Genomic DNA, 102,068 nt, shown 5'->3' with positions numbered 1-102,068 from the left:
CCCGGGTTCGATTCCCGACATGGGAACAAAGTGTGAAGCCAATTTGTGGTGTCCCCCGTCCTGATATTGCTGGAATGTTCCTAAAAGCGGCGTAAAACCATACTCACTCACTCACTCACTCATCAACCAAGTCAGCGACTGACCACCAGATCCCGTTAGTCGCCTCTTACCACAAAGTCGCCTTTTATGGCAAGCATGAGTTGCTGAAGACCTATTCTTCCTCGGATCTTCACGGGTCTTTGAGCAAGTACCAACGCGGCCGGGTGCAATGACAAGCAAAAAACCAAGTCTGACCACCCCTACTATGCGTGAGTGAGTATGGTTTTACGCCGCTTTTAGCAATATTCCAGCAATATCACGGCGGGGGACACCAGAAATGGGCTTCACACATTGTACCCATGTCGGGAATCGAACCCGGGTCTTCGGCGTAACGAGCGAACGCTTTAACCACTAGGCTACCCGGTCTTATTATTGTTATTGTTTCCAGACCGCCGCGTTAAACCATAAAGAAATACAAACAAACGAACACCTGTAACACACACGCAGTAATGTACGTTGCCTGCCGTAAACTTATGAGGATTGTATTACACGTGGCCCAAGGATAATCTGTCGATGGCAGAGAGCTTTAATCGGCGCTTTTTCTTCTGGTTGGTCATGAATGAAACCGCATGCACGAACACGGGAAGTAACATATGTCATTCGCCGGCAAACAAGCAGTAAATAAGCCAATCAAAGTAAGCCACGAAAATAACGAGCAGGTGTGTCAGTAACGCAACGGGATCGATACGGCCACGCGTTGTCCGTGAAACTACGTACGATGGGCATTGATTTAAACTACACAAGGAAGTGTACAGTGATCTTCAGTCACAGTGTCGTGTCACTAAAGCTCGAGGAAGGTTCACACAATACGGAGGTGAGTTATTTACCATTCACTTGTAGGCGGATGTGTCTGTGCAGTGACTCGGTGTTATACAATATAACGTTCAGTGAGTATCATCCTTGATCAACACATGGAGACGTTGTGTTAATTACGTAACATCAAGGGCGGATCCAACATTTTTAATAGGGATGGGTCGAGTGTCTGAAACTCAGCAGAGTAAACTGAGAGCCTTAAGGGCTAGCACGTTTTTTTTGAAAAAAAAAATGTAGGCGGATAAAACTGTAGGCCCTTACATTTTAGCTGAAGCAGGGCGACATACTCTTGCAATATAAATTACAAAACATAACCAGTCCACCGGAAGACTTTACTGCCACAGACTGTGGTGGAAGATGAAGCCTACATTTATAAGGAAATTATCAGCTTGTGAGACATCTATGCGAGGACACGTCATTCACCATTTGAAATGTCTAATATCCTACTTTTTTTGCATATGAAAGTTATGTTTATCATCCCAAACTGGCTCCCACAGGAGATATCGCTTGGGTGAGATAAAGCGATATCTACATTTAAGCCTCGGAGTTTATCAACTCGTGTTGATATATTTGACATCAAAAGACACTCGGGAGATATTCTCTGTTTATAACATTACTTAAATAAATAAAATTGCTGAAATTTAAAACTATCAGCCCGAGAACAAATCTGGCAGCCTCGGGCCTACGGGCCGATGTCTATTTCGAACACTGGATGGGTCCAAAATATCCAAATCCTCTCTCATATAATTTAAAGCTCACAACATTTGGTTCAGATGTCTCAGCAACCTATGCTGCTTGTGGAGGGCCAAATGGAACAGGGGTTTCGGCATGGTGACTTGGTTGGTTGCGTGTCAACGCACTCAGCAACAATCCAGCTCTGTGACGGCAGTCTGTAAATAACTGAGTAGACAATCCAGTGATTGATATGATGAGCATCGATCCACGCAATTGGGACGCTGCTTATAATGTCCACTTTGTCCACCATTGGTTTTCTGTGGCCCACACTTGACTATGTACGGTCCGTCGTGGGCCCACTTGCACAAAGCGATCTTAGTGCTACGGCTATTGTAAGCCTATGTGAAAGTATTGGAGTTACGATCATCTTATCGCTAAGATCGCTTTGTGCAAGTGGGCACTGATCATCTTGATGACATTAATATTTCGAACACATTTGGAAACAACATGTTTTTACAATGACTAGGATGTGTTAGGAATGATTTTTTTGACATTTGGAAATACTCGAAAACGCAGCGTGAACCATTTTGTAGTCCTATGTCTATGACTTGTGTACTGTGTCGCACATGAAAACTATGAAACTAATATACAACTCAACTTCTGTTGTTTGTTTGTTGTTTAACGCCGCACTCAGCAATATTCAAGACCTATGACGGCGGTCTGTAAATAATCGTGTCTAGACCAGATAGTCCAGTGATTGACATCATGACCATCGATACGATGACATGCTTTAACAAAGTCAGCGAGCCTGACCACCCGATACCGTTAGTCGCCCCTTACGACAAGCATAGTCGCCTTCTTGATAGGGTGAGGTGAGGTGAAATGGGAACTGACGTCGCACCCAAAATAATTTCACTTATATGGCGACGTGCACGCACGTGTGTGTGTGTGGCTGCTTGTACTAGTCCGTACTGCTGCCGAATTTATAGTGCTAGCCCACTGAAATACCATGCCGCAGATTGAACATACCCAACTCAGACACAATATGCCGACTAGTCCTCGTCTTAGGCCCTTAATGCCGAGCGCCACACAGGGTAACAACAAGTACCATCCTTTAACGTCTTTTGGTATGACGCAGCCGGGAATTGAACCCCGGACCTTCCGTTCTGCTTTACCTCTAGACCACGGAGGCGGTCCTCTGACATTGATAATCAGATATGTAATGTAATATTTAAATATACATTTGACATATACCACTAAAAACAGTTAAGGCCCACCAGTCATTCATATTACCATGTCATGACATTAACTACACTATTATGAAAAATATCGGATGATCCATAACGTTTTCGACCGGCTCCGTGGTCTAGTGGTAGAGCGTCCGCCCGGAGAGCGGAAGGTCCGGGGTTCGATCCCCGGCCGCGTCATACCAAAAGACGTTAAAAGATGGTACTTGTTGTTACCCTGTCTGGTGCTCGGCATTAAGGGGCTAAAACAAGGACTGGTTGGCTCGGAGTCAGTGTACTGTGTCTGAGTGGGATATTCATGTTAAACTGCAGCATGGTATCTCAGTGAGCTAGTACTATAAATCGGCATCAGTCCGGACTAGTACAAGCAGCCACACAAACCCATACAAGTACATGCACGTCGCTATATAAGTGCAATCATCTTGGGCGTGACGTTAAACCCCATTTCACCTCACCTCACTTAACGCTTTCACGAGTACATAATGTTATCAGTTTTTGGTGTCATGGAAAGTTAAAACATATCTCTTTAAAAAGTGGGGTTGTTTATATTATGTAAGTATATTTAGGACACGATGTGACGTAATAAACTGCCACAAACATTTGCTGCGTAAGGTTGCCAGTATATTAAAGTATAGATAAGATATCATTTTTAATGTTCAGATAGCAGCGACAGCGTGGTCCGGAATATTATGTGTAGGGATTTCCTGATTGTGATTAATATTCGTGTCAGAAAACATATTTCATACGCCAGTCGTCACCCGAGTTAGATCCTCGGTCATCCAGTGTATTACATCTGCTTTGGAGTGCCCAAAGTGTTGGGGATAAGTTAGAATTTGTTTCTTCTGTAAATAAAGACTCGTTGATGTTCTCGTTCAAGGTTGTTCAGAATTTAAAGGTATGTTCTTTCACACTATGCTTCCATTTAATCACGCCATGATATAAGTTAACTGAAATGCTGTTTATAGCGGCGTTGGGCGGTTAAAGCCTAGTGGTTAAAGCGTTCTCTCGTCACGCCAAAGGCCCGGGTTCAATACCCCACATAGGTACAATGTGTGAAGCCCATTTGTGGTGTCCCTCGCCGTGACATTGCTCGAATATATTGGTAAAAGCTGCGTAAAACCATACTCACTCACTTCAGAATATCTTTACTTTGTCTAAAAATACCATTTATTATGAATATCAAAGACATAGACTATTCAAATAACATTTATATTGTAAATCTGGGTTTATTAATAACTTTCATGTCATGTTGATGCATGTTGCCTTTGCTTCCCAATTAAATAAATATCTACCACATCAAGGTGAGGTTAGGTGAAATTGGGTTTAACGTCGCGTCCAAAATTATTGCACTGATATAGCGACGTGCATGCACGTGTGTGTGTTTGTGTGGCTGCTTGTACTAGTCCGGACTGATGCCGATTTATAGTGCTAGCTCACTGAGATACCATGCCGCAGTTTAACATGAATACCCCACTCAGACACAGAATACTGACTCCGAGCCAACCAGTCCTTGTTTTAGCCCCTTAATGCCCAGCGCCAGACAGGGTAACAACAAGTACCATCTTTTTAAAGTCTTTTTGTATGACGTGGCCCGGGATCGAACCCCGGACCTTTCACTCTCCGGGCGGACGCTCTACCACTAGACCACGAAGGCGGTCTCTATCACTGAAACCTAAAATAACCAGGTTGGCCAGATTAACCAATGCTTGTTAGCAGGAGTAATGATCCTCGCCATGGGGAAACAATCTTCATTCAGCATGCTCAAACAAGCATTGTCTGATGTAACTGGGGACCTAATCTACATCGAAATACCAAGACAAACGATGATGGCGAGTGTTGTAACGAAGGCTGATCGACTAAATCTAGAAGATAAATACGTAAATCGCCAAGTAATTTACAATTTATTTCACTCAAATGAAACCCGTGGAGATACGGGTGAGAATAGGTCTTCAGCAAGCCATGCTAGGCGACTATGCTAACGATATCAACTAAACCAAAAACAAACAAAACCGAAAACTCAAATGAAATAAATTCTATAAGTCTGTAGCTATCCGCATCAAACACATTTTCTACAAGATTTCTACACGTAAACTTAGCTAATGTCCGGTGAGTCACGTGACTACGACTTCATTCAAATACCGAAATACTGAAGAAACATTTCTGTATTAAATTTCTATTCTATTATATGTTAAATTCACTTGACCCATTTGGTAAAATAATTTGTGTTGAGTCCGATACAACGCTAAAGACGGATATCCAATCATATTAACCTCAAGGGCGAGAGACATTCTGTGCGAAGTTAATGAAAGGTGGGGTGAAGATGTCATTTCTAAAGGTTCTCAGCCCAGGGTATATATCACAAAAATACAGAATTGAGATATACTAACCTTGATTAACGAGGATGGTTGTCGGTTTTGTGTGCGACATATTTACCTACAAGGTGAGGTGGTGTGAAATTGTCGCGTTCAAAATTATTGCATTTTATACCAGTCAGTCTTTAATAATAGTCCTTAAGATCCAAGCCCCAATTTAATTAGCTCTGACAACAAGGATGGGGACCACACCGAGTCAGAATCCTCGAAAATGTTTAAACTCTATATCAGGAAATGTTTTCCTAAGTTGTTTTTAAATATTTGTGTTTCAGGCGTGACCTAACAACACAGATATGGCTGAAAACGGAATTCTCCTCTTCAAGAACAAAAAACAGGATGACCTTGAAACGCGAGAAGAGACGCCTAGCGGCGAGAGCTTCTGGTCGTCCTGGCGAGAGACGTTGGTGGTGTCGGCATCGTTCATGTCAGCGTACACCGCCTACCTCGCCCTGCAGAGTCTACAGAGCAGTCTGAACCAGGAACAGGGACTAGGGGTGGTGTCGCTAGCCTGTCTGTACGGGACCGTCATCCTATCCGGCATCCTCACACCGCCCTTCATACGTCTGGTGGGACCCAAGTGGACCCTTGTGATAGCGTGGGTGTGTCACTGTGTGTACACAGCCAGCAACTTCTACCCCACGTGGGCCACCCTTATCCCTGCATCCATCCTGCTCGGGGCTATAGCGGGACCTATGTGGACATCTCAGGGATTATACATCACCGCTAGCGGTATGCGCCTGTCTAAGATTTCAGGAGAGAAACTTCATGCTGTTTTATCCAAACTGAACGGTGTGTTCTTTATGTGTTATGAATGCACGCAAGTTACGGGTAACCTCATTTCCTCTCTCGTGCTCAAACAAGGTTCTCTCACAGACTCCGACAACGTGACCCAGATTTGTGGAGCAGACGACTGCCCCACTTCCGGTAACACAACGACGGAGCTTGCTGAGCCGGAACCGCACATAGTGTACACTCTCCTTGGGATTTTTCTGGCGTGTGACGTCATTGCGTTGGTCCTCACGTTGCTTTTTCTGCCCCCGTTCCAAAAGACTCCGACCTCGGAAGACAGCACCGAACAGCCCCTGGGTATGGGGCGCACGCTGTTGTCCTGGTTCACGGCCTTGTCGGATCCCAAACTGCTTCTCCTCGTCATGTTCTTCTTGTCCTCGGCCATGAGCCAGGGCATCCTCTTTGCAGACTACACGAAGGTAACACAGCCTTAGAAATTCGTTTTTTGAGACCGCCCGCGTTGTCTAGTGGTAGAGCGTCCGCCCGGAGAGCGGAAGATCCGGGGTTCGATCTCCGGCCGCGCCATACCAACAGACGGTATTTGTTACTCTGCCTGGCACTCGGGTATAAGGGGCTAAAACAAGGACTGGTCGTCTCGGAGTAGTATAAGGTCTCTGAGTGGGGTATCCATGTTAAACTATCTCGGTGGGCTAGAACTATAACATTGGCATTAATCTGGACAAGTACAAGTAGTAAGTTCCAGACCTGTGAAGATCCGGGGTAGAATAGGTCTTCAGCAACCCATGCTTGCCGTAAAAGGCGACTATGCTTGTCGTAAGAGGCGACTCACGGGATCGGATGGTCAGGCTTGCTGACTTGGTTGATGCATGTCATCGCATCCCAATTGCGTGGATCGATGCTCATGATATTAATCACTTGATTATCTTTACAGACCGCCGTCATATAGCTGGAATATAGCTGAGTGCGGCGTTAAACAACAAACCAACCAACCCACGTTGTGCATGCTTATGAATCCGAAGTTCTTATTAAACTAACCAAGTATTATCACTAATGTCTTTTTTGACTGTTACACATCTTTGTGTAGAGGGTTGTTTGATTGTAAGAACTACAAAAGCTGTGGGGTCACTCTGTTGTTTCAACTGTAGATCATTTGTAACGAATTGACAGTTCACTGACCTACTTTCTGCAATGCAAATTTTAAGCCCGTGCATTAATTCTAAGCAGGTGCATTACGAATGTACAGGCTACAGGGACTATGTGTGGTATGAATGATCCGGCTAGGTTCGTAGTAGGTCAGCACGGATACCTCAGCACAAAGTAAAAGATGTATTACGAATGAACTGCATAACATTTCCGTGAAACCTTTTGGGGTTGTTTTATTTTTATAATTTTTTGACTGTTTAAAATCTAATACGCAGAATTTTGTCACTTTGAAGCTGTAATTTAAAGTCAGGTAACACACGCGTTACTGGACGTTCATTTAAAATAATCGTAACAAATTTCCAGTAATTTATGCTACAGACACAACACTTCAATTTTCTGTCAGAATTTAGGATTCTTGTAGAAGGTGAGGTGAAATGGGGTTTAACGTCGCATCCAAGATTATTGCACTTATATAGCGACGTGCATCTACGTGTGTGTGTTTGTGTGGCTGTTTGTACTAGTCCGGACTAGTGCTAGCTCACTGAGATACCACGCCGCAGTTTAACATGAATACCCCACTCAGACACAGTATAGGGGGGCACGGGTGGGCCAGTCGTCTAAGGCGCCGCGATTCGCTGTGCAGAGTTGCGTCCCTTGGGCACGCCACAAACCTATGATTGTGGGTTCGAATCCCGGTTCGCCCCGATTATGTTTCTAGGTTTGTCAGCACCATACCCGTGCTCGTGGGTTTCACCGAAGTGGTAAACGTCTAAGACCTGCATCACTTCGAGCTTTCCTCCTACATTAAGCTGACACGCCGTGATATAACTGGAATACTGTTAAAAGCGGCGTTAAACCCAACTCACTCACTCAGACACAGTATACTGACTCCGAGCCGACCAGTCCTTTTTTTGGCCCCTTAATGCCGAGCGCCAGACAGGTTAACAACAAGTACCATCTTTTAACGTCTTTTTGTACGACGCTCTCCGGGCGGACGCTCTACCACTAGTCCACGGAGGCGGTCGATTCTTGTAGAACATGAAGCTAGTGATGGTGTCCTCTGTTGCTGGACCATTGCTTAAACCGGAGTAAAATTACATGACTTTTCCCCCCATCCTCCCGAGGCAAGGGAGTTAACTGACTCTTAAAGTTCAGTTTCCACCCTTGCCGAACAAGGCTGAAATTATGGAGTAGTATTTAGGCTGGACCAGCGAGCCCCTCATGGTCCAATCAAAATCGCGTAACGAAATCGAGACCCGTTTCATAAACATTTTCCCTCAAGCCCCCAAATCCCAGTGGAGTGAGAAATGTCACCGCTATTTTCACCTTTACACGATGGAATCTGTTTCGGCAGATAATAGAGACAGGTTATTCTCTGGCTTTGACGTTTCATATTTTTCTGTTTCAGGCGTTCATCAGTTGCTCGCTAGGTGTCTCCATGGTAGGGTATGTGATGGCGTGTCATGGCGTTGTCACTGCTCTTGTTGCCATAGTTACCAGCCAAGCAGCAAAATACACTGGGCGGTATGTGTTGTTTGGTGTGTGTATCGTGTGTAATGCCGCCATGCTCCTGACGTTGGTTCTATGGAAACCAAGGAGCGACTTCATAGGACCTATTTTCATCATACCCTCGCTGTGGGGGATTGCTATTGGAATATTCCATACACAGTTTAACGGTAAGTGTGTCTCACATCACCCCACTTTATGCAGATCCGGGATGGAATAGGTCTTCAGCAACCCAAGCTTGCCGTAAAAGGCGACTATGCTTGTCGTAAGAGGTGACTAACTGGATCGGGTGGTCAGACTCAATGACTTAAGGTGTGCATGTCATCTTATCCCAATTGCGTAGATCGATGCTCATGATGTCAGTCACTGGATTGTCTAGACCAGACTCGATTATTTTACAGACCGCCGTCATAGAGCTGGAATATAGCTGAGTGTGGCGTTAAACAACAAACCAACAAACCACTTTTTGCGTATTCCAACAAAAAGAGATTAACCAGATATTCTAATATCATATAAGCTTGTTTGTCGTTTAACGCCACGTTGCCTAGTGGACGGTCCGGAGAGCACAGAATCGGTGGTTCGATCCCGGACCACGCCATACCAAAAGACGTTAAAACATGGTACTTCTTGTTACCCTGACTGGGGTTCGGCATTTAGGGGACAAAATAAAGACTGGTCGGCACGGAGTCGGTATACTGTGTCTGAGTGGGGTTTATATATTAAACTGCGTCATGATATCTCAGTTGGCTAACACTATAAAATCGACATTAATCTTGACGTGAACGAAAGCGCGTGCACACACACACACACACACACACACACACACACACACACACAAACACACACGTACTTACATGCTATATGAGAGAAAACACGATTAAACTCGGTAAACCCGATTTCACCTAAACTTACCTTTATTGCTAGTCTGTTTTCCAGACCCTAGGGAATAAATAAAATCTAACGTAAGTCTAGAATGATTGGGCAAGTCTAGATTGTCTCCGCGCTAGGCCTGAAAATTAAGCATTGCCCTGGCCATTTGGATTCTAATTTTTATTTTGTAGATATATATTTAAAAAAAAACAAACTTTATGTCTTGGACTAAATGTCAATCTACGTCTCGCTCAGCAATATGACGGCGGCATGTAAATAATTGAGGCAGGTCACCATGCCCACTTTACCTTGGTACGATGACGCGCAGTCAACCCAGTCTGACAATCGATTAATTAAGTTGCCTCTTACGACCAGCATAGGTCTCTGGGTACCTCAAGTGCAACCTCTAAATATAGTCTTAAGTGGCATGTAGCTAGCCAATGAGTTTACGAGGTTACATGCAAGTCGCCTCTTTTTGCGTTCATTGGATATAGACTCATGGTTAAAGTGTCGTTCTGTATCCGTTCGATATACAGTAAAGTACGGTTATAACGAACTCAAAGGGACTACTAATTTTAGTTCGTTATAACCGTAGTTCGTTACAAGCATATATACAGCATAACTACAGCAAATAGTCGGGACCAAAAAGTAGGTTCGTTATATCCGTCAGTTCGGTTTAAGCGTGTTCGTTATAACCGTAGTTTACTGTACCTTAAGAACATTAATTTAGGACATATGTTGGCTATTGTTGGTGTTATTGTCGGGATATTGATAAATGTGTAATAAATCATTCGTACCTTTTCCACAGCTCTGGTTGGACTGATGTTCCCCGAGAAACAAGAAGCAGCGTTCGCCAACTTCCACACTTGGAACGCCATCGGGTTCACAATCACCTTCGCCTACGGTGGTGCGTTGTGCGTGCGAGCCAAGCTGTATGTGTGTCTTGTTCTGTTTGCGCTCGGAAGTCTGGGATACCTTCTCGCAGAGGTCATCTACCTGCGACAAACACATTCTGCACGAGCAGAGAGCTCACGGGAGAAGGCCTCAAATTCCAGTGAAGAATTCTAATAAGTAAATCAGGTGCAAATGTACGTGCAGTTTGAAACAAATCGACTCCGAGGTTATGGTCGAGAAGGGGGAACGGCAGGCAGGCCCAGTCGTCTAAGGCGCTGCGATTCGCTGTGCAGAGTTGCGTCCCTTGGGCATGCCAGAAACCGATGATTGTGGGTTCGAATCCCGTTTCTAGGTTTCTCAGCACCATACCCGTCCTCGTGGGTTTCACAGAAGTGGTAAACGTCCGAGACCTGCATCACTTCGGGCTGACACGCCGTGATGTAACTGGAATAATGTTAAAAGCGGCGTTAAAACCCAACTCACTTTCACTGTGGTCGAGGAAGTAAGACCGAGGCAAGGCAAGAGGGTACCGGCATTGTAAGAGCGGGTAGCGAAGCCGGGTGTTATTTCCTCGACCATAACCGAGAAAGAGTGTTTATCTCACCTATGAACCGTCTAAACGACAAAATTAAGAAAACATCGAGATGTCTTATAGTAAAACAATACAGTGTGTCGTGGAATAAAAGGAATGCGATCAAAGCGTGCGAGAGAAACATGTTCAGCATAGACTAAGCTAAGTCATGACATCTAAAATTGAACATTTTTTCATCACATGTCCCGGTGGTTCAGTGGGTTACAAAAGTCACCACCATATGTGAGGTTGCAGGTTCGATTCCCGTCATCCATAATGAGACATTTCATTCTGTCTTCGATTTTACAACATTGGACGTCCAAATTCCATCTGCTACTCGAATCATCAGGTCTCTCTATGAAAAAGGAAAACCTCATACCAGGTCTAACAAGGAAAAGTATACCGTATTCGACATAATAAGCACCCACGGCGACATTTGCTAAGATATTGGCTAGTGAACAATCCCACTTAGCACCCCTTCCGATTGATCAATTTACACAAGACTTATTTATTCGCGTATAATACGCACTCGTGTGTTGTATGCACCCTTAATTATGGGCATTTAATTCTGGAAAAATATATCTGTCTTACATAAACATTTCAGGCTGTCAGCATAAACCACGAAATTTATCTTTCAACTCTGTTTTTTTTCTCACCAAAATAACATTCTAATAAGAGCCCCCTATTTCTAATTTTGAGAGCGCCCTTGGCGCTTATTACGTCGAATACGGTAAGCTAAAACCAGGTCTAACTTGGAAAAGGTAAAATCTCCCAAGAGGTTATTACTAGATAGAAAGTTACCTACAATACAATAGACAGAAGGTTCATGAGGTTCAATAGGATACACTTGCACTTGAAAGGGATGGGATGTTGTTTATTGTTAGGGAACAATCAACGTTCCCTATGTAAAGACGTTATGGTGGTGCATCTTCAGCTGTTGTTGGGCGTTTTTTTATGCCGAATCTTATGTTATTTGTGATCTTCGAACGTATTTTTCCATGTGTTTGTCATGAAGTGGAGTCCTTGTTATGATGTAACCCAAATTTCCTTCGTGATGATAAAGTGTTATAGTTGTGTTCGTTACCAATCGCATGGTTGTGTAACCTACAAATCTCGTCCTGACGTTATACGGGTTTGTCCCAAATGACGTTTAATGGACTTATTGTCTGTATCTATTTTTGTTGGGAAAAAAAATGTCAAAATTTTAATTACGTACCGTGTCATAATCGATTGAATTGTTGCACCACTGCAATCTCATTAAAATCAGATCTGAGTTCTCGCTGTCGCTAAACAAAGGTTGGTTTAGCGATAGCGAGAACTAAGATCTGTTTTTAATGTGATTGGCACCACTGTTACATAATGTGAACATTGTTTCTATTTATTCCTTGTATTACTAGATTATTTGTCATATTTTGGAACGACTTGGTGATAAAAAGTGAACGTAAAATGAGTTTGGGTTGTGTGTTTGTAAGACGGTGCGTGATATGACCGACCACAACACTGTAGCACAGGTAATGACAGCAGGCCATTTTCTCGCCCAACTTCAACACTTGCAACCCGTGAAGGTCCGGATTGGAATACGTCTTCAGCAACCCATGCTTGATGCTTGCTTTACAAGGCGACTATGCTTGTCGTAAGAAGCGACTAACAGGATCGGTTGTTCAGGCTCGCTGACTTGATTGATGCATGTCATCGTATCCCAATTGAGTGGATCGATGCTTTTGTCAATCACTGGATTGTCTGGTCCAGACTCGATTATTTACAGACCGCCGCCATATAGCTGGAATATTGCTGAGTGCGGCGTTAAACAACAAACAAACAAACAAATAGTTGACCAAAGTTCATAATCGGTGCGACTCTGATATTCGAGCCAGCAATCGGAGAATCCAGGCAGTTAAGGGACGTAACTCTGCAGAGCGACATACAGTCCGCCATATACTGAATAATATATGAAAACACGTGCAAAACATGAATACATGAAAAGTCAGTAATACCTTTCCAGAATGTTTTTAATATAATTATTTACAATGTAGGTGAAAAAATAACCGACATTGTTATTTGTTCCTCTAGTCGACCAAAGTCCATTGTACGTTCATTAAGAAAACGGGTAGTGCCACGCGTTATAATGAAGCTTATCTGTGTCCACGACAGTAGTAAAACATCCAATTAAAATAACAATGCTAATACATGTTCGGTTCAACTTGGTAATATCGACATTTATTACCAAGATATTATGACCAGGCTTCATTACAACACTCGCCGTCATTGTTTGTCTTGGTATTTCGATGTAGATTAGGTTCCCAGTTACATCTGCCCATGCTTATTAGAGCATGCTAAATGAAGATTGTTTCCCGATGGCGAGGATCATTACTCCTGCTAACAAGCATTGGTTAATCTGGCCAACCTGGTTATTTTTGGTTTCAGTGATAGAGACCGCCTCCGTGGTCTAGTGGTAGAGCGTCCGCCAGGAGAGTGGAAGGTCCGGGGTTCGATCCCCGGCCACGTCATACCAAAAGACGTTAAAAGATGGTACTTGTTGTTACCCTGTCCGGCGCTCGGTATTAAGGTGCTAAAGCAAGGACTGGTCGGCTCGGAGTCAGTATACTGTGTCTGAGTGGGGTATTCATGTTAAACTGCGGCATGGTATCTCAGTGTGCTAGCACTATAAATCGGCATCAGTCTGGACTAGTACAAGCAGCCACACACATACATTCACACACACGTGCATGCACGTCGCTATATAAGTGCAATAATCTTAGACGCGACGTTAATCCCAACTTCACCTCACCTTCAGTGATAGAAATGGAGTACCTACTGCAGTGTGGAAAGTATTCATTCTACGACAAGTAAAGCAAATATCATTCACACTAAGAGAGTGAATGAGTTGGATTTAACCCCGGTTTGAAAAGTATTTAAATTATATCATGGTGTGTCAGCCTGATGCTGAGGAAACCTGGAAGTTATGCAGATCTTAATATAATCCGCTTTACACCAGGTTTGGTGAAATCCACGCGATCAGGCATGATGCTGAAACGTAAACTGGGCGAACCAGGATTTGAAGTCTCTATCATAGGTTTCTGACACACCTGATTTGTGCAACTCTGTATTACCGGAGACGACGGGGCTACCTGTTCACCCCACATGAAGAGAAGTCTAGGAAGAGGACATGGGTATCAGGCTACAAAGTAACCATGGCAACTAGGAAAATTGTATGGACGAAGTGACACCAGTATGAACTAGAAGATGTTAGAAGCAGCCCAACCACCACAGCTAAAGTCTTAAGGTACTACCATAGACTTCCACGCCTGGTCAATCTCTTTTTGTTGGAATACACAAAAAGTGGTTTGTTTGTTGTTTAAGGCTGACACACTGTGATGTAACTGGAATACTGTTAAAAGCGTTGTTAAACCCAACTCACTCACTAATCAAAATAATAAGCAAGTCTGGATAAAAACTATGAAATATTTTGCTTCAGGATTTTTATTTCTTAGAAATAATCAATAGGTGCAGAAGCTCACCTTTACTAGATGATACAATGCAATACAACAAATATAGTATAAACATGCAATATAACATGACCTGCATCAAGTTTGAGTATTAAGGATATCTGAAAGCACAAGTCTGTTTGAAGGGCTCCTTTATCAGGGTGCCTCCCAGACAAACTGAAACCATTGGCAATAAGACACACCATCCTGGAGGACGCAACACTATCAGCAACACTATCAGCAACAGCAACCAGTCTCTCTCACACTTCCTGAACTGTTCCTGAAGTTCTTCTCATCAGTATATGTTCTTACGGATATGGCTACAAGTTTGTTTGTTGTTTAATGTTGCACTCAGCATATTCCAGCTACATGACGTATGAGTATGGACCAGACAATCAAGTGATTGATACTGTGAAGAGATCCACATCCCGGGGGTAAAATGACAAGACATCAACCAAATCACTGAGCCTGACCACCCAATGCATTTACCTTATTTGACATAATAAGTGCCCAGGGCGCTTACAAAATAAGAAATAGGATGCTCTTATTAGAAATTATTTTGGTGAAAAACAAAAGAGTTGAAAGATCTTAAAGTCTGTGGTTTATGCTGACAGATTTATGCTGAAATGTTTATATACAACAGATATATTTTTCAGAATTTAATTTCCCATCATTAAAGATGCATATAACACATGTATTATATATGAATAAATAAGTCTTGTGTACATTGATCAATCAGAAGGGGTGCTAATTGGGATTGTTCACCAGTCAATATATTAGCAAGTATCGCCGTCGGCACTTATTATAGCGGGGCGCTTATTACATCGAATACGGTAGTTGCCTCGTATGACCAGCATAGATTGCTTGGGACTTGCACTGTCCCGGGTCCCCCTACATTTACCTGAAGAGCTCTGCATCAGTGAAATCTAGTATAGGTCCTTACTTGGCACTAGAATACACACTAAACGTAGCACTGGATGATACACTGAACTTAGCACAAGACTAGACGCTAAGCCTCAGCACAAGATCTACACTGACTGTGAAGAGATACAGGTGGCACATATAATATAAAATAATCTAAAATAAAATATAACCTCAAATGAAATTGGCAGATTTTTCATTTTCACTTGTGAAAAAAACATGATTATGGCAACAGCGACTGACATGATCAGTTAAAGAAATTAAAAAAAACTAAAACACCCCAAAAAAACCCACCAAAAAAAAAGAAAAAAGAAAAAAAAACTAAAGCACCAAAATACTCAAATTTTAGTTTTGAAAATCAATTTGAATGAACAATGATAATTTATTGTTGAATAACATGACTAATTGTTTAAAATGGCACAATAATGTTGTAATAAATAAATAACAGAACAAATTTTAACATAGTTAATACTTCACACAAATGGCTAAAGTAGATTATATGCTGTAAACATGATAAGCACCTAAAGAAGATATTAAAACAGGACAATACAATAGAAAACATAACTGAACAAGTCTAGGGCAAGAAGAGATAGCATACACTGATCCATCAACCACATAAAATAATAACAAAACATTTCATCAATGATGTTTTTGGACACATTAACAAATGGCATTGGCAAATAAGATTTGGCAGAACAGTGAGATCTGGGAACTGGAATGACACCTTGTTAAAACAGACTCTTTTGGTACAGACCACTGCATGCTTAATGATTACCACTGGCAATACAGATACACAGAAAATAAATCTGTACAAATTTTTATTTTTACTACTGTTGTGCAATGCCTTCATCATCATCATCATCATCATCATCATCATCATCAAGCACAATACAACCATTCCACACATAGGATCATGAAAATATCTAAATTGCAGAACCGTAAGTGCATGATTATCAATATGGCAAGACTAGGTCATTATTATCTCAGCGGATTAAGATAAAACCTTGAGGAGATTTAACAGTTACCAAGGCTACACTTGTCACAATCTCATTAAAATCAGATCTTAGTTCTCACTACCGGTAAGCAAAGATCTGAGGACATCCCATTACGGGTCACGTCAGCCCGACCTTGCACGAACTTTGACCGACCGATAGAAGGACTGACAAGAAGTCGACATTAGCCAATCAGAAGGCAGCTTTCTCATGCTTTACGGCACTAATTTCAAATTGGCCACTACGCTTCAAAACATATTTTGACAAATTCTCGATTACAAATTTGAAACCTGAACAAAAGAACATTCTGGAATGGCTAATAGATGGTCTACATTGTATGGATTCAGTCGTTAAACCTGTTGTTCGGAATACCCCGTGTTAAAGTTTTCGAGGTTGCATTATCAGAATTCACATTCCGAATGTCACTTACATGATCTGGTAAGCGACGCTCTGATTGGTCGGATGAAAGGTCGTTCTTACGTGACCCCTCATGGGATTTCCTCAAATCTTTGTTTGAGGGGTAGCGAGAACTAAGATCTGATTTTAATGAGATTGCACTTGTCAATATGTAAATAAATAAATAACATTTGACACGGTGAAAGCTGTTGAAATAGCACTAAAACTGACTTACGTGAGAAGTGTTTTCCAAAGTATGTGATTTATAACGATGATAAAGAGAATAACTATGCCAATAAATATGTCAACTTGAGGTGTTATTAATATCATTACATATAAGATATATCATGAATACTGAATAGACTGGACAGAAAGGTGGAATGGAAACAGCTATTGGCTGATAGGGCGACAGCTGTGGAATATACATGTACCGGTAAGTCATCATGGCTCACCATTCATTCTGTGACATTGTCTTGTGTTTTTGTTGTATACGAATTAATACCCATTTCACATATTAATGAAGTGGTGGGTGAGCCTTGTGGTAAAAGCATTTATTTGTAACATTATAGAAAATAGTGTTTGCTTTGCTATCACAGTTATCATGTCTGCAGCTCTTTTGTCCCGTGGCCTGCTGTGATATTTGTAGAATACTGCTATAAGCAGCATAAATCCATACTCACTCATTCACTCACTCACTCACTCACACACCCACTCACTCACTCACACACCCTCTCACCAATTCTGGGTGAGCTGAGATATTTGTATAGAATACTGCTATAAGCAGCATAAATCCATACTCACTCATTCACTCACTCACCCTCTCACCAACTCTGGGTGAGCTGAGATATTTGTATAGAATACTGCTATAAGCAGCATAAATCCATAGTCACTCATTCACTCACACACCTACTCACTCACTCATTCACTCACCCTCTCACCAATTCACTTACCCACTCATTCACTCACACGCCCTCTCATCAACTCACACGCCCACTAACTGACTCACACGCCCTCTCACCAACTCACACACCCACTAACTCACTCACTCACCGTCTCACCTATTCATTTACCCACTCATACACCCTCTCACTAACTCATCCACTCATTCACACACCCACCGACTAACTCACTCATTCATGCCTACCTGACAAGCTCGATGTACACATTAAAACCTGAGGTCAGCACATGGTTGATATATTGGACCTTGGGCTGATATATTGGACCTTGGGTGGATATATTGGACCTTGGGTTGATACGAGTCATCATAAATAGTGATATTATTCTAAATACAGTACACGATAAGATTAATGTCATGGTGATTGTGAAATTCTCTGCATTACAAATATTCCATGGATGAAAATGAGGTTCAGATCAATTCAATGGCACAAAATCACCCTAGGGCTTCAATAACAACAATGTTCAAGGTGACCACGTCATGCTGTGTCTTGTGTTACACTTGCTGCTTCAACTTGACACGTGTTCCTTCATACAAGGATTCCTACAAGAACGGTGGCGCCTACATCTCAGGCTCCTCCTCAATATCATACAGCACCACTCGATCCAGGCGGATGCCATCTGTCTCGTCTGATGTCAAGCTGCGACCACAACCAAGAGCTAAAACCTGCAACAAGGAAATCACAAAATGTCTCCTTTTATCTTCAACAATAAATGGGGTGGGTTGACATGTGGTATCTCACAGTATACTGACTCTGAGCCAACCAGTCCCTGTTTTATGCCCTTAATGCCAAGCGCCAGGCAGGGTAAAAAAAAGTACCAACTGTTAACGTCTTTTAGTGTGACGTGGCCGAGGATCAAACTACTGACCTTCCCGTCTCAGACGTCCTATCCACTAGGTCACGGAAGGTGACTTTTAACTAATGATGTCTGACGCAATTCCTTATTTTGACTTGTACCATATGTTCCCATGTAAGGACAAAGATGCACTGCGGCATCCAGAATACCACTTAACAGGGCTCGGCATCTGGAGTACCACTTATCAGGGCTCAGTATCTGGCATACAAAAAGAGGTTGTCACCCCCAGAACTGTCACTTCGTAGAAATTAGTACCTTTTCGCTGTGTTCCTTCTGTTTCTGGGCAGCTATCTCGGGCTTGGTGTAGGGGCTGTCGAGGGCCAAGTCCTCCTCCGACACTGCAAGGTAGAGCCAGGGATCACAGCTAACTGACCAGGGAAGTCCTTGGATTCACATAGCATGTAACTGGTTGATCAATATAATATCATCCTAACACTGCATCGTACAGCACGAATAGCTCGATTAGTGGTTTGTGATTCACATTCTGGTATGGGGTGTCCATGGCACCTGGGGGGTTAGGGGCCTGGGAAGAACATCCATCTTAGCCCTACTAGGCTGATAGAAATTGACATGAAAATAATTAAACCCGGACATGTACCATAACAACCAAGTTTCTATAAAAATAAGATAAGCTAGGTGCAAGGAAGCCAGGAAAAAAACCCAACCGAAATCAACCATGGGGAAACGTGTTTTTGGGGGCATTGAAAATTTTGTCGAATGCTGCATTCAGCATAAGATCGTGTGAGTAAGTTGTCCAACTAGTAGTATGTCCTGTCCTAGCCACATCCCAGATGAGGATGTTGGGTTACCTTTGATGCCTCCCCTGAACCAGCCATGTTTGAGGATGTCCGGCCATGAGGACCTCTCCCGGGGGTTTTTGATCAGCAGCTCTTGCAGAAGGTCCTTCAGCTCACTGGGGAAGTTGTTGGGCCAAGTGACAGGCTCCTCCACAATCATCTTGTGCAGCACGTAGGGGCTCATGGAACAGAATGGCGGCCTTCCCACAAACAGCTCGTACATGATGCACCCGAGAGCCCTGGGAAGTGGCATTTAAGATACTGATGAGTTATTCTAACAGTCGAACAACACTATTCCGGACACTTGGGTTTTCTCAAAAATTGTCTGGATAAGTGGGGTTCCACTGTACTCTAGATCCCTTGGAAGCAAACTGTTATACCTGACGCAAAATAATGTATCCTATATGCATACAGATAAAGCTAAATTTAAATTTAATCATTATTAATAATTTAAATTGTGAGTTCAAATTGACCTGTGAGATGCCTAAAAGTGTGGCTGTTTGCATTAATACATTTCTCAAAACTGTAGAATGTGTGTTACATAACTGACATTTCTATTCTAGTAAGAAAACACACTTAAAGGTCAGGGTTTTGTCAATGGTTGATTGATCACGCCTTGGAAGCACATGGCACAAGCCTGGGACCCCCATGTTCATGCCTTGGCAGCACATGGCACAGGCCTGGGACCCCCATGTTCATGCCTTGGCAGCACATGGCACAAGCCTGGGACCCCCATGTTCATGCCTTGGCAGCACATGGCACAAGCCTGGGACCCCCATGTTCATGCCTTGGCAGCACATGGCACAAGCCCGGGACCCCTATGTTCATACCTTGGAAGCACATGGCACAGGCCTGGGACCCCCATGTTCATGCCTTGGAAGCACATGCCACAAGCCTGGGACCCCCATGTTCATGCCTTGGACCTCTAAAACCTATTGCTGAGAGTCCACTGGAGTCTAAAAGAGCCACACCAAAGTAAATCCCTGGTCAGATACTGACTGAATATTCTTCCAATTGTAAAATGATGACAAAAGAGGTTTCACATAAATGTTTCTTACCACAAATCCACCTTCTCTGTATATGAGGTCTCGTCCATCAGCTCAGGGGCCATGTACAGGGGGGTGCCCTGATGATGATGAACAGGTAGTGGCAGATTAGACAGACAATGGATCTCAAATATCTTAAGGTCAGACTTCTTTTTTTACAAATTTGTTTACAAATCCTCTGACTAAAAAATTGAAATGTGAAAAAATGAGAATGATAAAAGACAGTGTTTTTTTATTCCGTTTACCAGAAATCAGCAAAATGTTAAACAAAACACTCTCTCACTTAGTATGTTTACTTTCGCTAGCCATATAAATAAATTATTTAAAATACTATAATTTAAACCTGTTGAAATTTTATCATAAAAACTTCAAAACACAACAATTGTTTAAATTATGACAAATTCCTTTTCCTCCCTTCCCTACTTTTGCGTTTCCTACCTTCTTACTAGTTCAAGGAAATACAAAATATATTTGAAATTGGATTTTTTTTTTTTTTTTTTTGCCCAACCAACATGAAATTATGGGTAAAAAATATTTAAACCAGAAAAAAAAGGTCTCGAATTATTTCACATTTGCATACCATATTTTTGGCACCAATGCACCATGAAGTACCTTGATAGTCTTTGCGTAGTAGGAGTCCCTCCCCATGGCTCGGGCAAAGCCAAAGTCGCACAGCTTGATGACCCCTCCTTTGCCTATGAGGACGTTCTCCGGCTTCAGGTCCCGATGCAACACTCGGTGGGCATGGAGATAGTACAGGGCTGACGACATCTGACACGAGATGTCTCGAACCTGATAATGACAGGTGTTCATTTCTGATATTAATATTGAAACATTTTTGCAACAGTATGTTTTGATTCCGAACAATTTTTAATTTTTGATTTAGAACAATATTTGGAAATTTGGTAACATTAGGACAAACCTGCCCTCATTTCATGGGAACATTTTTCAAACAAAAACAACCTGAAACAGTCTTCTGATTTGATGAAACTTCTGTACTTGAAATACATTGAGGGCACGCTTGTATTTTGAATGTAGATCGGTGCGGAAGTCGTGTTTACAAAAGACATTTTGATTGGTTGTTGATTTCAAGTTCATAAGCAAGAGAAATTCTTTGCTGATTTAGTGACAAACAAGATTGACATAATGACATCACTTCCATAATGAAGCCATGGGGCCAGGGTATTGATCAAAATCGAATGAAGAGGTGAGGTGAAATTGGGTTTAACGTCGGGCCCAAGATTATTGCACTTATATAGCAACGTGCATGTACGTGTGTGTGTTTGTGTGGCTGCTTGTACTAGTCCTGACTGATGCTGATTTATAGTGCTAGCACACTGAGATACCATGCCGCAGTTTAACATGAATACCCCACTCAGACACAGTATACTGACTTCGAGCCGACCAGTCCTTGTTTTAGCCCCTTAATGCCAAGCACCAGACAGGGTAACAACAAGTACCGTCTTTTGGTATGACGCGGCCGGGGATCGAACCCCAGACCTTCCTGTCTCCGGGCGGACTCTCTACCACTATACCACGGAGGTGGTCCAGAATGAAGAAATGATACACTGGATAACTGACTTATCCAGGTTACACCTCATGCAGCTATGTATGTATGTATGTATGTATGTATGTATGTATGTATGTATGTATGTATGTATGTATGTATGTATGTATGTATGTGTGTGTGTATGTATGTATGTATGTATTTATGTGTGTGTGTGTGTATGTATGTATGTATGTATGTATGTATGTATGTATGTATGTATGTATGTATCTATGTGTGTGTATGTATGTATGTATGTATGTATGTATGTATGTATGTATGTATGTATGTATGTATGTATGTATGTATGTATGTATGTATTTATGTGTGTGTGTGTGTGTGTGTGTGTGTATGTATGTATGTATGTATTTATGTGTGTGTGTGTGTGTGTGTGTGTGTGTATGTATGTATGTATGTATGTATGTATGTATGTATGTATGTATGTATGTATGTATTTATTAATTTATTAATTTATTTATTTATTGTTTATTGTTTTATTTATTTATTGTTTGTTTTATTTATTGTTTGTTTGTTTGTTTTATTTATTTATTTATTTATTGTTTGTTTGTTTCAAGCCATACTCTACATTATTTCAACTATATGACGGTAGTCTGCAAATAATCAAGTCTGGACCAGACAATCCAGTGATAGACGTCATGAGGATCAATCTATGCAACTGGGATACGATGATATACAACAACCAAATGAGCAAGCTTGACCTACCGGTACTCGATCCCTTCAGTTGCCTCATGTTGCTGAAGCCCTATTCTAATCCAGATGTTCACAGGGGAAAAGCATGGGTTGCTGGAGACCAATTCTAACCCAGATATTCATGGGGGAAGTGATTTATCAAGGGCATCAAGATATCAAGAGAGAGAGAGAGAGAGAGAGAGAGAGAAGAGAGAGAGAGAGAGAGAGAAGAGAGAGAGAGAGAGAGAGAGAGAGAGAGAGAGAGAGAGAGAGAGAGATGATCACCTTGTCTTCAGCAAACCCTCCTTCATCAATGAGTACACTGAACAGCTCCCCAGTTGCCAGCTCTATCACAACCACTATCTGGAACACAAGCAGGGTGGTCACAGCAAGACACACTTAAAACATAAAGTAACACATACATTCATGATCAAGCTCTAGTGCATCTCATGATAGACATATTACCGTATTCGATGTAATAAGCGCCCCGCTCTAATAAGCCCCCACTGCGATAATTGCTAGCATATTAAATTTTGGATTAATATATCTGTAGTATATAAACATGTCAAAGAGGTCAAAGAGGCCTCAAATTGACCTTTTGATGCTTATGTATGGGTAAACTGTCCTGTTGAGAAACTTGAAGAAAGCTCAAGTCTACCCTGTTCATGTGGACAACAAGGGTGGATAACTCTAATTCTAATTCAAACTCATTCTGGAAAGCTCCCCTCATTGTTGGCCTCAGACCACAGTTATCCCCCCTAAGTTTTACCATGAACCGGAAGGAAAATAGGAAAATATTGTGCCCTGTTCAAATGTGATGTTCACATGCCAATTTTTTTTAAGCAACTTGTGATAGCTTAAATGAAAGATTAGACTTTGTAGTATGTTGCCAATTATTTGTTAGCCACATGCTGTGAAGGTATATTGATTCCAGCCTCCGATGACTTGACGCCCAAGTTGAAGGCCGCTCTGTGTGGTTACTGCGAAAGGGGGCTGGTCAATGCAGGCTGAAACTTTGTGTATTAAGTGGCAGGTTGGTAAGCATGCAACAGGAGAACGGCCTACGACCGATAATAATTATGATGGGCTGTGGTCACTGTAGATAGCAAAGAAGGAAATTAATTGTGGTCTGAGGCCTGTTGACTGGTTCAAATGTGGCCATTACTCGCACAATAACTTTGCCCGTAGCATCACACAGACATTGTAAATGCTCAGATGATGGCTAGTTTTTAAGAGAAAATTCTCTTTTAAAAGTGAATGAGATGTTTTACAGTTGTTCATGTGATTAGAGAAAAGATTATGAATGATTCTTCAGCATCCGAAAACCCATAACACGGGGATAATGGTTTGTCCTTGTGTTCACACAGTGGTATACTCACATCATCCTTGGTCTCGAAGCTGTCGAGGAGCTGGATGATGTGTGGGTGGGCAAGTCCTTGCATGATGGTGATCTCGTTCCTCAGGCCATCCAGCTCCTTCTTGGTCTTGTGGAACTTCGACATGTATTTCATAGCTGATATCTGTGGAGCAAACACAATATTACCGTCTGTGTTAACTGTCAACGCTGAAGCCATCTTCCCGAGGCAAGAGAGTTAACTGACTTTAAAAGGCCAGTTTCCACCCTTGCCGAACTAGGCTGGAATTACTGGGCTCGATCGTAGCGCCACCAGTGGCTATTACGAGTTATGTCCTTTCTATGCCTCTCCTATTGACCAATCAGATTCAACCTCTCGTATCACTAGCATTTGCTTCAAACAAAACGGTGGCGCCCAGTCAAGACGATCTGATCGATAATCAAGATCTATATTGTGATAAAACGAGTCTTACATTGCGAAGTGCATCAAATCACGTGAGCACCTTGATTAAAAACATGAAAAGATATAGAAAATATTTGTTGACAACGAGTTAGCGGTGCACATGCTTTGCAAATCCTGCAGTCGACCGAACTATGCATGACACTTTACAAACCGGATTTTGATTTCGGTGCACAATTTTGATTGGACTATGCATAGACTCGTTAGTCCAGCCAAAATGTAACTGCATAATACCAGCCTAGTTCGGCAAGGGTGGAAACTGGACTTTTATAGTCAGTTAACTCACTTGCCTCGGAAAGATTCACTGTAGCAAGCTGCCACAGGACAAGATGACAGCCTGCACTACACGTCCCCATCACTTCTTCCTGAATATGTGTGGTACCATGAGTGAATTCATGACAACTTCTGTGTGAGTGGAAATAGCCCTTATACTGTCTGCTTCATAATCTAAAGTGATGCACGGTTACAAGTAGGGCTGGGACGAGTCCAAATTTACTACCCGGGTACCCATCCCTCTATTACCCGACCCTACCCGGGTACCCACTGTAGGTCTCAGGAGATGTCTCAAAATGTCCGACTGGGCACATATTTAGCATAGCCCTGGCAAAACGTATTTAGATACATGTATTAAACAATCTGGTCATTCATACACTGAAGCTGAATTAAATAATATCTTTATTCAACCACATGAAAAATCAGAAGGAATGGGTGCTTAGTCAGAGAGAAATGCGAACATTAGTGACTTGTAGTGTAACCATAGAGTTCTCAATAATTTTTGTCATTAAAAATATATTACGTGACTAACCATGGGTCCGGGTAGTCCTGTGGGTACCCGGGTCCTACTCAGTACCCACTCGACCCGGGTACCCGAGTTACCCGTCCCACCCCTAGTTACAAGCTAGGGCGGAAGTGTCACCCACAGAATATTCCGGTATGCAACCATTAGCAACGGAGTCATTATTGCCTTACAAGTAACATTATCACATATTACATTATATAATATATTTGTAAACAATTGAGGCACATTGAGGTTTTGTAAGTTATGCCACACTTCTTAATTTCATGGTTTACTGACTTTTAGCTAACCTAAATGAGGGGTGGTGGGGTAGCTGAGCGGTTAAAGCATTTCGCTCGGGTTCGATTCCCGACATGGGTACAATGTGTGAAGCCTATTTCTGGTGTCCCCTGCCGTGATATATTTTGAATATTGCTAACCGCAACATACAACCATACTCACTCACTCACCATCCTAAATGGTTAACTAGGAGACAGTAAACCATGAAATTAAAAGTAAAATATTTGGGAAGGTGGAAATAAGAATAAAAATAGACTTGGTTTAGAACTCTTACTCAACATTTTTAATATATTTGACATGTTTGGTATAATATTGTTTGGGTAGATCAGCTTTGTGAGAAAAATATATGATAATTTTACAAAATGTTTAATATGTTACTATTTATGTCTTTCTTCATATGAGTTAATACTTTTTTTATAACAAAAAGGGATAAAATGTGCAAAAACAGGCCGAATTGAATTTCTACACAGAGCAATGGGAATTGAATTGCCGCATTCACAAGCGGTCACCCTGACTGATAATATGTCAATTACAGTAACAAGTACATTATTTACTTATGTCACAGAAATATTTATTTACCTTAAATGATGTTTTCAGTAGCAAGAGGCTACACATACAAAGCATTCTGTCAGAAGTTATATCATTAATACCTCATACCTCAGATGTGTATTTTTTCCTTCCTTTGAACACCTCCCCAAAGGCTCCCTCCCCCAACTTCTCAAGTTTGATGTAATCATCTTCTGTGGACTCAGTCATGGTGATTTGTTCGTCTTACGCTGAAAAAAAGAAAATCTAGTTACCATGAGCAACAGGTTAGTTTCAGTGAAAGAGCATTTTCTGTATATCACACTTAATACATGGCCTCTATTTATCATCTACACTTATATAGTTAAAAATCCGTAATAACATGCTGCAAGAATAATGCTGAGCCCTGTAGGGCTCCTGATTTAGAGGGGGTCACGGGTGGCCCAGTCGTCTAAGGCGTCACAAATTCGCTGTGCAGAGTTGTGTCCCTTGGGCACGCCAGAAACCTATGATTGTTGGTTCGAATCCCAGTCCGCACCGATTATGTTTCTAGGTTTGTCAGCACCATACCCGTGCTGGTGGGTTTCACCGAAGTGGTAAACGTCTCAGACCTGCATCACTTCAGGCTTTCCTCCCACATTAAGCTGACACACCGTGATATAACTGGAATACTGTTAAAAGCGGCGTTAAACCCAACTCACTCACTTACTCCTGATTTAGAATTGGCCCCTTAAAATGTACCTTGGATCATGTTAACTTTAAATCTTGGCAGTGTTTGAAATAATTCTAAAACCCAACAAGACAGTCGGGCAGATGGCCCATAACTGTTGCCTGCCCATCTTCAAAGTTACCTGCCCACATTCAGACATGATAAATATAGAAAAATCGCAAAAACTTGAGGACAAATAATTCTTGATTTTCAGTTGAAATAATGCAAACAATAATTGAGAATCTACAAGGAGTTAAAATAAAACTGAATACATGTCGTCTTAAAATTATCTGCCAGACAGTCGGGCAGGTGGAGGAAAATGTCATGCAGCCCCAGAGAAAGGCTACCTGCCACAGGCACACAGTTATTTCAATGAAACGAGGTAACGAAGACTGGCATCAGGGGGTGACACTCTCTGCGATCATCAAATTCCAAATGGCTTTGATCATCGCTCATGCTATCAGTCACTGGTTTGTCAAGTTCAGACTTGATAATAAAAAGGTCACAGTTGGAACATATCTGACTGCACAAGACAACATTCACCCACCCGTAATGCAATACACTAAGTTTGACAACCCAGTGCTCTAGAGAAGGCGTATTTGCATAAAAAAATGCATAAAATAATTTTTTTACCGACAGTTACATTCGGTGAAACATGTAACAAACATGTCTCAATGTGCTACAATGTTTTTTGGGGTTTGCCTGATCTAGACTCCAATTAATGTTTACAGGCAGCCTGATACAGCTGGAATAATGCTGTGTTAAACCCAGTCAGTGAATAACAAGAACCTAACACGTAGCATGCAGTGTATTTCTTATATTTGTCGAATAGTCAATTTTGCAATTAAATCATTTCTATATTTTCAGTTTCACAAATCAGTTATAAAAAGATGTAGAAATCTATATACATATCTATATACGTCTTTGTCTTATACAATCAATTTTATTATAAATCAAAATTTTAATGCTTAAATGTTTGGTTATTATCTATAACATGTAAAACCACGAAAATAGTTGTATATGGCGTATTATGATTTCAAAATCAGAAGAATAGCATGAATATAATATATGTTTAAATCTAACATGTGGCAAATTTACAGAATTTGAAATTGGGCTCCTGAAATTGTGACATTTGGCAGGTGAGGTGTCACTAGGTCTATTTATTATTGAATATTGTTATTTCCGGGTTGTCAATAATACCTTTTTCTACCTCGCTGCAACATTCACGTGCTTCCTTCTCTCTCTTCGACCAAAACCCCTCTTTATCTCAGCATAAGATTAGTTTCTCATCATGAAGTATTTCCATATTTAGCGGTATTGTCACAAACCCGTCATCATGGTCATCAACGCTTCTGTCAGACAGGTTTATCTCGTGTATTATGTCATCTTTGTTTGGGACGACAACTCTTTGAAGTAACCGCCATTATTGTCGTGTGCGCGTGCGCAACAGGAAGTGTCGTTTCCTACCCTCATTTTGGAGGGTTTACTGTCAACACACGGCCTGACAGCACAATGAGTTTGTAGGTCGATATTTCAGTCACAGTATGTCAGATACTCTTCTGAAACTGCCTTCTGACACACATAAGGGAGCAACATATTTTCCGGGAGTGAGATTTGAGATATTTTTTTAAATTTAGAAGCTCAATTAGTTTCCCAAACAGAGATTTCTTGGCGCTGAGTGAGTGAGTGGGTGGATGGGTGAGTGAGTGAGTGGTCTTTCTTCTGTACAGGATGGTGGCCAGGTCACACAGGTCAGCAGATGTCAGATGAAGAACAAAAGAACGCATTATTTTTTTCCTATGCACAATATGCGAGCCATGTAATTCCCCCCCCCCCCCCCCCCCAGTAAAACAGGAGCTTGATTATGTTTTAAGAAAAATCCAAAATCCCTACTGAAAATTAAGTGGTTACTCATAAACATTATACCAGTGGTGATATAATGTAACATGTTCTGTTGTGAATAAAGCTAGATGATGTTTTCATGCACTATTTGCATACTGATATGTTCAGGAGCCAGTTTCAAAATGACCATTAAAAAAATGTCAACATGGCCAATAATATTCTTATGGTGATTTTGACCAGTACCCATTTATCATGTATTCCATAACTTGTTTGTTATTAAATGCTGCACTCAAAAATTGTGTAGCTACATGACGATGATGGAATGTAAATAGGCTAATACAATCTGGACCAGAAAATCCAGGGGTAGAAAAAAACATGTGCATCAGCGATGCAATTCGTACACCAATTACATATGACCACCCGATCCATTTAGTCGCCTTAGATTCCTGGGGACCAATTGTAAACCGGAAACTCAACAGGTAGTTTAGTCAATAGATTGAATGAGATGTGTTGTGCTCTGCAGTCGGCAATATCACAGTGATATGTGTAGTCGAGACCATTTGCTTTAACAACTATCAACACCACCATTGGACAATCACAACTTCACACATTGTTAGTTTCACAAACAAATATGACAGTCTCTAGGGGAGTCATGACACATAATATACATATTTGGTGAGGCTCGTGGAAAAATGTACATTTTATAACAAAATATTAAGTGTCTTTGCATTTTGTCTTTTCAGGGTAGGTCATGAAAAGGACATGGGGAGGGTCATAAAAACATATGACAAGCATTGTGGGAGATTCATTATAGCATAAAAAAACTCGGGATCATATGTGTCACATTTCACTTAGAAAACAAATGGCTGCGTAAATGGCCATACATAGTTTTTACAGTATGAAAATCAGATTTGAACCCCGTGAATAAATCAGGTGGGAACAAGCATGTTAAATTTTAGCTTCCCTGGTCTGGATGTTTCTGAGATGTTTACTGAGATGTAAACTGGACCACACATGCTTGCAAAGAAACACTCCAGAAGCTCACGTGACAAGTCATGGTGGTATTCCGGCTGCCGCAGTGCACTGAGTGAGTGAGTTGGGTTTAACGCCGCTTTTAACAGTATTCCAGTTATATCACGGCGTGTCAGCTTAATTGGGGAGGAAAGCCCGAAGTGATGCAGGTCTAAGACGTTTACCACTTCGGTGAAACCCACCAGCACGGGTATGGTGCTGACAAACCTAGAAACATAATTGGGGCGAACCGGGATTCGAACCCACACTCATAGGTTTCTGGCATGCCAAAGGGACAGCGAATCGTGGCGCCTTAGACGACTGGGCCACCCGTGCCCCCCCCCCCCCGCAGTGCACTGAGCTGGATGCCATGAATGTTGTTATGTTGTTGTGGTACAAGGAGGCCAATATTTCAAGGTTGAAATCTATTTTTAGGCAAGAGTTTCAAATGAATCAAATATTTAGCCCTAAGCTTATGAGCACATTTGGTCATGTATTCTACGTGAAAGTCCCATTCTAATATCATATATAATATTAATTACAGTCTGTTACAGAAGAACCATGGTTCATGACTGTGAAGAACCTGTACCGCAAGTACAGTAGACTGAACCAATGAGAAGCAGTCCCAGACGCAGTGCACAAGTTGTTCCCATCTTCAATACAAAGAAACCTCAGGAATCATCCATTCAGTTGTTGGTTTTCGAAGTTTCGGCTACATACAAAATTATAGTGCAAAACAGAAGAGACGGTGTGGTTTGCTCAGTGAATGATTTATTTCGCTATGGAATGTACAAAACTCGCTTTGCCAACCTCAACATCAAAACAGAATACATGAATAATCAATGTATCATATACTTCAAACATCACAGATGAAGAGTATGATGAAAATTGTCCATAAAAATAGCAGAAAAACATCTCTCATAGGATTTCAGTTTGTATGAACAATGAATTTTTGTTGGTTTGTTGTTCAACGCCGCCCTCAGCAATATTCCAGCTATATGACATTGGTCTGTAAATAATAAAATCTGGACCAGATAATCCAGTGATTGAAATCTTCTCGAGGCCATAAACTAAGGTCCCATACCATCATCATGCCTGTTCAGGGCCACTTGCACAAAGCAATCTTAGTGCTAACTCCCATACTTTAACATAGGCTTACGATAGTCTTAGCGCTAAGATTGCTTTGTGCAAGTGTGCCCTGGTACCATACTGGTTTGAATATTTCAGGCACAATTTAACACTCAACAGGAACTTTGTTCAAACTATGCCCCATCCTGCATTATCCAGTGTATTTGATCCAGTCTAATGATAAATACCAGGGACCAGTACAACACCATAGATATATCATACATCAATGTAGAATCCTATGGGCCATATTCCTATATATATAACTAGAGAAGTTGTGGTTGCATCAGCACAATAACTTTGCTATTTAAGTTCTCCATCTGATTGTATTGCTTTTCATTTCCATGTCAACTGATGTTCCTTTGTTTGCCATGTGTCATACCCTTCTACACAGCTGTGGTTTTTGGAAAACAAGTGTGCACTATACTTAAGAAAATATGGCATCGCTTTTGGAATAGTGTTTACACACCACAGGAGGAGTGGGAATGTCTCCCAATTATGCAAGACTAGAGAAGATTCAGCATATAAATTGATGGAAGCAAGGCTAGGAACAGAGTAGGGGGGATGTGTAGGTGGTGAGGGTGCTTGTTGTGCTACAGGTAATTAGTTGTGGTGACATTATACGGGGACTATACTGCATGTTGTGGTGCCCCTTTCCCAGTCCAGGTAAGACATGGATAATGTCGTGTGTGCACCAGAAAGGATGCTGAATACGTTGACGTAGTTGATTACAGTAATTATGGTATGCAGTGACATAGCTGATTACAGTAATTATGGTATGCAGTGACGTAGCTGGACACAAATGGTATGACATTTTCATGATGTTATCAAGTTTTGATGGGACATTCTTTAATATTATTACCAAATTTGAACTGAGTGTTTAGGACAATTGGATCACGATCAGTCAATGTCCTAGAGTAAGAACTGATCTGGAACTCTGGTATTGTATATTATGCAGTTAATTATGATAGAATATTTCTCACACTCAGTGATTGTGACAGGTACTGTAATATTAACATGTACAAGATGAATTATTACAAAAAGGTACCAGGAATATTGCTAAAGCACATCAAGTATTTCTTCTTGTGGACGGAAGCTCGTGTAAAATCTTCAAAATCTTTTAACATAATGGTGATGGTTCTGGTGGAATGTGTGATAGAGTACATGACATAACATGACATCTTGGAGGGATTTTACAGCATGTGACTTAACAAACACGTCACAAACATCGTCAACATCTTAAAAATACTACTCAACTTTGGATAGTGATATTTTTATCTTTCCATGACACACAAAACAGATTCTTATGATATGTTGTGGATTATTAATAGAATGACATATCTGACTATCCCTATCAAGAGTTGAGTAGTATATAAACAGCTATGCGAAAACAAACTCTCTATGTGTGACATTGGAGGGAATTTGTGTATGGATGGAATAAACACATTAATGTACAGAGGTTACCACGCAAGGTTGACATAATCTTGCCACATTTTGTCAGGGAATAATATATAAATCTATGAGATTCTGAACAGTATGGCAGCTCTCATCAGTCACACATGGTTCATGCATAAACGTGGAACAGGACATGTTTTAGTCAAGGATGGCACTGCATGCAATTCATTTCTTCCATTCAAACATGGCTGTATCATCCCTTGACGCTTTCTTCAAAGATTGTGGCCTGGTACGATTTGTTCACAACTGCGGCATGACACGTCCAGTCGGGGTCGTCCTCTAATCACACAGTGACCTTTGGCTGCTTTCTCACTTTTGTCTCATCTGTTTCGCACCACGGAACTCTCAGAATGAAAAAGGTGTTGATTCGGGCAAAAATATTGTATTGCAATATACTGCGATACAGGTATCTGTATCGCAATACGTATTGCGATATATTGGGACATAGAGTGGCTGACAGTGAGTGACACTGATTGTACACGCAGATCCTATTTTCTACACACTTAAGTAAATATTTCTCAGCATGGTCAGTCGTCATCATTTTATAAACGTCTACACAGGGGAGATAACAATGTGAGAGAAATATCACTCCCCGAATTGATCAATCTCGCAGGGAAACATCATATGTGAATGAACTTCTGTGTAGATTTAAGGTTAAACGAGAGAAACAATATTTTCACATTTCTTTTTCCCCAATATACCAGAACAGACAAAATATTGCAATACGTATCATTTGAAAAGCGTATTGCAGTATACCAGTAATACTGAGCAGTCTGTTACAAAGGTCATTCAGTCCTTTGTTTATGACTTGCAAACACCAATATTAAATTATTTTTACCTGAATTCATTCATCATTTTACCCGATATTTTATTGTGACAGTTCGTTCTGCTTGACATTGCCAAACAAACCTATGTACAGCACTGCAACCATACAGGCTTTCCCTATAATGTATGGTAGGTGTTCTTGAACCAATACTGTACATGGGTCCATGTACGTGGATAATGGCAGTGCCTACTACACACCAGATTGCAACTACTAGCTGCCTTGTAGTAGACGTATGAGTTTGTTACACTGAGAGGAGATGTTGTAGTCTCCCCCTCCCTGCATGCTGAGGCTGCTGCCCCGCCCTGACATCTGGGAGGCAGGGCGGGAGAGGGCGGAGATGGGCCTGGGGGTGCTGGCTGCAGTCAGGTCACATAGCTTGCCGACTGCATTTAGGGACACCATTTCCTGCAAGAGAGAAACATTATTTTGCTACTGAGGCCAGACATTTTTTTAAACTTGATTTACAGATCTGACAACTATCAAAAATTGAGATGTGAAAAAAATTAATAAAAGTGTCTTTCATTCCACCGACCAGAAATAAGTAAAAGGTAAAAAAACTCATTAACTATCGTTATCAATGTAGAATTATTTGAAATACTTCAACCTGTCCAAAAAATATCCTAAAAAATTCAAAGCACAATGAATAATGATGAATAGCAATAGATCAATGTCTATAACAGAAGGGAGAAACTCTAAAGTCTCCTTGTATCGACACACAAGCATATCATATCTTATCATATTTTTTGGACCTACCAACCTGTATTTTGGGGCCAAAATCTGTAAACCAAAAATATTAACCGTCTTGTCTTACCTTCCTGAGTAGTTCCTGCTGTGCCAGACTGCGTAGGGCTAGGAGAGTGTTGGTCTGGACACTGGGGTGATTGTCAGAGCATGCCACATCGATGAGACTGAAGGAAAACCAGAGACATCAACTTGGGGGTATAGGTGAAATGGGGTTTAACGGCTCATTCAAAATTATTTCATTTCTGCCATGCACACGGGTATTTAGGCTTCTTATAATGTTCTGGGCCCCGTTCCTCAAAGCGATCTTAGCACTAAGGTGATCGTAAGTCCCATACTTTAACATAGGCTTATGATCATCGTAGCACTAAGATCGCTTTGAGGAACGGGGCCCTGGACTTACGCCAGTTTTACAGTCTCAGCCCACTGAGATACCATGCTACAGTTTAACATGGATACTCCACTCAGACACATTATACAGACGCCAAGCCGACCAGAACTTGTTTTAAAATAAAATGCTGAGCTCTAGCTTTTGATGTCTTTGATGTAGCAGGGCCAAGCGATAGTTCCATCGGCCCGTGAAGATACGGGGAAGAATAGGTCTTCAGCAACCCATGCTTGCCGTAAAAGGCGACTTTGCTTGTGAGAGGCGACTAAAGGGATAGGGTGGTCAGGCTTGCTGACTTTGTTGATGCATGTCATCGTATCCCAATTGCGTGGATTGATGCTCATGAAGTCAATCACTGGATCTTCTGGTCCCGACTCGATTATTTATAGACCGCCGTCATATAGCTGGAATATTGCTGAGTGCGGCGATAAACAACTTACAAACAAACAAACAAAACGATAGATCCATCAACCTATTTTTTAGGTTTTAAAAGATAAAATTATTGGTTCTCAGTCAATGGTTTTTGAAAATACAGTACAGTATGTAACCAAATAAACAGTTGTGTACAATTAACCTGGGAAAGGGCCTCCCTACATAAATGTATTGCTTGATGAGTAAGATACTGGAAAACAATATTTGACCAGCGTTTGACTTGGAATATGTGAGGATTTTTTTGTTTTTTCTAAAAATGGAAATAAAAACAAACCATGCGTCACACTTTATAATGATGTGGGCGGTGCTTGAGAACTAAGACTATTATTTTTTTTAGCTTTATATATATATTATTTTACAGGTTAAAATAAGGGTATGGAAGCTAAATAAACTTTGAACCTGGATCATATTCTAAACCAAGCAGTTATTACTTAAACTGGAATCTATTGGTACTTTTCTCATGAGAACTTGGGTGGTGGGTTAGCCTTCGTAATAATGCAGGAATATTGCTGAAAGCGGCGAAAAAACCACACTCACTCACTCACATGAGCACTCACACTGCACTTACTGTTCTATGACCTTGTGTTGTTTGATGTCTGGAACCAGGACAGGAGAGTGCATCCCGAGATTCCCACAGGCACCTGAAACAGTCGGTTGTCACCATGTTGAAATCATGTCTTTCCCTGCAGTAAAACCTTCTCAGGTGACAGGACACCATTTCATAGTGCTACCACTATTGTAACTCCCATATTAAAACACAGACTCGATGTTTGTTTTGTTTGTTTGTTTGTTTGTTGTGTTAATGCCACACTCAGCAATATTCCAGCTATATGATGTTGGTCTGTAAATAATCGAGTCTGGACAAGACAATCCAGTGATTGACATCATGAGCATCGATCCAGGCAATTGGGATACGATGACATGCATCAACCAAGTCAGCGAGCCTGATTGCCTGATTCCCATAAATCGTCTCTTACGACAAGCATAGTCACCTTTTACGGCAAACATGGGTTGCTGAAGACTATTCTACCCTGGACCTTCACGGGTCGATGTAATGTAAGTGGTCCATATATAGGTGTGACCATGTTTGCCTGTGTTACACTGTCGGCTGCAAGTTCTGATGAGGTTCAATATGTCTCAGCTGCAGACTGTGGAAAGCTGGTTACTTCCCCAAATTCAGACAGTCCTTACTGGTTATTTCAATGTCACAAGTGTCAGCAATCCGGCTTCCCAATCCCACATCTCTGACATTGTCCATAGAGTTGGTGAGGTGAGGTGTGGTGAAATAGGGTTTAATCTTATGTTCAAAATTATTGCACTTATATAGCGAAGTGCATGCATGTGTGTGTGTGGCTGCTTGTACTTGTCCGGACTGATGCTGATTAACAGTGCTAGCCCACTGAGATACCATGCCGCAGTTTAACATGAAAACCCCACTCAGACACAGTACACTGACTCTTAGCCGAACGCCAGACAGGGTAACAAAAAGTACCATCTTTTAACGTCTTTTGGTATGATGTGGGCAGGGATCGAACCACGAACCTTCTGCTCTCCGGGTGTACGCTCTACCACTAGAGCACAACACACATTCTCATTAGATACCATTGAAATAAGTGGACTTTCTCAGTATCTGACAGAGTAAAAGTAAAAACAAAAAAAAGGGTTCCAGGGTGACCTTACACATGTGACCTCAGCGACCTCACCGTTATCCATTCAAAACGAGATCAAACTAGTACGATTTAGCATCTCACCACCTCTTCTCTTCATCTTCAGCCCATGGGTAATAATCTCATCTACCATACACCCCTACCTAGTATGAGTGTATTTAATAGGGCTGTCACCACACACCGATGTACTGATGCATTGCAAATTTACACCTGAGGATACAATACAAGATATGTTCTACTATGTATCAATTCATGTCTTAATTCTGTATAGCTTTAAAAAAAACGTTTTAAATATTTTGCAATAACCAGCCTCACCACCATCTGAGCTAGCATTACCTTACTGCCTGGACCAAAAAAATGGCTAAACCTGATTTCATGGTGTCATTACATGTCTAGATTAACTAGTGACGCATTCTGAACACAAACAGGTCGACCACAATAACCTCCAGTTGCTGTTCCATGAGAAAATAAAAAACTATGTACGCTATTTATTTAAGGACCGACTGAATATTTTTTCGGTTCATTGAGGTAGGAATCGAAAACCTGATGTGCAAACTGTATGAATCCATCACACAGTCAATCCTTATAATTAAATTTGACAACCAAAACATGTGTTATCTCAAATAGTTTAACCAACAATAGTTTTATATATCAAAGCAGACAAAAATGAAGAGATTGATAAACATTCCAGGTGTAGGAGAACATACTGTGGTGTGACACGAATCAGGTGATTGTTTAATTTATGCACATAACTTGGCACGCCCACAAAGTGAGTAGCCAATCAGCGGAGTCTAGGAACAAAACAAAGTTCATAAGGCCTGTCAATCAAGGCAAGAGGCGAGAAGAACTGCAACAGTCAGGCTGTAACGAACAGGAACAAATATGTCCGGGAAAAGGGGGTTGTTTCAAATGACATGGTCAGTTATCACCAGATTTGAACATTAGTTCCCTGAGAACAGGAAGATACAGTTGGAAAAATGCTGGTTAGAAATGAAACCCAGGCGAGCAGACATAAAACAGGTAAGTGAGCCTGCACGTTTTCTGTTTCATTCCTTCTCGGCCTTTGGTCTCAAAGGGTTGTTTGGAAATGAATATGCATGAATTTTGCTGAATGTCCTGTGCATGACGATACACGTGAGCAGAAAGGGAATTCCCTCGACTATAATATTTGGATCCCCCGACATTCTATAGCAATAAAAGTAGTCCGCTTCAGTGGGCGTGGCTTTATTTTTTACATTCATTAGGACAATCAATGAACGCGACGAAAATCTAATTATATCGTATTCCGACTCAGGTATCCAGGATAAATTTTTTTTATAAATATTTGGATTCCCCAACATTCCGTAGTAATAAAGTAGTCCACTTCGGTGGGCGTGGCTTAATTTTTTACATTCATTGGGACAATGAACAAAACAAAAATTTAATTATATCGTATTGTGACTCAGGTATCAATGAGGTAGGTTCATGGTGACACTTCTACTGCCAATGTGATGTACTTACTGGCTGCATTAGACTTGGTCTTGGTGAGAGGATCTCGGAGTAGTCGGACCAGGTGAGGGATGGCAGGCTTCAACTTGGTGTACAGGTCCCCGCTGTGATACCCAGCATTACCCACAGCATAGCTGGCTCCCTGGAGGTAGGGAGACAGTAACAGTGCAAGAGTGATCTAAACCAGTAACCAGCTAACAAGGGTGGATCCAGCATTTGTAAAAGGGAGGGGTCCAAAATATCAAAATCCTCTCTGCCTGCGACATACTACATTAGGTTTTCAAAAGGGGTCCGGATCCCCTGGACCCCTCCTCTGGATCCGCCTATGGCTAGTCACATCTGAGAGAGGGATGTTAAGACATGGTAACAATGAATGTGTGATAAACACTTGTAACCAGCTAGTCATATCTGGCCCCACTTGCACAAAGGGATCTTGGCGCTGTGACTATTGTTGAAGTATGGGAGTTATGATCATCTTAGCACTAAGATCGCTTTGTGCAAATGGGCCCTAGCAGAGTGGGAACATTTGCTCAATAGTTCATCTTTGATATGCATCATGAGAAACATGGATAAACAATAACTTGTTTATTTTCGTGCTACTGTGTCATTGTGTATTTGATGAAAGTTGACTGACTTAGGTTTATCAGTACCAGTATACAAATCAGTGGATTGTACTTCTTACAAGATGGATTGTACTTCTTACAAGTTGGATTGTACTTTTTACAAGATGGATTGTACTTCTTACGAGATGGATTTACTTCTTACAAGATGGATTGTACTTCTTACAAGATGGATTATACTTCTTACAAGATTGACATTACTTCTTACAAAATGAATCATACTCCTTTTAAGATGGACATTACTTCTTACAAAATGGATTATAATTCTTACAAGATGGATTGTACTTCTTACAAGATGGACATTACTTCTTACAAAATGGATTATAATTCTTACAAGATGGATTGTACTTCTTACAAGTGTAATCAAAAGCTTCTTTAAATATATAAACATTCGTGGCGTGATCTACATGTTTTACCTTTCTGACATTTGAATCTTCATCTTGGAGCCGAGCTATCAATCCTGCCAGTATTTTGTCTCTGTAAACAAACACACCCAATATTTCATTGATATGATATCACACTCTAATAGCCCTATCTGAAGAAACCAACACACTACATCACATCACTGATCCCATTCTTGTCAGCAAGATGACACTGGTCTGCATTCAGAGCATTTAATATTTTCTAAGTACAACAGCTCATCCCCTCATCAGGTTTGTTTGCTTTTTTGTTTGGTGTGTAACGCGGTACTCAGCAATATTCCAGCTACATTATGGCGGTCAGTAAATAACTGAGTCTTGACCAGGAAAACAGGGATGAGAATGGATATGTTCCTTTCCAGCTGAAACTTCTATTGAATGGAGCGTGGTCCATAATTTGTTGGTGTTAATGGGGGGTCAGGGGTCAAATTTAACAAATCTGTGGCCACTAAAATTTGCGGATCTGAGGACCCACAAAGATTCGCACCCCTGGACAATCAAGTGGTTGACATCACGAGCATCAATCTTTGTATTTGGGATATGATGACATGCATCAAACAAGTCTGACTACCAGAACCTGTTAGACACCTCTTACGACAAGCATGAGTTGCTGAATACCAATTCTGACCTGGATCTTCATGGCGTCCCCTCATTAGATTTAGTGTTGGAAGACCTAGCATTCTATTGGATGCTGTAGGTCAAATGATTTGGTTGGTTTGTTGTTTAATGCCACACTCAGCAATATTCCAGCTATAAGACGGCGGTCTGTAAATAATCGAGTCTGGACCAGACAATTCAGTGATTAATATGAGCATCGATCCACACAATTGGGATACGATGACATGCATCAACCAAATCAGTGAGCCTGACCACCAGATCCTGTTAGTCACCTGTTACAACAAGCGTAGTCACCTTTTACAGCAAGCATGGGTTGCTGAAGACCTATTCTGCCCCGGAATCTTCATGGGTCATACACACAGGGTACCACATCCTATAGTCTGATGGATGCACCATATACTCACCTTTGTTTGAGGACAGGGTACATCTGAGCATCATGTTTCATCAGATTACCCAGCAAGCTACATGTCCGAGATCGGACAGCTGTGGACACGTTGGTGATCATCTTGACCAGGGGTTCATAGTCACCTGAAGTGTAGAGAGGGGTCCAGGTGGGGAGTGAGTTTAATGCCGGCGAGAATGGTACATTAATTCTTACAAAACATGGGCACCATTTTTAAGGTCTTTATAGGGCCGTTTCAAGGCAATGATCACACTTTTCAAGGCAAACAATGTAAGATGTTAGCTTGTTTGTTGTTTAACGCCGCACTTCAGCAATATTCCAGCTATATGACGGCCTGTAAATACTCGAGTCTGGACCAGACAATCCAGTGCTTGACATCATGAGCATCGATGTACGCAATTGTGATAAAATGACAAGCGAGCCTGACCACCTGTTTGTCTCTTCTAATGACAAGCATCGTCGCCTCTTAATGACAAGCATAGTTGCCTCTTACAGCAAGCATGGGTTGCTGAAGACCTATTCTAACCTGGATCTTCATGGGTGGCTAAAAATATGACCCAGCTGTGCTTTCAATAGAATTCTTTTTTATTAGAACTTTCTTACCTACTTACTACTCAATTTGTACATCAAAATACACAAGCATATTCCACACATAACGGTTTCAATATTACTTTTGACCAAGATGGAGGCTATCCTTTTAACATTTTTCATAATCACACATAATAAAAAAAACAACAAATTCTTGTATATCTATTTGACAGCATAGTTATAAATTCAAGACCTTTTCTTAAATTTTATTGAATTTTAAGGCTTTTTTTAAGGTTTATTTAAATTTATGTTCTTTCAAGGCAAGAGTGCTGATCATGTTTATGATGTGTCAGCTTGTTGGAGAAAATCCAAACAGTTAGTTTTGACAGCCATAAAACCAGATGATTGCTCTGTATTCTAAATGAACTAATTTCAATGGCTAGATGCCGTTTTTGTTGTAGTTCAGTAGTGACTTGATAATCTGTTTATATCAACTGGAGCAAGGCTGCAGTGTGAGGTGTCAATACGCCATGATGCTCACCTTTATTACCCAGAAAGACTGACTTGACGAGCGAGAGATGTTGCGGAGACATTCTGACCAGGTGGCTGCAGATAGTGATGGCGTCACAGACGACGGAGATTGGGTGGTCTTCCTGGACGACAGTCACCAGGAAGGAAACAGTCTGTACAGGGGAGATAACTCTGGCTATGTAATGGGAGTCACATTCAGACGATTATTCTCTGTTGTAGTTTCTATACATTCACAATGACTTACAATAGTCAACATACTAAAATTGTTTTGCAAAGAGAGTGTTCTTGAAAGTTATCATTTTCATTCCACATTTTCTGATGTACCTCTGAATTAAAGCAAGCAGAATTTCTGCTTCAGACGACTGGGCCACCCGTGCCCCCCTATATATGATGAAAACATGTTAATAGCCAATTAATATAACTGAATTTATTTCAGAGAGCTTTAACTGAAACCGTCCACTCCAAATCTGCACAGGAAACTGACCTTCTCTTCCTTAATAGCTGAGGCGAACTGTTCCACAAATATCCTGTTAGCGAGCACGAGTCTGGCAATGAGGCCCATGGGGGTCTCGAGGTTCTCCTTGGTCAGATAGCAGGTACAGCCGGCCACCAGTCGGGGCAGGAGGTCACATGTGTACAGGCAACTATATCAGATACACTTGTGTTACTTTACAAGTGAGTAGGTCACATGTGTCACTTTACAAGTGAGGAGGTCACATGTGTACAGGCAACTATATCAGATACGCTTGTGTTACTTTACAAGTGAGGAGGTCACATGTGTACAGGCAACTATATCAGATACGCTTGTGTTACTTTACAAGTGAGTAGGTCACATGAGTCACTTTACAAGTGAGGAGGTCACATGTGTTACTTTAAAAGTGAGGAGGTCACATGTGTACAGGCAACTATATCAGATACGCTTGTGTTACTTTACAAGTGAGGAGGTCACATGTGTCACTTTACAAGTGAGGATGTCACATGTGTACAGGCAACTATATCAGATACGCTTGTGTTACTTTACAAGTGAGGAGGTCACATGTGTTACTTTACAAGTGAGGAGGTCACATGTGTTACTTTACAAGTGAGGAGGTCACATGTGTTACTTTACAAGTGAGGAGGTCACATGTGTTTCTTTACAAGTGAGGAGGTCACATGTGTTACTTTACAAGTGAGGAGGTCACATGTGTTACTTTACAAGTGAGGAGGTCACATGTGTTTCTTTACAAGTGAGGAGGTCACATGTGTTACTTTACGAGTGAGGAGGTCACATGTGTACAGGCAACTATATCAGATACGCTTGTGTTACTTTACAAGTGAGGAGGTCACATGTGTTTCTTTACGAGTGAGGAGGTCACATGTGTACAGGCAACTATATCAGATACGCTTGTGTCACTTTACAAGTGAGGAGGTCACATGTGTACAGGCAACTATATCAGATACGCTAGTGTTACTTTGCAAGTGATGAGGTCACATGTGTACAGGCAACTATATCAGATACGCTTGTGTCACTTTACAAGTGAGGAGGTCACATGTGTACAGGCAACTATATCAGATACGCTTGTGTCACTTTACAAGTGAGGAGGTCACATGTGTTTCTTTACAAGTGAGGAGGTCACATGTGTACAGGCAACTATATCAGATACGCTTGTGTCACTTTACAAGTGAGGAGGTCACATGTGTCACTTTACAAGTGAGGAGGTCACATGTGTACAGGCAACTATATCAGATACGCTTGTGTTACTTTACAAGTGAGGAGGTCACATGTGTTTCTTTTACAAGTGAGGAGTTCACATGTGTCACTTTACAAGTGAGGAGGTCACACATGCAATTTGTTAATATGGTGGCAATATGTCCGACTGACAACTCACTGTTGTATCTCTGCAAGAAGTTCCTCGTTAGCATCCACAGCAAAGGGGAAACAGCACAGCTGAGTGATCTCCAACAGCATGTCAACAGCAAGCTGTTTGCCTTCAGAACCAAAACTGGAAAAAAGTATATAGACATGGAAAGTCTTGGACTGTGTCATGAGCTTCAGGCGTGTCGCGACATCAACCACACCACCCAACCAACCACCCCATCCCCTTTTGGAAGCTAGCAGTGTTAGACACTATTTGCTGCAATCTCCTACCCAGAGTCTCTTGTGAGAAACCTTGTACCTCTGCCACAGGACAGCAAGACACAGTTCATTCAACATATGACACACATTTTTTATTTATTTCATGTTTGGAAAGTCGACACATTTAGGTAAAAATATGTGAGGAAATGGTGAACTTTCTTGGGAAAATATCCTAAGTTGTGAGTGAGTGAGTGAGTTTGGTTTAACGCCACTTTTAAAAGTATTCCAGTCATATCGTTGCGTGTCAGCTTAATGTGGGAGGAAAGCCCGAAGTGATGCAGGTTTCAGACGTTTACCACTTCGGTGAAACCCACAAGCACGGGTATGGTGCTGACAAACCTAGAAACATAATCGGGGCGAACCGGGATTCGAACCCACAATCATAGGTTTCTGGCGTGCCCAAGGGACGCAACTCTGCACAGCGAAACGCGGTGCCTTAGACAACTGGGCCACCCGTGCCTCCTTATTCTAAGATGAGAAAAACTATTTCCATTTGTGTATTTCTCCTTTGTATACATTGACTGCATGGCTCCATGTGCTGTCATGGACTTTGTTTGTTTGTTGTTTGACGCTGTACTCAGCAATATTCCAGCTACATGACTGCGGTCTGTAAATAATCGAGTCTGGACCAGACAATCTAGTGATTGACATCATGAGCATCGATCCACGCAATTGGGATACAATGACATGCATCACCCAAGTCAGCATGCCTGACAAGCATAGTTGCCTTTCATTGCATGCATGGGTTGCTGAAGATCTATTCTACCCCAGATCTTCACGGGTCTGTTGTCAAGGAAGCCCTATGGAAGCGTTATGGTCACTCTGACGTGTGGAGATATAATGTTATACTATTGCTGTTGTAGTAGCATATATATAATTATGCAGAGCATCAGCAAAACACACTGAAATGCTTCAATAAGGCCAGTTTACTCTGATTTCAGATAAAACGTGTTTCTTTACAATCAAGAGAAAAATTTGGTCATGTGATATGCATATTGCATGTGGGAGTGGTGTAATGCTAAGTCACTGCTCCAGAGTGTGACGTCATCACAGGGCCAGAGCGTGACGTCATCACAGGGCCAGAGTGTGACATCATCACAGGGCCGAAGCGTGACGTCATCACAGGGCCAGAAGGTGACATCATCACAGGGCCAAGGCGTGACGTCATCACAGGGCCAGAGGGTGACGTCATCACAGGGCCAGAGCGTGACGTCATCACAGGGCCAGAGTGTGATGCCATCACAGGGCCAGAGCGCGACGTCATCACAGGGCCAGAGCGTGACGCCATCACAGGGCCAGAGCGTGACGCCATCACAGGGCCAGAGGGTGACGTCATCACAGGGCCAGAGGGTGACGTCATCACAGGGCCAGAGCGTGATGCCATCACAGGGCCAGAGCGTGACGCCATCACAGGGCCAGAGGGTGACGTCATCACAGGGCCAGAGTGTGACTTGTGTAGGCCCATGTTATAATTAACAATGACTCCTGCAATGTCCACCATCCACTTACTCAGATGCCACGAGGGCTAGAAACCCCTTGTGTAGCACGTGTACCAGTTAACATGTTACAATTAACACTGACTCCTGCAACGTCCACCATCCACTTACTCAGACGCCACGAGGGCTAGAAACTCCTTGTGTAGCACGTGTACCAGTTAACATGTTACAATTAACACTGACTCCTGCAACGTCCACCATCCACTTACTCAGACGCCACGAGGGCTAGAAACCCCTTGTGTAGCACGTGTACCAGTTAACATGTTACAATTAACACTGACTCCTGCAACGTCCACCATCCACTTACTCAGATGCCACGAGGGCTAGAAACCCCTTGTGTAGCACGTGTACCAGTTAACATGTTACAATTAACACTGACTCCTGCAACGTCCACCATCCACTTACTCAGACGCCACGAGGGCTAGAAACTCCTTGTGTAGCACGTGTACCAGTTAACATGTTACAATTAACACTGACTCCTGCAACGTCCACCATCCACTTACTCAGACGCCACGAGGGCTAGAAACTCCTTGTGTAGCAAGTGTACCAGTTAACATGTTACAATTAACACTGACTCCTGCAACGTCCACCATCCACTTACTCAGATGCCACGAGGGCTAGAAACTCCTTGTGTAGCACGTGTACCAGTTAACATGTTACAATTAACACTGACTCCTGCAACGTCCACCATCCACTTACTCAGATGCCACGAGGGCTAGAAACCCCTTGTGTAGCACGTGTACCAGTTAACATGTTACAATTAACACTGACTCCTGCAACGTCCACCATCCACTTACTCAGACGCCACGAGGGCTAGAAACTCCTTGTGTAGCACGTGTACCAGTTAACATGTTACAATTAACACTGACTCCTGCAACGTCCACCATCCACTTACTCAGACGCCACGAGGGCTAGAAACTCCTTGTGTAGCAAGTGTACCAGTTAACATGTTACAATTAACACTGACTCCTGCAACGTCCACCATCCACTTACTCAGATGCCACGAGGGCTAGAAACCCCTTGTGTAGCACGTGTACCAGTTATCAATGTTATAATTAACACTGACTCCTGCAACGTCCACCATCCACTTACTCAGACGCCACGAGGGCTAGAAACTCCTTGTGTAGCAAGTGTACCAGTTAACATGTTACAATTAACACTGACTCCTGCAACGTCCACCATCCACTTACTCAGATGCCACGAGGGCTAGAAACTCCTTGTGTAGCAAGTGTACCAGTTAACATGTTACAATTAACACTGACTCCTGCAACGTCCACCATCCACTTACTCAGATGCCACGAGGGCTAGAAACTCCTTGTGTAGCAAGTGTACCAGTTAACATGTTACAATTAACACTGACTCCTGCAATGTCCACCATCCACTTACTCAGACGCCACGAGGGCTAGAAACTCCTTGTGTAGCACGTGTACCAGTTAACATGTTACAATTAACACTGACTCCTGCAACGTCCACCATCCACTTACTCAGACGCCACGAGGGCTAGAAACTCCTTGTGTAGCACGTGTACCAGTTAACATGTTATAATTAACACTGACTCCTGCAACGTCCACCATCCACTTACTCAGACGCCACGAGGGCTAGAAACTCCTTGTGTAGTAAGTGTACCAGTTAACATGTTACAATTAACACTGACTCCTGCAACGTCCACCATCCACTTACTCAGACGCCACGAGGGCTAGAAACTCCTTGTGTAGCACGTGTACCAGTTAACATGTTATAATTAACACTGACTCCTGCAACGTCCACCATCCACTTACTCAGACACCACGAGGGCTAGAAACTCCTTGTGTAGCACGTGTACCAGTTAACATGTTACAATTAACACTGACTCCTGCAACGTCCACCATCCACTTACTCAGACGCCACGAGGGCTAGAAACTCCTTGTGTAGCACGTGTACCAGCGTGAGCATCACCACGCTGTCAGATGCAGCCAGGTTGGGTATACACTGGTATGTCTCCTGCAACATCAACATACAGGGATGAGGATGGGTTTTAAAAACAAATACTTTTAGCCAGGGCTCTGAGGGAATACAGATTTATGTGTATATTGCAATGGCATGTACCATTTTAGGTGAGGTGAAATGGGGTTTAACATTGTGTCAAAGATTATTGCACTTATATAGCGACGTGCATGTACGTGTGTGTGTGTGGCTGCTTGTACAAGTCTGGACTGATGCCAATTTATAGTGCTAGCCCACTGAGATACCATGCTGCAGTTTAACATGAATACCCCACTCAGACGCAGTATACTGACTCCAAGCTGACTAGTCCTTGTTTTATCTCCTTAATGCTAAGCGCCAGACAGGGTAACAACAAGTACCATCTTTTAATGTCTTTTGGTATGACGTGGCCCGGGATCGAACCCCAGACCTTCCTCTCTCCTGGTGGACGCTCTACCACTAGGCCGCGGAGGCAAAATTCATGCAACATGTGACCACTGACAGATCCACAGAATTCAGTAAATCTGCAGAAAATTCTCATCCTTGAAAATACATTGTCAGTTTGTTCAATGTCGTAATCAGCAACATTTATTACAGTTGATGACAGCCTACATAATCAAGTCTGGACCAGACAAACCAGTGATTGATATCATAAGCAATGTTCCATGATGTCAGGGTACAGTGAGACCTAATAAACCAAGTCACTGATCCTGACCACATCATTGTTTAAGATAATACCATTAAATGGGAATTTTGTAATTCCTATTTGGGAATTCGTACTGACATTAGCTGCACTGACATCTGAGCAGTCCTTGATGAATCCCTGTAGACAAAGGGACATAACTCCACACCACAATAATGTGATGATTCATTTATCTCCACATTGGTTGATCTAGGGGAATTTGCTAGGTTTTGTAGTCAGGATCAAGAAAGTTTCATTGTATTCATTACTTTCTACCATGAACAGAGATCAAGTGTAACACAGGTCTACATTACCTTAGCAAAGACCGAGACAGCCATCTGCAGTGCTGCCATCAGCCCCTGGGGGGACACGAGGCCCCAGTCTGGGGGTACAAACCCGGGGGCTGAGTCCCCGTCGGCCTCGATGTCATGGATGGGCATGTTGGTCTCTGGGTTGTGCACCTGCAGGGCCTGGGCCACACGGTGCCACAGCGTGCCCCAGATCCCACTCTCAATGTACAGCTGGGCCACCGGCACGTCCGACTGAAACAACACTGCCAGCTTTGAAAAGGTGAGGTGAAGCGGGGTGGAGGGAGGTGAGGCGGGGTGGAGGGAGGTGAGGCAGGGTGGAGGGAGTTGAGGTGAGGTGGGGTGAGGTGAAGTGAAGTGAGATGAAGTGTGGTGAGGTGAGGTGAGGTGAGGCGAGGCAAGGCAAGGCAAGGCAAGGCAAGGCAAGGTGTGTGGTGTTGTGTTATGTTGGGGTGAGATGAGGTGAGGTGAGGTGAGGCGAGGCAAAGGCAAGGCAAGGCAAGGCAAGGCAAGGCAAGGCAAGGCGAGGCAAGGTGTGTGGTGTTGTGTTATGTTGGGGTGAGATGAGGTGAGGTGAGGTGAGGCGAGGCAAAGGCAAGGCAAGGCAAGGCAAGGCAAGGCAAGGCAAGGCAAGGTGTGTGGTGTGGTGTTATGTTGGGGTGAGGTGAGGTGAGGTGAGGTGAGGCGAGGCAAAGGCAAGGCAAGGCAAGGCGAGGCGAGGCGAGGCGAGGCGAGGCAAGGCAAGGCAAGGCAAGGCAAGGTGTGTGGTGTTGTGTTATGTTGGGGTGAGATGAGGTGAGGTGAGGTGAGGCAAGGCGAGGCGAGGCGAGGCGAGGCGAGGCGAGGCGAGGCGAGGCGAGGCAAGGCAAAGCAAGGCAAGGCAAGGCAAGGTGTGTGGTGTTGTGTTATGTTGGGGTGAGATGAGGTGAGGTGAGGTGAGGCAAGGCAAGGCAAGGCAAGGCAAGGCAAGGCAAGGTGTGTGGTGTTGTGTTATGTTGGGGTGAGATGAGGTGAGGTGAGGTGAGGCAAGGCAAGGCAAGGCAAGGCAAGGCAAGGCAAGGCAAGGCAAGGCAAGGCAAGGCAAGGCGAGGCGAGGCGAGGCGAGGGGAGGTGAGGCGAGGCGAGGCAAGGCAAGGCAAGCAAGGCAAGGCGAGGCAAGGCAAGGCAAGGTGTGTGGAGTTGTGTTATGTTGGGGTGAGATGAGGTGAGGTGAGGTGAGGCAAGGCAAAGGCAAGGCAAGGCAAGGCAAGGCAAGGCAAGGCAAGGCAAGGTGTGTGGTGTTGTGTTATGTTGGGGTGAGATGAGGTGAGGTGAGGTGAGGCAAGGCCAAGGCAAGGCAAGGCAAGGCAAGGCAAGGCAAGGCAAGGCGAGGCAAGGCGAGGCAAGGTGTGTGTTGTGATGTTATGTTGGGGTGAGGTGAGGTGAGGTGAGGTGAGGTGAGGTGAGGTGAGGTGAGGCAAGGAGAGGCGAAATGAGGCATGTGGTGTTCTGTTGGGATGAGGTGAGGTTAGGTGAGGATAGGTGAGGTGAGGTGAGGTGAGGTGGGGTTTATTGCACTTATATAGCGACAGGTGTGTGAGTGGTATTCTATGATTCATGCAACCCACAAATACCACCAGTAAGGACTTTCCTCCAATACTCAGTATGCACCTGTGTGCACACTTACACTTACTCTCACAGCTGTGATGATGGCAAGGAGTCTGTCTGCTCCATGTATTGCTTCAATTTCAGGGACTTCTCCCTTGCAATCTACTTCCTTCTAAATACATGTTTGTTCTCAGAGACAATGAATTTGAATAAATACTTAGTTGCAGCTTCATTGAAAGGATTAGCCTAAAACCACAATACTGAAATACAGTAATATTATCGGGAAGCAGTTTTTCAGGACTGATAGAGCAATGATGGACAAACCTACCTGAGCTAGGAGTTCACACAGCAGCAGCAACAGGCCGTCAAGGACACCATAGTCAAAGGGACATCGCACACAGATCTAGTGGAACACACACAGAAGTATAAATGTCACTACGATGAAGAATCTAACCTGATACTGAAAAGCAGAATTCACAGTGCTCTCTCTATGTTCTGCCAACACATGATGGTATCTCTTATAAGAGGTTTGTTGGTATCACACACTGGTCACAATTACTGCACCTTGGAACATAGTAAGACATTAGGCTACTATGGCTTAAAAAAAATGAAAGAATTGGTTCTCAGGCAATGACTTTTGAAAATATAGTGTTGGCGTGCAGTTTTGTTTTTTTCCATTTTTGTTGTTGTTGTTCAATTAAGAATTGACCTTCACTTTGTGTGAGCTCAATGGAGTATGAACCTTCATAGAGTGAGGGCCAAACTGTATGAACGTCGGAGCTTGCGACATCAATCACAAACTACTTGCCTCAGAAACCCAACAGACCTCGGTCCATGAAGACCTAGTTACTACAGGCCTCAGTAACCCAACTGAGCTAGGTCTGTGAAGACCACATTACTACAGGCCTCAGCAACCCACCTGAATAGTAACCTAGTTACTATAGGCCTCAGTAACCCACCTGAGCTAGGTCAGTGAAGACCTATTTACTACAGGCATCAGCAACCCACCTGAATAATAACCTAGTTACTATAGGCTTCAGTAACCCACCTGAGCTAGGTCAGTGAAGACCTATTTACTACAGGCATCAGCAACCCACCTGAATAGTAACCTAGTTACTATAGGCCTCAGTAACCCACCTGAGCTAGGTCAGTGAAGACCTATTTACTACAGGCATCAGCAACCCACCTGAATAGTAACCTAGTTACTATAGACCTTGGTAACCCACCTGAGCTAGGTCAGTGAAGACCTATTTACTACAGGCATCAGCAACCCACCTGAATAGTAACCTAGTTACTATAGGCCTCAGTAACCCACCTGAGCTAGGTCAGTGAAGACCTATTTACTACAGGCATCAGCAACCCACCTGAATAGTAACCTAGTTACTATAGACCTCAGTAACCCACCTGAGCTAGGTCAGTGAACACCTTTTTACTACAGACCTCAGTAACCCACCTGAGCTAGGTCCATGAAGGCCACATTACTACAGGCCTCAGTAACCAAACTGAGCTAGGTCCGTGAAGACCTAGTTTCTACAGGCCTCAGCAACCCGCCTGAGCTAGGTCCATGAAGACCTAGTTACCACAGACCTCAGTAACCCGCCTGAGCTAGGTCAGTGAAGACTGTTTCTACCGGCCTCAGCAACCCACCTGAGCTAGGTCCGTGAAGACTGACAGACACGCCTGCAGCATGTCCTCGGGCTGCACCTCCACGGACACACCACAGTACACCATCTGACTGAACAACAGCGCCGCCGCAGCCTACAAGCAACAAGCATAACGGGTCAATAGGTTCCTATTCCGTGGCTGTGTTCTGAGTATCTGGTGAGGCCTCATCATTAACACATCCAATTTAAAATGTTTGTTAGTACAGACTTTGATAGAAGTGTACTTATTTGGTTGCAAAACTTTTCAAACATCTCCTTATTTACTAAATTTTGTCAGTGAGTTGGGTTTAACGCTGCATTGAACAGTATCTCAGAAATATTACATGTTGGGGGTTATATTACTTCATAGTCATGGACAGAAAATCAAGAATTTGTTCCAGAATATCCTAATGTAAAATATATCCAGCAAAATCACTTCTTGTCAGTTTTAAGTTGGAAGAAAGGGCCAAAATAACACAAGTCTGAGCATGCGTAGCTGTATACCATATAGTCTAACCGCGGAGCATGGGAAAGGTGCTGAGGCACAGACAGAGTGGATCTTAAGCCTGGAATCAGGGGCACACCAACCTGGACCACACAATCATTATTCCATGTTGCTTTAAATAAACAGTGAGTGAGTGAGTATGATTTTATGCCACTTTTAGCAATATTCCATCAATATCACGGTGTGGGACACTAGAAATAGGCTTCACACATTGTACCCATGTGGGGAATCAAACCTGGGTCTTCGGCATGAAGAGCTTTAACCAGTAGGCTACCACACTGCCCCTTTAAATAAACAGTGAGTGAGTGAGTATGGTTTTATGCCACTTTTAGTAATATTCCAGCAATATGACAGTGGGGGACACAAGAAATGAGCTTTAACCACGAGGCTACCATCCCTGCCCCTTTAAATAAACAACAGACCAGCAGGTGTTTGAACTCCTGCACAATGCACTCACTGTGTGACTGGCTACAGTGGAGTCCAGGAAGAACGACACCATCATGCCAGCAGTGTCCGCTATCCTGAAAACATAAGTTAGTCATTTAATGTCAGGGAACTAGACTTAGCTTGTTGATCTTAAGTTACAGTGGCCTTAATTTGGAATTAGTCTTATTGTTGTCTTTGTTAGGAACTTAGAAGTTGGAAGAACATTAATACATGACACTTTTATATGGATAAGAACTTATTTTATTCTTTGTCAAAGCTTTTCAGAGCTACTTCTTGCTCCTTCACCAGGTGGAACACTGAGCACACCTTCAGTGTACTTAATTGGCTTCTCTCCTGTTATCCACAAAAAAGTGTCATGCATTCAGTCTTAATGCTGGCACAACCTCCATCATCATCATCATCATCATCATCATCATCATCATATGATCATAATCTTCATCATCATCATCATCATCATATCATATCATCATATGATCATAATCTTCATAATCTTCATCATCATCATCATCATCATCATCATCATCATCATCTGTAACATCATTAAACTCCATCGTTATCATCATCATCCTTATCAACATGAGCAGCACTGCCTGCAGCATCGTTGAAGTTGTCTTACACAGGCGGTATGGTGTGGAGCTGTATGATGATGGTGCTGAGGGAGTGGAGGACCATCTCCGTCACGGTGTTCACTTCCATGTCCGCCACCTCAACCTGCAAACACACATCTCCTCATCACACATGGAAACACATCAATATCTTCTACCACACATTACAACACATCTTCACATGATAAACCTTACTCAGCTAACAATTCAGGTAATTCAAACAAATTCTTAAGTTTGAACATTCTAAAATTGGTTTGTTGTTTAATGCTCACTCAGCAATATTCCAGCTTTATGATGGCGGTCTGTAAATAATCGAATCTGGACCACACAATCCAGTGATTGACATAATGAGCATCGATCCAGTGGGATACGATGATATGCATCAACCAAGATAACTAGCCTGACCACTCGATCCCTTTAGTCGCCTCTTACGACAAGTCAACTGTGAACATTTATAAAAAGATATCTTCACGAGAACGCATCTATTTGTCGTGACGGTGGGGATGTTGTGACTCACCTTGCCCATGAGGATGCCGATGAGAGACTCAATGTGGTGCACGTTGTTGGCCATGAAGGAGCAGAAGTTGTGGGAGGTCTGGCAGCAGTTGTACACCACCTGCAAACACAGAACTCTTCTCATGAAACAATCCTGCAAGGATTTATCTAGAATTCCAATGTCTTTGTCTTTGCTTGTTGTTTAACGCTGCACTCAGCAATATTCCAGCTATATGACGGCTGTCTGTAAAGAATCCAGTCTGGACCAGACAGACCAGTGATTGACATCATGAGCATGGATCCAGGCAATAGGGATACGATGACATGCATCAACCAAGTCAGTGAGCCTGACCACCCGATCCCGTTAGTCGCCTCTTACGACAAGCATGGGTTGCTGAAGAAGTATTCTACCCCGGATCTTCACGGGTCAGAATTCCAATGTAAGCACGTTTGCCAAGCAAATTGAGAAACTGTTCCAATCAAATGCAATAATTAAAAAATTACCAGTAATTATCTTTCTCTTATTGGTCCTGTTAACTGCGAAAAGTCACCTCTACAAAACCTTAAAACAAGTTGAACAACATTCATGGACAATTCTTTTATTCCAAGTTGGAAATGTTTACTGACATTTGCCGTAGTCCCTGGGCTGAATATTGGTCTCAGAGCACGTCTATATAAACCCCTGTACCATTCAATTGACCTCTGTATAGGTTCAACCTCAATGCCATACGAAACTATTCACAAGATGACTTATGGTGAGGTCTTTGATAGGTCATAGATCTAGTCCCATGGACCACTGATTAAAACACTGAGTAAAACTTTGACAAAAAACATGATCTTGATCTCTGTACAACAAATATATCTTTCCGACATGTTTTAATATGATATTGTAAAGAATTAAAACAAATTCAAAATTGATGGAACACAGCTGTTTTGATTAAGCTGAGGTGACTTATATTTACTCGGAAAAAGCGTGTGTCTGTTTGCATCAAAACGGGGTATTATGTATTTAATCTGCCACTCAGAAATCCACGTGCAGCCTGACTTGCTCATGACGGGGTATAAGGGATTTATTCACCTGCTGAGAAATTTGTTTCCCTCCATGACAGGATAGACAGTATTTTATCAAGATCACGTGGACCAATCAGATTTCATCATTCTGACATGAAGGTATGATAAGATCATTTATATCTGTTTTAGGAAGTTTTGCCCACAGCTATGAATGGTAAGTTGATCCCTCACCTTGAGGATGGTGCTACAGGCAGACGGGTGTCGTAACAGTAGGAGGAATTCATCAGCAGACCCCTCAAAGCCAGCAGTGGCAAACTTCTCTCCCAGGTAGTGGGCAATCTGTGGGCAAAACAATAAACAAAACGTTGCTGATGCTGCCACAGGCTTCCATGAAACTGTTGTGTACTTTGCCTGCAACATTTACTCATTCACGATTTTCCAATTATTTTTCACACCATCATAATTTCCTCATTTACCAAGTTCTAATCTAACCATATTCTCTATTGCTTGTACTCCCACCTTTCTTTTGCCGTCCACTCCCTCCTGCGCCTCGAGCACCACGAAGACGAGGGATGAGAGACTGCCCACAGACAAGTGGATCAGGTGCTCGTAGCGGTCAGCGGCAGCCTCCTCGTCACCCTCCGCTAGCTCTGCAAAGAACAGGTAATACATAGTCATAAGTTTGAATGACTGTTTGTGGTCTAATGACACACTCAGCAATATTCCAGTTACATGACGACAGTCTGTAAATAATAAAATCCAGACCAGACAATTGAGTGATTGACATCTATGCATTTGGGATACGATGACATGCAACAACAAAGTCAGCAAGCCTGTCAACCCGATCACCTTAGTCTCCTCTTATAACAAGCATGGGTTGCTGAAGACCTATTTCTGAAACAGATCTTCATGCAGGGTTGCATGACTGAGTAATGAAAATGATTTATTTGTCTAACTGACGAATGCAGGTGTTATCAACAGCAGACTGTCAGTGTTAGGTTGCCTGGAGCTGGCAGGTTCAGGGTTAGAATAGGTCCCCAGCATTGTGTATTGTGTGTCGGACTTGGTGAACTGGATGTACACTGACAGTATGGGATGTTGCTCAAATGTCAATCACTGTCTTTTCTGGAGTTGAATTGATTATTTACAGGCTGCGGTTACGTCTGGAATATTGCTCAGTGTGGTGTTGAACAACAAACAAGTGATATCATGAATAACAGCCCATCCCATCCCATGTGGGAATTATGACACACAATCAACCAAATCACTGAATCTGACCTCCTGGGGCACCCTTCCACAAAGTGATCTTTGTGCTACGACTATCGTAAGCCAGTGTTAAAGTATGGGAGTTACAATCACCTTAGCGCTAAGATGGCTTTGTGGAACAGGCCCCACATCCATGAAGCCAGAGCTACAGATAAGCAGCGTATTTGCGTAAAATACCACCCCCAAAATATTCAAAACCCAATTATTTTTAATTAACTTGCATACAGAAACGCATGTCTTTTATGAAAAACTCAAATGTATAAAAACAGCATGTGTAAATACCCAATAAAGCTTTTTCAGCATCTGTACAACAGAGCTAATTTCCGAAACACAATTACAAGCTAATTTACTTTCCGAGTCCAGCCTATATTTAGAACCGTTATATACATCTAAAACATAATTTCATTTTTTTTAAAATCTCAAAATGTTTACTCATTTTGGGAAAACCCCCAAAGAGTGATGAATAGATGAGTGAAAAAATATTGGTTACCCAATAAAACATGTAATAAACTAATTAAAATAGAAACCATCAAGTAAAAACTCAATTCCTCAAATTTATCTGGAGTTCTGATTTAGCCACCATGTACGACAAACATAGATTGCTGGGGGCCTATTCTAACCTGGGCCCACTTGCACAAAGTGATCTTAGTGTTACGACTATTGTAAGCCTATGTTAAAGTATGGGAGTTACGATAATCTTAGCTCTAAGATCGCTTTGTGCAAGCGGGCCCTGGAGTATCACTTTCCTGGAAAAAAGGAAAGTTCCTCAGAGGAGAACTGAAATTATAATCACCTGTTCACATATTATATCTCTGACAAACTACAACCAGTTTACCCATAAATATGAGTTGGCAAATCGAGGATGTGAATTCGACAGTAATAATGTAAATAATTATAATGCGCCAAACCCACACCCTAGAGCATGCTCAAGGTGCTACATTATTACCCCAGTCATTGAATCATAGTGATCTTGATTTTCATTCTCAGCTCCCTGGGAAGTATTCAATTCATCTGCCTAGAAGGTAAACAGTCACATCTCATCCTACCGGGTACCCAGTCACTGCTGGGTGAACACTGAGGCATATTCAAACAAAGTCACTTGCCCAAGGAGACGCCACATGTGTTACATGTGATAGTGTGGGGCAGGACAGAAGCCCTTGAAAATATCAGTAACCCATCCAACTACTTTCCACAATCAACCCTGTTGGTTTGTGACCTGTCTGTTCACAGGACCACGTGCCACAACGTCTACCAACTTTTCTTGTTGGAGGAGGTGAGCTGCATGTCCTACCTGTGAGTTTCTTCAGGGCTGGAGGGTCTGCATGGGTACAGTCCAGCAGCTTGTCAATGGTGGCAGTGTGTTTAGAGGCGACTGCTAGAAAATACTGGTTGGCAATTCCTAGACACTTCCTGTCCATCGCCTCACTCAGATACACTGTACACTGTGGGAAGAAGCAGACACGAGGGGGATGTACTAACATCAAGAGTTGAGATGAATAAGTGAGTACCGTATTCGACTTAATAAGCGCCCCGCTCTAATAAGCGCCCACAGCGATATTTGCTGATATATTGGCTAGTGAACAATCCCCATTAGCACACTTTCCGATTGATCAATGTACACAATACATATTTATTCGTGTATGATACACACTCGTGTGTTATTTGGACCCTTAATTATGGGCAATTATATATACAAAATATATCTCTCGTATATAAACATTTCAGGCTGTCAGTATAAACCACAAAATTTACCCTGCAACTTTTTTTTCGACAAAATAATATTCTAATAAGAGCCCCTATTTCTAATTTTGAGAGCGTCCTGGGCGCTTATTACGTCGAATACGGTAAATCCAATTTACTGTTGCAACATGGTGCGGACTCCCATGTTATTCTGTATGGTGGTGATGACTACTGGCCTGAATTTCGTATCGCAATTTATTGCAATCATGATTAATGTACTGTGATATATACCACAATCATATGTGCCCTAGGGTCATATCACGTCATGAGACAACAGTGTGTTGTTTACGTCATCTGCACGGCATTGTTGACGTCATTCGAATCTTATTGTGACGTGAGGTCGGAATGACGTCACACTAGAAACGGCATCATAGCTGAAGATTGTAGACGTCATTCCACTTATTGTGATTCAGCTGCTGTTGCGACTTGCAATCCTTATAGGTAAACAATAAAATTCACCTGTGTACATATGTATCGTCTTTGGTTATAAATAGAACATTATTACGTGTTCAAGTCATACTATGTTTACGACACTTGTGCCTAAATTCCGGTATTAGACACTGGTGTCATAAACATAGTATGACATGAACATTCATATAATATCCTCTATATATTGCACACATTCTTTCATCTGTAATTGGTTATGAACCTGAATAAAAATCTCCCCCTGCGCAACTTTGACAACTTTGTATTTTGTTGGAGGTTGTTTTGGTCACAAAGGATGAAGTAATAGACACATTATATACAGGAAACTGGTCACAAAGAGTTTCACTTTTTCAATCACAGGTAACAGCTAATTTCATAATTTCAATTCAACTTGTCCATTGTTGACACTTATGTAAACTTTGCCAACAAGATGAAAATCAATCTCATTAAAATCAGATCTAAGTTCTTGCTGCCGCTAAACAAAGATCTGAGGACATCCTATTACGGGTCACGTCAGAACAACCTTTCGTAACCTTTGACCGACCACTGAAAGGACTTACAAGAAGTCGACATCAGCAAATTAGAAAGCAGCTTTCTTGAGCTTTGAGGTATTTGTTTCAACCGGGTGACTTCCATTTCAGACTACGTTTGTTTCGATTGTATTTACCATATCATACAGTTTCAATAGAATACATGCAAAGCTGCTCAAATTTGTTTTTCTTTTGATCATGAGTGGTAATAATTTACATATGGTAATGTGGAAGTTTCTTTTTCTCAAATTATTAGGGTAAAGAAAAAACAAATCAGTCATATCTCAAACTTTACTTTTTATTTGTTGTTGTGGTTATCACAGTCAAGGGAAACTTCAGTTCCAAGGTTTAATTCAACTCTAAAATCCATATGAAATGATGCACTGAAAACTATCGATATTTATCGCAATAGTTTCTTTCAATATCAATAGTTATTGCAATAGTTTCTTTCAATATCAATAGTTATTGCAATAGTTTCTTTCAATATCAATAGTTATTGCAATAGTTTATTTCAATATCAATAGTTATCAGAATAGTTTCTTTCAATATCAACAGTTATCAGAATAGTTTCTTTCAACATCAACAGTTATTGCAATAGTGATTTCCGGACCAATAGTCACCCAAAGTACTGACCAGCAGGGTTTGTTCCCGGAGTCTCAGATCCTCATCTATCTGGAGAGACAGCAGCTTCGGCACCAGCCCCAGGAACTGCAGCATGTTGGACAGGAATTCCTGGGCTCTGGAGAATACACACATTTGCTGGTTCAGTGATTTAGTGGTTGGTGGGATAGTGGAGAAGTTGGTTGGTTGAGTGGGTGTTTGTTTGGTTAGTTAAGTGGTTCGTTGAGTGGTTGTTTCAATGGTTGAGAGATTGGATGGTTAGTTAAGGAGTTGGTTGAGTGGTTGTTTCAATGTTTGAGAGATCTGTTGGTTAGTTAAGTGGATCGTTGAGTGTTTGTTTCAATGGTTGAGAGATTGGTTGGTTAGTTAAGGAGTTGGTTGAATGAGGGAGAGGCAGGTTGGTTGAGTGTATACTTTATTGGTTGAATGAGCAGTTGGTTGGTTGAGTGTTTTTCGTTGTGTAAATGGTTGAGTGAATGGTAGGTTGGTTAGCTGAGTGGTTGGTTGTGTGGTTGGTTAGATGAATGTTTATTGAGTGGTTGTTTGAGTGGGCATAATCGTCTCAAGCATAGCTGAAGTAATCTATTTGTACTTACACTTCCTTGCCGACCCTGTCACTCCAGCTGATCTCGCTGGCAAAGTAGGCATTGACCGTGATGACCAGGTCTATCAGGATCTGCTGGCACCAGGGTTGCTGTAGCAACACACAACATTATACTCGCATTGCAAAAAAGTAGTATTCTACCTATCGGAAGAAAACTGTCACTCAGTGTGTTATTCTGGCCATCTATCCATCCATCCATCCAAACCTATGATTGTTGGTTTGAATCCTGGTTCGCTCCGATTATGTTTCTGGGTTTGTCAGCACCATATCCGTCCTCGTGGGTTTAACCAGCAGGTAAACATTTAAGACCTGCATCACTTCAGGCTTTCCTCCCACATTAAGCTGACACGCCGTGATGTAATTGCTGCTGATAGAAGCGGCGTTAAACCCAACTCACTCACCCACTCACTCATACATCAAGAATTTTAGCAGATCAAGTTTGACTTCTGACCAAGACAATATTGTACCTGTTTGACTTTGGGTTTTTCCAAGATCTGGGTGAGGATATCAAACACTTGGCCTGGCACGGACATGGACTTGACAAATGACAGAACCTTGAACACGTCGCTGAAACACGAGATGTACAAAATAACAATGTTTGTTTCTTGATTAATGCTGCAGTCAGTAATATTCCAACAATATCACACCAGTCTGTGAATAATCTAGTCCAGGACAGACAATCCAGTGATTGATATTATGACTCTATGAGCAACATCCCATACTGTCGGGGTACAATGACACGAAATCAACCAAGGCCATAGCCTGACTACTCAATCGAGTTGCCTCTTCTAAACTAGTAAGTAACTAAATAAACAGTTGTGTGGCCAGATAAACAGTTGTGCACTATCAGTGAAAGGGCCTCCCTACATAAATGTATTCCTTGATGAGTAAAATACTGGAATACAGTTTTTGGCTAAAGGATTTAAAAAAAATGGAAATAAAAATGAAACGTGTGGCGAACTTTATGATGATGTGGGCGGTGCCTGAGAACCAAGACTATTATTTATTTATTTAGCCTTATATTCTGATTGTGGATTTTGGCTCTGGTTCATTGATTCTGTGAATAAAACAGAAAATAGCAGTGTAGCCTTATAAGACGTATGGGACGAAGGAAATGAGGCAGCGTGAAGCATCATGCCTACCAAACGTACTGGTATTCCTAAGGAATGCAAGGAATGATTCCCGTCTCTTCATCAAAACAACGAAGAATGTTTCCCTTTTTAACAAATGTTTAAAGGCATTTTTCATTCTCATGATGTGATATCACAAACATTTCTATTACAAAACACAAGTATTGCTACATTCTACGATGAATTAGGAAATTACTTGATCCTGATTGGTCAATCAGAGGCTATTAAATCACAATAAACTCCTTCTGATTGAAACAGCTGGTTTGACGGCCGCATCACTGCGGAAGCTAATATTAATAGAATAGTACTTTTTTTCAGTCATTGTCGGTAGGCATATTTAATTAACTATATATACAATTATAGGTTACAAAATGCATGGTTGCGGTTACTACAATATTCAAAGGATAAGTGGAAATACATTTCGTGCAGAAAACACGATAGGAATCTACAAAGAGAATGTATTTACATTTTGGCACAAACAGAGAGCTTGGAATTTGGAGCTTTTCCATATAGGTCTATGACATCATATCTTTTATGTCATAACGAGCGACATGACGTCATAATGGTGACGTCATGTGTAGAACGAAAACCTTGCAAAGCTTGCTTCGCGTTCTTTAGGGATGCCCACCTCATGTTAGCTTACCAAGTTGCTGTGCTTATATGTTTTCAATGCCTGTCATATGTTTGAGTGAAGAATTACTTTGTTAACAAACTGCTTGAGCATATACAGCACCATATTTTGTTCACAGGCTGTTGTCAGTGATTCCGTAATTCAGATTGTCAGCCCACTCAAAACACTGGACTCAACCCATGCCGCTTCACTCAATATATGTGCTAGCATCAAAGAGTTCGCATTTTATTAAGTCATGGTAGAATGGACATAAAGATGATAAACATACTGTGTTTTCAATGTTGAGCTAGGTTACCTGTAAATTTAACCGCGCTAAATTTAACATTTGAAACCTCATGCTGCGCGTTTGGTTCCAAAGTAGGTTTATCTCCTAATCTAAATAACAGTTACCAAACAATGTTTGTTTCCTTCTCACCATTTGAGTGTGACAAGGTTTGTGAGGACCCGTAAGGCTGTCCTGAGTCTGGCTGCTCCCTCAAGCATTCCGTCCTGGACTTGAGCCGAGCTGCTCTTGAGCCGAGCGTCCAACTTGGAGATGAACTTTGTGTCCTGGAGGAACTGAAGGGCAACGTCCGGGTCGCCCTCCTGGTCCGTTGTCTCGATCACCACGGCCCACTCGTCCTCACTGTCCACTTCCTGTATGGACACAGCGTTCAAATTATTGAAACAAGTTCACCACTACAGCAATAATATTCTTGTAAGAACATCACAGTGTACACATCCCCAACAGAACACTTACAGACCAGATGCAATCAGCAAAGAAATGTTATCAAACGACCCTGGAGGTATACCAGAACATACAGTCATACCCAACATGACAACCTCAACTTCTAGAGGACCCCTTCTACAGTTGGGTTGACTGAGATGGCACAGACAGAGGCACCTTGATCACAGTTTTCAACACTATCCGTTTTCGTACCCTTCCAGTGTTCCTGCTGGCTTTTGAAACTGCCAGTCCTATTGGACTGGCATCTCGCGAAATTACCAGTCCTCCCCAAATTTTTGTCTAGTTTTAATTCTTTCAAAATCATCTACGTTCATGGTTCACAAATTCAATGACATCATCTCTGAAGCAACTTAGTGAGATTTACATGTCATTGACATAAAGTTCAGTCACATATTTTCTCTTTATCTCCGGGAATATTCTCATTTTGGTTTGAGATTACTTTACTGATTATCACTGATGCTTTGTACTTTATTTGCCAGTCCACAGGGACTGACAGTCACATGAATTACCGATCTAAGCCTAAGTTTACCAGAAATAAACTGGTAATTACTGGTAAAGAGAAACACTGCCTTCTACAGCTGGGTTGACTGAGATAAGTTGGTATGGGTTGGAATTGGTCTTATGCTGGTCACGAGGGGCTTTAAATGATCAGACTCGATGACTTGGTTGATTGCATGTCATCGTTCCTGGAACATGCTGAAGGCACTGACAGTGCTCATATCAATCACTGCTTGACTCTGTTATTTAAAGATCACGTGGATATACATGTAGATGGAACATAGCTGAATGCATCACTAAACAAAACTTGAAATCGATTAAGTAAAATTTGTTTCAGTTTGGTTATTTCACTCAGCTTATCCAGATAGTAACACTAAACTCTACTGCAGAAGTATCAGAAAGACAGGTTCGGGCCTTGTTTCACAAAGTGACTGTATCGCAACGACTTTATCAAAGTATGGGAGGTACAATTATTTTAGCGCCACGATGATTTTGTGGACAGAGACCCAGGCAAGTAGACTAAGAGTGTATTTTGTTTAACGTCCCCCTCGGCAATATTCCAGCTATATGATGGCAGTAGACCAGAGGCTATTGCTACAGCCTGCTGAAAACATTCCTGGCCTTTTGATTCATGTAACACAAACAGAATTGTTACCTCAACACCAAAGGAAAATCATTTTCAAAGACCATCTCACATACGATTTCAGATATTTCATAAATCTAACCTCTTCTCCTTCTAGCTTGACATTCTCGATGTTCTTCTTCTTCTCTGGAATAGAGTTCTTCCTCTTGATGGTACGACGCCCCTCAATCTCAATACTCGGATACTCTTTTTTATAATCCTGGCTGATTCTGTTAGGTCGTGGAGTAGGGTCCACATTCTTATAAGGGAAAAGTGAAGTAATTATAGAACGACAAACATTTAGCTGAATGTGACCCTTTGGTATATTGCAGACAGATTGCAGATATGACACAAAAATTAACAATAATATTACTACAGTATGTATCTGACTTATGTTATATATTTTATATGATTCTAATATTAAAACAAGTGTTGATCATGTTAATGCTGCATGTCCAGGGAATAATAAATCCTGAAATACATCATTTTCTTCTGACTACAATGGACTACAGGGATTTCTCTACATCTGCTCAGAGGCCAAGAGGCCCAGAGAAGTCTGTCCCAAAATTCCAAAATTGAAAAAGCAAGTTATGGTATAATAGCAATACCTACTGTGAAGGATTGGCTTACATTTCATAAACAAGAAGAGTCTTTAATCTTTAGTTTTACATTTGTGCACTCAATGAAATATAAAAATATCCTTGAGTTTAAGAAAAATATATGGACTTTTAAGAAAGTCACAATTGTGAACAATTGCGCTTATTTTGGAAAGCTTGATAAATCCCTGGACTACGTAAGCTCAAGCAACGGAACGATGAGTCAGTGTTTTGAAACACCCATCTTGCACAAACATGGGAGATCATTAATATGCTTCAGCCTCTCCTGTATTTCTGAAGCAGTGCAAAAGGATTCTGATTTCAAATTCATAATGAGAAGGTAAGAAAAAACAAAAAATATTAAAGTCATTACAGTGAAAACACAGTTTTCCTATTTTCTAAAAAAATCACTTGTGTAACTGGTCACATTCAAAATGCGACTTTATTTCTAAACACTGACGTAATTCACTTTAGAATGAACCTAAATAAATTATACAAAAAAACATATGCACTGAAATTAATAAATATACCTTGCAAACTGACCACCACATTTAACAACTGTCTGAATTGAACTGTAGACCACTTCTCGTAAGAGTTACCTCCCTTACTACACTTAAAATGATACTTTTAAACACTAACGTAATGCTCTTTAACATGAAGTCCCTAAAAATTCTAAAAAACATGGATATAAATCAATAAATATACCTACAAAACTAACCACCACATTTGACTAAGTACTGTCAGAATGAAACTAGGTCCCTTGCAAGAGTTACCTCCCTTAACCCCCATCCCCTTTACTTAAATAAATGAGCATATAAAACAAACCAATGACAACACAGTAACTACACTGAGAAGTAGCAGTTAGACGGTGAACATAATAGAAACGTTGAGAAGTTACAACAGTGATAAAAAGTGATACAAACAGTTGAAAAGTTTACATTTTCGTTTCATTCTTAAAAAAACCCCATTAAGTTTAATCATGTCATCGTTACCTTTGTGTAAACAAACGTAAAGATATCAAATAATGACATCTCAATTTACAGCATGCGTAGGGTACTGACATACCAAGGATTATAATCAAACAATCTCAGACCCTTGAACTATCATAGGATCCTGTCATGCCAAAGGGAGGCAATCCTGCACTGGTACACGAGCTTGAGCCATTTGATGTGACTTATAATAGAACATAATCAAAGCACATGTTCATAAATTCTTATTCATCCAAACAATTACCATTTTGTCACTGTGATTTTTCCCCATATATTTCTTTTTACAGCTCTTGAAGACGAAATGGTTTGAAAAAAAGAATTACAATTAATTACATAAAATCATCTAAACATGTTGAAAAAAAAGAAAAAGAGAAAGAGCATAAAAAAGATATATATGGACACAATCCATTACTGAAATAAGCACCACTACAAGAACTACAGGCAGGAGTAACTACTTTCAAATATATAAAATGTAGAGCCATATTGGCAAAATACAGGACATGAAAAATATAAGCATGATAAGATGACATTGAAATTCAAGAAATGATTGAATAAAAGGTAAAGACAAGTGAAGGGGTGTGAGTGAGTTTGGTTTAACGCCACCTTGTGCAGTATTTCAGTTATACTTAAGAGTGTCAACTTTGTCCCGACCGGACCTGCTACACCACCCCTGGGTGTCTGAGGGCTTTCAAGGAAGGGCGGACATGGGGTACTGGTTTCTCCTCGCCGGACTGCTACATCATCCCTTGGTGTCTGAGGGCTTTAAAGGTAGGGCGGACATGGGGTACTGGTTTCTCCTGACTGGACTGCTACACCTCCCCTGGGTGTCTGAAGGCTTTAAAGGTAGGGCAGACATGGGGTACTGGTTTCTCCTCGCCGGACTGCTACACCATCCCTTGGTGTCAGAGGGCTTTAAAGGTAGGGCAGACATGGGGTACTGGTTTCTCCTCGCCTGACTGCCACACCATCCCTTGGTGTCAGATGGCGTCAGTGAGTGATTATTATCTTACGCCACTTTTTGCAATATTTCAGCAATACCATGGCGAAGGACACCAAAAAAGGGCTTCACACGTTGTACGTGTTGGGAAAAGATCCCAGGCCCCCGGTGTGACATGCGAACGCTTTAACCACTAGGCTCCCTCACCACCCCTTGTCAGCTTGATGTGGGACAGTGGGATCCAAGTGATGCAGATGTTGGACATTTATCACTTTGGTGAAACCCATGGGACCCATGTGCCTGTTGCTGCCAAATCTAGAAACATAATCAGGTTGAATCCGGTATTTGAATCCACAGGTTTCTAGCACACCTAAGGGACACAACTCTGCACAGCAAAATACAGTTCTTTAAAAGACTTCGCCACCTTTTGCCCTCCCCCCTCCTACAGTGAAGAAAAAGAGAGAGTGAGAATCAGAGGTGTTCTACACTATAGCCTGGGTATGTAGAATCAATGAATGTCTCTTTGACTGCAGAGAGGATGATTTAAGAAAAAAAAATACAATCGGTGAGCATTACCTCCAGGATAGTTGGCTCCTATACAATTATAAACAAAATAAGTTATAAAATCATCTTAAACTAAGAACATATAATACCCGGTAACAAACGGTTCATACAGCTCATTCTTAAAAATTCTTCCCTGTCAAGTATCTTGCTAATATATAAGATTTACAGATTATTTATTTAGTACTTTTGAAATAGCATATTATCTTCTGAAATCTCCTCTGCAAACAACTCAACAATATTATCATGCTATTGCACACATTCTTGTAGAAGAACTAGAAAGTGATTAAAACTGCTACAGTGTCTATAAGAGTCGACAGGTAGTGTTTTTCTGGGCTGTTATCAATCAAGAATGGTTTGTGATTTTCAAGCTTTTCAAGAATTACAATCAATCTCATTAAAGTCAGATCTTAGTTCTCGCTATCGCTAAACAAAGATCTGAGGACATCCTATTATGGGTCACGTCAGAACGACCTTTCATTCGACCAATCAAAGCGTCGCGTACCAGATCATGAAAGTAACAGTCGGAATGTATTTTCTAATCATGCAACCTCGAAAACGTTAACACGGGGTATTCAGAACGATAGTTCAGGCCCGTTCGACTAATTCCGTTTAAATTATTGCCAATCTCTCACTTCCGTGGGATAAACATTTGAATGGAGGAGGCGTTGCACAGTACGTGGGAAGCACTACCATACAATTGCAACCATATATTAGACATTCTGGAGAGTTCGTTTGTTCAGTTTCAAAATAATAATCGAGAACTGTGTCAACATATTTTTCAAGCGTAGTCTGAAATGGAAGTTGCCAGGTTGAAACGAGTGCCGTAAAGGTCTAAAAAAGCTGCTTTCTAATTGGCTGATGTCGACTTCTTGTTAGTCGTTTCATTGGTCGGTCAAAGTTCGCGAAAGTTTGTTCTGACGTGACCCGTAATGGGATGTCCTCAGATCTTTGTTTAGCGGCAGCGAGACCTTAGACCTGATTTTAATGAGATTGGAATTACAATTGTCTGTCATATCATTTCAGTGGAGAGTCATGTCACATCCCATGGTACTATGTGACCATATGTCACATGTCAGGTGATGTAAATGGGGTTTGAACGCCAGCGACGTTCATGCACATATGCATGTTCATCTGCTTGTACTTGTCCAGACTTATTTTGGTTTTACAGTACTAGCACATTGACAAAGATGCTGCAGTTTAACATGGATATCCCACTCAGACACAGAATATTGACGCCGAGCCAACCAGTCCTTGATTTATCCCCATAATGCCAAGCCAGACAGGGTAACAACAAACGCCATCTTTTCATGTCTTTTGGTATGACGCGACCGGGGATCGAATCACTGACTTTCTGCTCTCTGGGCAGAGACTCTATCCACTATCACCATGAAGGCTGTCTATGTCAAAGGGATAGTGAGTGAGTGAGTTTGGTTTAACGCCGCTTTTAACAGTATTCCAGTTATATCACAGCGTGTCAGCTTAATGTGGGAGGAAAGCCTGATGAAACCCACGAGCACGGGTATGGTGCTGACAAACCTAGAAACATAATCGAGGCAAACCCACAATCATAGGTTTCTGGCGTGCCCAAGGGACGCAACTCTGCACAGTAATTCGCGGCGCCTTAGACGACTGGGCCACCCGTGCCCCCCTCAAAGGGATAGTAATTAGCACTAGCCCACTAGCCCAGACCAGTTTTGTTAATGTTTAAAGTGTCCTAAGCATGCTAAGGGGGATTAGAATTTCAAACATTTTTGGGGTATTACTATATGTTATCTCTAATCGTGCTAAACTTTCTTGGTAATTTTCTACCCCTGATGTCATATGTAGAATGTGGACACAGCAACATGACACAGTATGGTCCTGCTGATAACAACCATTCAGGCAATGTCTGATGGGACACTATCTCCTGTGGAGATAGTGAGGCAGCAATATTCCAGCCATATCACCAGACAGTCACAAATCAAGCCTACAGCAGGCAGATCATAGGTGGATCTTGATCTGGTTGACTAAAGAAATTACATTGGCTCATCTCAGATGCAGGAAGAGAACACAGTTTAGAAGGTCTACCATCTTTGTGTCATAACAGACAGCTCATAAGTTTTGTTTGTTGTTTAACACCTCACTCAGCAATATTCCAGCTATATGATGTTGTCTGTAAATAATCAAGTCTCGACCAGACAATCTAGTGAATGACATCATATGCATTGATCTTCGCAATTGGGATACAATAACATGCACCAACCAAGTCACCAAGACTGACCACTCGATCCCGTTAGTCGCCATTTATGACAAGGAATTGCTGAAGATGTATTCTAACCCAGATCTTCATGGGTAGTTCATAAGTAAAACATGTGATCCTCTGATTTGGAAATCTAAAAAACGTTCATTATTTCTAAGTGAGTATAATCCCTGAGAAAGTCTGTAAGTACCTTGGAAGTGCCGTTATCCTCCCACTGTTGTGAGTGGGGCCTGTCTGGGTGGATGGGCATCGGCTCTGGGGCAGTTCCTTCTCTCTTGTCACCCCATGCCTGGGGGCGAGTCTCCTTAGTTGATTTCTGAATCACCAATACCAGCACATACAGTACAAGCAAGCTTTGAAATGGGTACCCAGGGTTCGACAAATACGCCGGCCAACTAGACAAATGCTAGTGAAATGTGATCTGGACAAGTAATTTTATATTTATACTGGACCAGCTGGCTATTGAAATAATATGGTGTACCAATTGCTTTAAGTCAGGTCAAAACTCACGCGATCTTTTATTCAGTCAAAAAAAAGCTGTACATCAACTTGTCTCTGCCAACTATCAATCTTAGTTACCTCCCTTACCGAGACCGTAAGACGATGTATAAAATATCTGTAAAGTGGCTATTTGTGTCCGTGTGACAAGTCCACACAGTGAAAAACACCAGATGACATCAGACACAGGGAACACCCCTGATGACATCAGACACAGCGAACACCCCTTATGACATCAGATACAGTGAACACCCCCTGACGACATCAGACGACATTATGATTTTATAGGCACTAGACAATTTACAAAATTTGATACAATCAACACCATCTCATTACATTTTCATGACATCTGACACAATGTACTCTTCATGACATCCGACACAGTTAACACCCTTTATGACATCTGAAATGGTGAACACCTCCTTATGACATCAGACACATTGAACACCCTTGATGACATCAGACACAGTGAACACCCCCTGACGACATCAGACAGTGAACACCCCCAGACGACATCAGACAGTGAACACCCCCTTTGGACAGACAATGAACACCCCCTTTTGACAGACACAGTGAACACCTCCTTTTGACAGACACAGTGAACACCCCCTTTTGACATCCGAAATGGTAAACACCCTCTTTTGAAAGACACAGCGAACACCCCTTATGACATCAGATACAGTGAACACCCCCTGACGACATCAGATACAGTGAACCCCCCCTTTTGACAGACACAGTGAACACCCTCTGATGACATCAGACACGGTGAACACCCCTGATGACATCAGACAGTGAACACCCTGATGACATCAGACACAGTGAACACCCCCTTTTGACATCAGACACAGTGAACAGCCCCTGATGACATCTCAGTGAACACCCCTTTTATGACATCAGACACAGTGAACACCCCCTTTTGACATCAGACACAGTGAACACCCCCTGATGACATACCTTCTTCTCTTCCTCCATGGCCTTCTTCCTGGCCTTGGCGAGGATCTTGGAGGTGCCGGGTGGGTGGGCCTTCTCTTTGGCCTGCTGTTCCTTCTTCAGCATCATGGAGGCTGACAGGGGCTGGGTGAACGGGCTCTCTATCTTGGCATCTTCCTCATTTACTGGAACATGCAAGAGACACACAAGCTACATAGGAACTGTGTAGATAGATGTTAAGATGTATCAACAGAATTGAAGTAACTGATGAATGAAAATAGTTGTACAACAAGAAATACAGTTGAACATCTGATACCAGGACATTCATGGAAACAAATCTTTAATGTTCACTCCTGAGAAAGAGTTGACATATTTAAACAAAACTGTCAATACCCCATGTCCCCCCTACCTTTAATGCCCTCCGACACCCAGGGGTGGTGAAGCAGGTCTGACCAGGACAAACCAGTACCCCATGTCCCCCTACCTTCAATGCCCTCCGACACCCAGGGGTGGTGAAGCAGGTCCGACCAGGACAAACCAGTACCCCATACCTTTAATGCCCTCCGACACCAAGGGGTGGTGAAGCAGGTCCGACCAGGACAAACCAGTACCCCATGTACCCCCTACCTTTAATGCCCTCCGACACCCAGGGGTGGTGAAGCAGGTCCGGCCAGGACAAACCAATACCCCATGTCCCCCCTACCTTTAATGCCCTCCGACACCAAGGGGTGGTGAAGCAGGTCCGACCAGGACAAACCAGTACCCCATGTCCCCCTACCTTTAATGCCCTCCGACACCCAGGGGTGGTGAAGCAGGTCCGACCAGGACAAACCAGTACCCCATGTACCCCCTACCTTTAATGCCCTCCGACACCCAGGGGTGGTGAAGCAGGTCCGGCCAGGACAAACCAATACCCCATGTCCCCCCTACCTTTAATGCCATCCGACACCAAGGGGTGGTGAAGCAGGTACGACCAGGACAAACCAGTACCCCATGTCCCCCTACCTTTAATGCCATCCGACACCCAGGGGTGGTGAAGCAGGTCCGACCAGGACAAACCAGTACCCCATGTACCCCCTACCTTTAATGCCCTCCGACACCAAGGGGTGGTGAAGCAGGTCCGGCCAGGACAAACCAATACCCCATGTCCCCCCTACCTTTAATGCCCTCCGACACAAAGGGGTGGTGAAGCAGGTCCGGCCAGGACAAACCGATACCCCATGTCCCCCCTACCTTTAATGCCCTCCGACACCCAGGGGTGGTGAAGCAGGTCCGGCCTGGACAAACCAATACCCCATGTCCCCCCTACCTTTAATGCCCTCCGACACCCAGGGGTAGTGAAGCAGGTCCGGCCAGGACCAACCAATACCCCATGTCCCCTCTACCTTTAATGCCCTCCGACACCCAGGGGTGGTGAAGCAGGTCCAGCCAGGACAAACCAATACCCCATGTCCCCCCTACCTTTAATGCCCTCCGACACCCAGGGGTGGTGAAGCAGGTCTAGCCAGGACCAACCAATACCCCATGTCCCCCCTACCTTTAATGCCCTCCGACACCCAGGGGTGGTGAAGCAGGTCCAGCCAGGACAAACCAATACCCCATGTCCCCCCTACCTTTAATGCCCTCCGACACCCAGGGGTGGTGAAGCAGCTCTGGCCAGGACAGTCTCTGACGGGGGTTCTTGTTCAGCAGACCCTGGAGGAAGTCCTTGAAGGGAACGCTCATGTTCTTGGGCCACTTGACCGGGTCCTTGATGATCATGTTGACAAGCTGGAAGATGCTGTTTGTGTAGAACGGTGGCGCCCCAGTGAACAGCTCATACAGGATACAGCCAAGAGCCCTGGTCAAGTGGACAGGGAACGCAGTACAATAATGGCTTCATCTTTAAATACAGACCGCCTACATAATGAGTCTTACCATGTGCCAAGTCATTTTAATGTCTATGAAAATACTGCTGGAAAGAAATTTGTTAGTCTATAAGTTTGTTTGACTGTTAACTGTTAACTCAGCATTAATCCAGCTATATGACTACGGTCTAAAAAATTTGAATCGAGACCAAACAATCCAGGGATTGACATGAGCATTGATCCTCACAATTGGGATAGGTGACATGCATCAACCAAGTCATTGAGCCTGACCACCCGATCCATTTAGTCTCTCAAAACAAGCATAGGTTGCTGGGGGCCTATTTTCTTACCCAAAGTCCCTATGGGTTAGTCTTTAAGCCACAACAGAGACCTTTAACCTCAGGTTTGGTCAAATAAGAAAATCTACCAATTTGAACAAAACGATTCTATCATCAATGTCTTTTACAACAGGTTCAAGTTCTGTATGTTGGTTTATGCCCAAGTCAGCATATTAACAAGACTGTGCCAGTCAAACCAGTGGTTGATATTATGAGCAACACCCAATGCTTTTGGGAAAAGATGACACCTAATAACACAAGTCACAGAGCCTGACCACTCAATCAAATTTACATGCCACTGAAAACAACCGAGTTATTGCTCTTACAAGATTTATGTTCTATGATCACTAATGTAATGTCATCAGCACTGTTCATGCTGTTATCAGTGTTCCCCCCCAGGACCCAAAACAGACAGGGTGACAGAATTTTAAAAAATGCACCCAGCAACAGATTTCCATGTATAAATTCATGTTATGTGTGTGTGGAAGATCATGGAGTCATCCCCCAGATGACATCCTTACCTTGTCAACTTGGTCATATGGACAAGGCGTCTGTCCGACTTCTGATCAGAAGCGGAAATTTTATGGCCAATACATGTGCATGTGATTATCAAAGGCTAAAAGAGAGCAGTTACCTGAATAAATAACAAGTCCCAAAAATCCCCAAGTGTTAATATCATTTATTAATAATTGTTATCAAACAATTTTTCAGTTGCAAAGGGAGGCAACTCTAATTTTCTTAAAATCCGGACATACAACAAACATCAGAAAAGGCAGGGCAGGCCAAAAAAAAAAAAGGGGCAGGGCGTTAAATATAAATAGCAGGGTGCTGTACCCTGCTAAAAAAGTCTTGGTAAAACCCCTTTTATGAATATACCAAAAACATGAAATGGCAAAAGAGACAACGGCTGTAGAGCTCCCATACTGACGACAATCTGTCACATCTGTCATTAGACAACCATAAGTTCCCCCCAAACTCAATCTAATTAAAATCAGATCTTAGTTCTCGCTACAGCTAAACAAAGATCTGAGGACATCCAATTACGGGTCACGTCAGGCCGACCTTGCACAAACTTTGACCAACCAATGGAATGACCAATCAGAAGGCAGCTTTCTCGTGCTTTAAGGCACAAATTTCAAATTGGCGACTACGCTTCGAAACATATTTTAACAAATTTTCGATTACAAATTTGAAACCTGAACAAAAAAAACCATTCTGGAATGGCTAATAAATGGTCTAGATTGTAAGGATTCAGTCGTTAAACCCCATGTTAAAGTTTTCGAGATTGCATGATTAGAAATCACATTCCGACTGTCACTTTCATAATCTGGTAAGCGACGCACTGATTGGTCGGATGAAAGGTCATTCTGACATGACCCCTAATGGGATGTCTTCAGATCTTTGTTTAGCAGTAGCGAGAACTAAGGTCTGGTTTTAATGAGATTGCCCCAAACTCAACGTCTTGCTGACAATGTTATGAACTCACCACAGATCTGCTGTGTGATCATAGGGTTTCTCCTCCACCAGCTCCGGGGACATGTACAGTGGGGTACCCTGCAATCACCAACACATGTATGTCTTGAACCAGTGTAGTACTGCCAGCACTATGTCATGGACAGAGTGAGAGCCTAATGTCATTCTCATTGGTGTAAAGATATGTCCACAATATATGTATCCTAATACAGTACTCATATTTCATCTGTTCATATTCTTTCTTCTTGCAGGTGAATCACAACCCTGAATAATTTGTTTAAAATTTCAGAGATCGATGATGGGATATTTTTGGGCAGAAACATATAGGCTAGAGGGCACTGTGAAGGTTATGCTCACTACAGCCAACCAGGAAATACTAGAGAATCTGTGTAAGCTGGTTGTTGTTCAGTTTTGTTGACCATTTAAATTTGTTGTTATTTACATGTTTTGGGGTATGTATCCCGATACAGGAGTTGTAAATCGATGAATTGTATCGTGGGCCTTGTATCAGGATACAATACAGTATTGCTATACCTCTAGTCACTATGAAAAGTATGGAATGCTGAGTCAACCAAATGTGGGGAAAATAAAAAAAGTGACAGATGTTGTAGACTTGCTAGGGTCCTTGGTGAAACCAACAAACATGGTTATGGTTAGGGCTGGCTAAAACAATTGATAATCAGAATTATCGTTGATGGGTAAAAATATTAACGATAATCAATATGAAATTATTGTCATTGATAATAACTTACATGAACTACAGTGATGAAATAAAGTTTAGATTTACCAAAACAAACTTGCTGTTGTCATCAATGCTAATTGTCGAAGACAGAAAGCAACTGTTTTTGTTATATCTCAAATGTCTACAAAGTAATCTATGCAATAATGTGTCACTGCTCACCAGTGGCTTGAGATATGTTGATTTCTTTCGGGACTTTTTTGCATATTTGTTTAAAATTACTTCTCCGATATATAGCAACAATTGATCAATATTTAGTTAATGATTATCGATCTCTATAATCTATATCAATAGCCAGCCCTAGTTATGGTGTGAGTATTGTTTTGTTTGTTTGCTTGTTGATTAATGCCGGACTCAGCAATATTCCACCTATATGCTGGTGGTCTGTAAATAATCGAGTCTGGACCAGACTATCCAGTGACTGACATCATGAGCATCGGTCCACGCAATTGGGATACGATGACATGCATCAACCAAGTCAGCGAGTCTGACCACCCAATCCCATTAAACGCCTCTTACAGCAAGAATAGTCGCCTTTTAGTGCAAGCATGGGTTGCTGAAGAGCTATTCTAATCCTGGTTCTTCATGGGTTAGGAGTATTACTGAGAAACAGAGATTGGAAACCCAACTCAGCTAAACCTGGCACAGGTAAGGGAAGTAACTCTGCACAGCATATTGTGGTTTCTTGGGGCCAGTGTCCCTTATCATGTGTATCAGTGTATCTGACAGCGGGTCATCGAGTGAACCAGGACAAAGTTTCAGGACCAAGAATGACAAAGAGCTATGGTGAATCATAAGGACTTATTATTATCAAGAGCTCATTCAACACTATATTTCACATGTGCTCTCAACTAAAGACATTTTCTTGAGTATAGTGCGCACCCATGTATAATGCGCACCCCCCTCTAGCGGGTTCAATATTTTGGAAAAAAAAGAAATTTGAATATTATGCGCAGAATTTTTTTACACCGTACCCTTTCAGCGAAGTCCGGCAAACGAACGGGTGCTGAGAAACTTCGTCAGTACAAATTCGAAATTTGAGATAAAAAATCACCAGACATGTTTATTTACTGTTTAAATAGTATTTATTGTTCTGCTAGGCATTGTTTTATATTTAGGGATTAAGATTACCTTGCGTATTTTCGCGTAAACTAAGCTGGAAACAGCAATCAGCTGTACACACGTTTTCTTGGAATCGACCGGTGATTCGGTCAAGACACACCCAATGATATAACTTTATAAGATTTTTAATGCAAGGATCGGCAACAATTGTATCTGAAACTATTTTAATTTATCAGGAATAATATATTCCATTATTTTCTTAATTACATGCAACCTTACTAAACATATTTAAAATAATAATGACCCTAAGCGAAGCAGCCGATCGCTATTCCCGGGTATTATTTTTTACATGGAACATGTCTGACCAGTCACCCTCATGGCTCACTCGCACGTGATCACGTGATCGCGAGAATTTCATGTTGACATAGAATCGTCAAACAAAACCAAATATGACTTTTAACGAGTCAAAGTATGTCATTTATGATATATGTATCCATTCTCTGTCAACTAAAGTTTGTTTCAAGGCGTCAATAGCGGTATTCTGACCGTGGTTGCTGTTAATAACGGTGAGTTGTGCGATCTTCCGATCGCTTCACACACGATTTCGCCGAAATTAATAAAAACAATATTATAAGGAATTTTGAATAAAATCAATGAAATAAGTTACAAACATAAGTCCAGATATACAAAGAACACTTTTATAGCCAGACAGTGCAATTATTTTGCGTACTTCAGTATGGATTTGTTGACATGGTATTCCCGGTGTTTCGTGCTCACGGTAATGTCTTTCCATGGGGTAAAAAACCATCCAAACTCATAATTCGTGTATAATGCGCACCCCCTTCTACACAGCTGTATTTTTTCGAAAAAAAGTGCGCACTATACTCAAGAAAATACGGTAGTCAACTTGTTGATCACAAGTTTTCAATGTCATTCATTCATAAGTTAGTCATTGAGGTTTTACAGCATGAGAAATTTGAACTAGATAGTCCTGTAGTCCTTGCCAAACTGCCCAATAGTTAAAGTATCACAAGGACTAGTAGAAATTTGCCATTTTTAAGGGTTTTGCTATATGTCATCATTATAAGGACTAGTGGACTGAAATTGTTAGTTTCTACCACTGGTTTCACCATGTTCACAACCCTTGCAGGTATCAGAAACAATGCTTTTAGGGGACAGCTATGCTCTTCACCTTTATAGACGTGAGGACAAACGTGTTGAAACTCATGGCCCGAGCGAAACCAAAATCACACAGCTTGACACATCCTCCCTTGCCCAGCAGGATATTCTGGGGCTTCATGTCACGATGGAGGATACGGTGGGAGTGGAGGTAGAACAGGGCGGACACAAGGTGACAGGCGATCAGCTGAACCTGGAACACAGGCAGAGTCACGTGAACAGATGCTGGACTATAGACACACAGTCGGAGTCAACTGTACACATGCTAGACTACAGACACACAGTCAGAGTCAACTGTACACATGCTAGACTACAGACACACAGGCAGAGTCTGCTGTACAGATGCTGGACTATAGACACACAGTCGGAGTCAACTGTACACATGCTAGACTACAGACACACAGTCAGAGTCAACTGTACACATGCTAGACTACAGACACACAGTCGGAGTCAACTGTACAGATGCTGGACTACAGACACACAGTCAGAGTCATCTGTACAGATGCTAGACTACAGACACACAGTCAGAGTCAACTGTACAGATGCTGGACTATAGACACACAGTCAGAGTCATCTGTACAGATGCTGGACTACAGACACACAGTCAGAGTCATCTGTACAGATGCTAGACTACAGACACACAGTCAGAGTCTAATGTACAGATGCTGGACTACAGACACACAGTCAGAGTCAACTGTACAGATGCTAGACTACAGACACACAGTCAGAGTCTAATGTACAGATGCTGGACTACAGACACACAGTCAGAGTCATCTGTACAGATGCTAGACTACAGACACACAGTCAGAGTCAACTGTACAGATGCTGGACTACAGACACACAGTCAGAGTCAACTGTACAGATGCTAGACTACAGACATACAGTCAGAGTCAACTGTACAGATGCTAGACTACAGACATACAGTCGGAGTCAACTGTACAGATGCTAGACTACAGACACACAGTCGGAGTCAACTGTACAGATGCTAGACTACAGACACACAGTCAGAATCAACTGTACAGATGCTGGACTACAGACACACAGTCAGAATCAACTGTACAGATGCTAGACTACAGACACACAGTCGGAGTCAACTGTACAGATGCTAGACACCAGACACACAGTCAGAGTCAACTGTACAGATGCTAGACTACAGACACACAGTCAGAGTCAACTGTACAGATGGACTACAGACACACAGTCGGAGTCAACTGTACAGATGCTAGACTACAGACACACAGTCAGAGTCAACTGTACAGATGCTAGACAACAGACACAGTTGGTGTCAACTGTGCAGATGCTAGACTACAGACACACAGTTTGAATCAACTGTACAGATGTTAGACGACAGACACACAGTGGTAGTCAACTGTACAGATGCTAGACAACAGACACACAGTTTGAGTCAACTGTACAGATGCTGGACTACAGACACACAGTCAGAGTCAACTGTACAGATGCTGGACTACAGACACACAGTCGGAGTCAACTGTACAGATGCAAGACAACAGACACACAGTTGGAGTCAACTGTACAGATGCTAGACTACAGACACACAGTCAGAGTCAACTGTACAGATGGACTACAGACACACAGTCGGAGTCAACTGTACAGATGCTAGACTACAGACATACAGTCGGAGTCAACTGTACAGATGCTGGACTACAGATACACAGAGTCAACTGTACAGATGCTAGACTACAGACATACAGTCGGAGTCAACAGTACAGATGCTAGACTACAGACACACAGTCAGAGTCAACTGTACAGATGCTAGACTACAGACACACAGTCGGAGCCAACTGTACAGATGTTAGACTACAGACACACAGTCAGAGTCAACTGTACAGATGGACTACAGACACACAGTCGGAGTCAACTGTACATATGCAAGACAACAGACACACAGTTGGAGTCAACTGTACAGATGCTAGACTACAGACACACAGTCAGAGTCAACTGTACAGATGGACTACAGACACACAGTCGGAGTCAACTGTACAGATGCTAGACTACAGACATACAGTCGGAGTCAACTGTACAGATGCTGGACTACAGATACACAGAGTCAACTGTACAGATGCTAGACTACAGAAACACAGTCGGAGTCAACTGTACAGATGGTAGACTACAGACACACAGTCGGAGTCAACAGTACAGATGCTAGACTACAGAAACACAGTCAGAGTCAACTGTACAGATGCTAGACTATAGACACACAGTCAGAGTCAACTGTACAGATGCTAGACTACAGACACACAGTGACAGTCGAGTTACTATATACTCAACCTGTTCTTCGGGTAGATTCCCATCATCTTCGAGGATCTGAAACAATTCCCCCTGTGCATAGTCTGTCACCACAACAACCTGAGAAAATAACAACATTTGGAAGAAGAATTACAAAAAATAATATAGTAAGCAGTAATGGAACTAGCTTACATCATGAACAGACTTAACTTTTTTCCACAACTATAGATATCGTCAAGTAAAACATGGTAAAAGATGCTAAGTGCATCGCTAAGTTCAGGTTTGACTTACCTCCTTATCTGTTTCGAAACTATCTAACATCTCAATGATGTTGTCGTGATGGAGGCCACGCATGATCTCAATTTCCCGACGCAAACTCCTCAGTTCCTTCTCCGACTTGCCGAACTTGGGGATAAACTTGAGGGCAACAATCTTAACAGGAACATAAAATGTCTCTTGAAAACTCATCCACAAAATATTGTTAAATATATCAGATCCTTGATAATCATGATGAAACCTCAATGTGGTCTAACGTCTAAGGGAAACATTTTTTGTAATGTGCTTGTTCCAAATTTCTATATTCATGTAATCAAAAACCATGGTACAAGAAAAATGTTAAACTTAATGATTTGCATTTTCATCACGTTCATAAAGTTCATTGATGATGTATAGAATTACAAAGATTTAGTCATGAAATGTTTATCTTTATATGATAACGAATGTTCACAAAGGACCCCTTGACATTCATGCTAAATTTTGAACACTCCTGCACATGTGTCAGTTGCAGACATAACATGTAATGACACGCTTGACTGTTTATTTTAACTATTATTTGCATGTCATTCGGTAAGTTTGTTGGTTTGTTGTTTAACGCCCCACTCAGCAATATTCCAGCTATATGAAGGCGGTCTGTAAATAATCGAGTCTTGACCAGACAATCCAGTGATTAATATCATGAGCATCGATCCACGCAATTGGGATCAATGACATGCATCAACCAAGTCAGCGAGCCTGACCACCTGATCCCTTTAGTCGCCTCTTACGACAAGCACAGTCGCCTTTTGCGGCAAGCAGAGGTTGCTGAAGACCTATTCTACCCGGGGTCTTCATGGGTCATCATTCGGTAAGAAGTATAATTGTCATTAACTGAAGGTGATCAGCTGGTGATTGTATTTTATTTGTTTCATGAATAACACTTGTAGAGATGGTTCGTGTGAGTTGCAGAAATCCATGGTCCATTGACTGAGTGAGTCAATATAGTTTTACGTCGCTTTTAGTAATATTCCAGCAATATCTCAGTGGGGAGCACTAGAAATAGGCTTCACACATTGTACCCATATTGGGATTCGAACCGGGACTTTGGTATGATGAGTGAACATTTTAACCACAAAGCTACGTATCCTGACTGCCCCAACATACACATACGAGTGACCCTTTTATTTCATATTGAACTAAATAAGACATGTTCCCTGTGAGAAATAAATGACACAAATGCATGATAAATAATTATACGAGTGACCCTATGTCAGACAAGCACTTGAATGTGTAATGGAGGACACATCTTCTGTGGGCTACATGTTACATCGTCTACTGTGTGTTAACAGCAAAGACAACATGATTAAACCTACCTGGCCTGTGTACTTTTTCCTGCCTTTGTACACCTTGCCAAATGATCCCTCCCCAATAATGTCCAGTACATGATAGTTGTCCATATTAGGCTCTGTGAGATTCTCAGAGTGTCAAGGTTCAATGATCTGGCATCACCTACAAAATTTCACATGTCACACAATGCATTTCAATGGCTGTTTCACAGATTCATCAGCATGCTGAGTTTTGTTTGTTGTTCAACGACTCAGCAATATTCCAGCTATGTAAATAATTGAGTCTGGACCAGACAATACTGTGATTGATGTCACGAGCATGGATCCAGGCAATAGGGATACGATGACATGCATCAACCAAGTCAGTGAGCCTGAACACCCAATCCTGTAAGTTGCCTCTTACAAGCATCATCGCCTCTTACGGCAAGCATATGGGTTGCTGAAGGCGAGTGTATTGAATTTATAAGTTGTCCCCTTGAGTGAGTGAGTGAGTTTGGTAAGCATGTTTAGAGAGAGATTTCCAATTTGGTCGTTTTATTACAACTTTGAAGCATCAAAGAAATAACCACATATCTACCAGACCTGCGAATTGAAATCACTCATCTTGGAGCAAGATCTTAGACTTAGACTCTCTGAGATCGAATCTAAATAGGAAACAGCATAATCCATATGGACACAGACAAAATATTATAGAATTTTCTGCTTCGCGTCATCATTGCTATCTGAAGCGCTGAAGAAAATTTCCCCAATTTGTACGTTTGATCTGCGATCAGCACCAACAATATTCATGAAACTGAACAATACTGGTGAATTAAGTTAGATTGAGAACGTGTGACTCTTGGATACCTGAAAACGGCAGCTAGTTGATTGTTTAAAATGATAACGAAGATGCTCGATATCATCGTATCCAAAGAAAACAACTTCTCGCCGCCATCTTGTTTGTATCGCGTTCCATTCTAAGCTCCACACAGCATTTCGCTAAGCCTCGGTAGCATGGGCGCTGTAGTCGAGTTCGTCAGGAATACGCGGTGAGGTGAAATGGGGTTTAACGTCGTGTCCAAGATTATTGCACTTATATAGCGACGTGCATGTACGTGTGTGTGTTTGTGTGGCCTATGTACTAGTCCGGACTGATGCCGATTCATAGTGCTAGCACATTGAGATACCATGCCGCAGTTTTAACATGAATTTGAATTCTTCCTTTGAAGATCCAGGGTAGAATAGATCTTCAGCAACCCATGCTTGCCATAAAAGGCGACTATGCTTGTAGTAAGAGGCGACTAACGGGATCGGGTTGTCAGGCTCGGTTGATGCATGTCATCGATCCCACATTACGAGGATCGATGCTCATGATGTCAATCACTGGATTGTCTGGTCCAGACTCGATTATTTACAGACCGCCGTCATATAGCTGTAATATTGCTGAGTGCGGCGTTATACAACAAACCAACCAATCTTAAGTATTAATGACATGTTGCACCTTAAAAAGGCCTCTGCACGGTTGTCACGCTATGTAGATGATGACAACCAGTCTCAAATCAAAGCTAAATTATTCCTGATTATGAAAAATCACATCCTTTCGGCCGCCCTCATTGTACCTCATTGTACCTTATTGTACCTTATTGTACCTTATTGTACCTCATTGTACCTCATTGTACCTTATTGTACCTCATTGTACCTCATAAATATAAAATGTCAATACAAGAGAATAACCGGTCATGATTATCCGCCGAAACATATTCCATTTGGCGTAAAGGGCAAATCATTTGTGAAAATTATATGAATAGACAACTGCAGCTGGTTGGTTGGTTGTTTTGTTGTTTAACGCCGCACTCAGCAATATTCCAGCTATATGACGGCGGTCTGTAAATAATCGAGTCTGGACCAGACTGAAAATCAGTGATGACACCAGGTGTTCACGAAAAGGCCAACCCGTGAAGAGTTCCGGGGTGGAATAGGTCTTCAGCAACCCATGCTTGCCGTAAAAGGTGACTATGCTTGTCGTAAAAGGCGACTAACGGGATCGGATGGTCAGGCTCGCTGACTTGGTTGATGCATGTCATCGATCCTAATTGCTTGGATCGATGCCCATGATATCAATCACTGCATTGTCTGGTCCAGACTCGATTACTTACAGACCGCCGTCATATAGCTGGAATATTGCTGAGTGCGGCGTAAAACAACAACCAACCAACCAACCATCATACACCACCGGTAGCACCCGCCATTCACACAATTTGTATAAAAAAGTATTCATTGCCCGACGTCTCACAGCAGTACTACTGCCCTGCGACGGCGACCTGTAAACAAATTATAGACAATCAAGTGATCGATGAACCTAAGCATGTTCAATTGCGCACCGGTACGACTGATGTAGAGACAATTCGTCAACAAGTGTACGATACAATTCAAATCCTTTGTAAATGTTTTGTTGCTCCACGACTACTCAGGAGACGTTTGTTGGTTGGCCGGTTGTTTAACGCCGTACTCAGCAATATTCCAGCTATATGACAGCGGTCTGTAAATAATCGAGTCTGGACCAGACAATCCAGTGATTGATATCATGAGCATCGATCCACGCAATTGTCAGTTTTTCAATTCAATCAGTAACGCTGCACCCAGCACTATTCCAGCTATATGACGGCGGTCTGTAAATAATCGAGTCTGGACCAGACAATCCAGTGATTGATATCATGAGCATCGATCCACGCAATTGTCAATATTATTTTTCAATTCAATCAGTAACGCCGCACCCAGAAATATTCCAGCTATATGCCGGCGGTCTGTATTTAATCGAGTCTGGGACAGACAATCCAGTGATTAATATGAGCATCGATCCACGCAATTGAAATCGATGACATGCATCAACCAAGTCAGCGAGCCTGACCACCCTCCTGTTAGTCGCCTTTTACAGCAAGCATGGGCTGCTGAAGACCTATTCTACCCCGGAATCTTCACGGGTTCCACGCAGTTGGGATCGATGACATGCATCAACCAAGTCAGCAAGCCTGACCACCCGATCCCGTTATTCGCCTCGTACCACAAGCATAGTAGCCTTTTAAGGCAAGCATGGGTTGCTGATAGTCAGGTTGCTTCACAACAAAACATAATTGGATTGTTACACGCCGGATTGAAGCATGACACTTTGCACATGTAATGTATATGGTATAATTATACCTAATAAAATACGGTGACCGACCTCAGTCTTCTCAGTTTTTAGATTTATGCAGTTTTTTTAGGTGATAAAAGTTCACGGAATATACTGACCAAGATGATACGTGAAAGGTAAGGAGTATTTTATTTACATTTTGTTTACCAATATGGACGTCGAACAAACCTTCTTCTTTACTTATAATGATGCCATGGTAATTACACATTTCCTAATCAATGAAAAAATGATATTTTGATGGGCTAGTTAATTCTTTGCTGCAATAAAAATAGTAACTTCCGAATCAATAGACAATTTAGAGCAGATCACACAGTCATGTCTGCCGTTTCTCATCTCAAAGCCCTGACGTGAAGATTCAGAAATTTAAACAAAATGAAATTAATTGAGTTTGTAAAGTATTTTTTTGATAATATGGGATTTATTTCGATTGTTTTATCAATGTACTAGCACATATATAAGGCCAAGGAAAAAAACGGGCCGATAAAAGTTAACACGGGAAGGGGAGATCACTCTCAGTTTTCTCACAGAGTACTATATTCGTGTCGTCATATCATAATATATGCAGCACTCTGTTGAATCAGAAAACATTTATGTTGAAATAAAAGCTTTCATGAAAGCTTTAATGATAAAAATATTATCGATATGTTTTACCTTTTTCTAGAATCCCACAACCATCTATTATCATCAGTTATTACTAATTTTCTCAAAGTAAATTGACAATTACAGGGAACTAACTGTACTTTTTAAGAAAGTATAAGGAGAATAGCAAGCTAGTCTTTCATTTTAAGATTTTCAATAATAATTACTTTTCATATTCTTCAAAGATTAAAAAGACGAAACATTTCTGACAAATCAAAATTGATAATTTAGATAAATCATTATATATTAACATAATATGCAAAGTTTTTTGAGAAGACGTTTTCTACACAGCACACAATCGTTTCTTTCTGACTATTATTTCAAAACTTATTTACAAACTCTTTTTATGATGAAAGTTATGTTATGTTCTAAATCACTTATTTCTCTTTTCAGACCACTTTTTGTTGGCGAATATGGACTGGTAGAGATGTATAATCTGTGGCCAGAAAGACAACACATTGAGATGTCCTGCAGATATCGTCAATATTGAGGGATGTCAATATTATGAAGATTTCACTAAGAACGTACAGGGATTTCTTGACATTGGTAAACTACGTACCAAAGCTCATGTATCAGAATCGTACAGTGCAGATGAACTCTTGAAGAACCGTGCTAAATGGCACAAAGCATGTCATTTAAAATTTGCCACATCAAAACTTGAGAGAGCAACGGAATGTTTGCAAAATCAAAACACTCCTTCATTAGAACGGTGTTCTAAACGTTTAAGAGAATCGGGTTTAATAACTCATGAAGCATGTGTCTTTTGCCTCGGATCACAGGGGACTATGCACAATTGTTCAACCTTAGGGGTATTTAAGGAAGGCATGTACAAACTGATGAAGACAGCTGTTGATAATCGGGACTTCGAACAGGAAGCACTATTCTTGGCTAACTATTGTAAGAATGTAAGGAAGGACATGTTTGAAAATGAAGTTAAGCCATTTTCTGGGAACTTTTCAACAGATTGTAAACAGAAGTCTGTGCCTCAAAGCCTGTCAATGTTATTGTATGGCCCTAATATTAAAGATACCAGCATGAGTGATTCGCGTGCGTGTTTCACAGTCTGTCAGCTCATACTTTTCAACTGCAAAGAGAGAGAGCCAAGTTCAACATCTTCACGTCATCTAAAGTCTCGCGAACCACCTCTCCCTATGTATATTGGTCTCAATGTACATGCCCTCACCCGTAGCAAGAAGATGATATCTCAGTTATATGAGCTAGGACTGAATGTCAGTTATAACCGTGTCACAGAGGTTGAAGATTCCATCACAACAGCTGTTTGTGAACGCTATTTTGAAGAAGATATGGTGTGTCCAACATAGTTAAAGAAAACTATCTACACAGTAGGAACACTTAACAATATTGACCACAATGCAACATCGACATCTGCTCAAGGATCATTTAATGGGACTAGTATAAGTATTCTCCAACTTCCAACAGCTGAAAAACCGGGGATCACTAGAGAAATCATCATATCTCATTATCTACAGCAGCTTGAAGAACATCCTTACCAGACAGCTATGCCATTGTTAAGGAAGTATCTTGTTGTCTTCAAACATTGAATGTACCAGAAGTACAAACGCAGTCAACAAACAATGACAATGTTAAAAAAGCATTGAAGGACGAGATCAAGTGGTGTGAAAGAGGTTTCAGTCTACTTGATAAGGAACATCTTGAAATAGATGATTATATTGCATGGGGAGCTTTCCATTCATCACAACTGAAAGAAGATTGGTTGGTTGGTTTGTTTTTTAACCCCGCACTCAGCAATATTCCAGCTATATGATTTGGTTTTGTTTGGTTTGTTGTTTAATGCCGCACTCAGCTATATGACGGCGGTCTGTATATGATCGAGTCATGACCAGACAATCCAGTGATTAATATCATGAGCATCGATCCACGCAATTGGGATCGATGACATGCATCAACCAAGTCAGCGAACCAGACCACCTGATCCCGTTAGTCGTATTTTACGACAAGCATCGTCACCTTTTATGGCAAGCATGGTTTGCTGAAGACCTATTCTACCCCGGAATCAAGCTATATGACGGTGATCTGTAAATAATCGAGTCTGGACCAGACAATCCAGTGATTGATATCATGACCATCGACCCAGGCAATTGGGATAGATGACATGCATCAACCAAGTCAGTGAGCTTGACCACCCGATCCCGTAAGTCACCTATTCTATCCCGGAATCTTCACGGGCCACAGAAAGAAGAAGCAGACCTAGCTGGTATCACTACTCTTCTGCCTTTGTTTCATGAAAAAGCTGCAACAATTGCAATGGTAAAACACGGGATGACAGTAATCAGGAAGATCACAGCGTATTGCAACCCAACACAAACACCTATCATTGCTGTTGATCAACCTCTATTTGCTCTAGCGAAGTACATCCAATGGAAATGGCCAGATAGCTTTGGCGAGGATATGTTTACTGTAATTCTTGGAGGGCTTCACATTGAAATGGCTTTGTGGCGACTGGTTGGAGACCTTTTGGAAGGTTCTGGATGGCAGCAGCTTTGACTGAGGCTGGAATCGCATCTAGTGGTACTGCAGACACCTTCATTTCAGTGTCTCACCTGACAAGAACTAGACATGCTCATCAAGTTACAGCTTTGTCACTAGCAAACCTCCAAACAGAAGCCCACAAAACAACAAATGGACAGGCAGATGACCAATCATTCGATGCTTGGAAAGAGGAAATGAACAAAAAGTATCCTATATTTTACTTTTGGGAGTTGGCTCTACAATTGGAACTTCTAGTTCTACTCTTTGTCCGTTGTTACCGTCAAAGAAACTTTTCTTTGTATACTGAAGTGCTTGAAAAGATTGTCCCATGGTTCTTCATATTGGATCACCCAAACTATGCAAGATGGCTCACAGTGCACATAAGGGACATGCAGTCTTTACCAGAGAATACAAGAGAAGACTTCAATAAACACTGGGCATTTCCAAAGTCAGTTTTCTGCCCTGCCCCTTGATCAGGCACATGAACAAAACAACAAGATCATAAAGGATTCTGGTGGAGCAGTAGGTCTCACTGAAAACCCAGTGGCACTAACCAGATTGATGGTAGTGGGTCCAGAACTAGTTCGTATCTTGATGGAATATACAAGTCATTCAACAACACCGAAAGTCGACAAAAAGAATCATGAGCAAGACATGCAATGCAGGAAACTTTCAAATTGCAAGTTAACAAACTTTGCGAAACAATATCAACAATGGCAAATCCATTTCTTGAAGATTCATCAGAGCTCATGGTACTTGACAGTCACATCTGTGTTGATGAAGCAGTTGTTAAATCAATACAGAACATGGAGCTACTTGGGAAGAGGCAGTACGAGAACTACGTCAAAGAGGTGTTTGTTGACAGAGAAAAGTCTATTCACTGTCCAATCAAGAGAAATCAAACACTGCTTTTCAAGCGACAAAATCCTACAGAACTCTCAAAGATCAGGAAACAAACGGATGAGCTCAAAAGTGACTACAACCTCTTTGGACAAATGTTCATAGCTAGTCAAATTCGACAGGCAGATCTCGGTGAGTTCTTATCACATGAAAATCATCCAAGGCCACCTTCATTGTCAGTTCATGGAAATCTCCGATTACCGAACAACAAGTCTGAACTGCTGGAATGTCACCAAATCTTTCAAATACTCAATCATTTGAAGTGAAAATATTTGATGGTGCAGCAGTTGTGCATTCCTTACCAACAACCAATTCCCAAACGTTTGGAGATTACTGCAATGATGTTTTTCTGCCGTGGTTAAATCGCCAACTTGTTGACTGCACAAGGTATGTTGTTTGGGATACATACAAAGCTGGAAGTCTTCAGGAAGCTACAAGGACAAAACGAGGAAAAGGATCGAGAAGAAAAGTTTCAAGACAGTCAAACTTGCCAGGGAACTTTCCTTCTTTTCTCAGAGACTCTAAGAACAAAGAAGAACGTTTTGCACTGCTTACAGATACAGTGGCTTCATGTGATGTAGAGGATGGTAAAGCAATCTACATAACTTCAGGGGTGACAGTCGTTTCAAGAAGACAATCAACACCTATGACACACACTGACCATGAAGAAGCAGACACTAGACTAAGCCTTCATGCCAAAGATGCTGTTGAGAAGGAAGCAATAAACATCATGATCAGTACAGTTGACCCTGATGTGATAGTTGTCTTAGTTGATACCTTTGGAGAGCTCAAACACCAAAACTCGTCTGTACACGTTTGGGTTGCGTTTGGTAAAGGCAAAAACTTCAGATATTATCATATCAATTCAATCTTTGATGATCTCGGTCTACAAAAGGCAAAAGCACTTCCATTCTTTCATGTGTCACTGGTTCAGATACAACATCACAGTTCAGTGGTAAAGGAAAAAAGTCTGCATGGAAAGCCTGGAAAGCATATCAAGAAGCAACAGATGGATTTACCTTTCGAAGTCATTGATTCAACGAACACCCATTTTCAACTTCTAGAGAGATTCACATGCATACTGCAGCACGGTACAACTGATCATGACAACATCAATGAACTGAGACAGGAACTTTTCTGTCAAGGAAAAAAGATGAAAATGATGCAAAATCTTCCACCTACACGGGATTCATTATTACAACACATTAACAGGTGTATCCTCCAAGCAAGCGGGCGGTCGGGTAGCCTAGTGGTTAAAGCGTTCGCTCGTCACGCCGAAGACCCGGGTTCGATTCCCGACATGGGTACAATGTGTGAAGCCCATTTCTGGTGTCCCCCGCCGTGATACTGCTGGAATATTGCTAAAAGCGGCGTAAAACCATACTCACTCACTCCAAGCAAGCATCTGGGTGTCGAGCCTACAGTCAATACAGAATGTGCCGAGTCCTGAACAGTGTGGTTGGAAAAAAAATTTGGTTGGTTGGTTTGTTGTTTAACTTCGCACTCAGCAATATTCCAGCTATATGACGGCGGTCATCCAGTGAATAATATCATGAACATCGATCCACGCAATTGGGATCAATGACATGGATCAACCAAGTCAGCGAGCCTGACCACCCGATCCCGTTAGTCGCCTTTTATGACAAGCATAGTCACCTTTTACAGCAAGTATGGTTTGCTGAAGACCTGTTCTACCCCGGAATCTTCACGGGTTGGTTGGCAAAAGAGCACTGGTACCAAGGATCCAGTATGGACACCAGTGTGATGACATTACCCGAGGCTGCAAAGTGTTGTAGAGAATTAATCAAGCGTGGCTGCAAAACAGATCCTATATGTTCCCGCAAATGTATCTGCAAATCAGCACATTTACAATGCACATACCTTTGTCATTGTAAAGGACAGTGTGGTGACTAGTGAACGACAGTCGATACATAAAGACTTTGGAAATGGATATGTTGATTTTATACAATATATGTTATGAAACATTTTTTAAGCTTTAATTGACGACAATTCTGTGCAATCAGTTTCATACAAGATTTATAATGTAATATGCTTATGTCTCACATGAAAACACAATGTATGTACATCCTGATAATTATCTGTAGCCATATTGGAAGCAATATTTACAGTAATTTTAACTTTTAAAACTGACTTGACTGTATAAATGACTGTATGATATGCTCTTTGGTGCATATATATGGTTTGATTCATAAAAAAAACTCTTCTTTTGGTTTGTAATGGACAGATTTAGTAGTTCTACCGGTAAATGTCGGCCATCTTGGACGCCATCTTGGAAGTTTCCAAAACTAGGTCACGTGGGTCGGGCACTGCCCTGAATTATTGTTAAGAATGATATTCCAAATAGTTATGCAATGTTTCATGCTTTAATCCAGTCTGTAACGATTTTTCACCTTAGCGACCTGACTATGAAGAGCTGTTCTACCCCGGATTCTACCACGGGTGGAAATTTTGTTACAGATTTTTAGATATGTTTTTAGTTTCAAAATCACAAAGATCGTAATAAGCCTATCTATTAATTATGCAATTTATTCGATCATAATGTTGCAAATTACGCTAGCAGTAATAATTCTTTAAACATAGAAATGTAGTCATTGTCAATGGTTTTTGTTGTGCAAAATCTTTCAATTTAATTAAATAATGCTTTGAATATTTCAACATTTCTATGAAGATATAGGACCCATGCAGTATTGAATTGCCTGATCCTGTTCTTGTAATATCGAATCATCCCCTCAAGGTTAGAAAGAAGAGGACAATTTCGTGAGAAGGAAGTGAATTACTGAAATATTTTGGAACATTGAAATAAAGAAAATCTTAGTTAATATAAGAAAATTATTGGTTTAGAATGGCAACATTGTATAAGTAATGATATAAATTATAATTTAATCAAGTAATTAATAATTAGTTCAAACAATAATTCAATTGATGCCATTAAAAGTCAGATTAATGTGATTTAATTGCAGGACTAACAAAGCTGGAATATTGCTGTGTGCGGCGTTAAACAACAAACAAACCAAATACTCATTAGTTGGTTGGTTGGTTTGTTGTTTAACGCCGCACACAGCAATATTCCAGCTATATGACGGCGGTCTGTAAATAATCGAGTCTGAACCGGACAATCCAGTGATTAATATCATGAGCATCGATCCACGCAATTGATATCGATGACATGCATCAACCAAGTCAGCGAGTGTGACCACCCGATCCCGTTAGTCGCCTTTTGCGACAAGCATAGTCACCCTTTACGGCAAGCATGTGTTGCTGAAGACCTATTCTACCCCAGAATCTTCACGGGTAAAATACTCATTAAGTCCAATATTCTGGAAGTGTGACCAGGGATTTTTATTTAAATTCAGTATTCCAAACTAAGTGACCTTGGCAAACAGATTCGGATAAAACTTATAACTTGTGTTTTCCTTACATTCTGCATGATTTTATGTTTTGTTAGTTGTTTAACGCCGCACTCAGCAATATTCAAGCTCTATGACTTCGTTCTGTAAAATAATCAACCTGTCAACTCAATCTCCATTTGTTGTTCAAAACATTCAGTTGTTGAAAATGACAAACCAATATTTTACATCTAAAATATATACAAAAATAGCAGAACACACCAAGTTTCTTTGCCCAGACATGGTTTTGGTTGGCAGAATTTCTGTGCATTTGATCGTTCCAACTGTAAGGTTACAAAATTGAAAGTTAAATAAAAAACAAAATGATTATGTCGTCAGAAACATGGATATTTTACAAACAGCATAACCTGGTCGTGATGCAAACCTTTTTTCTTAGAACGGATTTCTGCACTTTCAAATTACCATATTATAATGTCATAACATGGTCATAAAACCAATGTAAGGGGCGACTTACAAATAACAAAACAAACAAACATACTGCCAACGTAAATGTTGTTTTCTGAACGAACGTCCCGATTCTCTGTCTGTAATGTCAATTTTTTTGGGGGGAAATGTGCACCAATATGTCTCATTATCGTTCATATTTTAGAAACCAGTCCCTCTCTTTAGTGTATTTATCTCAGTTGTTTTCACAGCTAATTCATAACCGTACAGTTTGTAATTATGTTGGTTGGTTGGTTTGTTGTTTAACGCCGCTGGACAAGACAATCCAGTGATTGACATCATGAACATCGATCCACGCAGTTGGGATCGATGACATGCATCAACCGAGTCAGCGAGTCTAACCACCTGATCCCGTTAGTCGCCTTTTACGACAAGCATAGTCGCCTTTTTACAGTAAGCATGGGTTGCATAAGACCTATTCTATCCCGGAATCTTCACAGGACTTGTAGTTATGTACCTTCAGTACATCGAGGAATGTTGTAGTTATGTACCTTCAACACATCATGTTGACTAAATCCATGTAGTTTGAATTGAATGCGTTCTGGTTCAAATTTTTTAAATTTTTTTATGTCCGTCAAGTCCATCTTGCAACTACCTGGTAATACGCCAAACTGGTTAGAATGTCATATTTTCCTATGTGATGAAGGTGGCATTATTACCACGTTGGACTGTACTATTACGTCCGTAGGCACGAGTCTTGTGGATGCTGAGCATACAGTCAACTATACTCTAGGAACACGTCTCTTCCATGGATCAAATCACTTGAACTTTGAGACATATATAGGTCACAAGTGATTGTGATCATGACCTTTCGAGATAAGACAGAGCTACCCAATATTCACAAGAAATCTCTGCTAAAAGCAACACGCATTGTACGATTCGACTATATGTTTATCAATCACTTTGAAATGAGCATTATACCAGGTGTTCGTGAAAAAGTGAGCCTATCCTGACTTACTGGTTACACCCGTCACAGACACATGCAAAGGCAAGTCAACTTGGCACCTGAAAAAGTACGGGAACATACGGTACGAGTCAAAATAGGGAATTGCATTGGACATATCTTTTGTCACTGATCAATGTCAATGTGGACATGTCCTCCACATGTCTACCACAAAACATTTTGAAAGTTTCAGTGAGGCCTTCAATGTTGTAACCTTGATCAAACAACTTCTGAGCAAGAGTCGTATGACGCTCTATGACATCTTATAACAAATGTCAAGAAGATGAGTCATTCTGTACAACACACGCCTAACGACCAATATATGTTTGGTTGGTTGGTTTGTTGTTTTACGCCACATTCAGCAATATGACGGTGGTCTGTAAATAATCGAGACTGGACCAGACAATCCAGTGATTGATATGAGCATCGATCCACGCAATTGGGGTCGTTGACATGCTTCAACCAAGTCAGCGAGCCTGACCATCTGATCCCGTTAGTCCCTCGACAAGCATAGTCACACGGTACCGTCATATTATGAACATGTGTAAAGTACGGGTATACTTGGTCCTCTGTAGGTGTTAGCACACTGCATCACTCTGTAAGGTTCCACAGGTGGAATTACAATCACGAGTGTCCTTTGTTTAGTGCATGTTCTCCATACCAAACATGGCAAAAAACAACAGACAGTTTTGATTGTATGAATAGTTTCTATGGTTTCTTCTGCACTCCACTGGAACAATAAAAATATGTATTTTCACTTTTCATGTTTCATATTGTAATCGTTTTAAATATCAATGGGAACATACCTGTATCGATGTTGATCAACCCTCTATTTGTTGTGTGGATTCCATGTAAAAACAGGCCTGAAATCAAATGAAATGATATATATGTTACAGTCAATGTCTATAATCAGACAATGTGTGTATTGGCGGAAAATTCCAGTCAATATGTATGTTGCGTGTTTCACTTAGAATCACTATACATAATGCCGGTAAAAATGAGACTGGATTTTAGACATGTTGACTGAAATGAATTAGACTCCACAATTTAATCTCCTCATTCCAACTGACAAGGTATCAAATACCATGGCACTCATGTGTAAGCAGTACATTAACTGATTGATCAAAGAACTTGTTACCAAGTACACATAAAATAATATGACATTTGATGCAAGAATGTCAACTGAGGAAATCTGAGAAATCTGCCCAAACCACTCACCAGTATTATCAACTTTTGGCTAAACTCTAAAACCAGAACACTTGCCTAGTCCTCTTTTGAACTGGAATCATAGTCTCCATAAAAGTCCAACAAAGAGAGATACATTGCTGGGTCCAGCAAATGCACCACCATATCCCTGTCTCATAAAATAACCATAATCTTTCATACCATTAAGGAATGACTAGCTTTGTTTTCACCGAAAGTGGAATTAATACCAAGAAGAGTCTCAAAAACTCAAAGGATTTGCTTCATCATTTGCTTTTTCAACGTTGAACACCACCCTGCCACAAGACAAACATAATGAATAACTTCATTCTTTGATCCTTAGGGCATTTGTCACTGAACGTGGTGACCACAGATGCAATTACATCTATATTGTCAAAGGTTCAGGACAATTTGTCAAAACTTAAAGCAAATATTATCTGTTTACTGGGTAAACAATATGTGAAATAATGATCTCATAGATAACGTCAATGTGAAAATATGGGGATAGGACCTTTAAGCAAGAACTAGGCATCCCCATGGGCACTAACTGTGAGAACCGTGAAGATTCCGTGGTAGAATAGGTCTTCAGCAACCCATGCTTGCCGTAAAAGGCGACTATGCTTGTGTAAAAGTCGACTTACGGGATCGGGTGGTCAGGCTCGCTGACTTGGTTGATGCATGTCATCCATCCCAATTACGTGGATCGATGCTCATGATGCCAATCACTGTATTGTCTGGTCCAGACTCGATTATTTACAGACCGCCGTCATATAGCTGTAATATTGCTGAGTGCGGCGTTAAACAACCAATCTACCAACCAACTTACTGTGATCCCCTCCTTGCTAATTTCTTTCTTTTTGCACGCGAGTCAGAATTTCTGCTTGGGTTGGCAAAATGAAAACAGGGGAATTTGGCCAAGAAGTTTGAGGTGTACCGATGAACTGATATCGTTCAACAATGGTCAAAGAGCCAAATTCCCTTCGACTTAGACGATACCCACATGAACTAGAAATAATAGATAGTGGTGAAACCGTCTCCTCAGTTGCTTAAATAGATGCGCATGATATAGTCGCAATCGTTCTGTGGACTCTATTTTTATGATATTGATAATGGTTCTGTGTCTTTATTTAGAACAAACACGGCGGCTTGTTTGTTAACATCAAAACCCAAATCCTTAACCTTAACGTACGAGATGTCAAACTGTTTCTCCAAAAAGAGTATTTGAGCAGTCCATTTTTTTACAAAATACAAATATCCTTTGTTCATGAATGATGGTTGTCCGGCGTGTTAAGGGGAAAGGTTACGTTTTACTTATGTTATTCAGAACATATATTCTGAAACAAATGTTAAAAAAGACATTGTCAAAACAGTCAGGAAGTTTAATGAATGTTTTTCGTGCAAATGTTTTGAGAATATATAAACGACCAATGGCAAATCGCTACCAATTCAATGCGGTCTACCACCACCTCGATGCAGCACGTGTTTCATGCAGACTGTGTAACTGTTCACCAATCAGGCTGCGATTTATCAAAGACATTCTGCATTGTGAGTAGTTGAGGGCCCCACTGCAGTACCGCTCCCGGCTTCTGATTGGTCGGTGGGGTCAAGTGACCTCTGATGACGTCACTTCCGGTTTCGGTTTGCGCAGGGTGCATCCAAGATGGCGCCACTTTCGGAGCGGTACTGTAGTGGGGCCCTCAACTACTGTTGTGTAATAATTCCCGGAAACAGTCTATGCATTATGGCCATAGGTTTCAATTCCGAGGTAAGTTATGTCTCCAGATGGTGATATCGGACTATTTGGAGGTCTTGTACCATTTCGGTGATGGTGGAATAACTTCTTCAGTTTAAAGTCATGATATCTTGTTCATTGTTTTAAACCTAAAGGACATGTGAAATATTTGACATCCATCGACAAATAGTATATCTGTACAAATTAGAGACATGTGTCTCTATTTTTATCACAGACAACACGCCACGTGTATTTATGTCACAAAGATTTTGTCCTTGTTTCATAAAGGTAGAACAACAAAATAATTGGAAGAAATACTCAATCTGTGCATAAGAAATTGTAAAACTATATGAAATTAAATGAACAATTCAACTTTGGAGTAAATAACAATGGATTACGTTCAGGGTTGATATGTGGACAACGTATGAGAACCGAGCAAACAGATGGAGACAAGACATTCATAATACTCGCAGTTGATCAGGCCCCGATTTCTCGAAACAAACTTAAGTTCAAAAACTGACTCAAGTCTGAGTTTTTACTCAAATCTGAGAAAACTCAGAAAAATGCATTTCTCAAACCAAACTGAGTTCAATTTTCGACTCAAACTGAGTTCGAAACCACATAAAACTTAAGTAAGCCTACATGGTAACTTAAGTTTTTATTCGGACAAAAATGGCGATTGCTAATAGACGTAAGCGGAGATCGAGAAGGAGACAGGTTATTTCCTCCTCTTGCCACCATCGACATTAAACCGTCGTGTCTCGTACGTTGACACTCATGTGCAGACGGCAAAGTGTTTACGGTCCAGTGTTTACATTGAAAACGGAAGTCAAATCTCGCGCCAAGGCCGCTTACATCACATAAAAAAACCCAACTGAGATCGGACTTAAGTCCTGAGTTAAAAACTCAGCTGAGTTTTTGCTGAGTTTGATTCGAGAAATGCAGTTGAGTAAAAAACTCAGCTGAGTTTTTTTTGCAAACTCAGTTTGAGATTTGAGTAAAAACTTAAGTTTGTTTCGAGAAATCGGGGCCAGTTCTCCCCGTAATAAAAATATATCTGTGTGTAACACACTGGACCCTTATTTTATGCCAGTCATAAATGCACTGCAATGTATATTGTGTGGCGTTTCTGTAATAAGATAAGGTATACTTAATATTGCCTCGTATTATATAGAAATACACCTTCTTTATGTTACTTCATTATGCATTTTGGTTCCAAGACAATCCCGTTGGCCATCATGATGCAATGGTTCCACCACAATGTATATTATATATTATAGGTACCGCTGATAGGACACACTATCATCATTATCACAACCAAATCAGCACGAAATGAAACTTTTGATACAACATTTGTATTATATTGAAACAATCAGTTACGACGAAACCTTGCAAATTCGGTTGACCCGTGAAGATCCGGGGTAGAATAGATCTTCAGCAACCCATGCTTGCCGTAAAATGCGACTATGCTTGTTGTAAGAGGCGACTAACGGGATCGGGTGGTCAGGCTGGCTGACTTGGTTGATGCATGTCACCGTATCCTAACTGCGTGGATCGACTGTGTCCGGTGACAATACAGACAGCTCTGTCATGAATATATATACATGTTCTGTTTGCTATGCGTGACTAAGCCGTAATCACAGTTGTAAAACTTGTGTTACAGGGGCGGCGGGGTAGTTTAGGGATTAAAGCGTTCGCTCGTCACGCCGAAGGCCCTGGTTCGATTCCCTACATGGGTACAATGTGTGAAGCTCATTTCTGGTGTCCCCCACCTTGATATGGATGGTGTATTGCGAAAAGCGGTGTAAAACCATACTCACTCACGTGTTACAAAATGGTTTTGTACATTAAATGGTATTATTATTTTGTAAATCGTGGCATAGTTACCTGGATAAGAGCAGATGCCAGCAATTTTAATCAATTGTTGTTACTATAATGTATGTCGTGGCTTATTTCACAGCTCTTAAATCTGAACACGTTTATATTCTAAAACAATGTTATAGAGTTATAGAAGTAGAAAAAATGTCTAGGTTTGAATATGGAGCCTAAACACTTTTTGTACAGTGTATCACCCTTAAACTGAGCGGATGCTATCAATGTGGAGAATGTGTCTAAATCTGTGAAATAATGGTTTGAAAAAACAAAACGTTTTGGCGTTTCATTCAAGACATCAATATCCATATTTCTCTCGAATTTGAAGGTCGTTGGTGTTGAAAATGATATCATCAAACATGATATCATCTGAAGAATGTGTCAAATCCTGGACTCCCTAAATGATACAACTATGTTAAATTTGGGGACAGGAAATATGGGCAGGAAGTAGGCATCAGGAGGGGCGCCAATTGTGCTCCCTCCTTGCTGATGTGTTTCTCTACGCATCAAAATTTCCGCTCGGGTTCACATACTCTAAACATGTAAATTTGTTCAAAAAGATTAACGTAAGCTTCATATACGAGGGCTGGTCCAATGGTTCTAAGCCTAACAAACAAAACCAGCAATTGTGAAAGTGTTTTAAATTTTTTTTTCAACATAATGTCCCTACTTTTCACACTTCTCATATCGATAATGAAGCTATTCAATTTCTGTCAGGAGGATGTTTTCTGAAGCCGTAAAAGGCGACTGTATGCTTGTCGTAAGAGGCGACTAACGCGATCGGTAGTCAGTCCCGATGATTTGGTTGATGCATGTCATTGTATCCCAATTGCGTGGATCGATGCTCATGATGTCAATCACTGGATTGTCTGGTCCAGACTCGATTATGAACAGACCGCCGTCATATAGCTGGAATACTGCGGCGTAAACAACAAAGCAACCAAAGCAATCCTGACGAACTCTACTACAGCGCTCATGCTACCGAGGCTTAGCGAAATGCTGTGTGGAGCTTAGACTGGAACGCGATACAAACAAGATGGCGGCGAGAAGTTGTTTTCTTTGGATACGATGATACCGAGCATCTTCGTTATCATTTTAAACAATCAACTAGCTGCCGTTTTCAGGTATCCAAGAGTCACACGTTATCAATCTAACTTAATTAACCAGTATTGTTCAGTTTCATGAATATTGTTGGTGCTGATCGCATATCAAGCGTACATATTTGGGGAAATTTTCCTCAGCGCTTCAGATAGCAATGATGACGCGTAGACCCATTCTGAAATAAACTAATGTCCAAAAGAAACAATACCACACACTTTTCTAAATATTTTATTATGAATAGTTAATTTTCGTCTGAAAAGGTACTTTTGCGTATCCTACGTTCCAAACCATACGTATTCGGTCGATAAAACCGGGAACATTTGATCAATTGAGAAAAAAGCGTGCAATTTGCCCAAATGACGTTCCGTCCCGTAACACGAAATAGACGTGCATATCTTCTGTATAAAACTGCTGACCCGACACGTTGGGATCACAGCAACAAAAAGCACACAAAAGAAATCCCACGTTTGACAGCGATTGAGAGAGAGAGCCGTAGGAATGCTCCAACAGGGAGCTACGCACCGCGACGTCGCCAGAAGGTTAGGATGCGCGCGCATAACCGTCACCAGGTTAATGCAGCGGTTGCGTCAAACAGGTCGGACAGCAGACAGGCCGAGAACAGGGAGACCAAGGGTGACCACGCCTATTGAAGACCGCCACATCCGGGTACTTCACCTTCGGAACCGCTTCGTAACGGCGACGTTAACGGCACGGACGGCACTGGGACACGTGATAAGTCGACAAACCGTGTACAGGAGACTGCGGGCACATGGTATCCGAGCACGTCCCCCCTACCGCGGAGCGTTCCTGACACCTCAACACCGACTCAACAGACGGATATGGGCCAGGCGACTTCGACGGTGGCAACGGTGGAACTTGGCACGTGTCATGTTTTCTGACGAAAGCAGATTTTGCATCTTCAGGAACGACGGCCGGCAGCGTGTGTACCGAAGAGTAAGTGAACGTTTGGAAACGAACTGCATCCATCAAGTCAGGCCATATGGAAGCGGAGGTTTAATGGTTTGGGGTGGAATCTGCGGTGACGTCAAAACGAGACTCGTCGTTATTCGAGGAAACCTGAATGCGCAGCGTTATCGTGATGACATCTTACAACCAGTTGTGGTGCCATTCATCCAACAACAGCCTAGTGGTATCATTTTCCAGCACGATAATGCGAGGCATCACACGGCAAGGCTGACCCAGAACTTCCTAGCAAACGCCAACATTCACGTTTTACCAATGGCTGGCATGTTCAGCGGACATGAACCCAATCGAACACATGTGGGACATTCTCGGCCGCAAAGTCAGGAATCGCCCTGTGCCGCCAGTTAATCTCCAGGAATTGGAACAATGCCTCCTCCATGAATGGCAACGCATCCCTCCCCCCCCCCCCCCCCCCCAATCATCAGCCTGTAGACGTGTACTAGCGGGTATTGACCTCACGGTGGACATACCCGGTACGAACGTGACTTTGAGACGTGTATTGTGACATTTTCCACACTTGTCTCATCAACTGTATTCAAATGAAATTTTCATTTTGGACCCCCCGCGTCTTTACATGTCTGTCCTCATGGTTGTAAAGGATTGATTACAATTAAATTTTGTACACATACTGTGAAAACATTCCTCACAAGTCATATACCAATTTGAAATGTCTGCATCGTTTAGTTTTTTTGTAATGTCCTTTCAAACACGTGGTATCGTTTCTTTTGGACATTAGTTTGTTATGTCTGTGTCCATATGGATTATGCTGCTTCCTATTTAGATTCGATCTCAGACAGTCAAAGTCTAGGATCTAGTGCGGCATTAAACTCAAACAAACAAACAAATCAGGTGAACAGTTGAATGGCTTTGCATGTGTTTGAGATGAATGTCAACGTTGAGTCACGATGCGATCACCGGTTCGCGAACACCTGGCACCGTCCCTATTTCTAGTCATAAACACATGCTTATGCCATATTCGGAATAGTACAACGGATTCTTCTTTTAGCATACATTTCTTGACCAGTGAAGATTCCGGGATAGAATAGGTCTTCAGCAATCCATGCTTGCCGTAAAAGGCGACTAACGGATCGGGTGGTCAGGCTCGCTGACGTGGTTGATGCATGTCATCGATCCCAATTGCGTGGATCGATGCTCGTGATGTCAATCACTGGATTATCTGGTCCAGACTCGATTTTTTACAGACCGCCGCCATATAGCTGGAATATTGCTGAGTGCGGCGTTAAACAACAAACAAACAACATACATTTCTTATGATTATAGAAATGGGTATGTGACTTTTATGCCACATGTGTTTTTAGAAACAGCAATAAAACCTTTTGTCTATTACATATGCATCTAAATGTGCAGGTTCACGGACCTGATATTGGTGTCCCCGCCAGGATGTTGCTGGAAGTGTGCTCAAAGTATCCATAATCCTCACTCCATTACGAGCGCAAAGGGTCAAAAACATTTTCTGATTCACTTTCTCCTTTGTTTTCCTTGCAGATGTACATGCAACAGTGGGACCTTTTCAAGCGCTATGTGTAGTTAAACACTTCAGTCAAGGAATTGACGTTGAAATTGCCTTAATTATAATTCAAGGCAAGATTAATAAACTTGTGGATGCATTGTAACTTGAATGTTTGAGATGACACGTTGACCTGTTCTCCATGAATCAACGCGTCGATGAAGTTCTCTCTTGCCCCACTCAGACACAGTATACTGACTCCAAGCCGACCTGTGCTTGGTTTAGCCCCTTAATACCGAGCGCCAGACAGGGTAACAACAAGTACCATCTTTTAACGTCTTTTGGTATGACGCGACACATTATAGCTACACGGTAATTAGCCTTTGAAATGTTCATTCAGACAACGACTACATATGTTTCGTGTTTCTTTTAGATTAGTATATGAAGTGCGAGTCTAAATTAAAATAAGAGGTGTCGAATCTACAATGCAACGCCCTCAAAGTTCAAAAACACTAGGTTTTTCTCCGAATTCATGGGATCTTAGGCGTGCGTCTTAATTCACGACCAATTACCACTTACCAATTCAGCTGCTGAATATCAAACGAGACATGTCTATGCATATGATTAAGAAAGAATGTAAAACTAAGATTCTATTGAATAATGCCGAGTTAGAATCAAGTTGAATTAATTACTTTTGTTTGCATGATGGCTGGGGTAGTTCAGATTAATTAATTAGTCGTTTTCAGGATACAGAATAAATCTTAGAATATATAATCACACCACATTAATGTGAAACTCTAAATAATATAGAGTTATTTCCCTTTAATCATGCATTTGTGAGCATCCCGACAACTTGAGGTGAACACAAAAATAATGCTTGTCATGGGGTCGTATATGGCAACAATGTCTATATACGCCTGGACATTTGGAGACTACAAAGATACAAGACTCCCCTCACTCTGTAAATGATATATTTACTTGATTTATGTACACATATTATATAGAGACCGAATCAAAATATTAGGTGACAATACAGACAGTAACCTCCTCACCCTACAGAGATATGAGACAGACAAAAGAACTCTTCATCATTCCAGGAGATAATTCAACCAGAAGGCGTTTTTACACCCCTTCACCCTACCTGGAGACTCTTTAGGCAGAAGACCCCTTCACCCAAACACAAGACTGTACACACTGAACATCCATTCACCCTACCAGGGGATTATACATATAGAAGACAACCCTCATCCTACTAGGTGACAATACAGACAGAAGACCCCTCACCCTACCTGGAGACTGTTCAGGCAGAAGACCCCTTCACCCTACCAGGGGATTATACACATAGAAGACAACCTTCATCTTGCTAGGTGACTATACAGGCAGAAGAGCCCTCACCCTATCAGGCGACTGTTGAGGCAAAAGACCCCTCACCCTACCAGCAGACTGTTCAGACAGAAGACCCCTTCACCTTAAAAGGAGTCTGTACAAACTGAACAGGCAGAAGAACCCTCACCCTATCAGGCGACTGTTCAGGAAGAATAATCCTTCATCCGACCAGGTGATTATGCAAACAGGGAATCCCTTCACCCAACCAGGAGACCGTACACACAGGATACCCTTTTCACACTGCAAGCATGTACCAGGAGAATGGAAACATTTTCCCAAGAGTTTCCCTTCACAGCAGCAGGATGTTTACCTTCATACCAGTAGCAGATTTCTCTTCACAGAAGCAGGATGTTTACATTCATACCAGCAGGAGGTTTACCTTCTGACCAGTAGCAGATTTCTCTTCACAGAAGCAGGTTGTTTCACTTTACACGACCAGGGAACTTCGTAAACAAACAATAAAGAAACAATTACATGTGTCAGGAGGTTTGCCAAATAGACAAGTAGGAGACTTGAAGAGCAGATATATAGCGGGAAGAAGATGGCGCTGAAATG

The 102,068-nt window shown here is 41.7% G+C and overlaps 3 protein-coding genes across 8 annotated transcripts in view; 1 reads left to right on the top strand and 2 right to left on the bottom strand.

The window, feature by feature from the left end:
• Positions 1-11,162, top strand: part of LOC124153009 (protein unc-93 homolog A-like) — a 12,681-nt gene extending 1,519 nt beyond the window's left edge. For 2 of the 3 annotated variants that reach the window (XM_046526100.2, XM_046526102.2), the window contains exons 2-4: positions 5,479-6,414; positions 8,508-8,775; positions 10,284-11,162. In XM_046526100.2, the coding sequence (XP_046382056.2) occupies positions 5,500-6,414; positions 8,508-8,775; positions 10,284-10,543 (1,443 nt within the window). In that variant the 5' untranslated portion in view covers positions 5,479-5,499 and the 3' untranslated portion in view covers positions 10,544-11,162. Of the gene's footprint in view, positions 1-734; positions 914-5,478; positions 6,415-8,507; positions 8,776-10,283 lie in introns of those variants that run through there. The other variant, XM_046526101.2, reaches the window with a different exon arrangement.
• Positions 11,163-16,612: 5,450 nt separating this feature from the next.
• Positions 16,613-28,184, bottom strand: LOC124153007 (serine/threonine-protein kinase 36-like). 2 transcript variants are annotated; one of them, XM_046526098.2, is made up of 9 exons: positions 27,949-28,184; positions 26,172-26,306; positions 24,005-24,145; positions 22,911-22,988; positions 21,002-21,181; positions 20,402-20,469; positions 19,356-19,582; positions 18,802-18,884; positions 16,613-18,355 (listed from the first exon to the last, which is right to left on the bottom strand). In XM_046526098.2, exons 2-9 carry the CDS (start codon positions 26,268-26,270, stop codon positions 18,251-18,253), a joined length of 981 nt encoding a protein of 326 aa, XP_046382054.1. In that variant the 5' UTR covers positions 26,271-26,306; positions 27,949-28,184; the 3' UTR covers positions 16,613-18,250. The 2 variants fall into 2 exon arrangements, with proteins under 2 accessions (XP_046382054.1, XP_046382053.1); XM_046526097.2 differs by having other exon boundaries at positions 26,172-26,290.
• Positions 28,185-30,350: 2,166 nt separating this feature from the next.
• Positions 30,351-80,701, bottom strand: LOC124153004 (serine/threonine-protein kinase 36-like). 3 transcript variants are annotated; one of them, XM_048401271.1, is made up of 34 exons: positions 80,580-80,701; positions 79,761-79,896; positions 78,424-78,564; positions 78,175-78,252; positions 75,899-76,078; positions 72,919-72,986; positions 70,861-71,087; positions 69,272-69,432; positions 68,010-68,135; positions 65,593-65,610; positions 62,598-62,753; positions 61,063-61,283; positions 59,354-59,453; positions 58,879-58,976; positions 58,295-58,400; positions 56,257-56,407; positions 54,219-54,349; positions 53,931-54,038; positions 52,711-52,809; positions 52,205-52,299; positions 51,599-51,662; positions 50,641-50,751; positions 49,322-49,396; positions 47,413-47,640; positions 46,331-46,434; positions 42,711-42,824; positions 41,327-41,486; positions 40,853-40,994; positions 39,785-39,908; positions 38,760-38,820; positions 37,736-37,865; positions 35,137-35,209; positions 33,819-33,915; positions 30,351-33,412 (listed from the first exon to the last, which is right to left on the bottom strand). In XM_048401271.1, the coding sequence occupies exons 2-34, from the start codon at positions 79,842-79,844 to the stop codon at positions 33,218-33,220; spliced, it is 4,026 nt and encodes a 1,341-aa protein (XP_048257228.1). In that variant the 5' UTR covers positions 79,845-79,896; positions 80,580-80,701; the 3' UTR covers positions 30,351-33,217. The 3 variants fall into 3 exon arrangements, with proteins under 3 accessions (XP_048257228.1, XP_048257226.1, XP_048257229.1); XM_048401269.1 differs by lacking the exon at positions 65,593-65,610 and adding an exon at positions 64,324-64,368; XM_048401272.1 differs by lacking the exon at positions 65,593-65,610.
• Between the last annotated feature and the right edge of the window lie 21,367 nt (positions 80,702-102,068).

This window comes from Haliotis rufescens, unplaced genomic scaffold (genome assembly GCF_023055435.1).
Source record: "Haliotis rufescens isolate VD_foot unplaced genomic scaffold, xgHalRufe1.0.p SCAF_21, whole genome shotgun sequence".
Classification (NCBI taxonomy): Eukaryota; Metazoa; Mollusca; class Gastropoda; order Lepetellida; family Haliotidae; genus Haliotis; species Haliotis rufescens.
Note: the sequence above shows the minus strand (reverse complement) of the source record. Positions and strands in the feature narration are given on the sequence as shown.

Bases quoted from the DNA above. Each gene is read 5' to 3' on its own strand.
- LOC124153007 (XM_046526098.2), bottom strand. From the start codon at position 26,270: ATGACTGAGTCCACAGAAGATGATTACATCAAACTTGAGAAGTTGGGG. The intron at 18,885-19,355 runs GTAACCCAACAT...TCTACCTTGCAG, and splicing joins GTTCAGGGGAGGCATCAAAG to TGTCGGAGGAGGACTTGGCC. The intron at 18,356-18,801 runs GTACTAATTTCT...TCCTTGTTGCAG, and splicing joins AGAAGGAACACAGCGAAAAG to GTTTTAGCTCTTGGTTGTGG.
- LOC124153004 (XM_048401269.1), bottom strand. From the start codon at position 79,844: ATGGACAACTATCATGTACTGGACATTATTGGGGAGGGATCATTTGGC. The intron at 62,754-64,323 runs GTAATTGTTTGG...TTCCCTTATAAG, and splicing joins AAAATCACAGTGACAAAATG to AATGTGGACCCTACTCCACG. The intron at 52,810-53,930 runs GTGAGGGATCAA...CTGTGTTTGCAG, and splicing joins CCTGTAGCACCATCCTCAAG to GTGGTGTACAACTGCTGCCA.